The sequence below is a fragment of the Thermobia domestica genome, chromosome 7 (genome assembly GCF_964235325.1).
Source record: "Thermobia domestica chromosome 7, izTheDome1.hap1.1, whole genome shotgun sequence".
NCBI classification, from domain to species: domain Eukaryota; kingdom Metazoa; phylum Arthropoda; class Insecta; order Zygentoma; family Lepismatidae; genus Thermobia; species Thermobia domestica.
The window spans coordinates 202248782-202392960 of NC_137460.1; the positions used below are offsets into that span (position 1 = coordinate 202248782).

General features: G+C 36.7%; 3 protein-coding genes across 6 annotated transcripts in view; 2 read left to right on the forward strand and 1 right to left on the reverse strand.

The window, feature by feature from the left end:
- Positions 1-1075: 1075 nt before the first annotated feature.
- Rad23 (UV excision repair protein Rad23) lies at positions 1076-62902 on the reverse strand. 2 transcript variants are annotated; one of them, XM_081765776.1, is made up of 8 exons: positions 62771-62902; positions 60422-60500; positions 53599-53809; positions 48174-48321; positions 44247-44424; positions 35518-35700; positions 7975-8120; positions 1076-1975 (listed from the first exon to the last, which is right to left on the reverse strand). In XM_081765776.1, the coding sequence occupies exons 1-8, from the start codon at positions 62834-62836 to the stop codon at positions 1865-1867; spliced, it is 1122 nt and encodes a 373-aa protein (XP_081621902.1). In that variant the 5' UTR covers positions 62837-62902; the 3' UTR covers positions 1076-1864. The 2 variants fall into 2 exon arrangements, with proteins under 2 accessions (XP_081621902.1, XP_081621903.1); XM_081765777.1 differs by lacking the exon at positions 35518-35700.
- Positions 62903-62995: 93 nt separating this feature from the next.
- Cdc50 (cell cycle control protein 50A) lies at positions 62996-94143 on the forward strand. Its single transcript, XM_081765778.1, has 8 exons — positions 62996-63134; positions 66633-66766; positions 70912-71058; positions 74161-74353; positions 79273-79392; positions 80731-80952; positions 85987-86152; positions 88153-94143. Exons 1-8 carry the CDS (start codon positions 63080-63082, stop codon positions 88196-88198), a joined length of 1083 nt encoding a protein of 360 aa, XP_081621904.1. The 5' UTR covers positions 62996-63079; the 3' UTR covers positions 88199-94143.
- Positions 94144-129300: 35157 nt separating this feature from the next.
- LOC145690664 (uncharacterized) overlaps positions 129301-144179 on the forward strand; it is a 23815-nt gene continuing 8936 nt past the window's right edge. The window contains exons 1-5 of one of the 3 annotated variants that reach the window (XM_081765783.1): positions 129301-129726; positions 135565-135767; positions 138006-138374; positions 139697-139920; positions 141136-141295. In XM_081765783.1, coding sequence (XP_081621909.1) covers positions 135566-135767; positions 138006-138374; positions 139697-139920; positions 141136-141295 — 955 coding nt within the window. In that variant the 5' untranslated portion in view covers positions 129301-129726; position 135565. The other 2 variants (XM_081765780.1, XM_081765784.1) reach the window with 2 other exon arrangements.

The following is a 144179-nucleotide window of genomic DNA, read 5'->3' on the forward strand; positions in this document are numbered from 1 at the left end:
TAACCGCTAATGACATGAAACTTCATGTAAGAATAATGGCATGATACTCACTTTCTGCAGGACATGCGGAACGTGAAGGTCTAGTAAAGAGATTATATATGCATTCATCAAAGACAGCCTAGTTCCCATTGTTATGGATTCTGATACTGACAGCACCTAGTTTTCGCCTGTGACGATGTGATCCAGCAATCAACAAGAGTCCAACTCCACGGATTTACATCAACTCTATAACAATTGACTCTCTGGGCTTTTTGCTCTGTTAAAGAATGAGGCGCAAACCTTCTTTACCCAGATCTTCCATCATGCATGGACGGTCATGACATGGGACACACTGACTGCAGCAGGTCGCGAACTCTTTTCACATTATCCTTGTACGACTGGAATTCCATTTCTGGGATTATCAGAAACGTCTTCATGGCAATCTCGAAATCAGGTATATCATTCAAACACACGACCACGAGATAAGCACAGAACAGTTATGATCATTCGTAACTGTCAGCTGGTGATTTCTCTACCTTAGAGCAAAACTTAATATTCGCCTTTTGTTCCATGTAAGAATATACTACAATAAGAGGCAGAGTTGCATCGATATTTAGAAATACACAGATTTTCTCTTTTACCAGATCTTCACATATCCCGCCAAAGAAGAAAATATAGCATAAATTTTACATGGTAACAATTTCCTGACATTAGCCTTTACAGAGCATCAGTATTGGTCCTGGAACATGGTCAAACTTTGTATTTTGGGATATAGTACATACAGATGTCTCACGACTTTTGGCACGTGAGTCTTGTCTCTACACAGATACTGATTTTGCTACCTTACAGCAAAACTTATTTGCTTAAGCTAGATTTATCTTGATCAGCTTTACTAAAAAGACAGAGCGACCCATTTGAAATGAATTTCTGGTCCAATAAATACTCTTTAAATAAAAACTCGAACAAAACACCAACTTCGCTGAATTCACTCATTTCTAGACATTAATTTACAGGTGTTTAATTCCCCATTAGTTACTTTGGCTCGTTACTCAAAGCAAAATATTGTATTTTAAAAAAAGTGATAGTAAAACACATATTTTAAAACTCCAGAAAACTGGCCAATAAAAAAAGGTTTTAATTAGTCTTTCTTTTTTCATTCAGCAAAAAATCATTACAACAAGAATTTAATTTTCCTGAAATCCGAACAAATAAAATATCCAGGAGGTCAACTGAAGATAACATTATCAAAATCACATTTATTTAAGGCTAGATAAGCTTGTTTACAATGGTACAATCAACCAACTGCTTTTTAATGAATTATTTATAATATATATATTTATATATTTATTTCATATACATATATATAGATATATATATGTATGTTTGTAATAGAACAGAGGTGGGGAGGAAGAAAAATAAGGACTTCATTTTTAGTTTCTCCAAATTCTGGATGTCACTGGTTCTCCAACCGCACTAAATCCCGAAAACCGTTGACATGGTTGTTAGTGATTAAAAAGTCCATGCCTAAGAACAAACTTGTCTGGAGAAGAGAAAACTTCCATGTAAATTAATGCATAATCCTCACACACACACACGAAAAAAATGGTAAACTGACCTCATGTTCATCTTGCTTTTTATTAAAAATTCACATGAAATTTTCCTTTTGCATTATTTGTTTTCCTATGATCCCAAAAATAGGACCTCAAATATGGTTTGTTTTTTTTCTTGCCGTCACAAGGCTCGAGGCAAAAAAATGTATTTCCCCCCTCCCACTACAAATTCCCTCCAGTATGTCCATAAACAGGTGCTTGGCATTTTTTATTTATTTATATATTTTTTTCCTTTTCAGATAATGCAAAAAAAATCCCTATGTACACGCAAAACTTCACTCATCAAAGTTCTGAGAAAGCAAAAAATTAGCGGCTAAATTTTCGTTTTTCTCACATGCGAAATAAGCTTGGACCACCAAATGTTCCGGAAAGCCCAAAGCCTTTAACTGAAATAAATAAAATAAAACCAATTAGAAACATTTTTCATACAAACACAAAACATTTTAAGATATTAAAATGAATAATTGTCGCTAAAAATAAGTTAAGTCTAAAGTAAATGAACTAGAGCATTACGATTTTGTCTTATACAAGTCATTATGGAATTCATGGCAATTGTTTTGTCTACGAGAAGTACGGTAAATGTACTCTTGGAATACACTAGACCAAGTACGTATACGTAGTTGCTCGTTAGCGTGCACAGAGAAACAGATTCCAATGAAACAGCGATCGTACGTGAAAATACTGGTTTTTCGCGGCAGAAATACTTATGTTATGCACAGTTACAAAGACCAATGGGCGATCCTCTGTGCCGAACGAGCAGTGCATTTTTGCACAATCAAAGTTTAAGCTACGTTTTCTTTCTTAGCAAAATAGTTTACTAATTCTATTTCATTTTCCCAAGGAAGGTTGCTCCTTCAATTCTGAGTATGTAATTCTTGTATAATACACTAAACTATTGGGGATGTAACACATAAAAGGGTACAGCAAACTAAATTCACACGTTCAACTGAGTTGTGTGTGATCATTCTACGATTACCAACGCAACTATTTCTGGAATAATTATAATATAAAGACGCGTTGGATTTAGGCGTTGCGATGGAATTAGGCGAACCTACAGGTAGATCCAACACGTCAACATTTTACGGTACGTCATCAACATGAGTACGGTTACTGTGAAGTGTGGATGCCGCATCAGTTAACTGTTAATACAGAAATTAATTCATAACGAAGCATGTCACGCCCATCCAGGACAGACATGTCAAAATTGCGACCCGCAAGCGGCCTTCAATTTAATCGAACTGAGCTCTACAGCAAAAATCCAGCTAACTGGGTACTCCCGAATTATACAATAATTTTCTGCGTAGTTTCCAGAAACCCACGAATTTGCATTGTACATGATTTCCATATTCGGTAATACGTATCACTCACTTATGAAAAGAACAAGTCCTCTGCGAGATCCAGTTAACCCACATTTGTGAGTGGCATTTTCCAGACATTTGAAAGCTGGTTGAAGAAGGAAAGAAAAAGTACCGATGTGTTTAAAAAAAAAAAAAAAAAAAAAAAAAAAAAAAAAAAAAATAATAATAATAATAATAATAATAATAATAATAATAATAATAATAATAATAATACTTCTAATACCTCGATTTCCTAGTTTTTATTTTTATTTTTTTTAAAGATCTACAATATTCTTTTTACAAGTAATATTTTATGTATTCTCCCAATGCGGCCTGTACTGTTGTCTGACTATTTGGCCCGCTTGAGATACTACATTTGACATACCTAATCTACGATGATAACAGCGCGAAGGTAGTGGTATATGAATTACCGCACACATACAAAGGTAAATGTATGGAATTACGCTGGTTTATCGCAACGCCACAAGATCTATCATAATCCCTAATCTACTTTACTTATAATTATCAACATATGAGAATCATGATGCCTGTTTGTGTTCGTGTAAACATAGTTCGTGCGGGTTAAACTTTGCTAGTCCAGTAATAAAACCATTTTAGCCGTACAAACGGCGGCGTGTCGTCTGTCAAAAACAAAAAAGGTCCGGAACTAGTCTATTGCCTTTCACGATAACGCGAAACTTCGTATAACAGCTCCCTTCCATATTGATTATCTTGGTGAATTAGGTATCTGGAACACACTTTTTCGCCAGACCTGAGAATACAAACACCTTGGATGGTAAATGCTTTTGGAACACAAATGACTGTCTCAACGTTCCGGGAAAGTGTGCAATACATTACCTGATGCAAATGCTGTAACCAGTATTAACTGCTATTCCGATCGCTAACAACGTTCTGCGCACTAATCGGATATTGCTTTGACAGATGGTACCAATTTGTATTAAGCATTACTACTTTATTTCTATCCATTGGTGTTCTGAGTTTCCTTATTTAACCATGGTTTTCTTATATGAGTTTTTAACCATCTTTTTCAGACGTTCTTTTGACCAATACTATTCCAGTGGTGACACGCAAAAGCACATTATCCAATACTTTCAAATGTGTATTCAATTTAAAAAAAATCCATAATTATTCTCAACATCTTGTATAAAATAAAGCAAAATCGACTGCACTCATTTATCGAAAATAACATATTATTTATACATACAAAGTAACCTAGTATTTATTCATATTTAGTATTATTTATAAATATTTCTTTTTATTTATTATTCGGCGACGAAATGGAGGAAACAATGTCACAAACAATTTATTCAAAACTTACGATTGGCAGGAGACTAAATGTACGTGTTTTCATCTTTTCTTGGGGGAAAACAGAAAGTTAGGTTGGAGGATTTTTACGATACTTACACGAAAATTTCAGTCGAAGGTCCGGTGGTCTATTATTCGGGTACGGGTAAATGGAGGTTGAATGTTGTACTAGTGGTACTGCTTACTTATAAATAGATAGAAAGGTTTTCCCTGATGTAGAATTCAGTGTAGTGGACGAACTTGATGAAATACATCAGACCCCGCGAAATGAATATATTTTGTGGAATTGAGTACTAAATCACACTGATGTCGCAAGTAACGCAGATTTTGCTTCTAGACATTTGGAATTGGTTCGGTCTGGACCGGAGATTTTATTGATCGAGTTCTTGTAAGATATCAGACCTGGCTCGTCTTCACTAGATGATTTAGGAAGCAAAGGCAAAATATCGTTAGTTTTGGCACGGAAACAATGCTAGGATGGTAATGTATGACAAGATTCGGACGTGTAAATTTCAACTTAATGGCATTTTTAGTACGATCCAGTTGTTTTTTCGGAGTAAAACTGGGGAAAATATCCACGAATGGCGATAGGATTCAAGAAATTTCTGGAAATAGCAATGGGGCAAGTGGCCAGGGTATAAAATTAAACATGTTTTGATGTAGTGAGAATGGCAACTTTTAAGTGACGATACTGAACGCTTTTGGTGATATGATATGTACATTAATCTTGAGATATTCATGGTCAAATCTGACTACATTTAAAAAAAAGTGGTGGCGTGGATAGAGCATGGCAAGATAAATCTGACAGGGAATTTATTGCTCAAGAGAGTGTAGAAATAATTTCAATGTTAAGCTGTCAGTAAGTCTTAAGTGATGACATAATCTTCGGAATTTAGACTAAAGTTGGGAAGCTGATTCCAGGGGTGTTATATAAAATTTTCCGTAGAATAGAGCAATAAGTGTTATCAATGTTCATGCCTTTGATACAGAGGTAGTGGTTATCTTACAAAAAGTATGAACAAATTGGATTAGTTTGATTCGGAATGTATGACGAAGATTGCAAGTCATGATGCCACGAGTCGGTGGAATATTGATTGGATGTTTGCAGTTTAGCGTCACTTTTTAGCACGAAGGTTATATGAGACGTGGACCTACAGTTTAAAGTGGAATCCGAATCACTGTAATGCGTTAAAATTTCAAGGATCTCGCACAAGGAATCGAACCCGGGATCCTGTGCACCCAAGTCGTCCGCGCTAACCAGTAGCCTAGTGGGGAGGGCCGAACTATTAATGTGTATGAATTTATATCTGTGGGTATTATATAGTAATTAGTAGAAGGAGTTCTCGTTATATTTGAGAAATGATGTCACGGTCCAAACTACGCTGAGATTTGAAAACGACGAATTATGCATCCATTCTCCAAAATTATCTGTTCCTGGCATCTGAAATGGATTTATTTTAAGGTCACCCATTTCTGTTTTAAAAAAGCCCTGTATTCTTATTCACTGATTGAATTAAATCAAACAAATACGAATGTTTTTTGCCCAACTGAAATTTTATTTCAAGCCAAAGTAGTAAAACTTTCAACACACAACTGCGCATATGACCTTTAAATAGACAGGTGAATGGTCATTAAAAGAAGAAAAAAGAAAACTGAACATTTTGAGAAAGTGATTTGTTGATTGGAAGGGAAGTTTTTGAAAACGGGTTCCAGGTGAGTTAAGGCTCAACTATCTACAATACACGGCAGCACGTTTTTCATCTTCCAAATATATTTTGTATCGAGTGGCAATATTCACGATGACTGAATCGAATTCAAGAGATCAATGTTCAAACTTTGTCTAAAGTGAGAAAAAAAGGTTAATTGCGCACTTTTTATTTTATTTTCTTCATTCTTCAGAACACTTAATTTTTCTCTTCAGAAATATGCTTCCCAATAGCGACACTCGATTTCTGGTTAACGATTCAATTTGTTTTGAGGCACTTTCAGTATTGATCTCCTGAATCTGATTTAGTTATTTTGAATACTGTTGCTTCTTAAAAACACAATGGAAAGATAAGTAAAACATGCTGCGATCTTTATTATTGGAAACTCAGTTAAGCTGTATTGTTGGGATTATCAGGACGTGTGCGCCAATGGTCGTTAGCGTAGAGGGAATTGTGTAGTTTCTGATCTATTGTTGAGATTATCAGTGTGGGTAAACCAATGGTCGCTAATGTAGACGGAATTGATGTGTAGTTTTTGGTTAGTGTTACACGTAAGCAAAACGATCCAATTCATTTATTTTGACGAAAGACAAAAATTTCTTGAAAACTAGATTGAGAGTCTTCATCCCGGCGAAATTAAAATACCGCTAATTTTACAGTAATTATGTGATATCTTCAAATAGATAAAAGATAATCGAAATGTGGAACAAGAGCGCCCTAGACAATAATATTTTACATGAGATACCGTTATCACGACTCACTTATCTGCTTTCGATTTCGACCCATTTTGAAAATCGGAATTTATTTTCGCGTTTCTAAACAGCTGAAAACGGAAAGCCACTATGTGACTTGTGATAACGGTACCTCACGCAAAATAATATTGTCTAGGGCGCTCTTGTTCCATATTTCAATTATCTTTTATCTATTTGAAGATATCACATAATTATTGTAAAATTAGCGGTATTTTAATTTCCCCGGGATGAAGACTCTTAAGTTGAGGAGCTAATTCATTGTAATTTTCCTAATACGTATTGCAATAATTTTGACTGCTTAGGTATAATACTGTATTGCACAGGAAGAGGGAGATTGGGTTTCCTGCCAATCGAGAGGTTAGATATTACTGTACTTTAACAATATCCCTAATTTATTCTCATATAGTTTGAAATGCCAAATTAGTCGTTATGAAGAAATTGCTTTGGAATGGCAATATGACACAATGACTCTCCTAACACAATATGGATTTTTATGCTAAAAAATCATTACTGTTAAAAAACCAAAGGAACTAGATTAATTTCATAAGACAAAGGAACTAGATTAATTTCATAAGATAGTTTTCAGCACTAGGGCAGATTACTAGGAAAGATACGCTGTACACAGAAGAAAAAGCCATACAAATAACTAAAGAAAAATTTACGAAGAAAAATTAGTAATCTTGTTTTTCCTTGACTAAAGCTCAAAGAAAAAGAATAATGTAAAAACGGTGCAAAAGAATTTCCATTGTGCGAAAGAATGCACTGTTTACATTGCACAAGAGCAATGAAAAAAATCCTAAATCAGGTATATAAATGTGAGGGCTAGCTAGATGGGAAAATAAAAATTAAGAGGAAGTATTGCAGGGTTCCCATTTACTTGGTGAGCACGAATTCCTTGACTTTTCCAAGTTTCGAAGACGATTTATAAAGTTTCAGATCTATGTAAGAAAGTAACTATATTTTTTTCCGAGCCAGGGGTTTTCCATCTACTATGCATGTACATGTTTATATAGTGTATGTAAAGATGAAATATTTACGTTATAGAATATCCCCTACCAAACAGCCAGGTAAGACAAAAAGAGACATGGGTTTTGAGAAGTCCGTACTTAAAAATCCTGACTCAGACTAGTGATACAATGTAACAAGTGTAGTGGATGGCAACCAATTTATGCATGAATTCAATCGCTGAAACTATGAGATACGTGCAAACAAACTTTTCGGTTTAAAAAAAAGATAGCAGAATACCTATGACTATGATACTCACCCTCTCTATGGCCTCTTTGTCTTGTGGAGTGACTTGTATTACACCAGGGGGGAAGAGACCCCCAGCACCTTGACCCGTTGCCTGCCCCTGACCACCAGAAGCTGGTGTAGCACCACCTTGAGTACCTGGTGCCGTACTACCTGAACCTATAATTAAATAAAACTATATGTATGGCCGAAACTTATCATTGTGACGATTCAAGTGAATATAAGCAATCCAATTATTTAATCAGTAATTTCGTAATATCTTCAATTAGTGGGTAATCATCAACTTTTTATTTTCCAAACATTTTTTTTTACCCCTAAAACATGTGGAGAAATAAACAATAATATACTGTCGCCAAGTATAAATACAATAGCATGCAACAATACTCCATACACGTTAATTTCTTCCATTATATTAATACAACATATGATAATCTTTCGATTTCGCAAAACGTAGTTAGGATATGATTTTTTACGGATAGGACCAGAATTTCCATCGGGGATAGTTCTGGCATTCTTATCAAAAAACAGGAAGATTAAATTAATAAACTTCCTTAAATATGATTACTATTATTATTAATAATACCCTTTAAATAAATGAAAAGTCATAGCAAAAATCTTACATTTTATTTCGAGAACTGTTGATGGAAAGTAGATAAAGCTGCTCGGTAAAAGGCTTTGCTACTACTAAGGATGACCAACATTTCTCGGTATTATCTACAATATTAACCGCTACGAACATATTAAAATCTACCTACGCATTTGATTTATTGTATGCACATTTAAGATGCGATCTTCAGACCTTTTATGTATTTTCAATGGGGAAAAGGTGACGGAACTTAATGTGTTGCAATTTTCTTTGTTTAACCTTTCTATTAGTAATAACTACGACAGTTGGGTTATTTACACGTTATTTATTTCATTTGATAATCAAAACAGAACATTCTCCATCGTCACAGTTAATGGAATCATCATCCAACCATACTATTACAAGCAGAAACGTAAAATTTGGACAGGGTACTTCATTTGTTACAGAGCATGGATTTTTTGAAATACGTATCTTAAGGGAGGTACAAAGGGGAGGGGTTCAATTCTTTCCTCCAAGAATAATGTATATCACGATTTCCTGAAGTTCAAGAGATGAACCTCGGCATGTAAACTCTTCATCGAAAATAATAATAATACACATGTTTCTGCGTTTTCGAAAATTTCACTCCTAAAGAAGGACACAGAGATATTTTTAAAATACTCAAATTTCCCTTAGCTTATCACAAATTATTGACTGTAGAGATTTGCTTAAGTTGGAGATATAAAATTCGGCATATCAATTTTTAAATAAAAATAATGAAACACATGTTTTAACCTTCTCAAAAATTTCGCTCCTAAAGGTAAGAAAAGGGTAGTTTTTATGATATCCAAACATCCCCTTCTTTATTGTGGAAGTGCCACATCTGAGGATTTGCTAAAGTTGGAGTTCTGAAAACTGGCACATAAAATACTGAAATATATATTTTAGCGTCTGGAAAAATTCCCCTTCTGAAGTGGAAAAGTAACTGATTTCTGTAATATACACATTTTCTTTTATTGAGGAAGTGTCCAATTAAACCATTTGTTTAAGGTGAGATGTGAAATTAGTTAAACTAAATCTTAAATAAAAAAGGGAACATGTATTTCACTGTTTTCGAAAATTCTGCTCCTGAAAGGCGAAAAGGGCGGCAATTGTATTATTATACAAGAGTGGAAATGACTTATTTACAGACCCTCTGGACGCACTAATGCATCTAGAAACATGAGATTTGGACAGAAAACCCCTTTTATTATGAAAGAAATGAATAAGAAAGATATTTTTTTGACATACGTATGTTCAAAGAAAGCAGAAGAGATTCATAACGTTTGGCTTGGAATAGTTACCACATGAATCCTGAGGTTAAGGGGATGGCATATAATGGGAATCCTGGCATATAAATTCTTCACTAAAAATAAGCGCATACATATCCCAAGGTTTTTGCAAATCCCATTTTAAGGGAAGAGGGACTTTTTCTCTCCACATATAAAACAAAGTTCTTTGTTGTTTGTGAGTCCATCACGGGAAGACGTTTGAAAACTTAGAAATGAATTTTGGCACGCACTCAGTATTTACTTTGAGTTGGTTTCAATCATTATTCTGATTAAAGGGCGTATCCTAAAGGGGAGGGGAGTATAGAGTTGAAAAATAATATAAAAACTAAGAGTACCTCACGATCCCCTCATAAACTCCGCATTACATACAGTATAAGTGGACACACAACTCAACATTTTACAAAATTTAGGTTTTAAGAAGAGAAGGGCATTTTTTTTTTTTTTTTTTTATTATTATTTCCAAAAAATTGAAATCGATGTTCTGTTGTTTACGACTGCATCATGGAAAACGGCTTATCAGTTTCAAATAAAATTTGGAACACAGTTAGTAATCTCAAACTTTTTTTTTTATCACGCCATACTGATTAAAAGGAGTATCATAAGGTGGTAGGGAAGTTCAAAATTTATGCCAAAAATATATCATCTTACGGATTTTTATAATTACACTTTCATTGAAATTCGTATCTTAAGGAGGATGAAATATTTTCCATAAATCTATTTTTCCCGTGCGAAGAACAGGCATTAACTAGTCTACATACGGATGTAACGGAAGTTCGTGGCCATTGGCCACCTTCGTTATGAGTAAAGATATGAAAAATGGAAAGATTGGAAATTTTTTGGAGATAGGTAGGTTTCAATCCAAAATGGGGATTTTTCTTCCAAATTGCACCAGCGATTTGGGTTTCACACTGGTAAATAATTCAGCGTTAAAAAAAAATAATATATAACGTTACAAGTTCAGCACACTGGCCAAAGGGACCGTAATGCCATGCATACACGACATGAGGAACGTGCGCATTGTGTGAGGGATCTTAGAATACTTCAAATTCGTTCCCCAATAATGATGTATTATGAGTATGGTGGAGACCCAAGGGAAATAGCTTGCTGGAGCGGAAAAGTTGCTTTTGCTTTTTCAACATTAGATGCATTACCAGTGTGGAGCACAAACACCTGATGCAACTAGCAAAATTCCATTTTAGATTGAGAATTACCTATTTCTATAAACTTTTCCCTCTTTGCATTGTTTTGTATCTATACTATTACTCTAGAATCCATCATTTTTATTGTCGCTGAGATGAATTGTAATACTCCAATGCCATTTAAGCCCAAGTTCAGCTCCCATCGGCATGAAGGAGTGGAAAAGAAAATGTCCAAATTAGTTAGAAATCCAGTCTTCAGGGTCCCTAAGCTTATTACTGACAGTCCTGATGACATTTAAGCCCAAGTTTAATTGATTAGTCGAATAGAACTCTGTAGAATCTTCTTGAAATTTTCAGAGAACATTATGCTCCGGTCTTGGACTCATGATGTTCGAGAAAATTCCGCACCCAATAGAATCTTAGATGGTGGTATTTAAGGGAAGCTAACTCGGCAACTTCCAGTTTATTATCATTCAGTGATTTCCTTTTCCTATCTAACAAAAGACTGGCATAAATAAATAGCCGAGAAAGACCAGGCCATCAGCTAGTTTAACCTAAATCATGTAATTAATAATATCAGTCAACATACTGCTAAGTTATTTTTTGAACAATTGCAGGGAAACAGTTAAAGCTTATAACTTTCATAAAAAAAGGATGGTACTTCAAATTTTGTTTAGCTCCAATTTAATCTTCCTCTTTAGTTTACTGTTCGGATATTTAACAAGACGAAGAAAGTTATATAATTTCCCGAAATCTAAACAGAATGGATTTAAAATTAAATAAAACTTAGATGAAACAACAAAAATTATACAGTATAAACTTTAAAAAAACCATTGTTGCATAATAAATGTAAGTCGTCGTCAACATGTAACTACTGATCTCGACTTGACGGTATCAGCCAAATTATCCTGGTTTTAACGAGTAGAGCAGTAGTTCTCAACCCTTCCATCATATTAAGCTTACAGTATCAACAGATTAGCACATTAAAAAAAATAAAAAAAATAAATAAATAAAAAAAAATTAAAAAAATCAATCAATCAATATGTCAATTAAATATGCAAATGGACAATGTTATTCTAAAAATTACATTCCTTCTACATTCCAATGTTGAATTTTAAAATGAAACACTGAATAGTCACTGACGCACAGTGGTTCAATTGCCACATCTAGCTGGACAAAATTCATAACCAAAGAAAACACGGCAGAGCAGGTACAAAACCATGCACAGAGCGACAAGAAGCGGTAAGCAGTCACATATCCTCACTGGAAGAACTATTATTGTGTTCAGTAGTATGATCAGCTGAAATGTATGCTTGACACGTGCGAGGAACTTGTAACAATAGACGTATTTCTTCGGGAAGATGTTCACTGTGTTTGAGTGTGAATTTGCTAAGGTTTGTTATGCAGGGATCCGACGTGATTAACAACATGTGCATTAAATCTTCTATGTTGTTGTGACGAGAACTTTTCCTGGCATGATATTCGCGGAACCTTCGACAATCTTTATTCCGAGCTTCTTGTGCCTCTTCGGAAAGCTGTCCAATAGGAACCAACGCAGATTCGACGATGTCCTTACCATGTATCAATAATATATGCCCAGATGCCGGCATGTAATACCAGTTATATAGGTCCACATATAATCGTGCAGTTTGCAGAGAATACAAACCAAATGCCTTACAGTTAATTGCATAACCACTAGCAATGGTACGTAAGAGAACTGCAAATCGTTTAATCAACTCTTCATTGATGACAGTAATGGACGCTAATAATGATGGATTCAAGAAAAACTTGCGGGCAATATTACCTCATTGCTTGTTCCGTAGCCTGATTTCGGCACATCCACCAGGAGACCTATTTCTTCACAAAATCGCTTCTGAAGTAATTTCTTTCGTTGATCAACATTTGGTTGATCCCTCTTTCTCACTTGCCAGGTTTTGATGTCCAGTCTATATGCAATGTGCAACAGACACTCAAAGCACCTTATCCAGGAATGCAGACTTGACAACCCGAATTCTAACGTTGTTGTGTCAGGTGGTAGTGCTGTAGTTTTGTCTAGATCGCTCATTTGCTTTGAAGATGCACCGCAGATGTAACATCGTCGATATGATTGTTTGTGATATCACTACAGACCTTCACATCTACCATTGTCAGCATTAATCTGTGTTTTACTACTATTTGCTGATCATTGTAAATGATAGTTGTTGGTGAGAGAGCTTGTAGTTGCTGCTGTATCTTAGTAACTTCTGAACGTGTTAATTGTGCTGTTTCTTTCATGAACAGTAGCTTGATTGGCCGACAATAGCGTATTGGCAATGGCCGTAGATTATGCCAGAGCGTCTCTTAACCATATTGTAATTTTAGAGACACTAACGAAATAACAAACAAATATGTATCGTCATGTATATCTTCTTCTGTATCTAAACTATACCATGTTTGTATGCGCTCTGACCTGACGCGCCATCACAAACCCCATTTGAAGGACATGGTCATTTCAACTCCCTGATTCATCTCTCGCAGTATAGTACTGTTTCTGGTGATCAACCGCTCGACAATATGATCAAGTAACGCTTACAGCTGCACTTCCGCATATACGTCTGTGATAATATCAGCTGGGTAACACACTTTCTTTGCTTCTAACAGTTTATAGTATGACGGATAGATATTCGCATTGTGAACTTTTGAATGGTAACGAACTAACTGGTATTGTTTCTTTGTCAATTTCGCGTCAACATATAATGCTAATGCCTCATCGTTTGTTATCTTAATTGGTACTGTCGTCTCTGGACTCTTGTACGCCTTTTTGATTCGCGATCCCCTCCTGGGTGACACATCAATCTCTTTCACAATATAAGAAGCATCACGTTTTTCTTTTGCACGTAAACCCGTGTGCGCTGCATACACCAACTCTTCAGTCGTCGATGTTGTACTAACGACTGCAACCGTCTTCTCTTTGTTTTCTCACTTGCTTCTTCAAACAGTTTTCTTGGACGCCCTACAGGTGTTCTCGCGTCGTAATGCCGCTGCATTTCATACGTATTTGCAGTAAACTCCACTATACTGTCGAGCCACTTACCATATTTGATTACAAAGTTATTCATTGCACGATGACATTTTTGCCATTTCTCTTTGGCATGTATACAAAAACTATCTGTAACTTTCTGACGCACTCTGCTACATCCTCATCACAGTTTTGTAACCTTAATTTGTCTATTACACAGGTGTAAACACTATTGGTTGTCTTGCAGCTATTGGGTTCACCTCTCCAGGCGTCGAAGAAGACTCGTTGTGTCAGCGTATACTCCATTTTTGAAAGTACAAGAAGCAACAATTATGCAAACATATGCACGTCATAGTTATTATGCACACACTACAATCATTACTCTACACATCTATAGTCATTAGAAGCTGGAGACTGGTGGAGAATTGTTTTTACGCGTCAATTCATTATACCTATTCCTAAGTACAGTGTACGTTCTTATTCGCTAGTGTTTCCCATCACGCCATAGCTCACCCATAAACCCACGGCACTCCTCATTCATGTCACATGCACGTCATACCTTCATCTGTAGTTGTCACACTATATTCCTGGCATTGACCAACAGCTGTCTGTGTTATATGCTGCAGACGTAAGGTCTAGCACGGAAACTATCGATCAGCTGATTCTACATTGTATACAATTAATCTTGTTCGTCGGATCCAACATACTTCCCCATGTGTAATTTGGCATCTTAGTGGTCTTTTCCCACCACTTGGGACCTTGCCCCAGGAATTCCCATCGTTTTCTCACTATTTCTCAGAACTCAGTTTTTTACATTTTGTCCAGCTAGATGTGGCAATTGAACCACTGTGTGACGTAGTCTAACATTTTTTCTTTCTTTGTTTTCTAAACTTGCATTCGCATGATTCAATGATGGTTCGTCAACTTACGTCGAAAATTTGGATGCATCTGTCATATCCATGTATCACTTGAATCAAAGAAAATTCTTTTGAACAGCATGAACACCTTAATGTTTTGCGTGAAAGTTCAGAATATTTACTTCTCAATACCTAAATCGCCTACCAACAATTAATTTTAAAAAGTGTCCGCTAGAACAATCTCGGCTAATATCTCCTCAGAACTCACATGTAAGCTGTGGGCTCATAGGTTAAGAACAGCTGGGATAAAGAACCAGGAGAATGGGTTGTCCTCACGTAATCTGACGGGTTGTCGTGGAGAAAGAGGGAAAGAAAAACAGGGATTTTTGCCGTAAATGAGAGGATGCCACTAAATTGTGGAGTAACATGTTTATATGTAAAAGTACACTTTAAGATAAAAACAAAATTACAATACTCCTAACAGTAAGATATGTGAAATTTCTAGTTCTATTCAGTTATATTTTCTAAGTTACAGATAAGATGGATAATTCCAGTGCCAACTCCAAATGCTTACAAGGTCTTTTCCTGTGACAAGATCGCTGAGTCAACATTCCGCTTCAACTTCACTTTTCAAATATTAGAGCCAATTTACCTTCAGATGCCGTAAGATCAGAAAACACCATTAGTGTTAAGTTAAAAATCCCTCATCTTGTTACGAAAACCTATGCAACAGGAAACCACATAATTTAAACATAAAGGGAAGTTAGATAATGTCGATACATTGTGTGCGAATACTGATCACGCAGAACTCGTAATAATCTTGCATGTACACTCATGTCCAAAATGATTGTCGCATATCTATAACTATCTTCTTGTAAGAATATAATTTGATAATGATTTTGCAGCGTACTTTTAATATTGATACTATGTGTATAATCGGGAAATGTATATTTGTGGTAAATTTCATAGGAAAAGAATTATAAATACGAAAATTAGAATGAGTAAAACAAAATGTTGCTAAATGGACAAGAAAATTTTATTTCCGTTTTATTGTTCTTATCTACTGCTCTTTTGATATGAAATTTGCCACATACATGTCTTTGCCGATTATACACATACTAACATTATAAGAAATACCGGGCGAATTCGTTATCAAATTATATTTCTACAACAACATATTTATAGACATGCGACAATAATTTTGGACATGAGTATACATCACCTTTTCTCTTTCCCTCTGGTTTGATTTTGAAAAGGTATACAACAGTACGAATATAATCTAATGCACAAATACTGTTTCCTTCCCTATCGAATTATATTTTTGATAGCCTTAAAAGAATTACCTAGATTCAGAAAACAAGACAGCTGGGTACCGAAAACATTTTAAACCTCAACAGCAAGTTTTGAAATGCTTTTCAACATTACCTGCAAACAAACATTGGACTGCAAGTTTAGAATAAAGAAGACCACTGCAAAGACACAACATAAGGAAAGAAATATCCACAACGAATACAGTAATTATGCGAAAACTATAATTCTAAAAAAAAAAACGATAACTATTCATGAGCAATAAATATACTCAGTATATTACGACAGATGGAATCACTTGACATATGATGAATACTTATGCCTCCTCGCATTGGGATCCTTCCCGCTTTCTTCAGTACGATTTCACCAGCACTGAATCGTGCTGGATCAGACGGACGCATGCCAAGTCGAAAAGTGTTTGGCCCAGATGTGTGTGTATGTTAATCCGCACCGTAAGTACCGCAACAATGCTTAATTTTGTCTGCGTTCGATATTTGAGTATCGAATTGTTGCTGCTTTGGCTTTCGTTTTTTGAATTGTGCTCTTCATTCATTATACGGATAAAGCGCACAGCAATGTTTTTTATTTACTAAAATATGTCATGGCATAATAGTGAAGTTGAAACCTTAAATAGGGTTTGGGGAAGGAAAAAAATCAAGATATGCTGAACAACTGCGTCAAAAAACAATATATTTAGCATCATTTCGGCCAAGTTGCGCGCACAGAACATTGAAGAGACTTCAGCACAATGCCAGGATAAGATAAAGAAGTTGAGGCAAGAATGGAGAAGAATGAAGAACCTCAATATAAATTCCAGAAACAATTATTCCTCCACTGTGAAGATGATTGCATGTTGACGGCTTTTTCTGACTCCCTCCCCCTTCGTGGGTTTTTCTTAAAGCTGAAAAGTCAGTACGGAAGTTTCTTTTTAAATAAATACATCCGTGCTGGACAGATGCAACCCAAGCCGAGCCAAGTCATTCAATGCGAAAGCACCTCTTCTGGTACTTCCAACTCTTAATAATATTTCCATGTAAAGAAAAGATATAAACAGTATAACAAGCATCTGTGATGAATGGCGGAACTTAAATATTCACAGCAATCACATAAATTACAACATAATTCTCAATCGCTCAATATCATTAACATCTTACTTTCGCTCGTTTCTAGGAGATTACAATTAAAATGTTTTGCAGAGTTCTCAACGCTCGGTTTCTAATACATTACAGAAAGCAAGTTATTCCACATATCTGCCTCTTTGAAGAAAAGGACTGACATCCTTGACAGAGCTCACACGATCTGTTGGCAAATCAGCGACTTAATCAATTAAGAGTGAAATACAAACCAAATGAACCGATTGCATATATAACATATAGATAACTAAATATATTCATAGGAATATGATGAAAAATTCTTCGAAAACTGCAATACATGCACCTATTAACATAATTTATTGGCAAAGTAAGACACACTTATGACAAAGAAACATCATCACTGTTATCTCTTCACGACATAACGGTTGTCTTCTGACGTAATGCATAGTTCAAGTTCTGTGATAAATATCGAAAAAGAAATGTTTCCCCTTAGGTTCTCAATAACAAATAACACGGACCAATTCACCATATCAGTAAAGGTTTGCCATAAAACTGACGACAATCATACTATGTATCCTTTGAGAACGTATTAGATCTGGAAATAAAGCGAATCTGAGGATAAGAATGCAAGGTCGCAACTTACTTTTCGGAAAGTAGATCACTAAGAAGCTCGATAACGAAAACTTACTGTTTTTGTCTTCCCTTCTATCTTTTCATAGTTACTTCATAGTATTAATCTAGAAATATTCATTTCCCTTTACTTCGTTTTTCAATGAAATGGCGAAATAAAGTGTCTTCGACTTTGAACTTTTAGAAATATGGAAAATGAACTGGATCCGAGTAACATTTGGCTACAATTTGAGTTAGGAAGTGAACATAAATGTGAAACTGAGTTACTCTTTTTCTTAAAAATGAAAGTTCATTACAGCGATTACATAATTCCAATTCCCAGTTTCTAGATGGTATGGATTTATAATTAATTATAAAGTTTTCTATGGACACATTGAAGACAATTGCCTTCTTAGACAATCTGTATGTACACTGACAAAGATAATACTTTCTTCTCTAAATACTGATTATTTCTATGCAAATTGATTTAGGCGTACGGTACGAGGAAGTTACAATATCGACCCGGTCTGTTCAAACATTTCATTGTTTAAGAATACCTTTTACGAGACTACCATGCTACGTAAATCTACAAAACGAATTCAATATTTCAAGTTGTTGAAGGTTCATTACATGAGAAACAGAAAAGCGTTTCATGTACCCTAACAAGCGCCACGCCAATCTGGTCTGGAAAGTTGTTATTAATACAATATTCATCTTTGCAGTACCATGAAGTGAGTCATGACGAGAATAAGAAGTTATTCCGAAATCTAATACATCTGATGAAAACTTCACGAGCTATGAACATTAAGAACTAGATTGGTGGTTATGTATCTTGTAAAGATGACTACAAACTTCGAAATTTTAATCGGAATTACGCATATAGAACGAAAATATTCATGACACTTTAAGATAATGCAGATATTCTGATTTCTTTCAACTGTTCTCGTTCAAGACTATAGCTGGACACGTTTAATCTTGAAAGAGAATGGCAGCAAATTTTAAAAGCAATTTAAACATGCAATAGACCGAAAGCTTTTCTTCCGGCAGCCCATGTGTGCTTTGTTCAGGTTCGATGTTTGTCTAATGACACCTAAGCGTTTAACAGGAACTGGAAAATGAGTGCCATAATTATTCAGTGTCGGATTTAAATTAATAATTCAGGTTGATAACATTAGAATGTATTTTACCCGAGGCATTTAAAATGCAATATATATAGGATTTATATAGATGAGTCATGTTTTCCCATTAAATCATTTGGAAACGATTCACAGTTTCCTGTGGAAAAAAATGAACATATTTTTCGTGATTTTTCAATGTTTACCAGTTTTTCTAGACAGATCTAAAGTGAAAAATGATTTGTATACTTCCAATAGTAGAATAATTTATTCCAAGCACGAATAACGGTGGTCGGAAGGCTAAAGTAAATTCATAACTTCTGAAAACTGAGTACTTGACATCTTTATGTTTATCCCCTCTGTTTAAAAGCTGATCATCATAATCATAGTAATTACATTTACGAAACTAATTCCATATTTAAAGGCCCTGAACATTTATCACAAAAGAGACAAGAAAGACCACCACGAATCTTTCCATGCTTTCAAGAAAGTTTTACTTCTCTCTGTGCCATCATTTCCCTTTTCTGGTCTATCCAAAGGTCTCCTTTCCACTGGCTTACAAGCTCCATAAACCACACGTGAAGCTGTATTCCGCCAACGTTGAATCTGCTAATAGGCAAAAGGGACAGTATTTTCTTTATATGTACTTTTACGAGTTGCCATATATATCTACTACTTTCTGTTATAGAACAACGTTATTAAATATCTCACATAGCAAAGTACAACACGACAACTTCCTTACCCAATGAAATTTCTTAATGTTACTGCCCGATATAGTGCAAAGTTATCTGGAAGTGGATGAAGTTCTTTCCAAGGTGTCTAAAGTACAGTGTCAATCATTGAAAACCATGCTGCTATTATTATTCATGGAATATTGCAGTCGAAATTTAGGAAAAAAGAGAACGAGAATGAAAATAGTTACTGAGATCACAGTGTGAATATTTTTGTGTTGTGAGCGTGTATTTTATGTTTCTTGACTTGTAAGTACCAGCAAATGAAAAAACTCAAGAAAATGTCGTAAGACCAAACGAAGCCTATTGTCAATTTATTAGAGTGAATGAGGCCACGCAGAAGTAAGAACGGGTGGGTTTCCTGTAGTGCTGTATAACGTAGTGCGTACTTCAGTATAGGTTTGTGAAACTGAAATTCTTAGTTACATTACGAGGGAGGTTCAATAATTATTGTCCCCGGCATATTTAAAATACTTGAGCTGGGATGGCTGAGGGATGCCTATATACTAAATTTCAGGATCATATCTGCTATATTAATATTCTTTTTTGTCGTTTCAAGTATGAAAGGTGGCACCTAGCTTGAAAAATGGAGAAAACCGAACAACGAGCTGTCATGAAGTACCTCCAGAAAAAGGGGTTAAGCCCAAAGGAGATTCATGAGGACATGATCAGTGTGTTGGGTAATGGTGCTCCCTCCTACCAGGTAGTAAAGAACTGGTGCCGCGACTTCCGTTGCGGCAGGGAAAGCTGTCAACATTCCCCTGGTGCTGATCCTCCACGAACAGCATGCACTCCAGAAAACATTATAACAGACAGACGAATCACGGTGCAACAGTTAGCAGACGTCATGCACATCTCTGTAGGCTCAGTGGAAACCATTGTGCATGAACACTTGGGATTCAGAAAGGTGTCAGCGCGATGGGTACCCAAAATGTTATCTCGTGAAAATCAGAAAGACAGAGTTCGATGTTCAAGGGTTGGTTTGGAGGTCATGGGGGCAAACCTAAACAGTTCTGTGATAGATTTGTGACAGTGGATGAGACGTGGCTCCACCACTATGATCCCAAGTCCAAACAACAGAGCATGGAGTGGCGGCACAGCAGTTCGCCTCTCCCACGCAAGTTCAAGGTGCAAGCATCAGCACGCAAGGTTATGGCCACAATTTTTTGGGATGCGAAGGGTGTGTTCCTTATTGACTACCTAGAGGTCCTATTAACACGGGGTCCTATTATGCAGCCCTAATCCCTAAGTTACGCGAAGCAATCAAGGAAAAACGGCGCAGGATGTTGCAGTGAACAGTGATGTTCCACCAAGATAATGCTCCGGCCCACAAAAGCCATCTTACTGGTGCCGCAAGCCTTGCTGCTGGTTTTGACGTGTTGGAACATCCTCCCTACTCACCCGACCTCGCCCCTAGTGACTTTCATTTGTTCCCAAAAATTGAAGAAGCACCTCAAGGGAAAGAAGTTTCACTCAAATGCAGCTGTTATTGAAGCTGTGGAGGAATGGCTCACGGCTCAGTTAAGAGACTTTCTTTGAAGCTGCCATTGTGGCTTTACAGCATAGGTAGAAGAAGTGCATTACTATGAAAGGAGACTTTTTTGGAAAAATAATACTGCTTATAGGTCAGGGACAATAATTATTGAACCACTCTCGTACCTGATCTAATCTTTCAGTCGAATTTTTTTTCTTAGTTCGCAAAAATTCGGACACACAATGGATCCCCCCCCCTACCACAGAAGTAATCTTACGACTTTCAACACGTGTTTCATCTTACCATACTCCCAATACACTCTGTCCAGTTACTAAGAAGTATGAAGGTTGTTTCCAGTATGAAAAGTCACGAAATTTGATCGTTTTTATTCTAGGTCTTGCTAAGTTTAATGTAAAACTTGGTAACTATATTATCAAGCTTAGCAACACTTCAAATAAACACGAACAAAGTATGATTTTTCATAGTGAAAACTGACTCAATAACTTTTCTTACTTTTTAATGATTGCACAAATAGTGTTGGCAACACTGAAAGATAGTGATGGAATTTTAAAAATAACCTAGTTCTTCCTACTGTACACATTAGTGTATTTTAAATGTTAATATAAAGTGTATTTAGTGTACTCTGTCAGTATTTGAAAACTTCGTTTATATATTTGTGAAGCATGAAAAAATAGCATTCCAGTTGAAAGAGAAAGACATCATCAAAAATATAACATATCAGCAATTCAATAATTCAAAGTGTACGTCTGGAAGATGTTAGTGTGATATTGAAATCCTCAGGATTAAATGAAACACAAATACGCTACGCAAGTGTGATTTTATTATTCCTTATTTGAATGATTTGTAATGAAAGTTCGTTTGTTGGTTGGATTAGGGTTTAGCGACTCTTTTAAGCATCGAAGCCATATGAGCAGGCCCGTATTTAGGGGGCGGAAAAATTTTGGATTTTTTAAAAAATGAAATTAAATCTTTTACGTCCTATGGCTATGCCGGCGGGGCTAAAGGAGACGGTGATGAGGAAGAATGAAGGAAGTGGGAGGAAACGGAAGAACTTCGAGGTAACCCACATACATGATGTTTGTCTACCACCAAGTTCACTTGGCGCGAGCTGGGATCGAACTAAGAACCCCATGTACCAGAGGTCAACGCTCTACCAGTGAGCCATCGCGGTCCCCAGGATTTTTTTTAAAGATTCAGAATAAAGTACTAGGTAATATTTAAAACTAGCAACCCGCAGAGTCCCACGCAAGCGCAAGAAAATATGTTAATGTGTTTAATTCGCTCTAATTACACTAGTTACTAATTAGCTAGCTTATCTGATTATTTTTAAAAAATCATCCTGTCCCACTCCCACCCAAAGGGGTGAGGATGAACTTGAACATCATGAAAACTGATACCATTAAACTTAACGACCTCGAAAACTATGAATACAACACTAATATCTGTCGTTTTCAATTACTTTTAAAATCTTGCCCCCTCCCTGGGAAGTGGAGTCCGACCCTGAACTTGAATTGGATTAAATGCCACTATTGATCTCAGCGACCCTCCAAAAATATGAATTCAACTCTAATATTGATGATTTTTTTTTTTGGGGGGGGGAGGAATTATTTAGAGCACAAAAGTTTAAAACGGAATTCGAACCACCGTAACGCGTCAAATTCCAAGGCCCCTTTCGAAATTAAACCTGGTACCCCATGCACCAAAGACTAGCAGGGAGGGATGTAAATAGTTCGTATTTAATCTCTATGAAGTAGTTTCTGCAGTAGCATGTGGAAATTTCTACAGATTTGCAGTCTTATTAACATGAGGGAGGGAAATAAATGTATGATGCATAGAATGTGTTATATGGTATTTCCTTACACAGCCACTGTCTTCCAGTTAAATATACAATTAAACCCTCTGGACTATTTCTTTCTTTTTTAATAACACAATAGAGGTACAGAAAGTAAGCCTCCAGATGGTATTTACAAAAGTCTTAAATAAAATATCTGTTTCCAAATCTTTATTTATAGGTCAGAAATCTGGATACGCCGCTCATGGCGTCATAACTGGCGGAAACTAAGAAATTCTTCATTAGTTCCAATATTTTGTAAGTATTAAATGACCCAATTTGAAAAATTATTCTATTGTTTGCTGTTACTGGGTTATCTGAAAGAGAAGTAAGTTTCGTTTCACATTGGTTGGAACTAGCAATTTCCAAACTATGCGAATATTGAAACCGTGAATAGTATATCTGTAACGTCCGGCTGCAATAGAGAGTAAGTCTGAGAGATGGAACCTCTGCATCGGATGCTGAATCTACACTAAAAACAGTTTATCACTATTTCTTACAATTATGAAGGAATCACTATTGAAACCGAAAATTGCACTAGTTTTTACTATTTCCAGATTCAGCAGAAAATAATGGTGAGATAAAATCTATACCAAACATAGTTTGTCGTACCCCATTACCGTTTTCGCTCTACACAGATTTACTGAAATCGGAAGTAATAGTAAACTTCTACCAATTTCTGCTTTAGTAGAGAGATGCAGGTGAAAATGGTCCTTTTCTTGAGACGCTGAATGGATTCCAGAAAACTACTTGCTACTGTTTCCGATTCAGTTCTATAGAGACCAACACAAACTAGAAATGGTTTCCGGTTTGAATAGATGGTTAATGCAAGAGATGGATCCTATTTTTGGGAAGTTGAATAGAATTTTTATTTAAAAAAAGCAACTTCTCGGTATCTGTAGCCGTTTTTGCTCTGATACCTATGAACAGACGGATACACACACAAGACATAGACGTTCTATGAGACTTCCAATACTTCTGCATAGCATAGTTTGGAAGTCTAAAACTTCCAGTGTCACAGTGTATCCAAACTACAATAATAACTCTAAAGGAAGAGAATGGAGAATTTACCAAAGACTATAAGGAAACAATGACATACTTAACGGAAAACCTACTGCCTGATGATTGTGAGGATACAGACTGAAGATAACAAATCATTTAGAACTGAAATGAGCAGGAGAAGACAATGTAACATCGTGAATGATATAAAATGAAATGAAATGAAAAGTTTTACGTCCCACTTTTATGGCGGCTACACTAAAGGAGGTGATAATGATGAGAAATGAATGAAATGGTGGAATGAAGAAAGTGGAAGGAAACACGAGAACCCCGAGAAAAATCACGCACCAGGTTCTGATGGAATCTAGGGGAAAAAGACGTAACCTTCTGGACGTCATATTTGACGAGATTATATATATATAATCAGTGTTTATCGTAAAGGGTAGTTTCAAAAAGTTGGACAAAGTCAACTTAATAACACTGATAAATGGTGAGGATAAACTGAATCGAAGTCATACAGACCTATACGTCTGCTTAACACAATAGGTAACATATATGAGAAAATCACAGCAAGAAGAATAAACCAACGAAGAAACAACATATCCAACACTAAATTTCAACATAAAAGCATAAATAATGCTATAAATAGGCTACCTGAAGTAACTGAAAATGAACACAGCGAAAAAAGCAAACACCGAATCATTATTTTTGTTGATATCTCGCGAACCTTCGATAACATGTGGTGGCCCGCGATGTATAAATGTCTAGAAAATATAGGAACCATCAGTCAGTTATTCCAAATGGATTACTGTCGAGACAGAAGATTGATATTTAAATGCTTAGAAATAATGTTTGAAAAACAAACTATACAAGGATGTCCACAAGGCACGGTTTGGGTACTATTTTATGAGATATAACTGTAAACCAACCTTGCCTTCAAAAGTTAAATGATAGAGAAGTTGCTGGAATTGTAAAATATGCGGATGACGTAGCAATCATTATTACAGGAAATTCAAGATAAGAATTAGAAAGAAAAGGAAACACTGTGTTACAAAATTCCTTACTTTTCTTTCTCTCAGCTCTGAGAAACAAATTAATTGCATTTTGTTTGATATCCGAACTAATGAATTGTTAGCAAAGAAAGGACACATATCGATTATCAGTAATTATTTCACACTAACTAAACACTCATGTTTGGTATGGGAATGTTTATTAAAAATATTTTGAACAGTATATTTGCTGGGATGCGTATTTCAATTACAAAAAAACAGCTCGGACAAAATGCTATTTTCAAAAGTTCGTTGAAAGTGGCGCACTAGTTATTCTTTCTCGTGTAATGATAAAAACCCATGTCGACTCTAGTGCTAAATACTTTCAAAAATTGATTTTAAACAATTCAGTCATTCCCTTATTTTTATCAGTTTATGAATCCAAAATGGGAAAGAAAAATACTATAGAAATTGTCTCCCTTACCTCTTTACAAGATGAATTTTCGAAAAATACTTAGAGACGTTATTTTTAATAAGTAGTTTAGATACAATGTTTCATCTCAGTAACTCTCAAAGATCGTGAGATTACCCATTTTTGGCATAAATTTCGAATCATCTCTCCCTTTTGGGATATGCATTTTTAAATAACAGTGATATGATAAGAGCCCACCCAAGCCAAAAATTAACCAAGTTCAAAAATTCACTTCAAATGAGGCACGATGTGAAAAAGGGATAAACAACGTTCAACTTTATATACGATTTAAAACTGAAATAATAATAATACTCTGCATTTGAAATAACGATTCAAAGCAAAGCGTATATATTTTAGGAATTAAAGCACATAAATTACACATGATGGTAACAAATTTCACGGAAGTTCTCGAAACGTTATAAGCGTTATACTAAATTACTACAAAACACAAGTACGATATTATTAAGTAAGGTATACTACAGACTAAGATGAATGTTTCATATTAAATTCACGATCTTATTTTATAACAAACAAACAAAAAAACAAAAAATTATCAGAAAATATTTTATCAGGGAATGTATTAAGAGAAAAAATTAACAACTTTCACGTCTGACACAAGAATACACAGAACTAGGATTGAGAAAAATGTATGAAGGGTCTAAGGATACAGTGTGGCGAATTCTGAAAGCAAAACATTAAAAAATAAATAAACAAATACATATTACAGAAAATATTCAAGCAGCAAATAAATTACCTCGTTGATTACTGAAAGAATTAAATACTGCTGACATAATGTTTACAAAATAATAATGCCTGTATATTAATCAATGTTATATGTTCTTAAGTAAATGTTTTAACCATAAATACATCCTGCGATATTTGAGATCCTATTTTAAAATCTCGAAGTTATACAAAGAATTTACAGAGAATACAAATCATTTCAGACGGTTAACTTATTACATTTGAAACCAACGACCATATACCAACAAACGCATTTTGTATTGTATTGTAACTGTTTAATCTAATACGAAAATATGCTTATTTCTCTCCCAATTGAAAATGAAGGTAGTATAAGTTTGGGAATATATCTTCTTGGGGTACTCATAGCTAGTGCTGAAGTAGGAGATATTCTTTGTTAAAGGTGTTATTAAAGTAAGAGAATTTGTGATACGAAAATCATTAGTGATGTAAGAGTGAACTGAGTATGAACTGGAAATTCTGTTAATTGGCCTTAGGATATTTATAAATTCCCGTATAATTTCTCAAATAATTTGAGCTAGGTTCAATAGCCATTAAATTAGGGCGCTTCAAAATTCATTTATCGAACTTTCAGAAGTCTTGCCGCATTTAAACGTGATAGCATCACAACCAAATCTTTTGTTTCAAGCTTCAAGAAAGGAAAAAATAAATCTTAGTATTTCCTATTGTATCTTGTTTATTGAGATCGCTACAGTTAAATGGAAACGTGCATGAGAGCTCAACCACAGGATTATATAGGCCTATATGATTTACGAATTAGAACTGAAGACAAACGCTGGTGAACAAGACAAGTGTGTCAGGCATGCCGTAGGGATGTGGTAAATAAACGGACACAGACGTCCACGAACCACAGAGGAAGCACTCAAGGCAGTACTGAGGTCGATAATGATTAAAGGCACTCGAACAGGCATTCAACTACATAGTTTGCTAGTGGTCTACTACTGCCATGCTTAGCTGCATGCATGGAGAACATGCCCGCGACCGTTCGGTCTATTCGATGGACGGGTTCCGCCAAACAAGGCACCCCGCCCGTAGTTCCTCGATACTGATATTGTATCCTGGTGCACGATGTACGCCGTCAAGATTTGTCCCCTAACCTTGACACCTTAACGTGTAACCCCCATTCACTGAGGGAGTGGGATACGCCCACTGCGTGGCCAGACCGAAGGCCTGAGTGCCTACCAGTTAACCCACTGGTGGAGGCGGTCCTGCTAGCAACTCAGGCCCTACCAAACTCTGCAGACATGGTGCCCGAGCGTTATAAGGCAAGCTCACTTCCCGCACGTGTTCAGAGTTACCCAGGTTCCTGGGATTAGCTCCCATATGCTACCGAATCCCACGGTATGACCACAACCCGGCAGAGTCCAACCGAATTCGGGAACCCCAGGTAATGCCCGAGAGGGCTCGACCCCGGCCCTGCCTACCTCTATCGTTCAACTGGCAACCGCCGTGTGTAGAGGTACCACACACATGTCGAGATACTTCCCATCTCATCCCGGATCCAATGGTACGTTTTAAGTCACCATTTAAGTTTGGTGCCGGCCCATATCCTACAGTTTCCTCTCTTCCGCAGGAACAGAGCCGTTACCCAGATGCCTGGGATTGGCTCCTCCTCCACCTCCGTTTAGTCCCCCTAGTAGGCAGGAATCCGACACTCCCCTCCCGGTAGGATCGTCCATGCAATACGGGACTACCTCTCTTTAACGTGTTGAGGTACCACGTACACGCTGAGATACTCAGTATCACTTCCCGGACCCAACAGCACGTGTAAGTCGCCATTTGAGAGAAGGGCCGTGGCCAAACTACAGCATTCAACTACAGTACAGAAACCATTTTTCTACACAGTGACACAGATTTCTGTATGCTGTAAGGGGGCTGTCCAGGTATGTGCGCTGCTTCTGTCCACCCAAGATATCCAGATCCTGGGGAGGGGAAGCAAACTTGCAAGATGCATGGAAATGAGAATTTCTACTATCCAGTTTTATATTTCTTAACCCTTATTCTTTTCATGCGAAGAACACACACTTTAATAAAGTAATTTGCTTTAAACACACAAGGTGAATTATATAAAATTAACGATTTATTATTATTATTATTATTATTATTATTATTATTATTATTATTATTATTATTATTATTATTATTTACGAGAGTACGTCGCGATTGACCATTTCAGCTTCAAACTAAACTCTAGCCCTGGGAAACTGATCACGCGCCACGAAATAGCGATTGCGTTCATTTAATACATGCGTATGTGCTCATCAGGTATAGCAACTGTTCCCGTCGTTGCGCTAAACATTACGAAGATGCAATAAATGCTGCAGCAACGGTTCTTTCTTGTGAAGAATTACTGGAATTCAATTGCAGCTACGTAAAGGGATATCAGGTAGAAATTGAGCACAGCAAATCCCAGCAGAGAACACAATACTGGCATTAGTACAAAAACTGGGTCTTCTAAGTGTGAAAGTGGCGAAGATCTTCCATCTGTATTATTGACGGTTGCTGATGAGCAATCACCTGGACTGCAGCAATCACCTCGTAAGTCATTACGGCGTTCGTTACACGAGACTGGACACTCGTACTCAATGTGTCAGAGTGCTATAAATAAAGCTTGGTATTGAGTTTTACCATTATCCAACAGTTGCTGGAACTTGATAAGGAAAGACTTAAGTACTACATTTGGCTGTAGTTCATCGTAAGAAATTCTCGTATATTGGACATTACACGATTCACAGATCCATTTGTGCAGATACGTCAATTCACTCACATGTAAGTCACTAAAGCCGACACGCCATTGAAGAAGAACATGCTCATTCACTGGAAATCCTTTTGCTGCGCAATATCTGCATAAACAATAGTAAGCAGCATATTTTTAGAGGGACTGTAAACACTTCCAAGTAACGAAGCATTTTCATGGAATTCGTTGAGTAAATGGGGCATCCTACTTCAAAGGAGCCCACGAAGCAGATCTCGGGAGTTTCTTTGAAAACTGGACAATTTTCAAGAATCTGTGACCACCAAAATGACCTGAGTACTTCCTCTAAGGTTGCTTGAAAATGAAGTATATAATAACCGCCCTCAAACACGGGATATAAATTCTATTGGCAGCACAATCCTGATGTAAGTAGCCAGGAACATGGAATAATGTGTTCAGTTGTATTAGTAAGATAGACATTTTTTCCATTTACTATATTGCTTACAAACCCCTCACGTTTACTCTCCACTTGATATGCAGATATATAGTGTATGTATTGTAATGCAGCAAACTTGATACACATGAACGAAAACTCTCAGAACTTGCCCACTACACCAAGGAATTTCGTCTATCTGACGGTTACTTCTCCACCATACCTCTGATGCGAAAATTTTGTATGTAAGGTTCTCGTAAGTGGAAGACACACTGTTTTGTTGTATTGTAAACCAAATAAGTAAGTGATTTTCTTCAATGTTCTGCGTACTAAGCTGTTTTAAAATGAATGCAAATGTTCCGACGTGAACTTGGCATAAGACTGAAATATAACTTTAAATAAATAAATAAATAAAAGTTGTTAGTTGAACAAATCTTTTTGTCATCAGAAGACTTGTTTAAGCTCCCGTGCTCCGTATTGAACGACCTTTTCATGTATGATGAATACTCTTTATCAGGATTTATAAAGACACTTATCTTGAAAATTGTGTTTATTTACAAAAGAAAGTTTATCTTCTGAATCCCCCAAAAGTTTCTTACTTCTTATCTTGATATTCATGTTGTTGAAACTACGTAGGTGACTTTCGAACTCCCATGTGTTTTTAGAAAAGTTTTTTTTTTTTTTTTAATTCGTTTACGTCCCATGATTGTGTACCGAGGGTAGGGGAGTCGGTGATCAGATAAGTGATAATGGTGGAATGAAGGCAGTGGGGGGGGGGGAGAACAAGAGAACCCCCCGAGAAAACCCACGCACCTTTGTGTCAGACGTGGAACGCTCTACTCCTGAGCCACCGCGGCCCCCCAAAATAGTTTTTGCACGCAATTAGCAGAAGTTTTACAAGAGGTTTAAAACCGTATTTCCGGATATTTTGTGATACTTTTAGAAAATGAGGAATAGTTTAAGTTTATTTAGTTGGTTGTTGAGTTGCAGATTAGTATCCGTTCAGCAGCGAGGCTATATGAAACGTGGATTAACAGCTTAACGTGGAATCCAAACAAGATTGAGCTCCCACCAAGAATCGAACCCGGGTGTCCCGCGTCGAAATCGCGTACGCTAACCATATAGCTACGAAGGAGCTGCTCGTGTTTATTTGTTTCAAAATTTGTTCTTTCAATTTTACAAGTTTAATTGTTGCATTCTACCATTACATATAATTTTCATAAGCATTTATCTTCGCCAGTAAAAAATAAAAATAAGAAAATAAAAGTTCTTAAATCAACTTCCAATGTCGAAAAAAAAACATTTATGGTAACATACGAGAATTCCTTACTTTCCTCTTCCGCTGGAGTTAATGTGGTTCCGATTCCCACGTTAAGTTGTAATTTCACGCCTCTTTTAGTATCGCTGCTGAAAGGCATAAACTCCAAATCATCCGACTAACCAACATAAATTCCTTCTCTCAATATAAACAAAAGAAATTAAAAAAAACCCCAGATGAGATTAGAAACGACTACACAAATTAACACAACCAAAAATTTTCAACAAAAAGAAGAAAGAAACTATACTCTTTCTACCTATTTTAGGTTTACTCACTAAATTACTCTCATTCAAAAAAAGAAAAAAAAGTTTGTAATGATAAATCACGCTTTATCCATTAAAAAAACTTGTTTGTACTCGAACTATTTTTTAAAACTTAAATTCACTTTACACAGAAAACATTCCTTTGGCTTCCTAGCTATATATTGCGACAATTACAACGAGGGAATAAATGAAGGACCAGGTTTTAAAATATTTCTAAACACATCCACAGTAAGTTTCGGTGATAAGAAAAGCAAAATTATTGCACAAAAAAGAAATCACTACTATTTTAATGCTTGAAGTATCACAACCTGCGTTCCAGGTTTCGTTTATTGATCATTCTTCCTGCCTGTCGACGTGATATTTGAACGAAGCATCAATTTATAGTACTAAAAGTTGTACGTTCTACGAATTGTTAATTTTAAAAATATTTATAAATGATTAACTATCTATAGTCGTGGCCAACCTAAGTTTTCAGTGACGTAATTCCAGTAGCTCCAAATCACTAACCATAAGTAATTCCAAGTAATATGGAAACTGCACCATTATGAAAGAGTTTCCTACTACAGAACCTCATTTTTTAGATTTACCTGCACTTAGTTAAAATTATTTGTGCTTTGAAGTAACAAATAGTTAATATATACATAATGCATGCTCGCAAATACGACCTGAGTTATATAAACGAACTCAGGGCTGCACATTTTCTGTAACAAGCAATGCGGTTTATCGATGCGCACAAACAAATAAACAAATATTTTAAAGATTACCCTTTATGTAGAACAAATTGTGCAGTTATGATTTGATAAAAGACCTACAATATATCTGTGAGGTGCGATAATTCATACATATGTACGAAATAGCTTGTTTTCTGCTGTACAGGTGCAATATGGCGTCCTGTGTAAGGGAAATTCAGCGTGTCTGTTCACCTGCGTGTTATTTTCGATCACACAGAGGTGACAGTCCATTAAATAGCCAAATAACGCAAATTGTTTTAAACGTGTATTCATATTTACGATGTGTCGATTCCTGTAAAATGTAAGTGGTGGTGTTAACCTTTTAGGTGATTTTTTCGTTGAAAAAGGAATTCTTGGAAAACGGGAAAGTGTCAAAACCCGTAAACGTAAGAGACGGAGTGAAAAAGAAAGGTACACGATCAGAAAAAGTGGATGATTTTACAAAGCATGTCGTCCGTCAAAAAGTGTATAAATTTTGGTACAATAGAAGTAACAAGGCTCCAACGGTGAAGGAAATTTCGGCTGAAATCAACGGTGATTGTGGTGTACAAAAAAATGTTTTAAAGCTTAGGAATACAATTTGTATCGTCTCTTTCTACAAACTTCAATATGAACTATAGAAATAATATAAAACCTACGCAAGATCTTGAGCTCTCTTGGCTACAGGTTAGCGTACTCGTTTTCAGTGTGGGGGATCCAGCTTCGATTCCCTCTGGGAACCTATGTTAAGCTGTAGGTCCGCACATCATTTACCCTCAGTGTTGAAAGAAACTCAGAACCAACCAAACAACTTCGCATTTTTAAATAAGCACACAGCAGAAGCGCAAGGGATAGTACAATAAACTTTATTGAGATCCAATTTTCTATTATAATTTGCATCTTTAAAATTTCCCTATTTACCATGAGGTTTCCCATAATATATTAAACACAGAGGCTTTCATCGTACAATCTGATCGCAAAGCAACGTAAAAAGCAATGAGCAATTGTAACTGCTATGCTTTATTATCATAAATTAAGATGTAATTGTTGCGTTGCGTTGACGAAAATTCTACTGAATAAGGCCCAGAGAGACAAGGAAGGATTTTTTCTTGAAGCACTTTAATTCCCTTCCATTCTGTATGGGAGCGCGGTGGCTCAGTGGCATAGCGCTTATTTCTGATTGGGGTCAGAAAGTGCATAAATTTTGGTGCAATGGAAGGAAGAAGAATCCCACGAATAAAGAAATTTCGGATGTTTCTTTTGTACTGTTTGTTAACTGATCCTCGAACGTGACTGACTGCTAATGTGATCGTCAATCGGAAGCTCTGTCTCAATTCCTACGCATTGCTTCACACACTGGCTGTCAGTTACAGAAAATTCTCCTAAACATGCGCATGAATACAACACTTTCCTTCTGATTGTGAGTGGGCCAGTGTTTACGGAACTGCAAGCTTAGATTGGCCACGACTTTAGCCTGAACCTAAATTTTACACACTCATTTCTAATATTGTTATTATAAGGAACGACCAGATTCGGGAGCTGAGTAGGATCTGCAAGCGGAGAACAAAGGATTGAGGCCAATAAGTAAAGGAAAGAAGAGATACGAAGCGACAGAAAACTGTTAAGACACTTTTGCATTATTAGTACCCGTGCATAATACAATCACGCTATACACACCAACTCGAACTTACTGATTAATCTAGTTCCTATTGCTTACGAAAGTAATAGGATTCTCAATACACCAATATGAAGAAATCTAAGGCGTGCAGAATCACGAGAACAATTCCAGTTGCAATGTATAGCCTTCGTAGTGACCAAATATCTAACGTGGGCTTTTGTGTTAATACTTATTTATTTTTTCATTTCACCTATTATCATCAATCACTATTCCATTAAAATACGAGAGTCTAATCATTCATTCACTATTTTGGGTGAATTGGATTGTTAATTATCTAGCAATCGATTAGTTGGAATCATTAGCTTTCGAGACCCACTTGCAATTACTGATTATAGTTGTGATTCACAACGGGCTTTTACATATGGTTCACATACAAGAACTATATTCATCGCAACATCGTTAAATTACTTTCTTTGAAATATTGGAGTTTTATGACCATATTTAACATAAAATGGAATACTAACTTAAAGGATATAGCTTTATCATTTTCCTAGCCTAGACTTTTAGACAGATTCCATTTAACTTCGGTTGTTTAATTTTAAAATAAAATAAAATAATGATTGATGTGAGTAGGACAAGAAGTGCAGTGGAACCTCTCACGTGGAGACTCTTTTCATGTCGGACACACTATTTTGCAAGAATCCTTTCTAAACACTAGAAAACCTACAAATTTCTATAATTACCCTGACATAAGTAAACAGACGCCCTAGGATAACATGATTTCGTGAAAACATCTAACGAATGCGAATGCCTACGTAGGTAGTGGTAAGCATGCATGCAATAGAAGTGGCACCATGGAGGACATGGCTGTGAAAAAATGAGTGTTTGCCCGAAGTCGCATAATCGGGCACTGGCACTGTGGTAGAAGTCAGCGCACCATCACTGCTGTGTTATGTATACCATCAGCAGCTGTTAACAGGATTATAGGGCAGTTGAAACGGAACGGAGACATGCGCAGACTTAAGATCAGATTGATCGGGACCAACGCCACGCCTGATACATGCTGTCATCGGGAATGCAAGGACCCACTCTTCCAAATTTGCCAATAATATCGCAGCTGATGTTGACAAGATCAACAAGAACCGTCCACCGGCATTTGAATATTACGGAGATTACCGAAGGTTGCTGAAAAGAAGGATCTGCTTACAGAACTATAAGTAATACGGAGAAATAATTGGACCACTAGCATATACACTAACAGTTTTGGAACCACGCTGCATTCTTTGATGAAAGCCCAATTTGCCAAGTCTTGGACAATGATCGACAATAGGAGTGGAAGTGATCGACAGATCACAGTTCATCACAGTTGCACTACCCGATGGTGAAATATGGCAATGTAAGTGTCCTGCTTCGGATTTGGAAAGATGGTTATAATATTTGATTTTTCGCGATGGGTACATCAATGCTGCGAGTGCGAGGTACTGCAAGATGAATTGTTATCTTTCTTTAAAACATATGAACTGTCACGGGGCGCCACGCAATTCATGGATGACGGGACACCATATCATAATGCATAGCTGGCAATCCACTTGAAAAGGCAAAATGGGGTTCAAATTCTTCTGTGACTCGGACAATTTCAGGATATGAATCTTATAGAAAAATATTTGGCATTTCTTTCGGCTAAAATTGCACGAACGGTTACGAACATCTGCAAACAAACAGTTACTTGACCCTCTCCGTGGCATACGATACCATCTGCCACAGGATAGACTGACGACTTATTGGGTACCATGCCACTTAGGGTTTCAAGCGTTACGTGCTTCCCAAGAAAATTCCACCAGATATTAACTACAGCGTCGGAATGTTTCATTATATGCACTAGTAGAAGGCAACAGCCACAGGCTCATTTTTCTGGTGTCGATTTACTTATGTCAAGATAGTGTACATAGAAGCCCGGCTAGAAGTGATAAAATTTCCGAATAAGCCACAGGTGTCCAACTTGAAAGAGAGGTTCTCTGTAATTCTTTGCTATCCACGGTCGCCAGTGGTTGCAAATGTTAAGGATAGTAAAGCGTTTACTTCAATACATAATCGAAAATACTACTAGCTTAAGCACTTAACTGTGTTCGTAGATTCTTCTCTAAATTCATTACTATGATAATCCTACACGCGATCTGAACTTGTATTCTTATGAAGTAAATTACGTAATGAATGACATGGTACACACCTGTGGCTGGCTCATTGAGCATCCGGACAAAGGCCTCCTGGTTCTGTGAGATAAGTTGGAGAAGGGCCGGGTTAGTCTGACCAATTTGCTGCAGGACTGCGTTGAGGAGCTGTGGGTTCTGTTGAATCACCTGCCTCATCTGCTGGAACTGTGGCTGGGACCGAAGAAATGCCAGCGGGTCTTCTGCAAGCACAACACACACACGCTGCACACCACATTCATACTGTTAACAATGCAATGCCATGTCAACAGCCTAAACCACACTTAATGTTAGCCTAAGGAACAAACATGTCTATCAGGCGACATTAACATTACTCACTAACTTCCCTCAAAGGAGATGCTTCACTAAAGATTTTTTTTTTTTTTTTAAACTTAATTCTTTAAACGAAACTATATTTATGAAGTTAGGTTCTGTCTTAATGGTTTCTTTTGAAAGAACAACTGCTTCTCTACCAAACCAAAGTTTCGAAGCGTCGACAGTTTTCCTTTATTTTTCTATTATTATTATTATTATTATTATTATTTGTAATGTAACCTGTAAAAATCTATTAAAATTACTAATATTAACAGAACATAGGTCAATTCTGTCAATAGTAGGTTATTTATGCCTGTCTCTTACAATTATACGGATGACAGCATCGGTTTATCTGACGTACGACAACAGACGATCTGAATTAACGTCACTTTGATTTGCCGATTATAGGACAACACAATTTGTGCTAAGCCATCTCATTTGGTGAGAAACACTGCTACATTTACTTACAAAACTTGCTCTTGAATATTATCTCCATCAATATCTGTATATCTTCAAATCATCTTCTATTAGTAAGGTTCGGTAATAAGAAAAACTCAGGTTTGGGTAAATTAGGAGAATAAAAGGGTGATTAAGTTCTGTAATCTCTTGTTCAGTTCAAAAACAAAGAAAGAAAGCATTTTACGATAATGGTGAATTAGAAATCAGTCTTTAACGTAAACACCACGGTATGATTTGAGCCGCATTCACGAAAAAGTATATACAACGCAATATGGTACGGTATTAGGTTGCTCTATATTTCAAATTCACTACTTGTTTCCCCTTATTAACCATCTCTACAATAGAAAATATCACCCAGTACCCCAATGGAAAAGAACCTATTAAAGTAAGTCGAAAATTCCTAGGTTATCTGTAAATTTGTATCTAAACTAAGTTTGAAAAATCCATTTTGAAAGTGTTTCCTAAAACCAAATTATTTAAAAAAATCCAATAATTACAAAAAAATCATGAATTCATCTCAAAATCAGAGACTGGCTCCTTTTCTACCATGAAATAAAAAATAATTATATTGCTTTGTTTATTCTTTCATATGAATATATAGCAAACTTAGTATTTTCAACTAACATATTCACACAAACAAAAAATTAAGTTATTGTACTGTAACGAACAAAATATTGCTCCCCAAGTAAATATTCTAATAATATTACTAATTAACAGATTTATAGAATTCTATTTCAATATTATATATTGCCTCGTTTAAATCTCTCTAATAAAAAGTATAGAATTCTACTGTTAGTCAGTCTAAGAAACATTCCAGAAATAGTCCTCTTGGACTTTGATTACAAGTCTCTTACCCAACGTACTGTATGAAGCAGAAGTTTTGTCTAAATTTAAAAAAAGGAGACTTGTTATCATCGATGACTGATTTTTACAGTTCATTGAGACTTGTTATCATCAATGATTGATTTTTACAGTTCATTATCTAAAACAGAAAATAATAAACATACAAATTGTTTGAGGAATTGACCAAGTTATTAATACTATAACTTTCGTCTGTGAATACTTATTACTTTTTGTAACTGTAGAACATTTAACACAAAACTATAGGATATTCAAAATTTAGTTGTACTTCGAGGTATTGTTAACGCTTTCAAAATTTTAAGCATTTGCTCGCAACGTATATAAACTCTTGATACAAATAATGCTACTTACGCACTATACTTGTATGTTAATAGTGGATGCGGCAAAGGATTTCACTTTTTTTTTTTAAATTGTTACTATGTTTACGTAGCAGTGATAAACGATAAGTCTGAACCAGGCTGAATTTGAATCAAGATTTCATAGGCCATTATGTAAGTGCACCTTGAGAATAAGTCCCGGTTATTTATTGAAATTATTTCTATATATTAATCAGGTGCTTTATTATTATTATTAATCAACTATGTGGGAACATACTTTTAAAAATTCCACTACGCTTTGACTTACATCTGTGAGTCTTAAGTAAAAATCTATCTTTTGAAAAGCATATTTAGTGTTACAATTCAATATCAGCGATAGGCAAGGTTTATCTCCAAACTTCTTGGATTTCTAACAGCCCGACAAGGAGGGACCGCTCGAGGCAAGTCTTCAATCATTTGTGACCAAACAATGTAACAGGTGATATTATCAGATTTTCTTTTAAAACAAATGTAACATATTACTTTAACACAGAAGAAAGCTAGTGAAGTGTAGCATTTTTAATTATATGAAACGTGGGCAAATAATAACATCATAATTTATTTTTATATTGGTTCAGCCAAGTTTTAAGTGTAATGATCACCAACATTTCAACTAACTTACTGACGATTTTAGTGCTTAGCTCTTCATTCATGTCAACTTCTCGAAGGCAACAAGGTTTGGTAGCCAAAATCGTACTCGGAATATAACAATTCTTTAAAATTCTCTGAGCACACAGCAGCGCAGTGTTGGTTAATAATAAATGCACATATGTAGCTTGTAACTGTTTTGAACGTAACTGTTCTAGTGTGCGTGTAAATTACATCTACTTAAATCTGAATGTCAAACACTCGAAAATCAACTATTTTCCAACGAAAGCAACTAATCCGGACTAGTACTGCAAAAGCAGCAGTTTTTTTCCCCTAGGAAGATAGGTTTTACTCCTTATAATTCACAATTTATGAACCCTAAGTCACTGAAACGATTATTCCCAATATACATTACCTCCAACTACGCAAAGTGAAACTATCACTGAAAACCAACAACGCCAAAAGACACAACAATTGCATCGCCCTATCTTTTCTAATCCGAACAAAAATGTTTGGAAACCAGCGATGCATATTTTTTACCATTGAATAAAATTAAGAACAACAGATCTTAACATATCTGAACTGTTTGTTACAAGTAGTTCAGAATTTTGTTACCAGAACAGTTATGTTAACAAGGTGTCGAACGGAAAATCATAAATGAGATCACACTACTGAAAGAGCAAGTAAATGTGACTATACAGAAGGTAATCTCATGCAATTAGATCTGGAAGGTTGCTTATGTCAATTACATATTACACTACGAATATTTATATAAATGACCAGTGCCATACCTGTCACTGAATAATGTAAATTACTGAACTTCGCGGATTCATACAGATACATGAAATAACATTAAGACAACGCAAATGCACTAATGCGAATATGGTAAATTACTTATTTAATTCAGTTACCAACGTTTATTTCCGGTTTGTACTTACACACGATCCGCTTGATTTTATTATAAAAACCTTAGAACCTAGAGGCACCACTATTTGCGAGTACCATCCGTAGATTTTGATTTAAACTCACATTTCTTCCATAATAGGAAATCAACGCATCCAAAAACTCGCCCTTAGCAGGCTACTTTCGTTGTCGTCTTTTCTCATGTTGATATTGCGTAAGAATATATTTGAGACTCCTACGCCGAAATGTTCAAATGAACTTTCTTTTTCCGTTTGCGAACTATGAAAAATCTTAATGCCACACTTATATTTAAGTGCTTTTTTGACCGTTCTAAATATCCAAATGAGAAACCGTACGGACTACTGAAATCGACCATTCACGCAGAAGCGATACCGGCGTAAGAGAGTAACAGTTAGTAAATCAGTTTAATAACCAAAACTACGTAATTCGGATCTTAGATGTATGAGCATAGCTCATATAGGTTTGAAAAAAACAGTTATTTACAATACATTTCACTGCTCTAAACAAAATTTCCTGGCGATCCACCTCACAAACAGGTATGGTCGGCTAAACGGCTTTCAACTGAATAATGCAGCCTCCATTGATATTATTTTTGGCATTCTAGAACAAGTCAACTGTCTCTTAATTCAAGTAACACACTAATTTCATCACAATGGTAGGTTAAAGCAGAAAACTCTGTGCCCCAACAAAAGCATGCACGTAAGATATTAGGGTATAGGTATACACCACTACAAACACTACAGTCGATAATCGTAAGGCATTTAGATTTGCCTCATACAAAACAAATGATTTGGTCACCAGCAAACAGGACTTATAGAAGTTGAAATCAATTTGACCTACATCTTCAAAAGGACTATCTAGATTTGAATTACGTAATTTTGTCGAGTTAGAAGTTCTTCTTATTCAAAGCTGAATACGATTCCTTCAAGCTGATCTACCATAATGGCCAACATTAGTATATCTTTATATATCTCTAGTGTTCAAGAAGTCAATTAACTGAACGGAAGGCCTCGTTATTAAAGGATTAGTATCCTTGATGACCATATTATCAAGGTAATACTACAACTAGATAACTTGGAAATCGCATTTTGTATAATATGAAATAAACTGTCAATTTAAACACTGAACTAATTACTGCAGTACCTCGTGCACTGTGAAAATCTGTGCAATCCTACTTAAACGAAATATGATAGTTCAAGTAACTCACGGTAAATAATGCTTGGACGAAGGTTCCTGAGTTACGTGGGAATAGTTTTCACTTTCGAAATAAAATCAATTCCTCTGTCTTCTCACAGGTATCGATACTTGACTCTATACTGTATGATGGGAAGTTCGTTGTTCCTCAACAATTAGCAAATTCAGAATTTCTCCTTATTTTTCGAGATTTCTGACGCTTAATTATATTTTCTTGTACCATTACTACCCAATAAGGCAATGCAATAGTAGAAGAAGCGGTAATGTGTGTCCTCTAAGATTTAATATAGAATCATGGACAAACTATCTCCCCCGAAAACCTCATCGCTACCAAATTTAATCTCTAATTGTACTATTCAGGTGACGATACAGTCTCAACTAGAAAGGAGGGAAAATACCGAAATTTCTCAGAGTTACATCCTAGCATTTGCAAACTTAGATTACGTTAATAAGTACAGTATTGTTTAAAATTCCTAGCTATCAACAACTACAAAGCCTTGCATTATTATCCATAGATGGTATTGGTTGTTTGGTTAGTGGTTAGCGTCCTTTTTCAGCACCAAGGCTATATAAGATGTGGACCTACACTTTAAGATGGAATCCGAACCATGTATTCAATATTTAAATCTGCCACCAGAAATCGAACTAGGAACTCGGTGAACGAAAGGCACGCAAGCTAGCCACTAGACCACTGGTAAGTGTTCATAGATGGTATTCAATCAAACAAATGTAAATTATGTATGGCGAATAGGAATATTAATTTTAAGCGAAACTATTAAAATGTCTTACGTATAGTTGCGAGGGAATAGTCCTTTAAATACAGATGGATAGTGAAGTTTTTTGAACAAGGCTGTATGTCTTTAAACTACAGTAACAAGTCCCGACTTTTCAGTTAAGGCATCATACATGCTTTTGGTGACTACGATCTAAGAAAGTAAGAGGGCAAGAACGACTTAAATCTCCTAGGTATACTACCACAGTACTTGTCTGTTCTGGCTGACTACTCGAAACACCTTGAATTTCAACTATCAATTTGTTTTCTGTCCCTGAAGCGAGTATGTTACGTTTAGCGTACTTACTTTCGGAAGTTTAGACCCAATATGGTAACCTATGTGGAAATAACTAAAGGGGCAGGTATGAACATTACCTTGCACACATTACAGAAACATACAAGGTCTGTATGATAAGTAATGAGACTCGCCGCGCCGCGCCGCGCGTGTCGCTGGAGCGGGTTTGTCGGTGATGGAGGATGTAGGGGGGGGGTCCGAGCAAAGCAACGCACCGCGCGTCAGTTGGCTCCGAGCCTTAGTGGAGCGCGGACAAGCCTTGGACAAAGCCCTTGTGAACATTCTTGTCACGGCGGAAAATCAACAAACATGGAGGGTTCCATCGAACAGCGTTATGCGATCAAATTTTGCGTTCGCCTGGGGAAAACGGCTACTCAGACGCTTTCTCTCATCACGGAGGCCTACAAAGAGGAAGCCCTATCCAAAGCCCAGGTGTTTCGTTGGCACAGTGCGTTCCGGAACGGCCGGGAAAGCGTTGAGGATCTGGAGAGGGCTGGACGCCCGACAACAGTGACTACGGACGAAACTGTGGCAAAAGTGAGGGATCTCCTGAACTCAGACCGTCGATTATCGTTGAGATTGATTGCTGATGAACTCGATATGAACCACACAACAGTGCACAAGATTGTGACGGAACAATCGGGAATGAGAAAAATCTGTGCGAAACTGGTGCCGCGAGTGTTGACTGACGAACAAAAGCAACGACGTGTTGATTGTTGTCAGGAACTGTTGAACCTCATGAACAGTGACCCTAACTTTGAAGATGACGTCATAACAGGTGACGAGTCGTGGGTGTTCCAGTACGACCCTGAAACGAAACGTCAAAGCGCGGAGTGGCACACTCCTGCGTCCCCGCGCCCCAAGAAGGCCAGAATGTCGAAGTCAAAGGTGAAAACAATGTTGATTGTTTTTTTTTTGACAATGTGGGGGTGGTCCACAAGGAGTTTGTACCCCAAGGACAAGCCGTCAACGCCGCCTTCTACAAACAAGTCCTTGAGAGACTGCACAGGAGCGTCAAGCGGAAAAGACCGGCGATCGCTAGCCGGTGGAAGTTGCATCACGACAATGCCCCTGCCCACACCGCCTTCTTAGTGACCTCCTTTTTGACCCGGATTGGGGTGGAAGTCCTTCCACAACCACCCTACAGCCCAGATGTGAGCCCGGCCGACTTCTTCCTCTTCCCGAAGCTGAAGCCACGCTTGAAAGGAACCCGTTTTGCAGACGTCACAGCCATCCAAGCAGCCGTGACCACATTTCTAAAGAACATGCCGGCTGCTGACTTCCAGGGGGCGTTTGCAGCGTGGAAACATCGATTGCAGAAGTGCATCGACGCAAGAGGAGAGTACTTCGAAAGCTTTTAAGTCCCTGTACAGATCAGATCAATAAAACAATGTTTCCAGACCTGGTCTCATTACTTATCATACAAACCCTGTATTAACGTAGAAATCCTCCAGTATAAAAATTACTAACAATGCTCGCTGAAGGACGTACCCTTTTGAATTTAAGTGCTGGTATGAAATTTTTCTACCTTCTATTTATCTAACATGTATAACTTATTTCAGTATTACGCCACAAATATACGAAAAATTCAATATTTACGACAAATTGTACTGACATCCATTATGACACAAATTATAGAGATAATTGTTATGAATTAAAATATATTGAAAGTGATTTCTTAAACAATACATCGACTTAAGTATACATTTATGAAGAAAATTATTTTGTTATATCTGGTGGGTTATTGTTGCGACTGTGATCATTTCCTATCATACTTCACACAATGATAATAAAAAGTTAATTGCCATTCGGCTCTCAAAATTACGGCACTGTACAAAAACGAAACAAATTTAAATCTTTCATTTTACATTCATGCCTTGTATGCTAATTATAACAGTAAGTGAATGATGGAAAATTTCATAAAATAAGATGGAAGGAAAACGAAAGAAAACCTTGGACACAATGCTATCAAAAAACTCAAATCGCACATGGTCGCAGCACGGACCTTTCACAAAAAAGTTCACCGCTCTACAAATGAGATACATTAGCTCTTCATATAAATGGAATTCGAAAAAAATGAAATGAAATCTCTGAGTTTTACGTCCCACGGTTATGCCGGTGAGGCTAAAGGAGACGGTGATGATGAGTAATAAATGAAATGGTGGAATGAAGAAAGTGGGAGAACCCCAAGAAAACCCACGCACACGAAATGGAATTCGAACGTTCAAACATGGAACATTCGTCCTGAAATGAATGACAAATATAAATTACCTAAACCAGATATTATTATTATTAGCAGTTACTTTCTACCTTATAAACATTTCTGGAGCGAATTCCCATTGGAAGTTAAAACACATGACTACGTGAACAAAAAACAGTTTACTAATAACAAACTACTTCGAGTTCCTGGAATTTAATCAGGGCTATTCTATGAATCTTACATGTTAACATAGAACCCATCCACCAAATTAAGGTTTCCCATCTCTCATGTTAAAAACCGACAAGAACCGATCCATCAACCTTTATGAAGAAAGGGAAATTATTGATATTTCAGAATGATATATACTTAAGAACAAACATTGGTAGGATTATGTCAGTATAATTGTACTCAATGTGTCATAAATTTTCTTATAAGAGGTTGCATAAAGAAAGCGTTGTGCAAATATCAAAAAATGCACCAAATGTACGAAATTCTATCCAATGCCCAATTCAATGACCCGAGCTTCCTTGATGCAGCACAGAAGAATCCACTTTTTGTTAGGCTTGTAAAACCCATATACACAAAAGCTATGCATTGGTCAAGCCGCAGTTATAATATTCGGTAAGCAATTCTGATTTTTTCTTTTTCTTTTTTTGCAGGGCTAAATATAAATGTGTATTATACGGGAACAGAGTAAAGGAGATTACTCGTAAGTAAAACATTTGGTACTAACGATGGCAGATAATTTCTGAATGGCTCGAATACATGGTAACATCCAGACTAACCTTCTGACGAAGCCCCTGTGCCAGTAGGCGTGAGAGAAGCCTGTGAGCCCAGCGACGACTCTGACTCCCTATCCTGACTATGCGAATTGTCATCAAACATTATGCTGGGGATTCCTGTCAGCAGGTACTCGACCGCACGATCAGGGTTATTAAAACTAGCTCGTAGTGCCTGCTCCACCTGAAAGAAAAAATGTATATATCATAGCATATATATATATAAGGAATGTCCATGTGAGTGCTTTATCGGGTCCTTTGTCCTATCTATTGGTGACTCTTGGTACTATTTGACTGTATATGCCATGCATACGTAGATGTAAAAATGTCCATGTAAAAAGGGGCCAAAAGATGTAACTAAGCCTATTCTTCTTATGCGGGTTTCAATATTAAATCGCAGTTTTCTCGAAAATGAATTTTTGTGACATTTCTTCTTTTTTTTTCCCTTACCCTTCATATATATTAAATATACTCCATAGTTCTGGATAATCACAATTAACATTTTAAAACACATTTTTCTGACCAGATCAAAATGAATTATTTAATAACTATAAGATTTTTGTTACAGTTTCAAGGACCTAACGTCCCCTTCATCAGACTTTTCTCAATGTCTGATGAAGAGGACGTTAGGTCCTTGAAACTGTAACAAAAATCGTATAGTTATTAAATAATTCATTTTGTTCTTGTCAGAAAAATGTGTTTTAATATATATATATGCAGCAACCAAAATAAAGGCTTACTTCCTCAACTTTCAGATGGTAAACCGATATATGAATTTCGAGGGAACAGTCTGCTACTAACAAGGGTTGAAAGGCAAGCAAAATACATTAAGACAGAGAGACAGAACCGTCTGTCAAACCCTGTACAAATTATAAAATACGGCATATCTTATGTAACACGATACTGTATCAACTTCAAAACTGACAGACTGGTTTATAAATAGCGAACATTACAATACTCACAGTAACAGAAGAAAAAGTAAAGGAATTTTTCCTTCACTCAAATCGATAGTTCACATCAGAATACAGTTCACTAATTCATCCACTTTTAATGGTATTTGAGGAATTTCACATAATCAATAACATTCACCTCTCAATTTTACATAACAGGAGTATTTTAGCTAAACAAAAATCCGAAGACTTCAATTTCTGTGCTGTGCGCTGCCCATCACGTCATTCAGTCTGCTTACAAAATAGGAAGATACTTCACATTCTTAATCGGCGCTCATATTTTCAGACTTATAATAACTCTTGCTGTGATTGAACATATTTGTGTTCATGTTAATTAACACCTACGATGGTACTTTTTTAGTTGGTACACACTGTACATAGTTGACACACTGCTGGAAGACGCTGGAGTGTGTACCAGTAGCAATGAGTTTTCATTGATGTTCACAACAGAGCGCCCTATCGCATACACAGTGGCATCTCTGTAGAAAAGCGCTGACCCCGAAGTACTTCTTTCATTTCAGGGAGATTAATGTCATAAAGGCTCACATTTGTGAACTATGGGGAATGTTCAAGGACCTCTTACCTGCACCGTTTGAGTAAGTGTCTTACAAGAGAAGCCTTACGATAATACTCTGCAGATGATTAACTCCCAATACATGTTCTTGTCGAAACGGCCATTGTCGAATATAGCAAAATGCCATTCTCACAGGCTTCAAGACGCAATCGAATCCAGGTGTTCAGCTTTCTGTGCTGGTATATTAAAAACGACGCTATCCAGTTTGCTTATGTGCTGGTACCTAAACACGACGTTATTCAGTTTTCTTCTTCAAATACACTGAACACATCACTTCTGGAGAAAATCTACGTCTTCAGCACAAGTATTATCTTTGTTTCTTCAAACACGAAATTAACTAATTCTAGGTAAAGAATAACAATAGCTTCCATGTTGTATTTCTTTTCATTCAGCTTCTAATGTTCTCTGCGATTCACCACCTATTTTTCTTTTAACACTCCTTCTGCTAACTCCAATTTCCGATTCACTTTCAAAAACCTCCCGACACTCAACCCAATTCATCTGCTATTCTTTATTTATTATATAACACAATTACGTTACGAGCATACACGCAAAATTTTATATATATATATATATATATATATATAGGGTGTCGGTAACCTTTCAGGTCAAGTTTATACAGGTAATAGACGAATCCAATATAAGAATTTTGAGATAGGAAACCGAAGATCGAAAACGCCTAGTTCAAGCAAGACGTCATCTTGAAGTTGCAGCAATCTGTGAGAACAAATGGTACAACGCTTGAATAACTACATAACGAAAAATACATTATGCCATCGCCATTCAAAACGCAGAAACACAACACAATACGGACCTTATCTCCTGCCGCCTCGCTCGATTGGAAACAGTATCTGGTGTGTTCCTTCGTGATATATTGCCCGAACTATTGAAGACGGTGCCTCTAGATGTCCGCACAAGAATGTATGTACAACCTGACGGCGCACCTGCCCACTTCGATGTGGATGTTCGCCATTATTTGGATACAACCTTCCCTAGCCGTTGGACTGAAAGAGAAGGTCCCATACGGTGGCCAGCGCGCTCCCCGGATTTCAACCTTCTCGACTTTTTCCTTTGGGGACACATCAAGTCCTTGGTGTATGGATTGCCAGTAGAATCTGAGGAGGATTTGCCTGCAAGTATCTTAGCTGCCTGCTTGATTGTGCAAGAGACACTCGGAATATCTGAGCGAGTGAGGCAAAATTTTCTTAGGTGTTATGCTACGTGCATCGAGATTGGTCATTTTGAGCAGTTCCTATGAATTTTTGGTACGTACAATGCAGTAGTAGTTTCTTTGTACTAACCTTACATATCGTCGCTGCGCCTCGGAGAACCGCTATGTGACGTTTTTGTCGAAAATGAGTTTTACCTTGCAAATAAACCTGAAAGCTGTCACGCAGCGTCTCTTATAATGCGGTAAGTGAATATTCAATTGTTTCGCCACAACAATGAGAAAACTAATAGATTGAAATTAAGGGCTTCAAGTTCTCATCACGTACGTATAGATCCTTTCTGTGCTTATAAAGGCGTAAGAGATAAACTGACCTGTGCTCTGTAACCACAAAAATAGTAATATAATATTGTTGAAGCAAGCTACAAGAATGTCCAGTGCATAATATACGCAGAACCAATTTTATTATATTTTTCAAGTGTTTTTGTGTGTATTTGGCAAAATTTTAAGTTTGGAATGTTTTTTGCTTTTCCTCAAAAGTTGTGGTTTTAACACATGCGGTTCTTCGAGGCGCAGCGACGATATTCAGATGTAGTGTTATGCCAACAACGAAGGTTACATCGACCTGGTAACACATTTGTTATTGAAACATCGTACTTGTTCCCACATATTGCTGCAACTTCAAGCTGGCGTGGCGCTTGAAATAGCCGTTTTCGACCTTCGGTTTTCTATCTCAAAATACTTATACTGGGTTCCTCCTTCACCTGTATAAATTTGACACAAAAGGTTGTTGGAACCTTGTATATATACAACCCACTATTGAATCTACTAAAAGCAAACTCAAGCGTGCACACTACAGATCAATTAAATATACACTATCAATAGTTGTGGGTTTAACGATTTCACGCTTAAAAAACAAAGTATACGCATCCGAAAAGATACGCATCAATGAGTAATTGTGAAATAATTGGTGGTGTAACAATGTGAGAAGAAACAAAAGATTCTTGAGAAACACACAGACGCGACTTTTCTATCATAAGTTCACATGGCTTTGCATCGAATCGTGCACCCTTCGCACCACACGTTAAGAGTTGTACCACTAAGCCATTGTCCCGCATTTGAAACAGTATTCAACTGTCTGAAATTACACTTTGCATTCCTAACGCCAAAATGTATTTAACTTAAATACAGTAACCTATAAAACACTTAAGTGCTGCGAGTAAATTCATATTGTTACTTACTTGCTCTCGTTCGTATCCCATATCCATGATATTCTGCACCATTTGATTATAGTCTTCTCCCATAAGTAAGGCAGATTCAGCCTGAGCTAAGCTGGAAGCTGGGGTGGATTCTGGAGTGCTGGCGGCTGCTACATTCGATTCTGTTGCTCTACAAACACGAAACAAAGTTAAGTGATGTTTGCAACAACACATCATACAATGTATTAAAACCGACATACAATAGACATATTAGTATATTAGCCACAAAAAGTAAGCATTTTTCAGATTCACTTTTTTTTGAGTTATAACTACTTAAATTGTCCCGAAGTCAATGACAAGACATGTTTGGAAGAAGTGTGCTATAGTATTATATCGTAATTGGATTGTAGTTTTTCGTCTCTTTCAGCAGATCTGGACCTAGAGTTTAACAAGGGTAAGCAGGCCCGTATTTATATATTGTGCTCCCCTGTGCTGTAAATAATTTTGCCGCCCCCTCTCCCCGAAAACGATCAATATTAGAGTTGCATTCATAGTTTTTGGGGTCGCTGAGATGAATAGTGGCAGTTTTAATCCAACTCAACTTCCAAGGGAGGGCGGCGAGACTTTAAAAGTAATCGAGGACGACAGATATTCAAGTTGAATTCATAGTTTTCGAGGTCACTGAGTTTAATGGTATCAGTTTTCATGATGTTCAAATTCATCCTCACCCCTTGGGGTGGGGGTGGGAGAGGATGACTTTTTAAAAATAATTAGATAAACTAGCTAATTGGTTACCGTAATTAGAGCGAATTAAAAACATTAATATATTTTCTCGCGCTTACGCGAGACTCTGTGGGTTGCTAGTTTTAAATATTACTTTATTGTGAATCTTAAAAAGAATTCCAAAATTTTTTTGCCCCCTAAATTCTGCCGCCCTGTGCTCGAGCATAGAATAGCACTTATCTAAATACGGGCCTGGGGATAAGAAACACATGATCTCCCATCTACCAGTATTTTTACCAAGATACAAAGCAATCAAAATCCCTGATTTATTTATTTTTTTATTTATTTATTTCGTCCAAAATGTTACTTATATAGTACAGAAACATGTGATTGATCACTAAGACTTGAATCATCGTCCATATCTATAACATGTCAACCGATCACTGAATTACGACCACCTACCTAATAACAGCAGCATGGAGATCCTTTCGTACAGCAGTGATTTCACATATTAGGAATCCAACGAGTTGCTGGTACATGCCCACTCGTACAGTCAACCATACTGTATCCAATAGTTTGTCCATATTGAGTGATTCAGTTTAAGGAAGGGAAGCAGAACTTTTTTGAATTTACCGTCTCGTAGCTGAACAAAACGAAATAAGGGAATATACGGAGTAGTAAGGTGAAGTGGAAAGCAATGTTACTGAGGGAGTGGCGATTTACAGCTTCCGTGATTTCTTTTCTTTCACTCCCCAACCAAATCGCCCCTACAGGCGGACAAAATAGCATGTTCTTACAAGGGTGTGATAACACTGAAAATTAAATCATAATTTGTTTCTGCACTCCTTCCTTCAGATAGTGTTCCAATGTCATGAAAGAAATATTGTTACCTGTCTGATATATCAAGCGGTACTATTTTTCTACAGTATCTCGCAAATCTCACTGTTTGTTTATTCATATAGACAATATTTCTCGCCTTACTTTTTGACCTGATTCTTAATTCATGACTTTCTTTTTGTTCGGGGAAAACAAGAGAGGTGCAGGAAATAATCCGGAAAATATTGTCTACATGTATGAAAAAAAAAAAAAAAAAAGTGAAGTTTGCGAAGTATCATAGAAAAATAATATCCCTTAACTCTCCCCACTAAATGACAATATTTGCTCTTTTTATAATTCCAGGTACCTCGTTCTGCTTTCTCTTCCTACAGAACAAGCTTCTTTTGAATTGACTCAAATAATATCTTGTTTTCACGTAATATTGGAATGTGTCTTCTAATTTGCATGATGTATGAAGGGTTTTCATGTATCCTAGTAGAATTGTTTCTATATTCAGTGAAAGAATGTTTACCAAAATGTAACAACTGACAAAGTACTGACTGAAAAAGACTTTCTAATTGAAGCCAGTTTATTTCTTTTTCGAAGGGAATTATCGAACATATATTGTAGATGTACAGATGGTGATCAGAAAAATGGAAACACCTGAACGAAATTGCAACTTACCAGATTAATATCGTGTCGGGCCACCTTTCGCCTTCAGAACAGCCTTAATGCGACGTGGGATGGAGGCACAGAGGTCGTGAATGGTAGCAAGTGGAATTTTACACCATTCCTCGTGAAGGGCATCGGCCAGTTCTGTGAGAGAGGATGGAGGTGGAAATCGTCGCCGGAGTCGTGTTTCCAAAACGGACCACATATGTTCAATTATGTTGAGATCTGGGGATTGGACGGGCCAGTGGAGGTGTTGAACTTCATCCCGATGTTCCTCAAACCACACTGCAACAACGTCAGCTGTGTGAATGGGTGCATTATCATCCTGGAAGATGGCGTCATTGTCCGGGAACAACATCCGGACCATAGGATGCAAGTGGGCTCCTAAAATTGCGATATAATCGTTGGCAGTAATTCGTCCGCTGTGTGACCACAGGACCCAATGAAAAAAATATGGCGGCCCACAGCATCACCAAGCCGCCGCCATGTTTCACAGTTGGGCGGACACACTGCAGATCATAAGCTTCTTTGGGCGTTCTCCACACATAAACACGACCCGTGGTTGGGAATAGGGTGAAGGATGACTCATACGACCATATCACACGTTTCCAGTCCTCAACTGTCCAAGTTCCATGGTCGCAGCACCATTTGCGGCGTGCGAAAGCGTTATGGTCCCTGATGAGCGGTTTGGCCCGTGCAACACGACCCCGTAAGGTCATGTCATGTAATTCGCGGCGGACTGTGATTGTCGAAACAGGGTGGGGGAGGTGCTGATTGAGTTCCTCCGTTACTTGTTCCGCAGTGACACGACGGTTCTGCGTGACAATGCGCTTTAATGCCCGGCGTGACCCGTCACTCACGATTTTCTTCCGCCCACTGTTCCGCTTCCCCGATGTTGTTTTCCCGTGTGTTGTGTAGGCCGTCATCACCTTCGACACTGTCCCACGCGACACATCTAACACAGTAGCCACTGCCGTCACACTCACTCCACATAACCGCGCACCAACAATTTGCCCTCTTTGAAAATCTGAGAGGTCTTCCATTTTACACTACCTCCGTCTGCTGCAGCCACTGGACACTGCTGTTCCACTGCGCCTGACGTAGTATGGAGACCGACCTAACACACCACCACCAGCGGTCCGGCGCTGCGGGCGCCACGATACTACTGCCAACCCATACATCTGACATGTTGCCAACTACAGGTGTTCCCATTTTTCTGATCATCATCTGTATGAGCATACTATAGTTCATACCGACGAGTTGGTACACATCGCAACCACAATCATCACATGATTCAACATTGTTTAAATATTGGCAAGTACTTCATGATGTATAGTACAAACAACTTGCTCAATGGAGTCCTACAACACACTCAAGGACGTAGCTTATCGCGCTACATTGTAGACTTCAGGCTTCATCAAATACGAACTGGAATACATCCACTCACGCCATATTGCTCAGCCATGGCCACAATTTGCATGGCAGATTCGTCCACTTCAATCAAAAACGTATCAACATAAAACTAAGCTGTGAAATCACACCAAATTCTTTAAATTTTCGACTAATGCAAGAGATATTGTACAAAGGCATTTGGGTTCTTTGTCGCCTAAATGCAGCAGTTTTGCGTTCAGACGCTGTCAAAGTACGAAGTGATATTTATCCATCCACAGGACGTTGCGTAACCAGTTCCATATTATCTTCTATTTGCTGAGAACCCGCTAAGCAAATTCTTGCCGCTTACTGAAATCGAAATGTTGAATTTTGAAGGGATGATTCATAACAGTCTCCATACACTTACATAAGAAATGAGTTTCTATATCCATCGGTTGACACGTATTTTATCAAATTTCAGGCATCCGAAGAATTTCTGCTCTTCGGGGGAGAAAGGATGAAAATTTTCCCCCCGTATTTATTGCTTTAACATACAATAGATCGGGAGCTATTATTATTTATGAGGGGAGTAATCACGAACGGGCACGGTGGCTAAATGGTAGAGCGATATCTTTTGTTTAAGGGGTACTTGTTCGATCCCAGGCCAACTGAGATATGGTGAACAACATGATATTCTTGGATTATCTCGAAGTTCTCCAGTTTTCCCCATATTCCCGTTTCATCAATTCTCTCATTACTCATCCGTCTCCTCTAGCCTAAAAGACAAATGTAGGACGTTAAACTTTAAAGTTCAATTCACTTTTACTCACCCTTACCAACCTTCCTTAATTTATATTTGGCACTAGCACTCACGTAACCAGCAATTCGTTCTGCTACATTTTCGCTCCCAATGAGACTAATTATAAAATGTTTGTGCCTAGTGTTATCATTGATTGTCCCTTCTGAGCACAATAAGGTAATGCTAGCAGATTGAATTAAATCGAAGTTTAAATCTTTTTTGGTAACTGAGATTTTCATTTCAAGCAAAGTACCAGAATATTCTACGGATATTCAGTTACGACAGTATAGGCGTTAAAGAGAGGAAGGTGAATAGCTTTTAAAAACGACGTCGTTGGTTATTTACAAACCACACTCCTGTTCCTAAACACACATTTAGCAGGAACAACGAATATTCGTTTTACAGAGAAAGCGTAGTTTCCAAACGTAACTTTTTCCCCCTAAGGAGAAATTTTAAGATTCTGACAATAGGGAGAGTAGTCACATGATCTACATAAAACATTCAAATTTTGTTAATAATACTAATACTAATACTAATAATAATGCTACTTATTCCCTTTGGATCGAGGAACAGAAAGAATAGTTCAAGCAGCAGATATTGGTATCGAAGCATTATTGAAAACTGGTTTGGAAGTTATTCACAAAAGAACATATCGAATGTTCATATCTATTTCTGCTGGTGAAGATACACTTAATATATTTTAAAATACATTGCTAAACCTTTTAAATTTTATTTTTCGTTACTTTGACATACGTGTAAGGTACCTTAAATCAAATAATATAAGAATTCTTATAGATTAATTATAACTTACCAGCTTAGGAACACTGTTATTTACATTGTTACAAAACTCATTACCGGCATTCGTTAAATCGTCGGATAATAACAGAGAAGGGTCTCCTAAGACGAAACGAAGAAACTATGACATTTTCTTGTTATACTAAATACCCGCACTCAGATATCTTACACATCGGAACGTCACTTAAATTTTACTTCTTGCAATTCTGTCATTAATACCATATTATCTTTCCTGTGATATTAAAAGTGTGAACAGCAAAGTGGCGTGTGATAATATTGATGGTAATTTACCTTTGTGTTGGTGGTGTTTCTTCCGACCTTGCCTGAGACTTCTCCTCCTCCTGCTTGCCCTCCCCGGCGCCCGAGTCAGTGGCCACAGCCGTCGGGTCACTCGGCCCTACAGGAGGCGGAGCTGCCTTTGGTTTGGTTACCATTACAACGATAAATTTCTTCTCATCTATATTATATTCACTCAGAGCACTATCATCGTTTAAGATTTTCCCTGAAATATACATAATTTTTTTAAAAGTTACATGTCAATAAACAGCTTCAGTTTTCTCTTACATTCTATATACGCAATACACTTTTAAATACTCTAAATAATATACAACGTATAACGTTACTTTCCTTCGAATTCAATAATAATAATAATAATAATAATAATAATAATAATAATAATAATAATAATAATAATAATAATAATAATAATAATAATAATAATAATAATAATAAATATGTAAAACAGACAAAGCAAATCCAAGCATATCATTAGATGCAAAAATTAGCAAATTTTGTAGGGTATTACAGATGTGCAAGCTGTTGCTTCTTTTTGCAACATTATCAAGCCTATTATAAAAAGGAGTTACATTCTAATTTAGGTAACTGATAAGGAAATAAATGTATTATTTGAGGAGCCAATCCTGTACCAAGTTCAGGGCTCATACTGGTCTAGCCTCTTGTGAATAGTTGAAAAGTGGCCAAAAGCACACGAAAAAGTGACCAAAATCTCATCATGTCCCTTTTTTCCTTTGTCAATTTCTTCATCACCTCTCTCTTTGTTGTTTTGTTTCATCTTTTCTTCTTTACTTCTTCCTTTCGAGCTTCCTCTTTTCTTAGGTTTTCTAAGTATGCCTTGTAGTTACGATAAGCAGACTTAGATGTAAGAAGCTTCTGAGTAAGTGGAACCAGTTCTGGCCTATTTCCGAATTTCTTCATCCCAGACATTACATTTAACTTAGCATTTTAGAATTCTCAAAGCCATGAAATATTCAAATTCATCACCTACTCTTAAGAAGAACATAAAAGAAGCATAACACAAGACGAACATGATGAACCACACAAACACACACATAAAACGTTGACCGGAGCATTAAATATTACGAAAAAAAACTAAAAGACTAAAGACTATTATGATAGAAGAAAGAATAGACACAGAAGGGTTCTCAACCTCACCTTGAGAGCTTAAGCATTCACCAACCATCCACAGTGTTTTAGAAAGAATAAAAGCTGAAGCGAGAATAAGGGTTCTCAACCTCACCTTGAGAGCTTAAGCATTCACCAACCATCCACAGTGTTTTAGAAAGAATAAAAGCTGAAGCGAGAATAAAGCTGACTGTTTCACATGTGGTAGCAAGTACTGAAGCTTTCATAAGAGTAATGAGTAACAAGTTTCTGCCTTTTCCCATTTATTTTTATATTTTTCTCAGAAAACTGCCAATGCAAAACATAAATCACACGAAAAAGTCACTTTTAATGACCAACTTGAAAAAAAAAAGTAACTTTTAGTTAAAAAAAAGTGACTCGCTATAAGCCCTGCAAGTTTCTCCCACAGTGTTTCTATAACGCCTGTTGGTGAATGATGGAGGCTTCAACCAAGATGTTGAGCATCTGGCGTGCCATGTGGTATCGGCAATCAGTATTCGGTATCAGTAGTTTCACCTAGCCCCTAAAAATTACAGGATAATATCAAGTGCTTAGTTGCTGAACTGAACAACTGAATCGTCTCATAAGACCACCCCAACGGACGATCAGATAATTTAGTTTTTAGGTATACACGGACTTACTATATGGCTGAAACAGAACCGCGTCATGTGTTCAAAATTCTTTTCAGCACCGAGTCTATATGAGATGTGAGCCTACAGCTTAAAGTGGAATAGAATCACATGAGCTCCCACCGGAAATCGACCGAATGCGCGTACAGTAACCATCTCGCCGCAAGGGAGCTTGACGGGTCTTGTCATATTCATTAATGGTCTTCAGTATTATCTCGTTAACTGTACTACTAACCCTGCCATGATACTTCACATTATTAACTATAGGTTCAGCAGAGAAAATCATCTGGAGACAGGATTTTTCAGCAAACCAAGTGCTGATATTAAATACAGGAACTGTGACAACCAGGATGCTCAGGACAACGTCTGTAGGAATTATAGTCACCCATGACTTCTGGAAACTTGAAGGAAACAAGATGCTTTCTGTAATCTATACATACAATAACTGCAAACTCCTAGTGATAGCGAAGGCAACGAATGATACGCTGCGTTCTTGTTCCACGAAATCTTGGCTAGATTTTTCATACAACAATACGCTTGTTTCTGCTGTGTCTGTCTTATTTGTTTTCTGAGTCCGAAACACAGGAAGGAATCAGCACATATGCTTATACTTTGCAAACACATTACAAATGGAGAACAGCATGCATGAAAAAACCTGCTATTTAAATACAGTAAAACCTGTTAACTTGTCCAAGTGCCTATGGAACTTGTATTTTTCCCTAAGATATTATTACTTATTACTCTCTAAGTTGGTTTCTAGTCTATCTTGAAACTTGGCCACATTGAAGCAACAACATTAATAATAGTCACCTCTGTAGTCATAATTTCTTAAAACATCTTTTACTACTGTCGAATATTTCAGGAAATCAGTAAACCGAAGAGAGAAAGGGGTAAAACTTATCCACTGAAAGAAACTTCTCCGAAAAATACGTAAGCGGTCGTCATCGGCAAGTTTATAAATAGATTGGTCCCATTAAGCTTCCCATTTATATTATACACTGCTTATTATTCAATCCAGACGGATTAACATGTCTTCGAATCCTTTTTCCACTTGGGGAGACCGCAGGAAATTTAAAACAAATGACAATCGGACACTCGGTATAAAATGTTTAAAATTTTAAAATCACATATAAACAGTGTTCAAATGAACTTGAATAGATACCTATTTCATAGGATCTTTTAAATTATAAAAATAACTTCTAACATGTTTTATTTATTAAATATAAACTAATGCATAGATAATAATTAGCAGTTGCATTACACAAGTTTTTATTAGGATCTATAATAGTTTTTTGTTTTAAATACCGTATTTACGCGAATCTAAGACACCCTCAAATGCAAGACGCACCCCCAATTCTTAAAGGAAAAAAAAAATTAAAAATTCCTACAATGCAAGACACACGGATGTAAGAATGTGTCATCAACTGTCGTGCTTCAAGATGTGTGACTCACTTGTTTGAGCTCTTTAAACGGAAGATACCAGCCACGGTATGTGGGAGGGGAAGGAACAATCTCCGCTGTCGTAAATTCACAAGAATAATTCATCTCTTTCATTTGCCACTGGTTTGCGGGCTAATTTTAAAGGGTTTTTATTTCGCGTAAAATGCAAGATTTTAGTTCCACATTCTGTTGGTACACACAAATTACACCTTTTTTACAGAACCGTGACTAACAGGATTAGAAATTTCTGGCAACACTCCATCTAACCTGGCCTAAATTTGCATAACTCAAATTTAAGACGCACCTTGAATTTGGAGGCAAAAATATCGACCAAAAAGTTCGTCTTAGAATGACATAAATACGGTAATCATTTACTGATTTTAAAATGTCGTTCAAAGCGAATCGAAATTCCCTGAGATTTCCTGGTTTGCATATTATTTTATTGAAACTGTTCTTGAAACCATACTGGAAACAGTTTCAGTTTCTTTCCTAATAAAAGTCAAATTCTTCAAACATTTTAGAAGCAAAGACCAAACGCTTTGACTTTTTAGAAATAATGAAATAAAACTCAAGTGACTTCAAAGAAATTGTCTTTCAATCTTTTCAACATTAACTTTGCATAGGCATTGTCGAAATCGAAAAAATGTAACAATTTTCAAGGGAAGTTCATAGCTAAAACAGTCCGTGACATATTCAACTTTTATGCCTCTTTTACGCTACATCCACTCCATCCACCTTAGTATCAAATTCTAACACATTACGTAAGTCATTATCAAAAGTGAGCGGAGACAAGGTGGCTCAGTGGTGGAGCGCTTGCCTTTGGCGCATGAGGTCCCTGGTTCGATCCCCGATCAAGTTTGTGGTGGATAACATCGTATCTGAGTTTTCTCGGAATGCTCCCATTTCCTCCTACATTTTCATTCCATCTATCCTTCCATTATCCCTTTCATTCATTTGCCTTATTATCCGTCTTCCTTAGAATAAAGAGCATAACGTGCGAACTGAAAGACTTCATTTTATTTTTCTTTTACCCAAAAGTGTGCCAGGTTACGAACATAATGCACGTTTCATAGAAAAGTTTTTTTATTTATATCTTTCAAAACGGTAACAATCACTATTTTTCGTTATTTAATTAGATGCTGTTTCATAGGTATATTTTTTTAGGTCAACAATACGAAGTAACTTGGCATTAGCAATGGGAAATAATGATGATAAAAAAAAATTAGATGTGTTGGCGATTTTAAATTACAGTTACTATGCAACAAACAAACAAACAAACAAAAAAAAAAAGGTAGGCGAAAGTCAGATTTACAAATACGTAGCGTTATGTTGTTTACAACTAAATTTACCCAAAAAAAAAAGAGAGAGAGGGGGGGGGGAGCTTTCCGCATGATTTCACACTTGCCAACACATTAAAAACAAATCGATAAGAAGTGATAAGCGTAGTAGTAGTAGTAAGAATACATATACTACTACCAAGATAAGCGTGGACAAAATCACATTCCTTAGTCTAAAGATCACTGCTGTGTATACAAACATTGGAGGCCACCTGATAAAACATTATCAACATTACTTAAAAACCTCAATTAGATGCATGGTAATTTGTATTAACAAAATTTCCACGACGATGTCTACAGCTTCTTCATTCACCTCATACGAAGTTCTTACTGCCTAGTGGAAATAAAGAGCTTTTCGGATCAAACGATAATACGAAACGGTATACATCTCAAAGCCTACGTACTGAAAATAGTTAAGCGTATAAATAAATAATACACAAATTAAACTTCTTCCAATATAATTACTTAATAAATGCACACATTTAATCTCATCAGTGAAGTGCTCGATTTACGGTGGGCCCGGAACTTCAGTTTTTTTTCTCTCTCTCTCTCTCTCTTTCTTTTCTTTCTTCACAAATTCAAACGCCACTATTCCAATTTTGGAACAATCTTCTACGAAATCCTCTTAATATTTGTTTTTCATGATCACTTTCTCAACTGAATTTATAATGTTGTTTCAAACTAATTCGCTTTCTAAAGACGAGTGTCTCGGCAACAATAAATACTTTATTTAAAAAGGTATTTTGTACGTTTTAGTAATAGAATTGATTTTGGGAAAAGACAAGTATAAAGCTTTCAAAAATCGCCAAACATGCAAGTTAACGTATTATTTTACAAACCATTTTATTCCCTTTTAGTATTCCTGCTAGTAGTAAATTATTACATACCAGCTTCTTCTTAATACACCTCCACGGTCTAAATAACGTGTAAGTTTTGTATGATTACCTTCTATTTACTGTCCCATCCAGCAGATACAATATGACACGGAACACACAATTTGAAGCCGGCTTCACTTCTTTCTGAGCCTAATGAACTCCACCACCCCACTGAACAAGGGATCATTTTTTTTTTTTGGAAATGATTTAAAACCACGAGTTGACTTAAACTTCTCATCTTCATTCTCAGTGCATCTGAGCTGAAAAGCGTTAAATCTGTGGCTAAGATCTGAAAATCTCCCTCCCCTCTATGATTAGTACTGAAGAGGGTAAGAGGCTGTGGCTGAGTGAAGGCAAGAATTTCCGCGTATTGTGAGGTTCAAGTAAGGATTGGGGTATATGCTCACCTCTGTGCTATGGAAGTAACTACGCAACACAGTCATCAAATAAATCGAGTGTTTTTGAGATCACTACACTGAAAGAAAGAAATTCGGGAAGTGATACACTTCTGTCAGCTTCCGTACCATGATCAAAACGGTCCTGAAAGCTAAGTTTAGTGACATTACAAAACGCAAGTCGTGCATTTCTCTACTATTTCTACCGACACCCAACGTATTTTGAACCACACATTCAACTCCAATCATGCTTTCAATGTCTGAGTCTTGTCCAATTTTCTCAGTAAACTAGATCATTTCTTCATTTCTGATTTTCGTCACAAGTACTCCTCAGCAGAAAGAAACAAAGGCATGCATGACACACGTTCTCGAGGTCACCACAAATGACCTTTCTTGTACGGAAGCTGCATATTTTCGCAACATTTCTTATTAAACCAACGTAGAAATCACAAAAAGATTCTGAAATCTATTTTCGTGACTTAGATTTCTCCCTTCACTCCTATGAACATATAAAAGTTCAGATACTGAACTAAATAAAGGAATAAGTAAATTAATTAATTAATTAAATGCCCGAAGTTAGTCATGTACAACTGAACGTAAAGATGACACGTTAATGTGAAATTTTGAAACATGTTGTAGAAATTGTGGTTCCACGATGAAGTTTACAAGCTTTACTTATAGTTTTCATTGATATCTCCTTATGGAAATTCCTATTCTTCTTGATCTTCATCACCTCCAAAGAGGTGTTTTATAATGGCGCAGATGTTAAAATCCGTCTCGCCAACACTAGAAATGTACTTACACTAAGTTGTTCAAAATTTTATACATTTGTTGAGTATCCGGTCAAATAATTACCTTACATTGTTATAACTAATTATAGGATTTTACAAAGATTTTGTGATCGAATTTATATATATATCCCACCGAATTAAAATTATTGTAAAAATATAATGTACATAAAGTTATGGAAACTCCTAGCTAATGAAAAGAAAATTTTGAAGAGAATGTATACTTACCCGCATAAATAAGTCGCTGATTTGCAGCAGGATATTCTTTTCCTTTTTGTTGTTCTATTTTTTCCTTAAGATGTTTTACCTGAAAAATTCGACATCATGATGATTACCACAACGGCAAAATGTAACAAGGAACAAATCATACAAAATGCTACTTTTATAAACAATTATCAAGAGATAAGAAAGTACCTTTAAAATATAAACTGTTCATAACATACTAGCATAAAAAAAACTTCACACTAAAACACTGCATTTTTATCTTCTTTATTTGGGCTTCAAATAGTTGCCACTTATAAGAGCATTACGCATTTGCGAATTTTCGAAACAATCATATTGATACCTCCGCCACTATCCACCTCCCGGCGAAGAAAGAAAGAAAAAAAAATTAAATGACTCCAAATGTGAAGTCAACTCTTAAAAAACTAATTCACATGCTAGATGTTACATGAAGAATATTTTGATTAAACTAGCGCATAGCACATTCTTTTCGTTATGCAGTTAACATGGTATTGAAGCAAAGAGAAATACTCTTTCTCTTACATTTTTTACACACTTTAAATTCTATTAGTTTCTGAAATTATTCTCCTAAACATATTTATTACTGATTTAGAATAGAGCCACTTGCATTTCTCATCACTATAGAATAAAATTTGACACTCAAAATGTTACTTTAAGGTGCCGTATAATCTTTTCTGCAATCATAGCAGCGCGAGTTTCGTTTCCTCAGTAATTATTTCAGGTGTACTTGTGTGTTTATTTTACATCCTCAAGCTAAGACTTTGAATTTCTACACGTTACACGAGTAACTTATTTTGTAAAAAACACTTTAGCTGCAGTTCACTTAGCTATAACTAAAATCCCTCTAAAAAGCAAAATACAATGTTGCACACACTTTGAACAGACCGGAATCCCGGGACAGATGGTCACTCTGCGTGAGGTTCCAGTAGCAATAACGACGCCCTGCAGACAGAAAGAGCACCAGATAGAACTGCCTAATTAAAGAAGGGGTCCAGCTCTTTTCTCTAAAAAAAAAAATGTTAAATTTTGGCAATTTCTGTTCACATTCGGTTAGTTTAGCTTATGTTATATTAGAGTAGGAGTCCCGCATAATTTTCTAGAAAAAATTATAGAATTTCGCTTATTTCTACTAATATTACGTTAGTTTAGGTTAGTTCAGGTTAGCTTACGTTAGTTTATGTTAGATTTGGTTACGTTATGTTACGTCTAAGTACTTGCATCACTCATTTCTCCTATAAATTTTGTGTTTTTTACGTGCTTCTGGACCCCTTGTACTAAACATACCACGAATTAAATATTAAACTTTGGTACAGAAAGGAACCAATTATTACGCTTTTGGCCAAAAACTAGGCGGACGACCAACTTCAGAATAAATACCAATTTGGGCAACCGTCAAGTTAATATGGGTGCACACTGTCTTTGGGAATTATTTCAGAGCACAAAAAGTAAAGTAATATATTAGTTTTTAATCTGGCGGTGTATTGTAAATCTGACCGTTCAATTCTTATTAACTTTTCTGAAATGAAATGAAATTTTTGAGCCTTACGTCCCACGCTTATGCCGGTTAGGCTAAAGGAGACGGTGATGATGAGTAATGAATGAAATGCTGGAATGAAGAAAGTGGGAGGAAACGGGAGAACCCCGAGAAAACCCACGCACACGGTGTTTGTCCACCACAAAGTTCACTTGGCGGGAGCAGGGCTTGAACCCAGGACCCCATGCACCAGAGGTGAACGCTCTACCACTGAGCCACCGCGGCCCCTTATTAACTTTTCTCTACTGAGACACTAACCTATATGAGTGGAATAACAAATATGACGTCAATACCTTGGCCCTGGACTTTAATTACGGGTTCAAAAGATACCTCCCACATTATCGCAATTTCACATCAAGGTAATTCCCCTCTACTGAGGTACGAAAATCGTACCGTATCATGCACCTTCTTTACAATATACTAAAACTTGTCCAACTGCTTTATCCAGCCTATGAACAGATTGACACTAAATTATACCAAACTCGAGAACATTTTAAAAATCTAGAGTAGAATATATTGTGATGAAACTCATGCATAACCGGCTGTGAAACCACACGCGACACACTGCTTAGCATAATAAAAGTCATCACGTTTCAACATATTAATAGTATAATACCAAAATAACTTCTCCACAATTGCACAAGAGAATACTCCTTGTATCATACTCAATTTAATTTCATTTTGCGATAGTTTTAACATTAAGAAACTACAATATTTGATTAAATATTAGGTCGAATGCTTAATAGACAGTCAATTGTTTCTATTACAAGCGACGGAAAAATATTACCCTCAACACTTACTGTTTGACTTGCGTCTATTTCTACTTGAAAAGTTTGTTGTTGAAGATTCTTTAGTGTGACCAGCATTTTCTTCCGTTCAAATTTGCTATTGATACCCTTTTGCCACAGAAAGAGGGGTTTGATTTTTGAAAATGCCTAACTTAATGATCTTGCAGCACTCAACCAGTCGCCATGTATACTGACATCACGCATCACGTGATCATGGTATTTCCGCACAATTCCGCATTTGGCAGGAGTTGTATTTTTGTGACGAAGTGAAACATCATAGAAGTATCATTGTAACTTAAAAATTTAATTTATTTCTGTGCTATGGCTAGTCTTGCTGATCAAACTGAACCATCTATAAAATCAAAAAAGCCATCAGGTAAGTTATAAACGATTTGCGTCTTACATACTTTAAAGCATGATACAGCAAGTAACATTAAGGGAACAGTGTTGCCTAACTTAGGGACGTCTTCACGGATGTCAATGAAGGAAGAGGAGATAATACAATATTAATGAAGAATTGTTATAAAATAAATGTCTATGCTTTGTTTTCATTATATATAATTCCTAATTATTCTATGGTTTTCATTATATATAATTCGTAATTATTCTCTGGATTCCAAGTGTTATTTTTCTATATATTAGCTCACAGAAATTCTGTTCATCCGTTATTAGTTTCTTAATAGCACCTCCCTTTCAGATAATAAATGTTCTCATTTTTTTTTGCATGCAAAGCGACTTCATTGTGTATTATAAGGTAATACATAACATGTTTAATGGGCGATTGATAGAATAAAAAAATAGAAAATCTTTGTTCGCCTTGCGTAACGAACGCAATGTAACACGTCATATACCCAAATGTAAAAGCCCTGTTGCGTATTGTAATGATACTTGAAAGGTCATCGCTTTCGAGGTGTATTTCCTTCTGTTGTAATTCCACCCATAAACGCACTGGCTACTGTATTATTACTTTATGCATGAACGTATCTTAAATGTTGCCACTTCTGTAGTTGTATTCGAATGGTTTTTCTTGTTTCAACGTACAAGCTATATTCCTCAATTAATATGTGATTTGTACGCAAGGATTCTTAGGAGTGCTTCAGTTTAAAAACCATCCTTGCAGATGTACTTTAGTGCACCAGTAGAAATAATTGTTGAAAAATTACCTCTTTCACTAATTTCCTTATTGTCCCGTAAAAGGTTTGCAGTGGGCAATATGAAAATGCCTTGGATAAAATTCAAAGAAGCCTCCAGGAGTATTTATTGAAAAATTACAATTTGCGTATGAATACAGCTTCGGAATGTATGGTATAAAAACTACGATATACAAATCCACCTATGCTAGGTGGCCACTAAATGGTACGAATGCTATATAACAGAGGGCAGGGTGAAGCTGTTGGGCCCAGACTATAGTGAGGGGGTGCATCCGAAGGAAGCAGGCATTAGCGATGGTGGGTATACGTACGAATGACGGTAGTGAAATGAAATGGGTTTTGAAAATTATACGAGTTTGAATGACACTTGATATGGCTTCTTACTAGTAAGTCTCTACTTGTAAACATAAAATATTGCTTCTGTATACTGCGCAGAGATACACTGCCGGTGGAAAATGGTATCTAATAGAGTCATCTTTCGTATGCACTCACTTATTTTTACCGTTGTAAAGCATTTGTAATGATTTTACACAAGTAACCCTACACTTGTAAACCTAATATACAGCTATATTACTTTGTGTTTAATTCTGTCGTCTGTTATAAATATGCCTTTTCATGCAAAGTATTCAATTTTACCTGTAAATCTCCTAAAATTTGGGGCGCCAAAACTACACCAGCACCAAAGCTTCATCATGCATGCATTACCTTCAGTTGTTGTGTTTATTAGACGACCCTGTATCCGTTCATGAACGGTAACTTTAAGGAAATATAAATAGAGATAGTCTCAATTTCAGAGGAAATATTACGGTGGTGGTCAAATTTAGGCATACAACATTTTGCAAAATCTACGGGCAAAATTCAATACTTTGCATGGAAGGACTTGTTTATAAGGAATATTTAAATTTCTGCAAGCGACAGAACTAAATACTAAGTAATCCAGCTGTATTTTATTATTGGTAGTGTATAATTGTTACTAGTGTTTTACGACGGTTAGAATAAGTGACTGCTTATGAAAAATGACTGGATTTGATATTATCTTCCGCCGGGGAAAGTATTTCTGCACAGCTGCAGAAGCTGTATTTTATGTTTGCAAGTGCAGCCTAGTGTGAAACTACTGCAAGTACTATTGGAACTCGTATCATTGCGAAAAACTTCCTGTTTTCCCTAATCTCGCTTTAGCATTTACTCACCGTCACTAACGCGCCTGCTCACTTGGGACGCATCCCCGTGTTACCATCCTTACGCACAAGTTTCACCTTACGCTGACTCGATTGGATATCCGTCCGTGTTTTAGTAGCAACCTAGTACATACTGTTGTGTGTTTCTTGCACTGTAGTTTCATAGCATACGTCGGAACCTGCAATTTTTTTTTCGATTTGCATATAAATACAGCATTCAAACGTATGTCATAAAATCTGAAGTGCAAAAAACACACACCAGTCTGTATTCAGGGTGCCACTCAAATGCTATCTATCCGAGTCAAGGCAGGGCGAAGCTAATGAAACCACTCGGTAGGAAAGTGATGCGTACGAAGGAAACAGCGCGTCAGCGACGGTAAGTATGTATGCAAGCATATTTAGTGGCTTTTCGCTTTGATATAAATTTCTATAGCACTTGTAATCGTTTCAAACTTAGTAACGCTACACTCGTAAACATATAATGCGTCTTTAGTACACTGCGCAGGAATAATCCGCCGGCGGAAAATAGTATCCAATAACGTCATCTTCCATATGCACTTCGTTATTTTAACCGTCGTACAGGAATTGTAATGGTTACACTGGTAACCCTACATTTGCAGGTATAAAATAAGTGCTGTATTACTTACTATTTAATTGTGCCCCAACTACGATTCGAACGGGATCCCCCTTTAAAGAGATCACTTTTGCGTTGAGAACAGAAACTGTTTTCTCCAGGCAGTGTTAAGGATAAACCACAAAGTGGTAGGCCATCAACAATTGAGGAACAATGCAGAGAAGGGTCGGTGTCATTGGAAAGATCATTGATAAATTAAGTCGCAAATGATCCACGGAACTTGCATACAGCGGTCAACTCTTAGCAAACACATGAAACATAACTTAAAGCTACACCCATATTGACCGAAATTTGTTCAAATATTATCTATCGGTATCAAAAATTATTAAATCGAAGGAAGAAGGTATGTAACGCACTTCTCTTAAGTGTCCTGAAATTTGAAAAAGTGATTTTTGGTCATATATATGTCATATTCAGAAGCTCCCTAGCAAGAAGTCTTCCGGTTAAAGGAAAAACCATTGGAAATTTTTGTGAGGAGATTGAGAATAACACTTGGCGTGTCATCATGTGGGCTGGCGTGGACAACAAACAAATTTACGGTCCACATTTTTTTGATATACCTGTTAACCAACATCGTTATCTTGATATGCTAAGTAACTGGTTCATTCCTATTTTTGACACTCGAGAGCTCAAGGGAACATGTTGGTTTCAGCAAGGTGGAGCACCTCCTCAGTTTGCTACTTCGGTTCGAGGAGCCTGAACCTCTGAAAATAAATCAGTAAAACAACCTTTTCTTCCAGAAAATTTTGTCCGGAAGGAGAGAAAGGAAAGATATAAACACACGGAACGTAAGGTAGCAGCCACGTCCAATAGTACAGTGTACTAATGAAAAAGATTTGTATAATAGATAAGTCATTTAATAGCATCAGGCAGATATTGCAATAGCCTAAACCAGTTCATCTTGATTTCAGATAGTGCATTTAAGCAACAGCGCTTACCAGCATGGCAGCCTATTTTAACTGCAGGAACTGTATTACCTACTTTCTTTGTGATTGGGATAGCTTTTATTCCCGTTGGAATTGGACTACTATATTTCTCAGATGAGGTAAGTAATTATTTCATAAAATATTGGTACCATTACTTGAAAGCTATGGATAAAAATGAGCCTTTCTGGAAAAAATACACAGTTACTAAGCTTTCAAGAGTTTGTTCAGAATATAGAAGTAAAACGAAAAAGAATGTCCATTCAGAAGTTGCTAATAACCATGTTTAAGTAATTCCTGTATATATGACAAAAGAGTGTATGGACAGATCAAAATTTTTGTAGGAGTCGTGTCAAAACGGAGTGAGAGTGGAAAGAAAAAAAGAAAAACGAATAGAAGGGAGGGGAGTAACCCGCAGAAAATCACTGGTGAGAAATTTGTAGAAGTGTAATATGAAGTCGTGGGAAAACAGTCGAGATGAAGAACATAACGGAAGGGGTAACATTTGATTTAAAATGAAAGAATGAAGTAAATAGCTAATTTTACTGATTTAAAAATTTAGGCGTTACCTATCCGTTGTGATTGATCTGAAAATTACTTCTCGTCTTCACTACACTAATCATGTATGATGTTAATTTTGAGTAGTCGTTGCGCTCGTAATACAACTATAATGGTCTACATTTAACTTACCAAGCAACATGTGCGTACACAAAATACTAATGATGGTTTCGGTATTTGTCCTATTTTGAAATAATTAAACTAAAACAGTGTAGGCCTAGTTTCTAAGTTGCAGTTAAATTGCAGAGCGTTCCCACATACTTGAAAAGTTAGGGAATTTAATGTTTGACAGGGAAATCATTGAAATGTTCGTAAATGTCAGGGATTTTATTGAAAAATCCTGTAATGTCGGGGAAACAGATTAGTCGTTCTCAATAATGAAGATAACTCTGAAATAATTAGGTTATTTTGTGTTTTAGGGATCATGCAACACAACAATATAGACTAATAGGTTATAGACGCTTTAAGGTGTATTAAGGTGTGTGGCGTCATGATTTGTGGTTAGGTTCTTAATTCTTAATCATTTGTACAGCAGCATCTCAAATCTCCTAACGTAGACAGTACTTGGTATTTCTGGCCTTCTGAGCTGATATATATATATAATACGTCTTTTTAATCCTCTTAAAGAAAAAGAAGATAAAGGTTTTCAGTTCGACGTATATATATATATATATATGAGTGTGTGTGTGTAAGTAAGAGTTAGTGCGTTAGTGAGGATGTGACAATACTAACAGACCATGAAACTCGCGAATGGTTGATGTGTTAATATCGTAATTAACTGACGTCATTGTGTGCATGCTCCGCATAACTTCACAAGACAGATTTTGTACCGATTTTGATTCTTCTTTTTTAGTTTCAAAAAGTATACTTTCCCAGAGATTCCATATGAATTCTCTGAGGATCTAATGCCAGTCTTCAGAGTTAGACCTTGAAATTTCTCAACATCTGATAGTCTTAATACCGTTTGTATATTCACGTAGACTAATTTAAATATATTTGGTCATGCATGTTTCGTAGACCGACCCATTTTATAGAAAGCTAGTGGCCTACCTTTAGTTTAGGTATGTAATTAGACTAATGCGATTATGAAAAAGTGTAAAAAATAAAGAAACTTAGGGAAATAGATATACCGTTGTCAGGGAAAACAATTTACAAAAGTCTGTGGGAACCCGTTGAAACAATAGTTTTAAATTGGCAAATTGCCTGCACAGTAGCGACCTCTGTTAGCATGAGTTTACTATTAGGAACTAGCTTGACGCACAGACTGAGAAGTTTTCCTTGTATAATTACGATATAGAAAAGCAGTTAAGTAATTTACCATCAATAAAGTAAAACTTAATAAAGTATATAAAATATAAAAAGACCACACGTCCAGACAGAGTAAAATATTGTATTACTAGCCAAGTAAGAATTACATTTTTATACCATAATTTAGAAGCAAAGATTAATTACAGTTTACGCTATTTTGAATAATTATGTGCGATTATGAGTCCAAAAGTCAGTTTCGTGTGAGTTATTGGCTGTTTTAGAAAGCTTTTATCAACTGAACAAGCAAAATCTCGGAATGGCAGCGAAACGTCAATCGTGGCAGAGTTGTTAAGAATCTCGATCAAATTCAGAGCTTAAAACGTCTTGCAGTCTTTTTCATTGTTCATTTGTATCTTAGAATTTTAATGTCTTTCTTAGAGAAATATTTTTGATAGATTTACATAACATTTTTCGAAAGAAACAAAAACGTAGTATTTTTATTATTATTTAAACTGATTCATGTTTCTGTCGTGCTTTATCCAACACTGAATTTTCTTGTTGACAAATAATTTTGCATTGCAAAGTTTCTGGTTTCTTCTTTTGTCTATACTTCAACTTCAGTTGTCAGTTTGAAATGTTAATAAAATTTAGAATTTCAATAAATGTGCATACCCTCTGAAACCTTCCGACATACATACATAATAGAGAGAGACAATAGAAAGTTCAGTTATTATTATTATTATTATTATTATTATTATTATTATTATTATTATTATTATTATTATTATTATTATTATTATTTGTATTTGTATTTCTATTTTAATTTTAGTTTAATGTCTTACAATTATACACCGGGGCTAAGGGAGGCTGTAATGATAACAATGAATGAAATGGTGGAGTGAACAAAGTAGGTGGAAACAGGAGAACGCCGAGAAAAATTACGCATACGGTGTTTGTTCACCACAAAGCCCTCTTGTACGTGCGTAGATCGAATTAGGAATACCATGCACTAGAGGTGAGTGCTCTAGCACTGAGCCTCCCGCCACCCGCTGAACCATAGCAAACTCTTGTCTCTTTGTGACATCTTGGCTTTAGCCGGAACTGATCTTCACTAAATTTGTCAGGCTCAGTGACCGTATCGAAAGCTCGTCGTATTCAGTTTCGGTCTTGTGTAATGCCTAAATGTGGCGATTCAACTTGACTAATTTAAGCAGAAATTAGCTGATCCATATGTATGCCATTAACAAGTTTCGGCATCCTGGGACAGGAACTTCACCGATGGACGTACGACATAATGTCTGGCCGTGAGAATCGCAAGAGAAATAATGGGGGGCGTTTGAACACTAACTTCTGCTCTAAAGTTTTTCTGGTTCCATCCCAGGAATTATGTTGATTCTGCTAATTCTTTCATCTCTGAGAATATATATGTTCCGGTGGTGTGATAAACATTGGTAAAATTTGGAACACTGTTTAAAATTGTGTAACAGCAACTAACGAAAGCTATGGTTATATTACAATAGAAAAAAAAAAAAAAGAAAGAAAGAAAGAAATTTAAAAGAATCTCCGGAACGTTTTGAAATTCGGTAAATGGCATTATGATCTTTACCCCTAATGAAAACCAACTATGAAGAGATCTCTCGTGGCTATATAGTTGTTGACGCGAAAGAACAGGTTCGATTCCCGCGGAGTTCATATGATTCAGATTCCAGTTAAACTGTAGGTCCACTCTAACATAGCCTTGCTATACGTGCTTGAATGTAATACTTGTTTAAGAGTCCTCATCCCGGCGAAATTAAAATACCGCTAATTTTACAGTAATTAAGTGATATCTCCCAATAGATAAAAGATAATCGAAATGTGGAACAAGAGCGCCCTAGACAATATCATTTTACATGAGATACCGTTATCACAAGTCACCTAGTGGCTTTCTGTTTTTAGCCGTTTAGAAACGCGAAAATAAATGCCGATTTTCAAAATGGTTCGAAATCGAAGGCAGGTAAGTGAGTCGTGATAACGGTATCTCATGTAAAATGATATTGTCTAGGGCGCTCTTGTTCCACATTTCGATTATCTTTTATCTATTGGGAGATATCACTTAATTACTATAAAATTAGCGGTATATTAATTTCGCCGGGATGAAGCCTCTTAAGAAGTTCTTCGAAATAATATTTACATACATATAGAAATCATTTCCAACATAGACATATGAGAAAACACACTTTAAAGTACTAAATGTAGGCTTCTAAGACTGACAGTATTCAGTATGGCAGGCAGTGACACGAGACCAAGCTTCTTTTACTGGTATTATTTTCCTTCTCGACATTCATTACTTCCTTCTTCTCATTCTCTGTTGGAATGCACGACACTCTGAAGCAAGTGTGTCGTATATTATTTCTTTTTGTCTTGTTTTGTTCATGGCTGTTACGAATGTTAAGTTCTATATCTATGTACGTTGTTTCAGGTGAAGGAGCATATGATAGATTACACTGATTGTGTGAGTGTGAACCCTGAGTATCAACCGAGGACGTGTGCGGATGTCATAGCAACGAATGAGACTGTTAAAGAGTGTAATTGCGCCATAAACTTCACTCTGGACAAGGGCTTCAATGTGAGTAGACTTTACCTTTTGATGTTTACTACTGCATACTATGGGGCCATCTTAAATTAGTAAAATTTACCTGTGCACCCGTGTTCCTCTTCACTTTAATACCGTATGTGTTAATATTTCGACTTGCTCGGGAGTCATGTTTGCAACCATTTGTTACTTCTTACAGACGACGTACCAGAATTCTGTTCCTGATTACAGACATTCATAAGGCATAAAATATGATGATACATAGACAGGGTGTCTATCGGTCACGAAAGTCCGGGAAAAGTCACGAAATCAAAAAACGGTCATGAAAGTCATGAAAAAGTCACGAAATTTAGGTTTTGGGTCACGATTTTTTTGTACAAATATAAGTGCAGACAGGAAAATTTTGTTCTATAAAACGTCAAAATTCATCACCAAAAATGTCCATGGTCGGCTTTAGACGCTACGAAATCACAAGCAAAGCACGCTTCCATCGCATGCATGAATATTCGGCGTAATTCCCACCCAAATTTGCTCTTGAGAATGTTGCGAAATTGTATGATTTGGTAAACAAAAGTCACGAAAAAGTCACGAAACTTCAATTTGGAATTTTAGTAGACACCCTGATAGACAAATACATTTTATCTTGAATTGCTTGTAACATATTTAAGTTTTTTGTACACAATTAATAAATTTCTACGTGTGATCCTTTCGTTGGTTGAAGGATATCCAGGCGATATTCCAATTCCACCCATATGTTGGTCAACATTACGTGAGGGATGGATGAGGAAGGGACTTCAGTAATTCTCTGTCGTAATGCTGCGATGTGATTCACTGGTGTTTGGTAAACCTGGTCCTTGACATAGCCGCAAAGAAAGAAATCCAGTGGTATTATGTCCAGTGATCGCGGAGGACATTTTATGGCACCATCACACCCGATCCATCTTCCTGAAAATGTATCCAAATAGGGACGGACGCCAATGAGGTGTCGTATCATCGTATTGGAAAATTAAGTCCGGAATGTCCTGAAACTGTGGCACAACAAAGAACTGCGACATATCAAGATGGGTATTGGCAGTAATCGTCTTTTCACTGAAGAAAAGATAGGTCCTGTAATTTTTACTGTGCATAAGACCGCACCACATGTTCAGCTTAGGGCTGTCTCTGGTGGTCTCAAACACAGTATTGGGATTCTCGGACGTGTACATCCTACAACACAGTTCAAGTGAAATGTGGTCTTATCTGAGAAAAGGACGCGTTTGAGATGGTCAAGATGGTCCTTAATCTCAGACAGTCACAACGAGCACTGTAATCCGTTGGTTGTTGGGGCTGCACAGTCTGAACTTCGTAAGCATGGAAAAGATTTTTATGTAGGATGCGGTGCACTGATGTTTTAGGAACCTACAACTCACGTGAGGCCCTGCGGACTGACTTCTTAGGACTTCTCACGAAGGCGTCTCACTGTCTGAATTATTTGCGCATTAGGCCCAGGCTAGCCTGTTCCAGGAAGATCACTGACGCTGCCTGTTTCCTTAAACTTAGCATACACATCTTGATGATTTTAACATATGGTAGGTATCCATGGTATGCTGTCTGGAATTATCTCTAGACTGTTTTTGGTGACTGTGTCGTGATACCAGACGACACATTGGGCTTTCTCCCGGTTTGAGTACAGATTTCTACTAATCGAATCCAATTTCACTCGGTCGAAAAAGTGTCAAAAGCTTTTTCAGGCCAGCTGTACTGAGTGAGGTTTTCCTTATTCACACCAGGCAAATGCTGGGATGGTGCCTAACATACAGGTCCTTCCGGTGCCGCTTCCTTCCTTCCCTTTTTTCTGATAATGTTATCACCGAGCGACGTCATCCCTCATACATGACGAGCTGACATGATCATGGATGCCAAAAGCCCAGAAATCTAATTCCCAGTTCGAAAAATGATCCCATAAGTGTTACGTATTTTCTTTATTTCTTGGGAAATCCGTGCCCAAAGGGGAAATGAAATCCATATTTTGTCATTTTGAACTTTTTCACTCGGTTTGATGTGTTGTTTCCATTGAGAAGAGGGGTCTGGGGGCCAAGTCACCAGCTAGCCATATACAAATATATCGATCTGTTTCTATAGCTGTCTCTCTCGCAATGTATGACATTTAAAGATACGTTGTATATTTAATGCAGCAATTTAATGAACTTTGTCTCGTCATTAGTACCATACGTCATATATCGAACGTTGAATTGAAGTGTAAGTATTTTTAAAACAAATTTCATACCTAATGCAGTTGTCTTTTTAAATTTTACGTAGTTTAAGAGATGCTCGTATACAGGAGTCGAAATATCCAGGATGCCAGGTCGACATGATGACTGGAAATACGACTCTGACGCCTAACTTTCTTTCATGTTAAAATTACCATTTTTTAAATCTGCCAGTTGTTCTGCATTGTATGTTCTTGGAAGAATTAAAAACAAAGTTTCCAGTTTGCCTTGAACCTCAAGTATTTCTTTAATTCCGTACAATTCCAAGTACTGCCTATTGTGTCGCTTTATTCTATGTTTTTACTTTAGAGTTAACAGAAGGTTGTTACTTCCAGATTAACTATGAAACGCGCGGCATCAAATATTCAGGACACAAGATTTGAATTAGTCTCGACTGATGAATTACTGTAGCATTCCGGTGCGAGCGGAAGAGCCGGGAATCAGAACCATATGAAGCGGGATGTGAAATTTCAGGATCGATCAGCGACTGTTCCAGTTATACTTTTTATAGCCGTAACTATAATTTAAAGCGGAACTACGTTGAGCTACATATTAAATTGGATTTATATTATTGGTCCGGTTTGTATAACTTTACCCTAGGCCAGAAGAACATTTTCTAGTCGTGGCCGCATTTATGAGAAGACCGTAGTTACAAGGAATTGATTGAAACATACGTGATCTATTAATTATTGGCCATAAAAGAATATGACAGACATAACGCAGTGAAGGATGGAGTAGTCAACACGTACTAATATATGCATTTTTTTTTCTTTCTATACCAATATGTGTTCTCGTGTGCTGCTTGTGCTTCTGTGTGTGTGTCACCATCATTTGGCAAGGGTATCCAGATGCGTGATAATACTAAATTAAATTTGAACTGTTTCAGGGTAAAGTGTACATGTACTACGGATTGACCAATTTCTACCAAAATCATCGACGTTATGTGAAATCGCGTGATGACAAACAGCTGCTAGGGAATTTGGATAAAGAAGTATCCACTGATTGCCAGCCTTTCCATAAAAATGAAAGTGGTTTTCCCATTGCTCCGTGCGGAGCCATTGCCAATAGCTTATTCAATGGTAAGTTATACATTAATTTTATTTTACATTTTCCTCATTTCTTTCTCATTTTTGTCGTTTATTAGATTTTTTAAAAAAGAACAAAAAATCACAGGGCAGTATATTTCGTTTACGATATACATCTGATCTTGATGAAACTTGGCACGGAGGCAGTGACGATGCTAGAAAAGACAAAGGGGCGAGCGCTATAACCCATTATTTTCTCTATGCAAAGAAATAACTTTTTCCCCCAAAAGTTTTTCTCTATATCTCCGCTTCCCCCCTCCTCCCTCCTTCCCCGCACAGACACACCTTCTCTCCTAGGAATTAAATTAGGTGTCGTCACTGAAGGAATACTTCGTGCGCATGTGGCATTTCTCTTGTGCAGATCTTTTGTTTCTGATTTATAAGCCTTCAGAGTTCGAGTTTGAACTTAGACAAATTTTCGTAACCACTCAATAATTGCTATTTAGAAGGATTAGGAGAAATACGTGGAACATATCATATATGTTAAGTGGTAAGGAAATACGGTGTAATAAATTATCTTAAAAACTCAATGAAGAGCAATTTTTTTCCCGCAATCGGTGAACTTACTATTAGTATTATGCATTACTCTCTCACTTCCAAAATGTTGAGGGCACAGTGGCTCAATGGCAGATGTCTTACCTTTGGTACGTGGATCCCTGATTCGATCCCCGGGCAAGTAAGTTTGGTGGACAACATCGTACCGTCGCTTTTCCGGAGTATTCCCGATGCTTCACTAATTCTTCCATCATTATTCGCTTGCTTTCATAATCGTCTCCCTTAGCCTAAATGACACAAACGTAGGACATTAAATTGAAAGATTTCATTTCCTTTATATCTACTTCCAAAATGTTTTACTTCTTTAGAAATGCCATTTCAGCTGTTTTACTTTAGTTGCAGCAGTTCTAATTTGTCGAAGTCTATATTGCATCTCTTAGGTTATACCGAATACAACGCATGCACATTTGTAACAAAGAATATTTGAACCTCATCCTTATGAAAGATCTGTAATTATATCCTTTGGATGAACTTTTCGTTAGTTTTTCTCAAGTTTCAATAGCTTTCCCGTTGAATGTCTCTCTTAATAGTCAAATGACTAAATTGCATGAAATCTTCATCATAAGCCAACCATTCCGTATCTGAACATTTGCTAATTAGTCAAATTCTAGGGCAACGGTGGCTCAGTGGTAGAGTTTTCACCTCTGGTACGTAGGGTTTCCGAGTCGATCCCAGCTTTCGCGAAGTGGTTTTTGTGTTAAACATTATCATGTGCGTTTTCTCCCGAGGTATCCCGTTTCTTCCCACTTCCTTTATGCCTGCATTTCTATAATTTATCATCACCGTGTTTCTTAGTCTTGGAGCATAATAGCCGTATGTTAAATAATAATAATATAATTAGTCAAACTGTGTCCGTTAATGTGAAGTCACTTAAATTGAGAGTTTAGACTACTAGTTTACTACCGAATTAATTTAGGAAGTGTCTACATTCATTGTGCTTGTTGAGAGAGAACAGATAACTACTTTGATATGTAATAACTCTAATAAGTATTATATGTAGACTCATCTTTTCTTCACTCCCCCGCGCGCCAACATTATCCCATACACAAATACCTATTTCATTTGTGCTGCTCCTTAACCAAACTATGAGGTCTGTGGAGTCCTTAAAGCCGTCATTTTTGAACGTGACCCGGTCAGAATGCCTAAAAATGCAACACCGGAAACATCTACACGCAAGCGAACCACAGTGAATGAGTACGTCACCCAGTGAGAAAAGCCACATTATAACGAAGGGAGCTCATCTGCATTTCCAATTCGAAAAATTCCATTATGCATGCTCTCACAAACACCTGATAAATTCTTCATTTTTCATGTAATATTATATGTAAGTACGCGTATACGTTACTATGTATTAGTAATAAATAAATGTTATAATTGTATAGTACATTGAGACACGTATCTCTTAACTATTTTATACAAGGTCAATAATATGAAGTTGCATTATACAAGATTCTAAAATCTTATGTTTCATATATTATGAATTAGGCCTATATACAAATAAAAAAATATAATTTACAGAACATATATATACTATACTATAAATACAAGGGTCGTTCAAGGTTGACCGGAATTTTCGTACGTAAATAATCGATGAATAGCCGGATCATGATGAAACTTGCGGGTGACGTAATGTATTCCTTCTCGAGTAAGTAGCGCCCAGCATGACGTATTTGCCGCATGCGCAGCAGTTACAGCGGGAACATGGCGGCAGGCAGTGTATCTGTGGCTGTGGAGCAGCGCTTTGTAATAAAATTTCTTGTGAAGGAGAAAGTTAAACCAGCTGAGATTTTCAAAAATGAAATGAAATCTTTGAGTTTTACGTCCCACGATTATGCCGGTTAGGCTAAAGGAGACGGTGATTATGAGAAATGAATGAAATGGTGGAATGAAGAAAGTGGGAGGAAACGGGAGTACCCCGAGAAAACCTACAAGCACGATGATTGTCCACCGCAAAGTCCACACGGCGCGAGCTGGGATCAAACCAGGGACTCCAAGCACGCTCTACCACCGAGCCACCGCGCCTCCAGCTGAGATTTTCAGTTGATTTCAAGCACAGTATGATGAACAAACGATGTCACGGACAAGAGTGTACGAATGGTGTGAAGAGTTTCGCGAAGGACGGGAGCTGGTGACAAATGAAGCGCATAGACACATTTCGCCCGACTGCATTTACACCAACGAATATCGCACTTGTTGAGCAAATGATTCTTGAGAACCGGCGAGTAACAGTGCGGGATATTGCTGCTGAGGTGAACATTAGTGTCGGGAGTGTTGAGGCAATATTCACAACTACTTACGCTTCCGCAAAATCTGTGCAAGGTGGGTTCCCCGCCAGCTGACATTTGATCAGAAGTGAACACGCATGACGGTCTGTGAATATTTTCTGAATCTGTTTCGAGCCGAAGGTGATGAATTGTTGCAATGCATCATCACATGTGATGAAACATGGTTGCACAATTCAACCCCAGAGACCAAAAGAAGCAGCATGGAGTGGCGGCATAAAGGTTCCTCGCCGCCCAAGAAAAGCAAAACGCAGCCGTCCGCTGGAAAGATCATGGCAATTGTCTTCTGGGATATGAAGGGTAGACAAAGTGAGCACAATTAATGCCCAGCATTACTCCACATTGTTGATTGGTTCTGCACGAAAGTCCATTCGCAAGAAAAGAACTGGGATGTTGCCTCGAAATGGTTTTCTTCTCCATGACAATGCCTGCCCTCAGGCCAATGTAACAGCAACAACTCTGGCCGAAATGCGCTGGGAAGTTGTGCCCCATCCCCGCTACAATCCAGATTTAGCCCCCAGTGATTATCATTTATTTGCACCCCTTAAAGACCATCTGGGGGGGGGGAAGAAATTCACGACAGATGAAGCACTGCGGAATGGTGTCCTCCAATGGTTATGACAGTAACCAAGTTCTTTCTACGCCAAAGGAATCAGGGAGGTGGCACAACGATACCTCGAAGCGCACGAAGAATACTTTGAAAAACTGACATAGTTCGGTGCTTCTTGTGCTGTCTGTTTCCTCTGAAGAAATAAAATTCCCTTTTCAACATTGAACGACCCTTGTACTATATAGCGTTACAATATCGTATATATATCATATGCCAATAATAAAAAGAACATTATATTATAAAATTATAGCTAGATTTCAAAAATGTTTGAAGTAATTGTATATGAGACTCCTTCTCTTACTTTATTTTTAGTCATGCATAAATAGAATTTTTTAAAAGTATTTTTTTTTTTACTTTTTAGTGCAATTTGTTTTATTTTTGTAAATTAAAGAAAATATGTTTTAAAAAAGCAAAACGTAATGTTAAAGAAAAAAAAAAGTGGAGTGAAAGTAGACTCGAAAGAAACACATGAGTCGCTTCGTTGTATGCGATTGTACTTACCAGGTAACGTCACACTCGTTCGATTAAGTACGCTTGTTTTCGGATCTCGGTTTGCGTCGCTGCTGCTTGACTGTTTCTGTATTTGGATTTGGGCGTTCTGACCATTTTTGTGTACGTTGTGACCATAGTTTTGGCCGATTTGTAAAATTTTTCGATGTACCTAAGTATTTTGTTTTATATATATATTTTCACCAAATTTTCGAAAGAAATCAATTTATTTATATATACTACAGAAGATATCATGTAAAAGAAATTGATTATCTCGTTGATTTCCTATATTCTGTAATATCAAATCCAAGTATTTAAATAATGGACTTTCGATTGTCCAAATACAGCATTACGTTTTAGTACAATCTATATTCGGAATAGATAAGCATCAACGTGAAGAGTAGGAATATGTGGCTTGTGTAGGAACAGATTGAATAGCGTAATAGTTAACTCATTGCCTTGGAAGCTAAAAACATAGGTTTCATTCCTGACCTAGCCGCACTTTTTCATACTTTGAGAAAATCGTTAGTAATGTTGATTTATTTTAGAAAGTAATAAGCAATAGTAATTTTTTTATTTGATGTCACTGGTCACCTTTATCATACGAAAATCAGAAATATTTCGTACATAAAAGTGAGTGTATTGAGATAATTGTAAAATATGCACTCTCCGCGCTTGAAGGATGTACATTTGATTATTTCTTGATTTCTAAGGATGAGGAAAGTGGAAGGAAGCATTGATATCAAAGTAAGGTTGATAGTTTATTTATCGATATTCTTCAACATAAATACAAAAGATGTAATTGGCCAATTTCGTGCTCATTCATCAAAGCATGAAAACTTACTTGACCGAATACTTTTTAATTATTATTATTATTCTGGACTGCATGCGAGTATTAGTTTAATTTTTCTGAAAATTTAAGTTTAAATTATAAATTTTTTCTATGTATATTAAATATTTTTGTTCTCATTTTACAGATACACTAAAAATTTTCTCTCACAGTCACCAGGAATTTGTACCTTTGCTTAGAACTGGTATAGCTTGGAGATCTGACAAAGAAATAAAATTCCAGAATCCACCAGGCAATCTGGAGCAAGGTAAGATGTTCTGCTATCACAAGAAATGAATCTTACTGTTAAAAATACACATCTGCACAATTTGTATCTACTATGTGTTGTAACCCTAACCTTGCCTAGAATATGAACTTCAGTTGAGTTACATGTACAAGATAGCTTCCAAGAGTTGACAAAATACGCTCGTTAAGGTAGTAATCAAGAGTGTCGGTCACGGAAAAGAGAATGGAATCAGAGAAGTCCGCAACAGTCGTCACTAAGTTCTCTTACAGTTACGAATTTTCTGTACTGAAGATAAGTCGATGGTAAGTTTCTAACTCGTCACTTTAGTAAATTACAACTTGGATTTATTATAAAATAATACAATTTGAACCTGTTTTTTAACTTGATAAATCCCAATAGAAACATCCTAATAGGAAATAATATTGGCTTTAAAAGTGAGTATTTCTGAGTTATTATCTAGTATTAAAAAATCAGGAAGTATAATTAAATGCTTAAGAAATTGACAGTTCTAAGTAACTATGCATGTATTGAAGGAAAAATTACAAAATCGCAGTTCCTGAATTCCGGTAGACACTCTGTACGCATAACAAGCAAACAGGCTGAGAAGGTAATTTTTTCCTGTTGGCATGATAGTAGTCATTAATGGTTGTGAACCAAATATAACGCACAACCAGTAGCACTAACAGTAATAACTTTCTTAATAGTGGTAATGGATTTTATTAATTCTGAATTATCTTTGTCGAGCACAAACTACTTACTTTGAATGCAGGTAATTTTCACAATTGTTACTTTCGGTCAATCCCATACTACTGGAATCTTGTGTTTACAACAAATATGATATTTTGTTCATGCTTGTGTTATCACTAAACTCAGGTGCATTATTGCGTTGTGGTTACGCTTTTCTTAAGTCATACTTTTTGAATATAGGCAATTTGACACCTACTATAATAAGTATCTTTACCAAAGTTGAATCAAGCATAAAAACATGATTACGTAATGAAGAAGGAGAAAAATGTATAAATAGTTATCAAACTCGTAATCTGGCTTGCAGCAGTCAGCGCGAGCAAAGTGGTGTGTAATAAATGAAGTAGAATCAGTGGGTTGATTACCACACCGCAATGATCAGAACATGTCGAAGGAGGCTATATAGCAAAAGTGAATGTTCGTTTTTGTATTTTTATCTGCACAGCAGAATTGGTAGGACCTCTGTATAGAGAAAAGTATCAACATTTCCTTAAAGCGCATTGCGTTGCTTTTCCTTCTAATACTGTTTATTTTGTGAATTGCCAAAAATATATGAAATTATGCTCGAATTGAAGTGTTACTAAACTACTAAAGTGCTGACTGGTGTACTTGCAGCTTTCAAAGATTTTGCAAAGCCTATTAATTGGCAGAAGCCAGTCTACATGCTGGATCCAGAGAATCCCACTAATAATGGCTTCGAGAATGAGGATCTGATCGTATGGATGCGTACAGCTGCTCTTCCTACTTTTCGTAAACTATATCGGCGAGTGGATCACGAGAAGAGTGGTTACGCAAGTGGATTACTCAAAGGAAACTACACGTTGTATGTAACATATGGTAAGACTTATTTTATGTGATTTTCTGTTACTTTATTACTTCATTCTGTTAAATATGCTGAGCAACTTTTCAAAATCTTTACAAAAATCAGTGGGTGTCAGGTGACACGTGTATTTGACAAGTCATTTCATGCCAAATATGTTCTATAGGATTAATAATAAATATTGAAAGTGAAGCAATATTGACAAATTCCATACGTAACATTTAATAGTATTAACAAACGAATTCTTGAAATTATTTTTAAGGTTTTCACCAGCATAGTTATCTGCTGATAGATATATGCATATTATTGGCATCAGTTGTAGGATCCATCCGCATCCTTTAATTAGGATCCACTTAGCAAATTTGGTTTCAGAGTACTTTTAAAATCTTTCTTTGCATATATTGTAATAAAATGGAGTCAAAATTAGATTTCGAAATGTTACCTATATTGAAGAAAGACTGGATTTACATGTAGAGTGTAAACAAGGAAACGTGTATATACCATAAAGACTACGAAAAAAAATCGTCATAGTTTATCAACGAAACCGTATTTCAAAGAGTATTGCAAAGCGCAATACAAAATATTTTAGCTTACGTGATCTGTACACAACTATTCTGTTTTTAATTAGTGAACAAGCAGAATTCCTGGATTTTGGGTCTTCTCTTCTCTGAACTTTTGTGAGATTTATTGCTGTCCTACCAAATCATCTTCTGTAAACGTACATTAAAGAAACTCCAAAACATACATAATAGTTCCAACTATAAACTTAATCCACATGTACAAATGAACGTAAAACACTGTAGGTACTCAGGCCGCGCGCTCACCTCTGGCACATTGGGGTCTCTGTGTTATTCCAGCTCACATCAATTGGACTTCATGGTGGAAAACAAACAAAAAATGGTGGTACTCCGTTTCATTTTCACTGTCTCCCTTAGTCTTGGAGCACAATCGTCGAACATAAAAAAAGAAAGAAAAAAGGTACTCAGTAATTGCAAATGTAATAGAGAAATTCCGTCTGCATAAAGATATTCAAAACTGCATAGTGTCACAGTTCCAGTACGTAAACGATGACACACGAATAAATAGCAAACATTTTAAGTTTTTTCTAAATGCAGACAGATCCATAAGGATAGCAAGTACACTTAAATAATTCAGACGATTTAGCTAGCCCAGTTTATTTGTGAAATGAAGTTAAAAAGAGGTACAAGTTACAATTGGAAGTCTGCTGCTAAATTTAGAATTACAAACGCCGAAATAACAGCTTGACCGACGGTCTGCCCGTGCATGTAGCCAGGAAGCATGTACTGAGTTGCATTAAAAAAAAAAATCATTTATATTAAATGCAAAAAAACAAGTTTTTGGAATTTACATCAAATCTTCTGACTAGTTTGTACTTTGGTCACCTATGTTAAGTTTCCATATACACTTTTTTTTTTTGTGTACTCGAGACTACAGCTGCATGCACACATAGACTTCTACGTAAGTATTTTCACTTCTCGTACACATTTTTTTATATTGAAAAAAATTACAAATTGATATTCAGTGCTTATGTCCTAATCATGTGTAAGGCCTGGTGACCATTTTCTAACAAACATCTCCAAAAATCTCTCATATCCTTTCTGAATTACCCCTCTAAGTTGTCATGCCTTTGAGGTTTACGCTATACATTGTTAATATGAATTCCATTGAGTCTATTCTATCATTGAGATTTTGAATATATGAAATAAACGAGAACATATATACAGTATAAACAATTAATAATTTCTCAATTAAGAGGGGAGACCGGTCGTCAATTTTACATTACATAACATAATTAAATACGATTAACTACAAGAATCACGTAATTAATAAAAGAAAATAACAAGATAAACACAACAATAGGATGTATGGCTGTTGTAATAGCAAAAACTATAAACAAACTATAAATCAAATTATAAATAAATATATTCATAATCATCTTCCAATCTAATTTTGTCATGAACTATGATCTTTTGCGACATTCTTATTACTCTAACACTTACCTAGTGCAAAAGTCATTTCTTCTGGACTGTGTTGCTATTTGCTGTGCAATGACATCCTTAGAGGACGCGGTGGCTCAGTGGTAGAGCGCTTACCTCTGGTTTGTGGGGTCCCTGGTTCGATCCCAGCCAAGTAAGTTTGTAATGAACAACGTCGTGTTCTTGGGTTTTCCCATTTCCTCGCGTTTCTCATTCCACCATTCTTCCATCATCATTCATTCACTTGGCTTCATCGTTGTCTTCCTTAGTCGAAATAGTATGATCAGTGAAATATTTCATTTCATTTTGAATAACATCCTTGGCCGTGTGTTTGTTGATGGAACTGTAATCAGCGCCCGATTTGTCAAGGTGTTCCAAGTTTCTTTCACTTGCTTATGGCTGCGCGTGTGCTGTCGGAAACATAAGGTTCATACGGAATTGAAAAATAAATAAATAAATAAATAAAAATAAAAAAGAAAAGAACATTTTGTTAATTTTTTATTTAACTCATTTGCACTTGATTTCTTAAAAAACGTAATACAATTTATATAATATTTCTTTATTTAAAAAAATAATAAACACTTCTGACCAGAGTATATACACTTGTTTATTAAAAACTAAATTACAGTGTAATGGTTTCGACAACTTAACGTTGGCTTCATCAGACACTAACTGAAAGAGATATCTTAGAGCATAGATATTTATACTAAAAGTGAAAGTACTCAAATTCATTGTGTGCACGTGAAGCCACCTGACTTCCCCGGGCGTTATCTGTCGGCCACCTGCCCTGACTTAATTACCCTCCCACCTGTGTTTATCTTTTCCAAACATCTGTAGCACATCTGTTGTTTATACTTGACCAGTTGCCTTAAAACTTTCCCTTAATCTTCCGTTGATACCTATTAGATATAAATAACAGACTATACTACATACAACTGATTATAAATACAGCAATATAAAAATGTATAAAACTATATAACTATATACAATATTAAATATATGAATATAAATTACATATAAATATGTTCAATCTTGTTCTTTTACTTCAATTTGTTCCAATAATTTATCCGATAGATCATGTATGAACAGTCCACTTGTTCAGTTCATTAATTTGTCATTTTTATCTTTCTTTATCCTTTGTGCTTCCTTCCATTTCCTTATCATTGGTCTATTCTCACTTTCTAGCCCTTGTACATCTTCCCAATCTATATCATGCCCAGTTTTTTTAACATGTTTATATATGGCATTATTTTCTCTCATAAGTCACACATCATCCCTATGTTGTTTAATTCTCTCCTCAAGTTTTTTCCCTATTACCCCTATGCATATCATATCACAATCCTTACACGTTACTTTATACACTGCACCTTCATATTTCTCACATATTTCCTTCGTTCTATTTTTCACTTTCTTAACCACTTCCAAAATTCTTCTTCCTCCTTTTCTGTACATCTTTACACCACCTCTTCTAAGTAAGTTCTTTAGTACTTCTGTCTTCTCCCCAATGCTCTCTATCCCGTGCCATTTGTTCTTTCCTCTTTTACTCTGTTCTTCCTTAACTTCTCTTTGTTGTGCCCGTTCTGTTCTAGTAGGTTGTGGAACTTCTCTATGTCCTCCCACTTTTTCTCTTCTTCAGTATCTATCTCTTCTATTCCCTCTCCATATTCCTTATGAAGTTTCTTTTACTGCTGTAATCCACATTACTCCTTTCGTGACAGTAAACTCCTGCCGCACATTCTTTCCTATACCATCTTGTTGTAAATCGTCCATCTTTTCTCTCTATAGTCAAGTCCAAGAAGTTTATAATGTTCTTCTCCAATTATATTTCCAGTCTTATTTTCTCTTCATCTTCAATCTTCTTTCCAGTTGTCTCTTTGTTGCTCTCCATACCCCCAAACAGTCATCCACGTATCTGCAAAACAATATAAGGTTGTTTCCACCTTCCTCTATCACTTTCTGCTCCCATCTGTTCATCACCAGTTCTGACAACAGTGGACTTAATCTTGAACCTATACTCAGTCCTTCCTTAATTTTGACTAGTTTGACTGGTAAACTACGCTGGTTTCAGCTTTCTTTTACTATGTGATTTTAGAGTGAAAACGAAATCAGGGATTTCCTGATATTTATGTTATGTTTTTCCCAAGGTGTTTCTCACACGTGACAAATACTCAGTAGAAGTACATATTTATTCTCCTAAGATAGAAGAGTGGGCGGTCACAGTGATCGTAAGAATTTACTTCACAATAATAGGAGGAAGAAAAGATAATTATGATAATGTTAGTACGTATATCTTTTTAAACATTTTAATCAGTAAAGAACCAAAGTAAAATATGCACATATAGAATATGCTACTATTTTGTAAGTACAAACATTGTACATTTCGATTATTCATACTTTTTAAAAGTTTACTTGCGGTATGAACATAAATATTTATTTCAGATTATCTGCACTCAGTATGAATGAAAAAAATAGCATAATATGGAAGATCGTAACGTGTTTATTTGTATGAGTAGCATGAAACAATTAGGATACTGTATGAATTACGACGTAGCAAACTTTGAACTTGAGAACCAAAAATAATTGCTGTAGGAGCCGATATTCTTACGGACAAACTGGTTAAGCTGTAGTTGTATTGCATAGCAGCATGTTGTAAATATTTGGAAAGTGTATATACATGTATCCACAAAACAAATTAATAAAATAATTTCTTGGAGGCCGCGGAGGCTCGATGGTAGAGCATTCTACGTGTTATCTGGGGTCCTTTGTTCAATCCCAACGCGTACCAAGTGGGCTTCGTTGTGGACAAACACTATGTGCTTGGGTTTTCCTAACTTTCTCGCGTTTCCTCCCACTTTTTTCACCATTTCGTTCATTATCATCGCATTTTTCGTTAACCTCGCTGCAAAATCATGGGACGTTAAACTAAAAGAGAAAATAGCTAATTTACACTTGTATATTCACAAAACATTCAAATATATTTGATGGTTAGTGGTAATTTAAAAGTATAACAGTTTCAGACAACAAAAGGTAATGCTTTTCTCCTGTTTATTCCAGCATATCCAGTGAAGTCCTTTGAGGGTCGGAAAAGAATGATATTGTCAACAACTTCTTTACTTGGCGGAAAAAACCCTTTTCTAGGAATTGCCTATATTGTTGTTGGCTGTATATGTCTTTTGTTGGGCATAATATTCCTGTTTATTCACATAAAATGTGGGAAAAGGTAAGACTCATTTCTTTGGATAGTAATTTAATCTCCTCCTGTATATCCAGATAGTATGTGAAGAGAAATACTATTCCCAGTGGAATGTGGAATTTTGATATTGATTCTACATCCTGAGGGAAATACTTCCAAATATGCCGAGAGTGAATACAATTGCTTTATTTCATGGAAGAGTTACAGAAAATGCAATCAGATTTCAGGAAAGTATTCAGACACTTCTACTACTCAAGCGATGTTAACAGTCAATACAGCTGCTCACAGAAGATGTAACGAACATTCGAAAAAGGCGCTTACCTCTGGTGCGTGTGGTCCCTGGTTCGATCCCCGGTCAAGTATGTTTTAGACAACGTCGTGACCCTGGGCTTTCTCAGTGTACTCCCGTTTCCTCCCACTTTCTCATTCCACCAATTCTTCCATCATTATTCATTTGCCTTAATCAGCCATCTCTCTGAACCTGAAGGGCATAATTGTGGGACGTTAAACTGAAATATTTCATTTTTTTCGAAAAGACGAAAATAAAAGAGTTTAAGCATATAATTATCTTTTGAAACAAAGAAGCTTGAGCACTGAAATGTGTTGAAACTTGAATTTTTGAAAGAGAACAAATTAAATCAAAAGTATTTATGCTTCAGAAGAAGAAAATGTATTAGGTTTGTTGGTTGGATGTAATCAAAGAGATATGTCAAATTATGATATACGGGGTGTTACATAAATGTGGTGTCACAATATTTTGGGTACAGATTCCTCACATCAAAATAAAGAAAAAAAAAATCATATGGACCTGTGTTCAAAAGTGGATAGTTTCGAAGTTACAGGATGCGAAAACGTGGAACAGGTGAACTTTGGAAGTTCATAGCTCCACTACTATGGAAGCTATCGTAGTCGACTGAAAAGACATTACTGAGGAACTGGTATGTGAACTACCCAAATATCCGTGTTTAAGAATGCTTGAATACTTGAACACCAATTTTTAGAGAGGTAGTTGGAGAGTGATCAAGTACTCCCAAACAGCCTCTCTAATTAATGATAGTGCAAGTATCAGAGATTCTGAAAGATGTATATTTGGATAGTTCACATACTAGTTCTTACATTTTGGTATTAGTTTTTTTTTTCTCTCTCTGTTTGTTTCTTTCTTTCTTTTTTCTTTCTTTCTTGTTCTTTGCTTCGTGAATAATTAAGAAGAAATGAAAATTGAACAAGCAATTGGATTTTTATTAAATAATATTATTATTAAATATTTAGATAAATTATAAAATATTCATTTTCACTAGTTCACAAGCTACATACTACACACACAGTAGGTACATTCAGTATTGTTGGTGTCACCACATATTTCTGTTTCACATGTTCCATGGTAATTCTGACAGTTCGTTTGGGTAGTGGTTTAACATCTCTTTTTAACACACGTGATATATGAGATGTGCACCTGCAGTTATATTTGAGTTTTATCACATGGGAATCAAACCTGAATTTCATAGTAAATATATGTGACTGCACGTAAGTGATGAAGAATGAATTAATAACTACTAATCTATTTGTATACCCTATGTTTTTGTATTCTGATTATTTTAGTGGGATTACTGCAGTAATTACTCCTATTGCTATCATCAGACAGACACGTCATTGAAGAACGTTGGCTTCTAAGATTTTTACATGTTACGCACCGTAGACCTTTTCAAGAAAACGATAATACCAAAGTCACTATTACACTATGAATACTCACCTACTCTGATTTATCATAAATGTTATTATCTGAATGCCGCTTCCTTTCCAATGCTATAATCTTCCAGTGAAAGTAGTGATTCAAACGTTTCAAAAGCAGATTGTTGAATGAGAATCCTTGTACGAGCTCACCATGTAAATTACACTGTTAATCTCCCGAAGTATTGTTAGTCATTCATGAAGCACATGCGTCAATAGATTGTGGAAATATTACTCTATTAAAAGAAAGTGCAATCAAAATCACTTGATATTATCTGATTTTTCTACTTTTCTTTCAGCACTACCGAGATGATAAATGTAAGTCCACGAACTCCTTATCAGTAGGTAATAATGGACTACGCACGAGAAGAAAGGGAATACTAGTCTTATAAAACCGCCCAGCTTGTTGACCTAAGTACGTGTGATTGGTGAGCTTTGTTCTCTGTACACAATAACAGACTGTAAGTATGTCAAGATCCTTAGTTTCAGATCTCGCACCAGGAACTCAGATCTTGAATGTATACTACACGCGAAGTTGTAGAGTGTTAGATTCGTCAGAGATTAACAAAACAGAAGACTATAAAAGTGCAAAAATTTTTGCCTTTTACACCTATCATATCATTAGGCAGGAAATTAAGTGGAAAATGAACAGCTGTGTGAATTCATACTTGTAAATATGTATATGTGTGTGGTGTGTGCTTGGAATTTAAAGGAGAACGCGTCAACGGTAACAGGTAAAAAATTGTTTTTGATGAATCAGGGATTAAGAATGATTGCCTATGTGCATAATTACGTGTTGTAAACTACCAAATATGTATATGTTGGTTTGATTTGAAATATCTAAATTTAGTTATGATCAGGAGAGATTATTTATGCATACAAAATTGTAATGAATTTCATGTTCTATTCTAACGTAATCTGTAGATAGATACAATATTCTGAAATGTTAAATGTATTTTCCTAATGTGTCTTATTTACAAACTGCCATGTGTAAGTGTTTGCTATACTATTGATGCTCGTCAGTTCAGTTCAGTGGTAATGACTTGTTATTACGCTTATATATTTAGGGATGATTACACCTTGTTAATTCAGAATTAAAGGCTGTTATTTTGGGATGTGATTGTTCTTCATCTGAAAATGTAAAATTAAATATTTATACGTTTAATAGCAACATCAATAAATGTGCATATGTATACATATATGGTATAGGATATTCAGAAGTGCGAATCGGAATCTAAATAAATAAATAAAAAAAAAAAAAAGTAACTTCGCTCTAAATTAAAAAAAAAAAAAAAGCGTAGCTTCGCTCTTGATACAAGACTTGCATTGAATATCGTTTTTAATTAGGTTTATGTTTTCTATATTCGTTGTCTTTTGTTTCAAATTATTCTTATAGAGATAAGGAAGGTAGTATAATACCGAGAGAAAATTAATACACAAGTGAATTTTAAGTCTTTTTATATTTTATTAGTAAAATTTCCACGTAAGTCTTCCTAAAAAAATAATATAATGTCATTTTCGCCCATAGAAAAAACTAAAAAAATATTAAAAGTAAATAAATAAACCGTTTTTGCCCTTTTCGGAAATTAACTTAGGAACTTAAGCAGTGTGATAGATTTAGGTTTTTGAACTGTAGTGTAAACTGAAACCTTGGAAGTCTGCTTCGAAAATTTTATATTACTCATACAAAAATTAATAACTATCATTCAGATGTAGACCGGGACATCATATGAAAATTTAAAAATAGTCTCCATGGTAACACTTAGAAATATCCCGTTTCTTTCCAGAAGAAAATTAATTTCCACAACATAAGATCATTTAAATGCAAAAGATCTCATTTATTTATTTTTATCCCTCTTCTGCTGTTGTAAGAGAAGTGTAGAAAAAGGAGGAGGGTTTTCACGTGTTTTTCTTAGTTTATAAAAATTCGAGTGTTTTGACAGTTCACATAGCCACTAAGGTGAAATCACGCCTCATCAGTGAAGAAAACACGGTTAAGTTCTATAGTTCCATGGTTGTCAACAAAATGAGCAAAACCATGTACAGTACACTACGCGCTTATGTTCATCCTACCTGTAATTCCCGAGTACAGTGAGCATTATATGCACGAAAGTGTAACTTCTTCATCGCTCTCTGAACACTTCCATATAAAATGTGAAAGTGCACTGATAACCTCTTTTGGAGGGAGAACGCTGCATCATATTTTTAACTTGAGCCAAGCATAAGTCAAAATGAACGTCTCCCTGTTCTCTTCTTTTTGCAACAGATCCACATTCTCTAAAACGGGCGATTAATCTCATAATGGTTGAATTGTTAGGCATTGCCACATCAAGATATTTACTACGCAATTCTGCAACACAAGCATAAGAATATCCACTGGCAAAATAATGTTAAGCAATGGAAACTTTGCTCGTGGGAAAACAACAGATTCACTAAGAGATACACAAAGCACTAATACAAACATCGTGTGCTCAATACACAACTCAATGGCGTTAAGGTGTGTGGTTAATATCCATGGTGCCATCTTGCAGTAGCCGATGGAATTTTCAACCACAATACAATTTATAGACAATTGAATTTGGATGTCCGCGATTTTTGTATCTCATGGGTATATCCCATATTTTGAAGGCGTTCAACAAGACGGAGTTTCTGCCTCAGAATACAACTGTTGTGTAGTTTTTGAGATAGTGCAACACCTTAAACTATATTATATAATGACAATCATAAGTTTCATTTAAAGGTAAAAGAATGAAGTATTGACCTTTTAACAGTGCGGCTACAGTGCGAACAATTCTGGTAACTTTATAGTTTTACACCATTCATGAAGGATTAACATGAGTAAAATAACTATTCCAATAATTCCAAACATGTAGAAAGAAGAAAGAAAAAAAAAACTCCGTGCAAAGTATTTCTATATTTAAAGGTTTAAAGTAGAATAAGCAAAAGCTGTGGAAGATGTGGTATAAAAATAGGTGGATTCGTGTGTTTCTGAACATAAGAAAACAGATATATTTTCTTTTTTTACTTTATTTTTTGAAGCAATGCTTCGTACTTTGCTTTTAAATGAAAAAAAAAAAAAAAGCGGTGTGCAACCTCCTTTCTATCAACATATGAAAAAATAAATAATGCTTAAGTATGAAACAAAATTACAAACGGTATGAAATTTGAAACGTTAAGACCATGTTTGTATAGAAGTGGCATTGTTAGGTATTCCATAGCTTTTATCAGTGGCATTGTACTTTCAAACATCCAGAAACTGTGAAAGAAAAATACATCTATTCTTTCTACATATATCAATTTCTGGGGAAAAAGCATCTCAAAAATAACAGTATTTATTTCTGTATATAGGTGACAAATAAATGTGTGCCATTTCTCAAGGGAATTTGCCGTTAAAGTGTTATCTTTCTAGTATAGAAACTTTGTGGCAGATTTTTGTATTGGACCCTTTTATAATATATTCAGAATCCAGGATATATATAAAGACTATAAATAAACTGCTCGGGCGAACATAATGATAAGCTCCACTTGCGGTGAAATTAAGTTATTAGGTGGAATGGGTTGAGATCGAACCACAGAATGGTCTGTAGGTAGTTTAGTTTCGGAACTGAACCTGCAGGTGGCAGGGAAAGGTTGTTTAGTATGTATCATTGCATTGAATTGTATGAGAATGTTGAATCATCTTTTTCAGTTTATTCAAAATTTAGAAAAGGGGGGCACGGCTCCGTGGCAGTGCGTGGAGTCCCTGGTTCGATCCCCGGTCAAGTAAGTTTATGGTTGACAACGTCGTGTCGGTGAGTTTTCCCAGGATGCTCCCGTTTCTTCCCACTGTCTTATTCCACCAATTCTTCCATCATCATTCACTTGCTTTAATCATCGTTTCCCTTAACCTAAAGGGCATAGTCGTGGGACGTAAAACTGAAAGATTTCATTTCATTTTTCGAAAGTTAGAAAATGTGACATACCTTTATGTTTCTCCGAGCCCCTCAAATCTTGTGTGTGCAGGATGATGGCGTTTGGTGCCTGATATTTTGTCGAGTTACTTGTTTTTTAAGGAAAAAATATTCTTATGCAAATAATACTAAGATTTACTGAGATGTTAAAAATTTCATTTTATCATACATTAAGTAAGAGTAGGCACAGAACAGTAATGAAGTAACATATGTTTCTGCATATTTCATCATTTTACTTCTTTTATCGTATCCAAATCACACAATCACTGGTTGAAATGTGTCTCACTAGCTGTAGTTTCACCAAGTGAAGAATGGCATACAGGTGCTAAGCAAATGCATACGTAACAGGTTGATTTATAAGTTCACCCAGATTTCCTTGCATTTTGATCATTTGTATGTGCCTAACCAAATGATTACCGAAACATACTGCCTCCGCTTTTTTCTGTATCCAAAATTGTGTATAATCTTCACAAAACCTATTAAGCTTCTTATAGTTATAAGTGTGAGAGTTATTATTAGCTAAGAGTTACAAAAACCACAACACTAGATGTCCTCATGATAGTATTATTATACAAGACATTACGTTATTCACATAAAGCTTGCCAGTAAAATGCTTAATATAATTTATTATTTCTATTATTGTATATTTTATTTCTGTATATTATGTAATTTTATGAACATAAAAATAATATTTTTGTACTGCAAATAAGCAGAGAGAAAACATTCCTTGTAATATATAAAATGAGTAGTTTATGTGCAAAATCGGCCTTTTTCAAAATTAAATAAAATAGAATTCTACTGTCTTGAAGATGTGTTGTTCGCGATCAAACGACTGTATTCACTGTCATTCAGATCTGATTCGTTCCAAACGGAAGAAGATGGAAAGGTTTTACTTCCAGTCAACTAGAGCTATACTAATAAAAAAAACTACAGGCAGGTATGTTGATGAAAAATTGAAGTTAATGCGGATCAGAATAAATTAGAAAACACCATTGTTTATGAGAGTGGAGGACGAGTACCTAAACTTGTTGTTGTCTTGGATACCTACTATATTCACCAAACTAAACTTTCTTCCCTGATTCTGAGTGTAAGATTTACAAGCAACACACTGCTCATCCCTGCTGCTCTGTTCCTGTTTACTACACACACATACTGTTCGGGTCAATATGACTCATTATTTCATTTTATTAGAAGAGGATTCAGTTTCCAAATAATTACTAGTTTATTTAAGAGCGCATTATTAAGGAAATATTTTAATATTTTTATAAATTTACAATGAATTACATGTACGTTCTCTTGAAGCAACAAAAATGTAGAAAATTTTGATCTAGGTCTAAATGTATTGAATACTTTAAGATATTTTTATTATATTTTACCTTCGAATATGAATTACTTTCAAACATTTAAAAACAAGATATAATGGCTTTTTAGCAAATGATGCGATTTTTTGTTACGATCAGCAGTTCGTATTAAAATCCACATGTTACAGTACTACTTCAATTTAACTGGACTTCACAAGATTGATAACTAATGAAGGAGAATATAACACATGTGACACATACATAACATTCGTTGATAAATTTAATAAGCGTTACATGTAAAAATAGATCTATTAATTTACAGGACGGACAGTAATAAGCTGCATGGGATTTAGAAATATGTTTTCAATAGATAAAAGCTCGCCTTGTCGTTGTTAGATGATGGACAGTGTGTTTGATAGCAGTACCTGGTTTTGTGGTTAGCACTGTAGCTTCGGACACCAATTCCTTGTACTGTTAATAATCCTATGCGAGATTCTTCATTTCTCGACATACACTATCTAGATTGTATGTCACGTAAGTTACTTTTAATATATAATCGAACCGAAAAACTTATTCTGGTCACAGTAGGAAATTCTTCATAAATTTTGTGAGAAATCAATCTCTTGTATGTCAAATCGACCGGAACAGAACAGCAGGAATGTAATCAGGAGATGAGGCCTGAAGGCCCGGATCCCCCTCCCATTCCTTATATAGAAGGCAACAAAAGTAAATGACACCTTTAAATGAACTTCCACTTTTACCATTTAAACTTATTGTATTTACTTACTATGGTAAAGCACGCCAATTGTTCACCCACAAAAATTCTGTAGCTACCAAAATCTCACTTACGTTACACTTTGAAATTAGAATTACTTTGTACGTGTAACCATATAATAAATAGCAGAATATAGCGGTTGATCTTTCTGAAATGGCCGGTTTTGCAAGTACAAGACTCAAATATTACATATGTAATGTTTTATTTATTATGTAGAAGTATGCGTGTGTAAATGTCAAATAAAATTTTATTTTTATTTGAAAATATGTTTGTTTATTTAGCATTTTTTCCCAGTGGTGTGCTTCGTTCGTTTTCGTCATGTACAGTTTCAAGATCTTACGGGCTCGATCCCTTTCCCCCGGAACAACAAAACGAAACTTAAATTACGCCAACGGACATCCTCCCGCTGGCAAAACCCATCCGTCAATGCGTTCTACGACATTTCCTCATGTCTTTCCAAATTGTCAAGCAGGGTATGCTGCATAGAAAGGGATCTCATGGTCAGTGACTATTTTTCCCGTTTTTTCGTCAATTTTTAAAAATCCTTTTACAATGTAACACAAGCATAAACGTCTTCCCTGAACACTGTTTATAGCAATAGAATAGTGTAAATGCTATATAAGTAGTAACTATTGATGGTTGCAAAACCAAAGAAATGTACTGTAATAGAATAGTACTATATAGGAGACGACATGAGGAATGAGAATTCATTGTCCCACTTCGTAAAATTTGTAGGTCACGTCTTGTCTCTGTTCTCGAAAAATTCTTTCTTCTCTCGTTGCGATTATCGAAAAAGATGTCCTCGTTTCGTCGCGTTTTGTAAATTCACATGCAAAATGTATGCCCGGAAATTATTTAAACTTCCAAATTATATTGTGCATAAGTGTTGGAAGTCTTATAGAACGGCTCTGTTTGTCAGTCATCAGCTATGAGAGCAAAAATGATAAGAGATACCGAGAAGCTATTTTTTGCAATCGTTTCAGAAATAGATTATGTATTCAGCCTCAACCCTCCAATCAAACCAGAAGTGGTTAAAATTAACCATTTCCTGTTTCAACATTTATCGCCGTAGAACTAAAAGGTAATGGATAGCGACAGACGTTTTCTACAACCGGTTCAGGGTCTCAAGAGAACATAATCACAACCCACAACATTCTACCAAAACCAGAAATGGTCTAAATTTACTACTACATCCGGTTTCAATACTAATTTCCATAGAGCAAATGCAGTACGAGATGTTTAGATGCGGTTTCTTCTATTAATTCAGCATCCCAAGAACAGGTTACATCTTTTCCGTTAATCTTCTATTCATACCGGACGTGGTTCAAATTAACCATTTCAAGCTTCAGAAGTTGTCACCATAGAACGAAAATGGTAATAAATAGTGACAAAAGTTTTTTTGTATTTTTTTTTCAATCGATACAGCATCTCAAGAGTATATGTGTTATCACAACTCATAACATACTTTCGAAACCGGAAGTGGTTAGATTTAGTATCACTTCTGGTTTCAATACTGATTTTTATACAGCAAAAACTAATTGAAAAGCGGGTTTTTTGCAGTCGATTCAGCGTCCCAAGAATAGCTTCTATATCTTTCTTAAGCCTCTAGTCAAACCAGCAGTGCTTCAAATGAACGATTTTTTTGTTTCAACTTTTATCGCCATAGAATGAAAACAGTAAGGAAAGCAAGTAATGGCTTTTTGATATAGATTCTGGAACAGTTTCTATCTTTGATGTTATTCCTCTAGTACAAACAGTACTTGTAGATGTAGCGTACTACTTTGAAGTTCGAGTATTGTATTCAGATAATTCGGAAGTTTTCCATAGTTTCATACTGAAACGAAATTCACGTGTCTTAATTTTATCTAGAAGTTACCAGAATCCTTCAGCGTAATGAAAGATTCATAAAGGAAAATACATTGTCATTCAAATCATATTTACCAATGGAATATATGATGTAATGTTTTGCGTATCTGTAAAAAGAATCATAAATATTCTGCATTGTGTTCATACAATCAATTTATTATTTTTATACTAAGATTCATGTACTTAAAAAAAGAACTTGAAAGACATGAATAAACCAGAGTTTCTACCAAACTCGTGGAATTTTTCGCCTCGTCTCGATTGTAACCTCAAAAATGAGACGAGACTTGTAATGTTTCTAATCTCATCTCTAATTCAAAAAGGTACTTCTCATATCGTGCGCAACAGTAGTCTAATGCTGTACATCTTAACAATGAATTACCCATACTTAGCAGTAGAAAAGACGTAGTATCAAAGCAACGCTAGCAAAATCTTTGGAGTCTATGGGCAATGGAACCCAGAGGTCCAATGCCGCATTCACCAAAGCTCTCCACTGACTTCTATCCTTAGCCAACTGAATCCATTTTCTACTTTGTATTCCTATTTCTGCGAGATCCATCTTAATATTGTCCTCCCATCTGCGCCTGGGTCTTCCTAATGGTCGTTTTCCGATTGGTCGTCCCGTTAGACTTCGAAAGTGTTTCTACTTTCTTTCATGCTGGTTACATGACCTGCCCACCTGAGCCTCCTAGACTTGATGATCCTAACAATGTTTGGTGAACCGTAGTTTCCGCCATTCCCGTTCCTCTTGGATCTGAATATTCTTTAGAGTCTAGTGAAAATAATATAAAATAGAAAGGTTCCAGTAGCATTTCGTTAAAAAATGAAATAAGAAATGTACATCTGCAGTACCGTGCTGTGGGGGGGGGGGGGAGGGCAACGGCTCCGGGCGCCGAAGTAAGGGAGTTTTCTTACGCTTCGCGTCAACCATGGTGACGCTCAGGCCGGTAGCTAGGCCAAAATTGAAGGGGCGCCCGATACAACCATATTATAGCTCATCACCATATTAGTTCATTAGCAAGCCTACCGTGAAAATTTTAGGGGGGCCCGGCCCTGCTAGACCTCCCTTGGATACGGGCCTGGTGACGCTTTGCGGCTGGTCTGTCGATTTCACTCATATATACGGGGAAGAGGAGCGTCGTCCTATACTCTCGCTCCGGGTACTGATTTTCCACGGCACGGCACTGTACATCTGCGTGAATTCATGTTGTGTTTTTGTCGTACTTATGAAGATTCACTTCCCGGCCTGAAACGATTCCAATTGCTTGTTTCGTAAAGTTACTGCGGTTTTTTTTTTTTTTTTTTTTTTTTTTTTTTTTTACAAAAATCATGCTCATTTAAAACATTAGAAAATCTGTAGGACAGACGTAATACTTGAATAATGATAATTACTGTATTATTATAGGACTAGCTCAGGAGAGTATTGCTCCCGAAAGTAGGAACGAAAAGCACAGTTCTGATTGGTTGACGTTATCCATTTCTTGCCACATTGCACCCAAATAGCAGAAATCAAAGGATAGCTGTTGTCGGTCTTCGTGGCCGAGTGACCTAGCGCTATATGCTAGTAACGACTATCGCTTTTGGCGTGAGTTCAAAACCGGCCCAAGCATTTTTTTTTTACATTTTTATAACACTTTTTTAAATTAAAATAAGATGAAAATAATACTCAAAAAAGTGATTTACTTACTTTTGTGCAGATAAGTAGTAGTAGGAACGGGTTAGAAGCCTCGCATGGCTCTTTTTGTTTCCCTTGTACTCCATGATATAAATTTTGTGACTAACTTAAAACAGCTGGCAGGAGTTGCGCACGAAAAACGTACTTCCGGGAGCATTACTCTCCCGAACGGGTCGTATTATCCCTTGTTAAATCACTTTTATATAAGCAGTTTTGCAACAGGTTGCTCGTATACAAAATTTTAAGTATTATTTTTTTAATTTAGTATTTTAAGAAAACTAGAAATAACACAAAAAGGAAAATCTGTCAGCAAGAAAACTATCGCCCTCACCGACTTTTCTTCCACCAGCCGTAAGTAAGACCCCACCCTGAGTTCAGTGACATCTTCCGAATTTCTTTTTAGGTGCATGCTGGAATCTTGTTGTCCAGTTATTATCATTGTATTTTTATTTTGGTGGAATTGTTATTTGGATGGAAAAGGATAGCACCACCACTTGAGCGACTTTTCAGAAGTAAAAAGGAGCGAGCTACAAGAACTATATGAGGCTTGTTTAACAATTGTGATGGTGAAATTTTCGTATGTGCATTCAACCGGAATAAATAATGAGAAAAAAGTGATGACGCTGGTTCGACATTAAAGTGAAAATCGCCACCATTCTATATATTTCAGAACCAAGTTCTAATTAGGATTGAAGGATTCTTAATAGTCCAGTAAATATAAGGAAAATTAGGATTGTACCCCCAACAAATTGCAAGAAAAGCTTTTCTAGTTTTCCTGGTTAAAAAAAAAAAGCATTCTGAACAACATATCAAAAAATAGCAAAAATTAGACTTCCATTTGACCGCCATTTTGGATTTTGTTACTAAACACCTTTCTCGGAAAAAGCAGTTATATCTTCTCATAAAATTAAGATAGAAACTCCATTCTTGTGTCAAATTGGTGGTAATAGTAATAGATAATATAAATGAGGAAAGGTGGTACAGTCTTGTGATGATGCCGCCATATTTAAATATGGCTTCCGTTCTTCCAAAAATTTCGTTACTTCGGCTCGTTATCTGTCTTAATTGGCACATAACTATGAAGCCGTTAAAGTTTTCAAAAAATCATCCGAAATGGTCGTTATAGAGCAAAATGTCCTCTTTTCGTTGACATCAAAATAATTTCTGTATCTTAAAAACTAAGCGAGCTAGATCATTTTATGTGGCGAGAGTATTGTTTTTTTATAACACTGAACTCCGCCATGCAAGGCAACATGCCTTTTCTTTTAATAATGTAATACTTTAATTTTATAAAGAGAAGTATCTGAATTGTTCTTATAAATTAAAGAAAACAACTACAAATAATAATAATAATCAGTGGCGTATTTACGATTTTGTTTCGGAGGGCTTTGCTAACTTTCGGGGGTATTGCTTTACCTGGAAATGTGAAAATTCTGCAAGATATTTAATTTACTTTACTATAGTAAGTAAGATTTCGGGGAGGACTAAGCCCGGAAGACCTCCTTAAATACGCCACTGATAATGATGTATTCTATATCACAGGATAATTTTTTGTATATATATATTATAGTGTTATTCACCCTCATGTATACATCCAAGTCAGTCATCTGTGCAATTCAAGCCCATGATTGATATGTACCCTGGAAACAGAACACACATTCTGTCAACTCTTAACCCTTATCGGATCCCATGGTACAATTTGTACCATACGGGTGTTTCATGGTACATTGCGTTATTTCTCTTCTATTTGAGCTTTTTCGTCCGTTTTTTTTTTCCAAGTCCAGAGGCCTTCTAGAAGACATTACGTATGGTTTCAGACCGTCCTGCGTCCAGACATAGGAGGTGATGACGTCATAAGTCAAAAAGTTATTTTCTCATTTTCTAAGCCTATGTTCAATATTTTTTGGCGGGCTTATTTTTCTACGTAGAAGATTGAAATTTTGCACAAACATTCAGTCCACCGAGTAGTATTTACCAGATTTTTTGTTCCGATGTCAGTGCTAAAACAGGGGGGAACCAGAGGGGCAAAGGGGTAAAAAAAGTATATTTTTTACCCCAAAAATCCCGTTTTTCAGGATTTCCCCGCCTCACATACATGATGGGGACACGTGAGTCATACCGTCTGAAAAGCAGTTTCATTCTGAAGAGAATGACGGTCGAATCATTATCCTAGGGTAATTAGGGACGTCTCAGGGATTTTTTTAAAAAAATATACTTCTATATAGGGAAAAATGGGACATGGTGGGTATATTCTTTTTTTTGGCGGGCTTACTTTTGCACGTAGAAGATTGAAATTGTGCACAAACATTCAGTCCACCGAGTAGTATTTACCAGATTTTTTGTTCTGATGTCAGTGTTAAAACAGGGGGGGAACCAGAGGGGCAAAGGGTTAAAAAAAGGGATATTTTTACCCCAAAAATCCCGTTTGTCGTCATTTTCCCGCCTTACATACACGATAGGACCACGTGAGTTATACCATCTGAAAGGCAGTTCCATTCTGAAGAGATCGACGGTCGAATTATTATTCTAGGGTAATTAGCGCCGTCTCAGTGAATTTTTATCCAAATATACTTCTGTATAGGGTAAAAGTGGGGCATGGTAGGGAAATTTTTTCTGGCGGGCCTATTTTTTCACGTAGAAGATTAAAATTTTGCACAAACATTCAGTCCACCGAGTAGTATTTACCAGAAGTTTTTTTCCGATTTCTGCGTAAAAACAGGGGAGTCCAGAGGGGCAAAAGTTGAAAAAAGGGAAATTTTGCCCCAAAAATCCCTTTTTTCCAGGAATTTCCCGCCTTAGATACATGATGGAGACATGTGAATGGTACCGCCTGAAAGACAGTTCTATTCTGAAGAGAATGATTGGCGAATTATAGTCCTAGGGTAATTAGGGATGTCTCAGGATTTTTTTCCCTGAGATCATAGTGTTTTATGGTAATTTGGGGCATTGTGGGAATTTTTGGTACAAATTCTTTCGCCCTTACTATTCAAGATGGAAACTTGAAATTTGGCACACACATTCAGTATACCAAGTACTATTTATCAGATTTTTTTTTAGATGGCTACGATCACACAGGGGGGGGGGGGCAAAGTTCGAGAAAAAAAATTTCCCTCCGAAATTTTCACTTTGACATTTTTCCCCCGCTTCCGGTATATGGTATGGGCATGCAAGTGATACCATTTGAAAGCCAGCTCTATTCTGAAGAGAACGAGGTATGGACCGTGATTCTAGGATAAATAGTGACGATGCAGTAGCTGCTTGACTGAAAGTCTAAAAAATAGCCCAAAAAGCCGGGATCCGAAAAGGGTTAATTTCATTTATGAGTTAGGAGGGAAATACAAAATGCCAGCTATTGTTATCTTTGACCAGCAATTGTTTTGGAAAACTTCTGAAAGCGTGAGTTCAGCCGAAAAGAATGTTCGAGTGAAAGATGCTATATTGTTACTTTGAAGTTCCCAGGGTGCGAATTGGCGGGGGGGATGCCAGGGATTTCCCCCCCTGACAAAAATCTTTCCCACCCTGGAGAAGGAAAATTTTATCCCTGGCAGGGATAACTTTTTCCTCCTCTGGAGTATTTTTAAATGGACATAAAGATAAGTAGGTCTACTTTGCGTAGCTAACCTAAATATTACTTGAGTGAAAATTTATGAAAGATCTCACATCTCAACTGTTTTGTACTTGTTAGTGTATATATATATATATATATATATATATATATATATATATATATATATATATATATATATATATATATATATATATATATATATATATATATATATATATATATGGGGGAGGACTGGGTGCGCATATGGGTGAAATTCATCCCCCCCTGGGAAAATTTTTCAATTCGCACACTGGAAGTTCCCATATCTTAATAAATTTATTGGGTGCTGTAGGTACGTTAGTGGAAGACAGTGGACAGGAGAGATCTTAGCAACAGTCTACAGTGAAAATACAATCATACATGCTGTATTAGGAAAAGCAGTACAGCGTGCATTACGTGGGTATCTTATGGTCAACCAATGCCTTACAAACTTAATTATTCCCAAAATTATTGAAACAGAACCTGGATCTGAGGGCCACATTACCAAGCTATTAGTAGAACAGTTATACTGTCAAGCTGAAAAGGGTGACTTAGAAAAAATGAAATGAAATCTTTGAGTTTTACGTCCCACGCATATGCCGGTTAGGCTAAAGGAGACGGTGATTATGAGTAATGAATGAAATGGTGGAATGAAGAAATTGGGAGGAAAGGGGAGAACCCCAAGAAAACCCACGCACAGCTTGTTTGCCACCGGTGTTTGTCCACCACAAAGTTCACTTGGCGGGGGCTGGGATCGAATCCGGGACCCCAAGCACCAGAGGTGAACGCTCTACCACTGAGCCACCGCGGCCCCCAAAAGGTGCATTTCGCCAGCCCCCCACTTTGGAGTTTCGAAAAAAAACCTATGCCAATCGTTTGTGCTACGTTTGTGCCGGAATGTACCGCAAAAATTTTCGTTTGTACCACTTCCGGTATGAAGTTATAAGGGTTTTAAAGTGGGGGGCTGGGGAAACGGCAGCCCCCCCACCTTGGAATTTCTTAACGAAACCTATGGCAATCGTTTGTGCTACGTTTGTGCCGGAATGTACCGCAAAAATTTTCGTTTGTACCACTTCCGGTACGAAGTTATAAGGGTTTTAAAGTGGGGGGCTGGGGAAACGGCAGCCCCCCCCCACCTAGGAATTTCAAAAGAAAACCTATGCCAATCGTTTGTGCTACGTTTGTGCCGGAATGTACCGCAAAAATTTTCGTTTGTACCACTTCCAGTACGAAGTTATAAGGGTTTTAAAGTGGGGGGGCTGGAGAAACGGCAGCCTCCAAACTTGGAATTTCGAAACAAAACCTATGCCAATCGTTTGTGCCGGAATGTACCGCAAAAATTTTCGTTTGTACCACTTCCGGTACGAAGTTATAAGGGTTTTAAAGTGGGGGGCTGCAGAAACGGAAGCCTGCAACCTTGGTATTTCGAAACAAAACCTATGCCAATCGTTTGTGCTACGTTTGTGCCGGAATGTACCGTAAAGATTTTCGTTTGTACCACTTCCGGTACGAAGTTATAAGGGTTTTAAAGTGGGGGCTGGAGAAACGGCAGCCTCCAAACTTGGAATTTCGAAACAAAAACTATGGCAATCGTTTGTGCTACGTCTGTGCCGGAATGTACCGCAAAAATTTTCATTTGTACCACTTCCGGTACGAAGTTATAAGGGTTTTAAAGTGGGGGGCTGGAGAAGCGGCAGCCTCCAAACTTGGAATTTCGTAACAAAACCTATGACAATCGTTTGTTCTACGTTTGTGCCGGAATGTACCGCAAAAATTTTTGTTTGTACCACTTCCGGTACGAAGTTATAAGGGTTTTAAATTGGGTGCCTGGAGAAACGGCAGCCTCCAAACTTGGAATTTCGAAACAAAAGGTATGACAATCGTTTGTGCTACGTTTGTGCCGGAATGTCCCACAAAAATTTTCGTTTGTACCACTTCCGGTACGAAGTTATAAGGGTTTCAAAGTGGGTGGGCTGGAGAAACGGAAGCCTCCAACCTTGGAATTTCGAAACAAAAACTATGCCAATCGTTTGTGCTACGTTTGTGCCGGAATGTACCGCAAAAATTTTCGTTTGTACCACTTCCGGTACGAAGTAATAAGGGTTTTAAAGTGGGGGCTGGAGAAACGGCTGCCTCCAAACTTGGAATTTCGAAACAAAACCTATGCCAATCGTTTGTGCTACGTTTGTGCCGGAATGTACCGTAAACATTTTCGTTTGTACCACTTCCGGTACGATGTTAAAACGGTTTTAAAGTGGGGGGCTGAAGAAACGGCAGCCTTCAAACTTGGAATTTGGAATCAAAAACTATGGCAATCATTTGTGCTACGTTTGTGCCGGAATGTACCGCAAAAATTTTCGTTTATACCACTTCCGGTACGAAGTTATAAGGGTTTTAAAGTGGGGGGGATTGAGAAGCGGCAGCCTCCAAACTTGGAATTTCGAAACAAAACCTATGACAATCGTTTGTGCTACGTTTGTGCCGGAATGTACCGCAAAAATTTTCGTTTGTACCACTTCCGGTACGAAGTTATAAGGGTTTTGAAGTGGGGGGCTGGGGAAACTTCAGCCCCCACCTAGGAATTTCAAAACAAATCCTATGCCAATCGTTTGTGCTACGTTTGTGCCGGAATGTACCGCAAAAATTTTCGTTTGTACCACTTCCGGTACGAAGATATAATTGTTTTGAAGTGGAGGGGCTGCAGTAACAGAAGCCTGCAACCTTGGAATTTCGAAACAAAAACTATGCTAATTGTTTGTGCTACGTTTGTGCCGGAATGTACCGCAAAATTTTTGTTTGTACCACTTCCGGTACGAATTTGTAAGGGTTTTGAAGTGGCGGGCTGGGGAAACGGCAGCTCCCCCACCTAGGAATTTCAAAGCAAAATTTATGTCAATCGTTTGTGCTACGTTTGTGCCGGAATGTACCGCAAAAATTTTCGTTTGTACCACTTTCGGTACGAAGTTATAAGGGTTTTAAAGTGGGTGGCAAGAGAAACGGAAACTCCTACCTTGGAATTTCGAAACAAAACCTATGCCAATTGTTTGTGCTACGTTTGTGCCGGAATGTACCGCAAAAATTTTCGTTTGTACCACTTCCGGTACGAAGTTATAAGGGTTTAAAAGTGGGGGCTGGAGAAACGGCAGCCCCCCACCTAAAAATTTCAAAACAAAACCTATGCCAATCGTTTTGCTACGTTTGTGCCGGAATGTACCGCAAAAATTTTCGTTTGTACCACTTCCGGTATGAAGTTATAAGGTTTTAAAATGGGGGGGCTGGAGAAACGGCAGCCTCCAAACTTGGAATTTCGAAACAAAAACTATGGCATTCGTTTGTGCTACGTTTGTGCCGGAATGTACCGCAAAAATTTTCGTTTGTACCACTTCCGGTACGAAGTTATAAGGGTTTTCTAAGTGGGGTGGCTGGAGAAACGGCAGCCTCCAACCTTGGAATTTCGAAACAAAACCTATGCCAATCGTGTGTGCTACGTTTGTGCCGGAATGTACCGCAAACATTTTCGTTTGTACCACTTCCGGTACGTAGTTATAAGGGTTTTAAAGTGGGGGGGGGAGGGCTGGAAAAACGGCAGCCTCTAACCTTGGAATTTCGAAACAAAACCTTGCCAATCGTGTGTGCTACCTTTGTGCCGGAATGTACCGCAAAAATTTTCGTTTGTTCCACTTCCGGTACGAAGTTATATGAGTTTCCAAGAGGGGCTGTGGTAACGGCAGCCCCGCACCCAGTAATTTCGAAATGAAACCTATACCCACTCTTTACACTACTTTTGAACAGGAACGTTTCCCTAAACTCTTTTCTGTACCACTTCCGGTACAAAGATACGAGAGTTTCAAGCTACGGGGCTGCCGTTTTGATGCCCCCTCGGAATTTCGAAACGAGACTTATGCAAATCGTTTAACAACATTTGTGTCGGAATGTATCGCAAACATTTTTGTATGTATCACTTCCAGTACAAAAGTATGACAGTTTTAACTAGGGGGCTGCCGTTTCCAGAACCCCCCATCTTGGAATTTCGAGATAAGACTATGCCAATCGTTTGTGGTACGTTTTTACCGGAATGTACCGCAAAAAAAATTACGTGCCTGAAGTTGGCCCCCCACCTCTCCCAAATCACACCAAACGTTGCACATCGTTAATGCATCGTTAGTGCACGTTAGTGCATTTAGAACTAACGTTAGTGCTATCAGCGTTTATGAGATATTGAAGATTTTGGTTTGGGACCTACTTCATATGAAGTTAGCCCCCCACCCATCTTTATGCAGACAGATTTTCACTAAACTTAGCGCATCGTTAGTGCATCGTTAGTGCACTTAAACACACTAAGCACTACCGTAAGTGCTACCATATTTTGGGATTATTCAAGATTTTCGGTGGGGGGGCCAACTTCAGAAATATCAAATTCTATACAAATAGAGGTAGAAACATGGGGTTGACGGTAATCGTTAGTGCATTGTTAGTGCACTTAAACGCAATAAGCACTAACATTAGTGCTACCATATTTTGGGATTTATTCAAGATCTTCGGTGGGGGGCCAACTTCAAAAATATCAAATTTTATACAAATAGAGGTAGAAACATGGAGTTAACGGCAATCGTTATAGCGTGATTAGTGCACTTAAATGCACTAAGCACTAACGTTAGTGTTACCACATTTTGAAATTTATTCAAAATTTTTGGTGGGGGGCAACTTCAGAAATATCAAATTCCATACAAAGTGTCAGTATTTTCAGGAATCAGTAACGAATGCACTACTTACTTTGTTAGTGCTTGAAGAGGGCGCAAATTCACGCTGACCACCAAAGATATTTTACTTGTAGCACCTACACTAATTAAGCACTAACGTTAGGGCTTGGTGCACGAAGAAGCACTAACGATGCACTAAGGATTGTACTGGAAATGATCATTAGTGCTTTTTAATTTGGCAGAAATTTGACACAGTGAAAAACTCCCCTTAAATTTCTTATGTGAGTTTCCTGAGATGTAACTGGCCATAACTACACTAATAGTGAAGCACTAACGAAAACAGCTCTAATTTTTTCGTTATTGGTTGAAGTGGGGCGCCAAGTTCATGAAAGCTTCCAAAGGTTTTTTTACTTGTAGGACCTACATTAATGAAGAACTAACGTTAGGTGTTAATGCACTAAGAAACACTAACGATTTCAGTAGAAGAGGTCATTAGTGCTTTTGATTTTGGCGGAAATTTGACGCAATGAAAAATTCCACATGAATCTCTTATGGGATTTTTGTGGCATATAATTGGCCATATCTACATCAATAGTTAATTAAGCATTAACGGAACTATGAGTGTTTTGCAGAAGCGCTTCGTTACTGCTTGAAGTGGGAACCAAGTTCACGCTGGCCCGCAAAGGTTTCTTACTTGTAGCACCTACACTAATGAAGCACGAAACTTAGGTGTTGGTGCACTAGGAAGCACTAATATTACAAGGAAAGAAAACTTTCGAATTTATCGTGAACTTAGCCCCCACTACAAGCACTAACGAAAAAATTAGTTTTATACGTTAGTGCATTGTTAGTACTTCTAGAAGATACAAGTAGTTTCGTTAGTGTTTTACCATTAGTGTAGAAATGGCCAAATATATGTCTCAAAACTCCCATAAGAAACACATGGGGAATTATTCATTGTATCAAATTCCCATCTCATTCAAAAGCACTAATTACCTCTGTTAGTGCATCGTAATTGCTTCTTAGAGCACAAACACCTAACGTTAGTGCTTCATTAGTGTAGGTGTTACAAGTAAAAAAACCTATGGAGAAGTCAGCGTGAATTTCGCACCGACAGTTTAAGCACTAACGGAAAAAATAGTCCAATTCGTTAGTGCTTCTATAAAGCACTAACAATTTCGTTAGTGCTTCACTATTAGTGTAGTTATGGCCAATTACATATCACGAGACTCACAAGAAATTTAGGCAAATTTTTCATTGAATCAAATTTCCGCCAAATTCAAAATCACTAATGATCTCTTCTAGAGCGATCGTTAGTGCATTGTTAGTGCTTCTTAGCGCATCTACACCTAAGGTTAGTGCTTCATTAGTAAATGTGCTACAATTAAAATACCTTTTGAAACCAGAGTGAACTTAGCGCCCCCACTTCAAGCACTAACTAAAACTTAGTGCCATTCGTTAGTGCATTGGTAGTGCTTCTGGAAAACACTAACAATTTAGTTAGAAATTCAATATTAGTTTACTTATGGCCAATTACATGTAACGAAACACATAATAAATTTATGGGAAATTTTTCATTGCGTCAAATTTCCGTCAAATTCAAGAGTACTAATGATCTATTCTAGTGCAATCGTTAGTGCATCGTTAGTGCTTCTAGAAAACACTAACAGTTTCGTTTGTCCTTCAATATTAGTGTAGTTATGGACAATTACATGTCACTAAACTCCTATAAGACATTTATTGGGAATTTGTAATTGCATCAAATTTCCGCCATATTCAAAAGCACTAATGATATCTTCTAGTGCAATTGTTAGTGGTTCTTAGTGCACCAACCCCTAACGTTAGTACTTCATTAGTGTAGGTGCTACAGGTACAATATCTTTGGAGGGCACGGTGAACTTGCGTCAACTTCAAGCACTAACAAAAAATTAATGCCATTCATTAGTGTATCGTTAGTGCTTCTAGAAAGCACTAAATGTTTGTATGAAATTTGATATTTCTTAAGTTGGTTCCACCAGAAATCTTGAATAAATCCCAAAATATGGTAATGCTAACCTTAATGCTTAGTGCATTTAAGTGCACTAATGATGCAATAACGATTGTCTTTAACTGCATGTTTCTACCTCTATTTGTATAGAATTTGATATTTCTGAAGTTGGCCCCCATCTAAAATCTTGAATAAATCCCAAAATATTGTAGCACTAACGTCAGTGTTTAGTATTTTAAGTGCACTAACGATGCACTAACGATTGCCGTTAACTCTATGTTCCTATCTCTATTTGTATAGAATTTGAAATTACTGAAGTTGTCCATCCCACCGAAAATCTTGAATGAATTCCAAAATATGGTAGCACCAACGATAGTGCTTAGTACGTTTAAGTGCACTAACGATGCACTAACGTTTGCCATTAACCCCATGTTTCTATCCCTATTTGTATAGAATTTGATATTTCTGAAGTTGACCACCCCACCAAATTTTTTGAATAAATCTCAAAATATAGTAACGCTAACGTTAGTGCTTAGTGCGTTTAAGTGCACTAATGATGCACTAATGATTGCTGTTAACACTATGTTTCTACCTTTATTTGTATACAATTTGATATTTCTGAAGTTGGCCCCCCACCAAAAATCTTGAATAAATCTCAAAATACGATAGCACTAACGTTAGTGCTTAGTGCTTATAAGTGCACTAACGATTCCCGTTAACTCAATGTTTCTATCTCTATTTGTATTGAATTTGTGTTTCTGAAGTTTGCCCCCCACTTTAAAACTATTATAACTTCGTACCGGAAGTGGTACAAACGAAAATTTTTGCGGTACATTCCGGCACAAACGTAGCACAAACGATTGGCATAGGTTTTGTTTCGAAATTCCAAGGTAGGGGGTTGCCGTTTCTCCAGTCCCCCACTCTAAAACCCTTATAACTTCGTACCGGAAGTGGTACAAACGAAAATTTTTGCGGTACATTCCGGCACAAACGTAGCACAAACGATTGCCATAGGTTTTGTTTCGAAATTCCAAGTTTGGAGGCTGCCGTTTCTCCAGCCCCCCACATTAAAACCCTTATAACTTCGTACCGGAAGTGGTACAAACGAAAATTTTTGCGGTACATTCCGGCACAAACGTAGCACAAACGTAGCACAAACGATTGGCATAGGTTTTGTTTCGAAATTCCAAGGTAGAGGGTTGCCGTTTCTCCAGTCCCCCACTTTAAAACCCTTATAACTTCGTACCGGAAGTGGTACAAACGAAAATTTTTGCGGTACATTCCGGCACAAACGTAGCACAAACGATTGCCATAGGTTTTGTTTCGAAATTCCAAGTTTGGAGGCTGCCGTTTCTCCAGGCACCCAATTTAAAACCCTTATAACTTCGTACCGGAAGTGGTACAAACGAAAATTTTTGCGGTACATTCCGGCACAAACGTAGCACAAATGATTGGCATAGGTTTTGTTTCGAAATTCCAAGTTTGGAGGCTGCCGTTTCTCCAGCCCCCCACATTAAAACCCTTATAACTTCGTACCGGAAGTGGTACAAACGAAAATTTTTGCGGTACATTCCGGCACAAACTTAGCACAAACGATTGGCATAGGTTTTGTTTCGAAATTCCAAGGTAGGGGGTTGCCGTTTCTCCAGTCCCCCACTTTGAAACTCCTAAAACTTCGTACCGGAAGTGGTACAAACGAAAATTTTTGCGGTACATTCCGGCACAAACGTAGCACAAACGATTGGCATAGGTTTTGTTTCGAAATTCCAAGGTTCGAGTCTGCCATTTCTCCAGTTCCCCACTTTAAAACCCTTATAACTTCGTACCGGAAGTGGTATAAAGGAAAATGTTTACGGTACATTCCGGCACAAACGTAGCACAAACGATTGGCATAGGTTTTGTTTTGAAATTTTTAGGTGGAGGCTGCCGTTTCCCCAGCCCCCACTTTTAAACCCTTATAACTTCGTACCGGAAGTGGTACAAACGAAAATTTTTGCGGTACATTCAGTCACAAACCTAGCACAAACGATTGACATAAATTTTGCTTTGAAATTCCTTGGTGGGGGGCTGCCGTTTCCCCATCCCGCCACTTCAAAACCCTTACAATTTCGTACCGGAAGTGGTACAACCGAAAATTTTTGCGGTACATTCCGGCACAAACGTAGCACAAGCGATTAGCATAGTTTTTGTTTCGAAATTCCAAGGTTGCAGGCTTCCGTTTCTGCAGCCTCTCCACTTCAAAACCCTTATAACTTCGTACCGGAAGTGGTACAAACGAAAATTTTTGCGGTACATTCCGGCACAAACGTAGCACAAACGATTGGCATAGGTTTTGTTTTGAAATTCCTAGGTTGGAGGCTGCCGTTTCCCTAGCCCCCCACTTCAAAACCCTTATAACTTCGTACCGGAAGTGGTACAGACAAAAATTTTTGCGGTACATTCAGGCACAAACCTAGCACAAACGATTGCCATAGGTTTTGTTTCGAAATTCCAAGTTTGGAGGCTGCCGTTTCTCCAGCCCCCCACTTTAAAACCCTTATAACTTCGTACCGGAAGTGGTACAAACGAAAATTTTTGCGGTACATTCCGGCACAAACGTAGCAGAAACGATTGCCATAGGTTTTGTTTTGAAATTCCTAGGTGGGGGGGGCTGCTGTTTCCCCAGCCCCCCACTTTAAAACCCTTATAACTTCGTACCGGAAGTGGTACAAACGAAAATTTTTGCGGTACATTCCGGCACAAACGTAGCACAAACGATTGCCATAGGTTTTGTTTCGAAATTCCAAGTTTGGAGGCTGCCGTTTCTCCAGGCACCCAATTTAAAACCCTTATAACTTCGTACCGGAAGTGGTAGAAACGAAAATTTTTGCGGTACATTCCGGCACAAACGTAGCACAAACGATTGGCATAGGTTTTGTTTTGAAATTCCTAGGTGGGGGGGGGGCTGCCGTTTCCCCAGCCCCCCCACTTTAAAACCCTTATAACTTCGTACCGGAAGTGGTACAAACGAAAATTTTTGCGGTACATTCCGGCACAAACGTAGCACAAACGATTGCCATAGGTTTCGTTTCGAAATTCCAAGGTGGGGGGCTGCCGTTTCCCCAGCCCCCACTTTAAAACTATTATAACTTCGTACCGGAAGTGGTACATGTTGGTATTGTAAGTTGGGTTTTTCAAAAATACATGTTATGGCAACAGTGCTGTGAGTAGTAGAAATTTGTATTCTGTGATCGATATTGCACTTGCACCTGACTTGCACAAAATTATGGTTAACAATAAAGGTTCTGTGGTTTAATTCTTGTGTGTCATTTCACAAATCAGAACAGTACAAACGAAAATTTTTGCGGTACATTCCGGCACAAACGTAGCACAAACGATTGGCATAGGTTTTGTTTCGAAACTCCAAGGTGGGGGGGCTGGCGAAATGCACCTGCCCCCAAAGGTGACTTAGAGTTGGACATGCTTAAATCAGATTGTATGGCGATGTTTCTACTGTGCATGAAAAAATTTGTCAATATTCTCAGGAGTCAAAGACAAGCAGACTTTGGTGGAACTATACACAGATGTTGGGTGTAGTCAGGGAGCTAATTCATGTCGATCGATCAGGATCATGGACAATGCATCTACACCCTAGTTCAGCTTCTTTGTCCATATTTATTGCTGGTCACCCAAATTATCTGAACTCTGCTTACCTGTACCTTCAAACCATGAAAGTTTGGATATAACTAACCCTGAAGTAAATCATAAGTTCATGTAGGGATACAGTGTTATCAGACGAAGTAACAAATTCTGTACTGGTCTTAGTTGTGACCTGGTTATTGAGCAGACGCTAATGAGGTCATTAAAAACCACAGAGGATTAACAAGAGATAATAGAATAACATAGAAGCAAAGGGCAGTCTGGACAATGTCTTCTCCTGTATCCTCGTCTTACAACTTTGCCATGCAGGACTTTTGTGATATGCAATATACTACTTGTGAACAACACAAAGAGGCAACTGCTGCAAGAATAGCTCGTGATAAAGAGGATGTGGCTAAAATTGCTAGTATGCTTGGAACTATATTCCTCACTGTCTAAGGAAGTGGCATTGCATATACTAATATGGATAAATGCAGATAATTATGTGAATATCGGCTCAAAATAGCGGTAAAATGGAAGTCTAAAATTTGTTAATTTTTGATATGTTGTTCAGAATGCTTTTTTCTACCAAAAAACTACAAAAAGCTTTTCTTGCAATTTGTTGGGGTTCAAACCTTATATTGACTGGACTATAACTTTCTGCTGGATTGTGCTGTCGAAATTCTCATTTCTGCTGTTAACCGGAATACATAATAAACTAAGTAAATAGCAATGATATGTTGATGGTCAAGTGAAAATCACCGCCATTTGAAAGATTTCACAACCGATTTTGAAGTACGCTTAGTTAGTTTCTAGTCTAGTCTAGTTTATCAATGTTTGTGCTCTGTTGCTGTTCCGAAGGCACTTCAGCGTTTAAGTAAAACGGATGTATTCATTTTATTACCCAACTTTTTGAGTTTTCTTTCACTGCACTTTCTTTAATTCTAAATATCATAAAACTCTCCGTTTCCTTAGGCAGGGAAATATTGGGACTCTTTAACAATACTCTTATTAATTTAGAGTAGTAGATATATAGGGATACGAGGAACAACTTCCCCGAAAACCCATTTTAAGTAAAGGGTATTTCCTAGTAAGATAGTGAAATCGGCCCTAGATCCAAATTGGGTTGCTATTGACCAAAAAGGTTATCCTTGACCTAAAACTACCTTTAAAAAAAATGACCCTCTACTTTCGCCCCTTACGGAATTACCGTATCATACATGCTCAAAATTAAATATTGAAAATTTTGTTGAGGATGGTCAAAACATTTTGAAAGTTTCGCAGAGTATAGATACTATCTAGATGTAAATGTGCATTTTTTTTCAAAACCATCGATGCGTATTTTCTTTATTTTTTTGCTTGTTGAAAATTTCAAAAAAATTGTTGGGGACACGTTCCTGATTTTTTGATTTAAAAATTTGTTATACCCTTAGATACAACATATATTTTTTTCGCGGCCTGAAAGTGATGGCAACATTGTCAAAAACAAATAAAACTGAAAACATTTTTTTCCTACAGGTTTTCCACCATTTTATTGCCCTGAAGGTGAGGACCCCTTCAAACAATCCTTTGCCAAAGTTGACAATTTTCCTTTCTTTTGTGTCCCTTCTGCTTCTGTTGTTCTTCGGCTGCTTCGATTGTGTCAATTTCGGAATAGAAACACCAAATATATCTCAGTAACGGGGCGTTTACACTTGGTCGATTTAGTCGCACGACTAAATCGACTCGCTGCATTTGCCACTAAATTGAAGCAACTAGGCCGAATCAGATCGATGGATGTGTTCAATTATTTCAACCACAGAAAATAGAACGTCTTTTAATTCAGTTGCCAGTTGATTAGTCGCTTTCGATCAACAAGCGATTAAGTTGAATTCCCGTTTACACGGTCGATTAATTTGAAAGTGACGTCAATTCAACTGAATCGAACGCAAATCGACTAAGTGTAAACGCCCCATAAAACAGTGCTTCCACTTCAACCGACTCTTACAGCCGTATCTATAATCACTCTACGCTATTAGTGCTTGCTTTACTGGGCGCATACAGTGGCGCTCTCTACCGCGAGCTGTGTGTAACTTTGTTCTGTGCAAGAGTCGGTTGAAGTGGAAGCACTGTTACGGAGATATATTTGATGTTTCTGTTCCGAAATGGACACGATCGAAGCAGCCGAAAAACGACAGAAGCGGAAGGGATGCAAGAGAAAGGAAAATTGTGAACTTTGGCAAAGGATTGTTTAAAGGGGCCCTCACCTTGAGGGCCCTAAAATGGTGTAAAAACCGTGCGAAAAACATGTGTATTTTCAGTTTTGTTTCGTTTTGACAATGTTGCCGTCACTTTCAGGTGCCGAAAAAATATATGTTGTACCTGAGGGTATAATAAACATTTTAACCAAAAAATCAGGGACGTATTCCCCCGAAAACGTTTCCTACAATTTTTTGAAATTTTCAACAAGCAAATAATAATAATAATAATAATAATAATAATAATAATAATAATAATAATAAATGCACATCGATAGTTTGGTGAAAGAATGCACATTTACACCTAGATAGTATCTACAATCTGTGAAACTTTCAAAATTTTTGTATCACCCCTACCAAAATTTAAAAATATTCAATTTTGAGCATGTATTATACGATAATTCGGTAAGGTTAGAGGGTAAGGGATCACATTTTTTAAAGGTAGTTTTAGATTAAGGGTAACCTTTTGGCCAATAGCAACCCAATTTGGATCAAGGGCCGATTTTACCATCTTACTAGAAAAGACCTTTTATATTAAGGTGAGTCAGAAGTCTTTTACAACCCCTTATAAAGTGAAAGTGAGTATCGATGACCAGAATTGGTAATTTTAGGGACACGTTAACCTGAGGGGGAACCTTTATGGTGTGTCAGGTGAACGGCCGCCATTTTATTGTACGTCATTTTGAATTTCGCTCAATACTCTTAAATGGGAAGGCGGTCATGTGACATGAAACCCAATGATGTAATCAGATTTAACGTAACTGTAATAATTTTGAAGTTGTAATCACATGAAACTCAGATTACCTCTTACTAAATGTGTTTAATGTGCTATTGGCCGTGTTGGCAGACGTTCCTTCCAAGCTGTATAAACACGCAGCCATGTCTCAGATGTGATTTGTGCATATGCATCTTATATTTTTTGCTTCAAATATTCCAGACCCCTTATCTTTTTACCATATATTATTGCCTTTAGGTGGCATCACAGGTAAAAGTCCAGTGGTGATAAATCGGGTGATCTAGCAGGCCATTCCACTGGCCCACACTGAACAATCATTCGACCAGAAAATTGTTCTACCAAATATTGACAAACCTATAGTCCATGAGGTGGCGTCTCATCGTGTTGGTAAAATAAAGGAAAACTGTCATCCGGGACCGACACTGAGGGAAAAATGAGTTGTTCTAACATGACCAAACGCAATCACGTCACAGGTCTACATTCTTTCTCACTCACTCATTGTATTAAGTTTATAACACTTATAGTGAAATCGTATACAGGTCGCTCTCGTATATCGTCGCGTCAAACCCAACTACATCACGGATTTGCATTTTTCCTCTTTCGTTGTCGTGTCAAAGGAAACTACATCAAAGAACTGCATTTCCCTGCTCAATATCATTTCTTTGTGCTACACTTGCGTGATCTCTGTTGTACATGGAACTTATACAAGGAATCACAATCCAAAATACTTCTTAGCCGCATTCTGATTTATGCTTTGGTATTGGGGATGCACATAAAATATAAAGTAATAACACTTATATAACATCTATTTACTGTACTTTGAACGAGCACGAAGCATGATGATAGAAAATTATGAAAAAATAGTGTTGCCAACCTACTTAACAAATTTTATCATATTTACTCCAAAATTTTGGAGGTGGTAATTTTCACCTCCATAAGTTACAATGTGGTATCTCCATAAATAAAGAATATGGCTATTTTAAATAAAAAGTTAAGATGAATATGTTGTTGCAGAATGAAATATCCTACTGTCGTTATTGATAGATCGATTTTCAAAATTCAAACGAACCTTCAATCACAAAGCGAAATTTATGTTTTCTAGCGCACTGATGATCTTATATCTCTCAGGATAAAATTAAACAACTTAAGTATTTTCCTTATTTAAAATGGAAATTTGAAAAATAAATACAAGAATAATTTATTTAAAATAAAAATTTTTAAAGAGTATTTTGTTTCGAGAACTCAAATATAATTTCTTAAAAAAATTTCAAAATCTGAAAATTCACATGTTAGGTTAGAAAGAGTTTCACATCTGAGTTATTTCTTAACATAGGTAATTCAAAAAATTAAACAATTGATAAAGTATTAAAAAGGTTATTTGTAAATATATTGAATGCTTGTCTACTGATATGGATAAAATTATGAATATGAAATTAGGAACAGCTTTATTTCCCTGTTATTTATTAACATATTGCAAAGATTCAAACGACAATCAATAGAAGATTAAAATTTTCTGAGTGTTTTGAGCATAAGTATAAAGATAACATTACTAAAAATCGATTATTTCAGTTTTATTGGCTTTTATAAAATGACTAAATTTTACATAATTACATCTAATCGTAAGTGAGTATATTGATAGTTGGAATCATCTATTTACTTCGTTCTAAATTGGAATTTTTAAAACTCAGTTCATTAATCAAGTTTAATGCAATAAACAACCATTAATTTCGAAAACCAATTCTGTATTGTGTTGAACATCTTTTATATTAACATTGAAATTACTCGTGAGAATACATTTCTTTTTGAGTTTCCATATTAACAACTCACTTTTCCACGGACAATTTTTAAAAATCTCATTTTTATTTCTTTGATTTATTTCTAAATAGAGTTGATTCAATCGATATTTATTAGAGAAACTTTTTAAGTTGTAATAACGGTTTCTTTGTCTTCAACTCTTTTAACACTTGTACTATGTTTTAATTACATCTCTGTGGTAATAAGGTCTTATACATCCCACCCAAGTATACTAATACTCTTTCAGTAGTGCTTTTGTTTGAATTAACTTCGAAAATGTTATCTTATATGGTTTACCTTTTTCCAGAACTTGTAAATTAACAATTTTTAAGACTTTAATATCGTTGTTCTTGTTTAAGCTGATTATGCAGAAAGAAACAATAAACGTGCTGTGATGATTAAGAAGTAAAAACATTAAAAATACAATCTTCAGAATATTTAATCTATCTAATGGTTACAAATTTTCCTATAATAAAAAAATAATGTATATGAAATTTAATCTTGATAAATAGTTCGTAAAATATTTTAAGTAGGGGTATTGGGTAAGTGGGGACACGTTTTGCAACCTTCAACTTTCAGCTACTGTACCAATAATGATTTTCGGATTATCAAACTGAAGGTATGGTCATATTAACTTTGGTTTGTATACTTGATAACTATAGGGACCATTTTGAAGTAATGTAAATACTTGTCCCACAATAAAATGTTTAATAAAAATCAGTTACTGTCCCTACTTACCCCGCTTTTTGGGGTAAGTGGGGACAACCCTGTCCCTCCCATATGTTAACACGGCCAATAAGGAAGAGAAAGTAAGGACAGAGTACCTGTTGTCTTCTGCTGATAGATCCAAGTTTCATGTTTCTACTGCAGTTCTAGTTTTGAAAATGGTACTGTGGCAAATGTAGAAAAAAAAACTCAAGTTAATATTTCAAAAATATGTTTTATTTTTTCTTTTAAAAAACTCTGATATTTGAAATATTTGCTGGATATCATTTACCTATCTCAGAAACATTGAAATAATGAAAAATATGTGATTACAGTTTGCCCTGAGACTTGATATTTCGTACGGGGAAAGTGTAGACAAACAAAATAAGCTTTAGTGTAGTACATAAAAAAAAGCTCCTGATTAGGTATGTCTCACTACTAAAGACCAACCAAATAGTGAATACTAACAAATCTATTGTGCCTGACAGTTTGGAAAAAGGAGAAATAAGAATAAATGTAGGCTACACTTTGAAGCCTATGTCGATTCATAGGTCATTGCCTTAAAAAGTGATGACTATTACTGAGCATTGTAAACATCTAATACAAATCTACTTTTAGTTTATGGGATACGAATAGAGTATACACAAAACATTGATTGAATGAACTAGATTTGTAGTCTACAGTTTTGCCTTAAAGAAACGATAGTGTTTATCAATATCAGCTACAATTGAAGACTTAATTACGAAAGGCATCACACTGTCAAACTTGACAGAGCCATAGAAAATAGCCCTTTTGTGTACAATATCTACATCTTCTCGAAGTGAAAAACAATTTGCATGCCAATTCGTTCAAGGAACTTCATTTCATACACATTTTTGCTAACTGACTTTGATTCTGCCAATAGACCAACTTTTCACGTAATCAACTGCATAATACTAATTTTCTTTCATGTGCTCTAAACCAGGCATTGCACTGCCTTCATCATGTTCGAAGTATTATCGGAAATACCTGCATTTGTGTCCATGTACCCACTTACCCTACAGGTATAAAATATGTCCCCACTTACCCCACTGTGCAAAAATGTGGGGTAAGTGGGGACACTTCAATTGTACATGTACTGACAAACATAACACAGTACATTCAGTTTTTTTTAAATACCTTATCATCTCCTCTTAACCGTACAATGTTTTCCCCAGGTGCTTCTGTGACAATTATCTCAGGATAGCAAAACGCTTCAAGACCTACGGAAGTTGATCGCATGCTAAAACATGGACCCATTTTTGGCATAGCGATATTCTTTTATATTCTTAATTAAAACCACTTAACTAGACGAATGGCACTATATCCACACTCTTCAAATTTGGAGAAACTGTTTTCATATTTTTTACCAGAGTTTAGAAAACGCGCCTGTCTCCACTTACCCTAACTACTCTTAATACTTTAACTGAAAATTTTCCTTCGAAATTTAAAAAAGAACGAATTACGTTTCAAGCTTATAAAAATTCAGCAATGGCAAAAGGACAATTGTTACTTGTTATTATGTGTACAGAAAGAGATCTTTGATGGCATTCAATTGAATAAATAATAATTATGATGTATTAAGTGTAAAAAAAGTACAATACAAAGAAAGATACCATTAGAAAAGAAAGAAGAAACTATATGTTTATAAAGAAAGGTGTTTGCAATATAAGAAGTATTATTAAAACACAATTTGTAAACAAAGATTGACATGAAAGTAAAGGTATTAGAGAAGAAATTATTGAAGTAGTACATAAACCCTCACGAATAGAAGTTTGAAAGATTAAACGTTGTTATACAGGGTGTCCGAGAAGTCCTTCCCTGATTACAGAAATTGATAACTCAGGCTAGAAATAAGATAGAAATATGAAACTGGTGTTGAATTGTTTACAAACTGTAAAAGTTTTTGTGTGTGTTAGGTTTGTTCTGTTTTACCAAGTCTCATTTTTTTTTTGTTTTAGGTTTGTAGTACGTAAGTAAGAAGCCCAAGAAGCCATGTCAACCAACCAGGAGAAGGCACAGTGTGTCCTGTGGTACCATGAGAGCAAGACGGTGCACCACCTCATTGGGGTTTGGACGTCCGTGCCTATCTCGATAGGACATTTCCTGGGCGATGGATTGGTCGTGATGGACCAACAGCTTGGCCTCCACGCTCTCCTGACATAACCCCATTAGACTTCTTTTTATGGGGTTTTGTCAAGGATGAGGTCTACCGAACACGTGTACCAGTTCTTGAAACCCTGCAGCAACGAATAACCACAGTCGTTGCATCGATCCCTCCAGTGATGTTGGCTAATGTGTGGATGGAAATTGAATATCGCCTAGATGTGCTACGTGCTACCAAGGGTGCTCATGTGGAAGTGTACTGATGTGACCAAAACTTTTATAGTTTGTAAACAATTCAACACCAGTTTCATATTTCTATCTTATTTCTAGCCTGAGTTATCAATTTCTGTAATCAGGGAAGGACTTCTCGGACACCCTGTAAAGGGAATTGATGATTTATGGCAAGTACACTTTGTGGAAATAAATACTTGAAAATTAAAAGGCATTAGTAGTAGGGGTCCCCGTATATCTCGCCGAGTCAGCAAAAATTTCTCGATTCTGATTGGCTGAGAGAGGTCACGTGACGTTAGGCCCCGCCCACGCAAGAAATTCAAATTTCCAGGTCACGTGGTATGACGTCATGAGTCACCCTGCGGGGAAATCCCTCATTCTCTTTTATGACATGGATGTTTGAAATTTGTTCCCTTTTACGGGTAACATGTGTGTTTTGATACATCATTCTGATTGGTTGACAGCTGTCACGTGATTTTAGACCCTGCGATATTTGAAATTCGTTCCTTTTAAGGGGAAAATGAATCCTTTGGTACCACGATGCTGATTGGCTGATAGAGGTCACGTGATCTTAGGCTCAGGGATTTTTTAAAATTCGTTTCCTTTTATGGGTAAGATGAGTGGTTTGGTACCTTGAATTTGATTGGTTGATAGCGGTCACATGATCTTAGACCCTGGGATTTTGAAATTTGGGTATCCTCTTTGATGAGTACTTTGGTACTACGATACTGATTGGCTGATAGAGGTTACATGATCTTAGACTCGCTACACGGTGAACAGGTCACATGGTATGACGTCATGTTTTACCCTTGCGGGGAAATCCATCACTAATTCGTTTCCTTTTACGGGTAAGATAAGTGCTTTGGTACCTTGATTCTGATTGGATGATAGAGATCACGTGATTTTAGGTCCTAGGATTTTTGAAATTAGGGTGTCCTTTCTGATGTATACTTTGGTATCTCGATTCTGATTGGTTGATAGAGGTCACATGATTTTAGACCCGCCACACGGTGAACAGATTACATGGTATGACGTGGGAAAACCCCTCACTCATTTGTTTCCTTTTACAGATAAGATGAATGTTTTGGTACATCAATTTTGATTGGTTGATAGAAGTCACATGATCTTAGCCCCCCACAGCCCATGAGGGAAATATAGAGCGATATGTCGGTGATCACCCTAGACCTGGATTTTTGAATTTTGTTCCCTTTTTATGGTTATGCGTAAAGTTCCCATGGAGGGTTCAACCTCCTCCTTAAATAACCCTTTTTGGTATCATGATATTGTACTGAAGTTTACCTTAACACATTGAAGGCCATGCGCGTGCATAGCACGCGCACGGTGTTTTGGCCAAGCTAGCCATGCACGTGCTATGGACGTACAAGCAAATGTTATTATATGGGATTCCTTATTGCATGCCAGAGACGCGCAAGATGATTTTGCAGAATCTGTAGGGATACCTCAGTATGCTGCTACATCCTGGTAGGCAAAAAATGAAATCTATTATAGGCAGGAAAGGAGAACAATAAGTAGTCGCATTTGAGCTCGTAGCGTGTTGCAGAGAACTATTTGGCAGGTGTGCTTCCGTGAGTTTTTTTTCCTTGTAGACTGAATGAACAAGAATGGCAAGAAAACTAAGTGACCAGAATATTGCTGATTTATTAGATGAAATTTATATTCATTCTGGATCAGAAGGGGAGTTGGAATTTGAGGATGGCAATGACGATGCAGAACTTGATCCTGATCTTGTGAAGTATCTTGATAAAGGACATACTATTTACATGGATCGGTTCTACACTGCTCCTAAAGTTTCTGATCATATGTGGGAAGGGAACACAATGGCTGTTGGAACGTGTATGTCGAATAGAAAGGACTTGCCTAAAGCTACAGTTGTTCAAAAGAAACTGAAAAAAGGTGATACCGGTATGGTGTTTCAGCGTAAAGATTATCTTTTGTGTGTGAAATGGAAAGACACAAGGGGTGTCTTGATGCTTTCAACTAAACATCAAGCTACATCCACTGAAGTTACCGTGAAATCAAAGAACGGATCTGTAGGAAAGATAAAAGCGAACGTAGTGTTAGACTACAATACAAATTAAGTTGGTGTGGACAAAAGTGATCAATTAGTGGCGTATTACCCCTTCAATCGGAAGCAACTGAAGTGGTGGAAGAAACTATTCGTCCACTTGTTCAATATGTCAGGAGCAAATGCATGGATACTATACAAGAAAACTAGAAGTAGACAAGAGAAGAACAATGTGCATTTAGCAGACTTTCTGCAGAAAGTGGGGGAAGCTTTGAGTGAAAAAGCATGTGTCGAAGCTAAACAAGTTCCTCAAACCTCAACTGGAACCAACAGATTGACCGGGAGACATTTTGCAGAGAAGGTTCCCGCTACGGAAAAAAAGAGAGACCTACTAGATATTGTAAGGTCTGTTCTGATGTAGGAAAGGTATATGATGGCAAACGCAAGCAAAAGAACACAACGTGGATGTGTCCTGATTCTGATGTGGGTCTCTGCATGCCAGAATGTTTCCGTGTTTATCATACGAAGGCTAGGTACACAAGAACTCAAAGTACGGACTTTTCTCCTATATCGAAAATCATATCCAAGATAAACCATTATAGCTCGCCTTATGACGCATGTATGCTTGTAATGTTTGTTTGTGAATGTAGAGGAAGCACTGACCTTTCATGTGGTGTAATAAACACACATATTAACCTGTAAAATAATTTTTAATTCTTTATTGAAAAACACCAAAAATGGCTGGTTTTCTGAGTATTTTTTAAAACAAACACGCCGGCTTTCAAAGTGTTAAATATTATCATTCTCTTTGACAGATAAGATGATTACCAGTTTTCTTACCTTGATGGAGAGACAGCTTGCCTTATATGTTTACGTATGGAGATCATGTCCATTAATTAGTTGCCTATGCCTCTGAAATTATACATTTATTTTAACAATGGTGAAAGAGGGGTCCATCCTTGTCGCTTGTAGATTTCTTATAACACATTGTTGTGAGTTTAAGAGATTTTTTAAAACGCTCAGCGTTTTATTGCTCAGTAAGCGCTTCATTAATGGAAACAGTGTGGCCAGATTTTTTCTTACCTAAACTGCTCCGATTCTTTTCGAAACGGTTCCGCAGAGTGCAAGAAATTTTAAACTAAATTTTTTTCGAACTAAAAAAATTGTAACAAAAATTTTAAACAAACATTTTCAAACAAAAAATTTTCGAACTAAAAATTTTGAAACAAAAATTTCAAAAAAAATTTCGAACTAAAAAATTTAAACAAATTTTTCGAAAAAAAATTTAAACAAAACTTTCGAACTAAATTTTCAAATCAAAAAATTTTCGAACTAATTTTTTTTTAAATTTTCGAACCCAAAAAAATTTCGAACTAAAAAAAAATAAAAATTTTTCGAACGAAAAAATATTTTAAACTAAAAACTTTCGAACTAAATTTTCAAATCAAAATTTTTCGACCCAAAAATTGAAACAAAAGTTTGTCGAACTAAAACATTTTTAAAAACAAGTTTCGAACTAAAGATGTAAATCACATCTAAAAATTTTCAAATCAAACTTTTTATCGAACTAAACTTTTAAAATTTTCGAACTAGAAATTTAAACCAAGTTTTAGAAAAATTCTAAGAAATGTTTTTTCTGGAATCGAACTCAGGTCTTTCAAACCAAAGATGTGTATGCTAACCGCTTAAATGAGATTGGATTTAATCATGCTTGGTGGGTTTCGAACCATGGTTCTTGAAAAGGATACACATATACTTTAAGAAAATAAATCTGACAGTGTAACGCTTTCGTTCGTGGATTAAAATAAAATGCTGATAGACTTCTTTGTGTGTTGACATAGAAACACATGATTGAAAATGCAAACGTCAGCGGATGTTGTATCGTATTACTTTAGTTTTACTACGAACGTGTCAGCATGATTCATGAAAAAAAAAGAAACATTGATATTCTCGTATGGAATATGAGGAAAATGAAATGTCACAATTTACGACAAGTAGTGATATGATCCTGACAGAAAGCATTCAGATTATGTCATGATCGGAATTGCGATACTAGACGTTGTAACTATTGAGAAACGTGAATGACGTCACGATCGATTGTTACACATCGTTTTGGTTCGTGATTCATGACAAAAGCAGCGAACGTTTTGATTGGTTCGTTGTGATGTCATTTTATAAATTTCCTCGTTTCTGATTGGTTGATGATGACATCGTTTTCACAGCGACCTAAATAAAAATCTAAATTTCATTTTTCAAATCCTACACCGCTCTCAACTATCAAGTGAGAAGGTCAACTTTTAAAAGTGTCTTCATTTAAGAAGCTTTACTGCACCGACTTTTTGTTCATTGAATTTGAGGTAAGTTCAGTGAGATTTTATTTTTCACACAAGATTCGAAAAATCATTTTTATTTCATATTTTTGGGCGGATCACTAATACACTGTTTTACTTTTAGTACGAAATATTTACGCTATGTGGAATTAGTGGAATGGGAAAGTGGGAGTACGAATCAGGAACCCCCACACATTAAAACTAAGCACGAGAAATGATATGGTTTAGCGTCCCTTCAGCTTAATGTTGAATCTGAGCGCCCGTCGGGAATTGAACCATGACCAGAAAATGTGTATGCTTGGCTTTGAAAAGAATGCATTACAGAATTTTAAAAACTACGTCTGAGAATAATATGGTTCGATTCCTTTGAAACCATTGTTTTAGTTTAGCGTCCTTTCAGGTTAACGTGATATTCGAACAACCGCCCGGGATTTAACCAGGGCCAGAGGTGTGTACGTCAACCATTAGGTTAGTTTTGAAATGAATGTATAATAACGCATGAAAATATTACATTTCAGAAAAAAGCTTGACAGCACCCGACGTGGAAAAGCAAACCCCACCGAGGCTTGAACCAGGGCCTTCCATGTTAGAAGCATGTACGCTAACCGCTTAGATAAAAAAGAGTGCATGAATATTTGGTTAAAAGTTTTACGGTATACAGATTTTGTTTTGTCAATTACGTATGTATAACGTTAATGTTCGATGAGTCTCTTCAACTTGCAAACGCATCATTTAAAGGTCGTTGTGAGTAGAAAAAATGCTTACGCGTGCTTTATCACATCTCAGTACTGTTGAAACATTCATTCATGCATTCTTTTTATCACTACAGAATGGTAGGTCAGTTACATGCTGATGCAATGGTCTCGAGTTTGGTTTCCAGTATGATAGCAATAAAACACACATTTCAGTAACATAATTATTTTTAAAAAAACTTTGATTTCTAGTACACGTGCTTTCATAATGAGATTCTGAACGCCACCGCCAGGGAATCAAACTCAGGACCTTTACATGAATTGCTTAGTTAAGAATTTATCATGAATGTTATGACTTCCTGTTTATCAGATGATCAAGATTTTTCTTTCTTCTTTTCTTTTGTAGTAAATTCACGCTGCTCAATTCCTTTTTCCCTTACACATTTATCGCAATTGTACCTGTTTGTTTGTTTTCATTTTTTAACCATGGCCGAATCGGGTTTTACTGTTCGCAATGAAATCACTCGTCATTATAGACGATTTAACATTGAGGGCAGAATGCTCGAAATTCAATTCAACGCACCACCCGTAGGAACCGATATTATCCAATACGTGCATAATAGTTTCCAAGCTATGCTGGACCATTTGTTAGCCAATGTCGACGATGAGGCGATGGTTGGTTTATCAGTAATATCGCCACGCAACACGAATAAACCATTTTGGGTGAGTTTTCGCCAAGCACGAAACCTAACACTGGAAATGATGTGGGCCTCGTTCGAAAGAGTTTTACAAAGTAACAATGCATTTCTCCTGCACGAGCCATTCACCGTTCATTTTCATCGTGTCGATATTTCACGTGGCTATGGCGGTTTGCGGCAAGGAATACTTCAAAATGAAGAATTATTACGAAGCAAGCGAGGGATTGTACGTGTAAGAAATCAAGATTCAAGGTGTCTGGCGTACGCCCTTGTTATTGCTATTGGCCTGAAAAAATACAAGAATGTAGATATGAAACGACATAAGCAATATCAAAATCAGAGAAAATGTATTGTGGACCAAGAAGTCGATGCGTTATGTTCAAATTCAGGAGTGAATTTGGATCATGGTGCCAGTGTAAATGAAATTCGTCAATTCCAGTCATACCTTAAAGAATATAAAATTACAGTGTATACTAGTTTCTCAGGCCGTGACATCATGTACGAGGGACCCAACGACGAAAATCGCACTCCCATAAATTTGATTTGTTTGGCTGGCCATTTTGACATCATCCAATCTTTAACTGCTTGTTTTGCAACCAAGTTCTACTGTGAAGCGTGCCATAAAAAATACAGTGAACGTAACAGACATGTGAAAAATTGTCCTGTAACGTGCTCCAAATGTTTACAGAGACCTCTATGCGACAAGAATCAAACGCTAGTGCTGTGCAACGACTGCAATCGTCAATTTTATGGCGAAGAATGTTTTAATAATCATCGTAATATTGTATATCATCAAGGGGAACCTGTATGCAAAATGGTGAAGCAATGTACTAAATGCTACAGAGTATATTCTTTTGTACGAAGTGGACAACGCATTCATAACTGTAATGAGATCTTTTGTAATGTTTGTAAGAAGATTGTTCCGGGATCACATCAATGTTTCATGCTTCCCGATCGACAATGCTTGAAACCTGGTGTTCCTTCACTCATGCACGCAAAGAAAGCCTTGTTGATTTTCTATGATATAGAATCTATGCAGGACAAAAATATTGGCGATAATACGTATGTACACGTTCCGAATTTATTGGTTGCACAACAAGTATGTTACGCATGTGTTGAAAACGATAATATCAAGCAGTCTTGCAGTACGTGTGGTCAGCGCCAGCATATTTTCCAAGGAGACGATCCAATTTATGATTTTCTCCAGTACTTGCGGGAACGTCGTCCCAATATAAATAGGATTTTCTGTCTCGCTCACAACTCGAAGGGCTACGATGGACATTTTATTCTAAAGACCATGGTAGAACAATGTCAATGGAGACCCGACGTCATATTAAATGGGACCAAGATACTGAGTTTAACCTTGAATAATCTGACGTTCATTGACTCGTTGAACTTCCTACCTATGGCATTAAGCAAATTGTCTAAAGCGTTCAATTTACCCGCAACCAAAGGCTACTTCCCGCATTTCTTCAACACCAAAGAAAATCAATAGTATATTGGACGACTTCCAGAAACGAAGTATTATGGTGCAAATGAAATGGCCGTCGAAGAGAGGAACAAGTTCATGCAGTGGTACAACGATCATCGTAATGACACGTTTGATTTTCAGAAGGAAATTCTCAAGTATTGTATTCAAGATGTCAATGTACTGCGACAAGCATGCGTTTCGTTTATGACGTCATTTGAAGCAGAAACCAAAGTGAATCCCTTCTTGGAGACGATCACGATTGCCAGTGCTTCCAATTTAGTATTCCGCCGGAATTTCCTCAAACCCAACACCATTGGAATTCTACCGGCACATGGCTATCGATGGAGAAGTACCCAATCGATCGCTGCAATGCAATGGCTGGCCTACATTGAAAAAACCGAAGGAAAACAAATCTTACATGCGGCCCGACAAAAAGAAGTGTTTATTGCGGGATTCCATGTTGATGGCTACTACCAAGATCCTGAGACGTTAGAGGAGCACATCTACGAGCATGCCGGCTGTTTTTATCACGGCTGTAAAGTATGTATTACTACAGGCCGTAATCAGCCCATCTACGGCAATCCAGAAGACACCATGGAATTCCGTTATGAACGAACGCAACGAAAAAATGCAAGACTGCGTGAATTGGGGTACATTGTACATGAAATGTGGGAGTGCGAATTTAAACAATTCTTGAAACAAAATCCAACAATGGCGACGTATCTCAAGAATCACCCGTACATGAACCGTAGACCATTAAATCCAAGAGATAGCTTTTTTGGAGGAAGGACCAATTGCGTGAAATTATACCACCAAGTCGACGAAAAAGCAGGAGAAAAAATAAAATATTGTTTGATATTGTTTCGCTTTATCCGTACATAAATAAGTGTGCTAAATACCCTGTAGGCCATCCTAGAATTTATCTACAGGGTGATGAAAATATACCACCAATAAATAAAGTCAATGGTCTGATCAAAATGACGATATTACCAAGTCGGCATCTTTATCATGGTCTCCTGCCTTACCGATGTAACAAGAAACTACTCTTTCCACTGTGTGCTGCTTGTGCCGAAGAAATGAACCTAGACCCTACAGCAACGTGTACGCACAACGATCAGGAGCGATGCCTCACTGGAACATGGGTATCATATGAAATACAGAAGGCAGTAGAATTAGGATATCAACCGGTGGAGATCTTTGAAATTTGGGATTATGACATTGAACAATATGATCCCATCACGAAAACAGGTGGCTTGTTCACGGAATATATCAATACGTTTTTGAAATCGAAAATGGAAGCGTCTGGCTGGCCCAGTTCCTGTGTGACCGAAGAAGACAAATCAAAATTTATACTAACCGTCCTGGAGCGTGAAGGTATTGCATTGGATCCGACCAAAATTGAAAATAATCCTGCACGAAGAAGTTTATCTAAGCTTTGTCTTAACTCTCTATGGGGAAAACTTTCTCAGCGTTCAAACTTTAGCCAGACCACAATTATTGATCGCCCGGAAGAATTTTATGAAAAACTCACTTCCCCCGACATTAAACTCCATCAAATTGTACCCATCAATGATACGATGTTATATGCGTTCTGGGAGTACAATGAACATGTGCCTGTTCAAAACCGAAACACCAATGTCGTGTTAGGTGCATTTACAACATGTCAGGCACGTCTGGAACTGTACAAGTACCTGGAAATGTTGCAGGAACGTGTTTTATATTTCGACACGGATTCTGTGATTTTTACAGAAAAGCCCGGAGAGGCAACCATTGAACCTTCTACGTACTTGGGATGCTTATCGGATGAGATGGAGTCTTATGGACAACGAGCGTACATCAAGACATTTGTTAGTGGAGGACCAAAAAATTACAGCTTAGAAATATACAATCCAGACACCAACATCACCAGCTACATATGTAAAATTAGAGGATTTACATTAAACTACAATGCAGGACAGCAATTAAATTTCAACACGCTAAAAGAAATTATTACAAATCAATGCCGCGGACAAGTCACCATTACCATCCCCCATAAGATATGCAGGAACAAAGACCATACCATCGTCACACGCAAAGAAGAAAAAATGTACAGCATCCAGTACACAAAACGTCGATTTAAAGAACTCAATTCCTATGATACGGTTCCGTACGGGTACGTTAAAAAACAGAAGTTGGAACTGGAAAAAGAAGATGATGAAGAAAAAACTGTAAACACCCAATGAGGCCGCCATTTCTTTTTTCCTTTTCCTTTTTTCCTCCTTGACCACAAAGCAGCAACACCAAGAAGAAAAAAAACGCAGTACCCAGAAGAGTTCATACACCACCAACACCATCAGTCGAAGAAATGTAGTCATCTCGTACCGAAGGAGAAACCTTGACCATAAAGTAGCAACACCAAGAAAAATGCAGTACCCAGAAGAGTTCATAAACCACCATCAGTGAAAAAAAATGCAGTCATCTCGTACCCGAGGAGAAAGATGGAACTAAACACATCCATCTTTTACGAGTAAGTTTTATTTCTCTCTTATCAATATTGACTCGTTTTTATTGTTTCAGGAAAAAATAAATTCATAAAGTAATCCATTGTTTCTTCTTTTTCTTTACAGGATTCGAAGATGATGACACGTCCAACATATTCATTAATTAGATCCTGTATTTATAATGTTAATCAACTTGTATGAGAAGAGCACATACCTTTCGTTAAAATACAAGCTAAAAAAATTGTTTTATTATTTCTTGAAATCCTGAACACTTGTTTTCAAATAATGGTAATCTTCAAAATTTAAGGTGGAAAATACATCCAAGATTTGGTTTAAATGATTAGTTTGAAAATATTTTGTTCGAAAAATTAATTAATTTTCCCTAGTAGCAAGGTTGGTTGGCCCACCGTTGGGGATTGAGTGGGATTTGGTCAAAACAGTGGGTGATGGTCGGTACAAGCCTATAGTGGAGAAACGTACGTTGGCCCACCGTTGGTTAAATGTATGGTTGGCCAACCAACTATTCTCCCGACCTTAACGCAACTATACTCGAGTTGACTGTTTTCCCAACCAAGAAATACGTTACTTTAGCGTTGGCTAAATAACGGGGAATCGCTCTACGAAAAGCATTTTTTCCCACCCCACGACCACTGATTTTTATCGTTGGGTAAAGGTCGCTAACTCCAACATACTTGATGTTGGTAGAGTGCGTTACTGATCATGCGCAGTTCTTCACCGCCATATTAGAAGTGTTGTGGTCATTGCGTTGTCTCTCTACTTACAGAAAAAAGAGTGTGATCAAACTTAAGTGCTTTTGTAAAAAGATTTAGACCTGATGCAAAAAACCAGCACTATTCATAAGTGAAGAACACAAGACAAGACAAGACAAGAAAGGTAAGTAGGTTATATAATCATTCTATATAAAATAATTTCCATACTTTTTTTTTATGGAAACATGTGGGTGAACAGGTTATGATTGTGCATGGAGTGCTAATGTAGAATAACATTGAAATGATTAATATCCATTTTAAGAAGGCAAAATTAGTTTACGTGAGCTAGTTACACTCTTCACTGGGTTACAGTACAGCAGATGTCTGCATGGAAATTAAGAGTTAATAAATATTTCTGGGTTCAGTTTGGCCGATTATCTTTGGCTACAATGCATTGTTCCTGCGCATGCACATTAGGTTAGGTTAATTCTGCTCTTCCACCCAAGTGTGACATAATGCTTTGACTTTGTATAAGTTTATGCATTAGTAACGATTCTCCAGTCACTTGAAAAAAGGGAAATAGTGCCAAAATGTACTGAAAACAGCATGCAATAAACTTTAAGACATATGCCCCTTGTACTTAGATTTTGAGTGAATTGCCAAAGTCCCAGCCAATTTCAGAAACTTTGCCGAATATATTGAACAATTAGGCCTAGTTTTGGTTTTCAGAGGAACAGTGTGTATCAGTTAGGAGATTTTTGTTTTTTATGTACTGGAATGGGCATTACTCGAGCACACAATTCTACCAAATTTTGACACGTTTCCTATATTTTCAAGTTATGTTAGGGCTTTGTATTCCTTTTAGCAGAGCATGCATTAAGTGAGGAGATCAGGGTTTGCCCAAGTGGGCCCTGCCCGATAAAACCCACCGGGTTTTTTCGGGTTGGACCCACTTGAAAAAAACCATCTGGGTTTTTGAGGTTTTTGTTACTATTTTTATTGGTACAACTAAGGCGATCATATTGAAAGTGATTTTTATCAGATTTTGAACTTTCATTGGGCGAATCAGATGCTTTCACGTTAAGGTACTCAACAGCATTCAACATAAGACATTTATAAACTTTAGAATGCACTGAATGAATAAAAAGAAAAAAACCTTCTCTTAGCTTGAGATAATTATAGAACAAATTAAAGTGCAGATTATGCTTATAGCCTATTTGAAGTAAAATATGCAATTTTATATTTTAGAAGATACTTTCCGTGAATAGTGTGCTCGCCAAATGCGACACCGAGGGACGTTATCCCTCACAGAGTGAAGGTACTACCAGTAAACAGGGTGCGAATTGGCGGGGGGGATGCCAGGGATTTCCCCCCCTGACAAAAATCTTTCCCCCTCTGGAGAAGAAAAATTTTATCCCTGGCAGGGATAACTTTTCCCCCCTCTGGAGTATTTTTGAATAGACATGAAGATAGAAAAAAAGAACAATTCTTACGTTGTGTAGCTAACCTAAATATTGCTGACTGAAAATTTATGAAACATCTCACATCTCAAATGTTTTGTACTTGTTAGTAAAAAAAAAAAAAAGAAAAAAAAACCACTATATTTCAAGTGTGTCCCAATTGGTGTTATGCCGATGTGTGTTTTCAAGTATCTCACTCGAAAGGGGGAGGGACAAGTTGCTGTGACCGAGATCCTTCAATAGTTGGATGTAGACATGTTGCCACACTGAACTATTTCGCGGGTTTTGCTGTGCACTTTAGCCATTCTAAGTAACCTACGATCTTCACTCGCCAAGAACAAACGACTGAATGACTTCCTTCCCCAAGTAAAGGGATGGTTTCCTCCGCAAGAGGGCTGCGGGGGTGGGTCCGAAGTATGCAAGGAAATCGAAGGGGGTGGAAAGGTCACCAAATGTTTGAGTCTGCAGTTACTGGAAAAGAACCCGTGTTACTTGAAAATAACTTTACTCCAATCGGAAATTAGAATTTCGTATTTTTATTCCACCACCGTTCTATATATATATATATATATATATATATATATATATATATATATATATATATATATATATATATATATATATATATATATATATATATATATATATATATATATATGTATGTATGTATGTGTGTGTGTGTGTAAGGGGAGGACTGGGTGCGCATATGGGTGAAATTCATCCCCCCCTGGGAAAATTTTTCAATTCGCACACTGCCAGTAAATATGTACTGCATTAGTGAAAATGCTAGTATTATTTTTGGCATTAGTGCCGTAACGCCGGACCAATTTGAAAACTGGAAAAAGCACCAAAATGCACTGCATTCGGTTATATTTTGTTGGATTACATCAAATTATGTTACTTTACGTCAGGGGCATAAAAACTACTACAGCACAGAAACACAAACCAACCTGTGCTAGGTGGCCATTAAAAAGCACGAATGCTGTCGAACCGAGTCAGGGCAGGGAGACCCGAGCGGAGCAAGGAGTTGCGTCCGAAGGGAGCAGGTGGGTATACGCGTAAGCGAGGGTAGTGACAACGTTCCCGTTCTCTTGGAAGTCACTTATCAAAACTGAGGCTGGTAAACTTTTCCGATTTCAAGAAGAAAATCATGCACAACAGTTTCCTGGGGTTTCGTTTCCTTAAATAAATAGTCCGCTAAATAGCCCTCGAAATGCTCTTCCTTCTTCCCCAACACCTTGCCTTTCGCGCTACAATATCATAACAAATATACCTCTCCGCGAAATAGTCCTTCCGCCTCAACATACTGTGCCGCTTACAAAATCAAAAACAACGAACAAAAAACAACTTTCTTCACTTTTACTAGTTTACTTACCCCACTTTCACTCATTCTTACTCGCAAACTTAAATAAATTCTTCAATTGACCGGGTAAATTTCCTAAAATTGGTCCGGTGCTACGGAACTTAACCCTTATTTATTATTATTATTTTATTTATTTTTGGTTACCTTTGATGGTAGCACAAGTATTCTTAAGTAAAATTTGGTTTTCCAACAACAGCTGTTTAGTCCAGTTATTTGTTGCTCCTCCTCAAATAAGCATTCTGTAGAATCAACAGCAGCAATAGCGTAAAAATTCTTGTCAAATTTAAGAAGCGTAATGCTCAGAGTTCCGAAAACCGTGTGACGCTTATTATTTCAAGTGCTGAATTCAAATTTCCATACTACTAGAAGTTTCGATGTACAGTAAAAAAAGCTTGGATTTTAGAAAAAAAAAAAGAAAGAAAGAAAACATCGCGAAAGAAATGCTCGGGAAATTCCCATAATTGAACACAAAGTATCGGAAGTGAACTTCACCGATAAAACTATTTATTTTATAAAACATGAGTTGTGTATTTGTTTTAAATTAATATTTTTGGCGAACGTCATTGAGGCTCCCGGGATGATTCTATCTACATTTATTCGTTCGTCTGCCTGTATCACACATACTAAACGGTACTACTTTCAGTGTTTTAAGCTTAAATTTTCAGGGCACAATCAGGAGATTTTCTGTAAATTTCCTGTACAGACTTTGGCTGCATAGCAATGTAAAATTTCAAAATGGCGGCCATTTTGTTCAAAATAGCGGGTGTCCACACTACAAATCAAGAGACATTGAAATATTTCGAAAAAAACAATTAAACCGGAAAATACCCATATGGGCTCAGGTGGGTTGTGCTTTTTCAAAAAGACCCGGTTTCTTTCAAACCCTGGAGGAGCTCCATTACTACTTGCAGATTGACTTCAGGAGGGCTCAGCAGGGTTGGCTGGTTTAAACCATGATTGAAACCTTGGTTTAAACCAGCTGGTTTTTTCAAAAAAAAAAAAAAAAAAACTGGTTTAAACCAAAAAAACAAAATGTTCGTAAAAGTGTAACTATTCGTAAAATTTTGATGAACACATATTTGTGGGCTATCACGTTTCACTCCCATATATTATTCGTACTATATTCAGACCTAAATTCCCCATTCTTTACTCAAAGAGATTATATTACAAAAGCAACTTTTTTATGTGACTTTATGGATGTTTCTTTTGTGATTTTTTTATAGTTTGTTATTATTGTTATGCAACCAAAGGAAAATTCTAAACATTGTTTCGTTTTAATAATGTTTACTATTGATAAAATACATCGAAGTACCGTACTTTTTCGGGGAATGGGGTCATACAAACCCCACTGGAGGCAATTATTGAAATAACAAGAATCTTTGGTAACTATTTTTGTATAAATTGGTCAGAGCTTAAGTGGACTCAATTCGTATCTTTATTCACTTTTCTTACTGATATGCAAAGTAAGTAGTTATATTTCTTTAACTTGGACTAATAAAAGTCGTAGTGAACTGACTTCGACCAAATTAGTTCTTCTGTACTCTGTAGTACTTTGAAATTGTCCATATGTAATTCTGTATAATGGTTCCATTTGTGCAATTGTTTATCTTTTTGTCCTGTTCTAATGACTCTTGATGATTATATTGACAAATATGTAAAGATTAGTCAACGTATTTTTACCAGGAGTCCTTCGTGAGTGAGTCGGCAGACGTATCGCGTTTGTGGCCAATTAGTCCCGGTTTCGAGTTCAAATAGAGGACAATTTCTCTTGGATGTAAGCCGAGAAGCAGTTTGGATTCCGCTTTAAGCTTATGTGACCCCTTCCAGCATAACCCGGTTGTTGCATACTAACACCAAGGCGAAAAAAGCTTATTTCTGTCCATATGTGATATAAATACATAGAGCAAATTATTTAAACAAAAAAAAAAAAAAAAAAAAACCTGGTATAAACCAAAAAGACCGGGTTTAAAGCAAAAAAAACTGTTTTTTTGGTTTTTCAATAAAAACCATGGTTTTTGCCAACCCTGGGGCTCAGTATAAATACAGTGTGAACGTATGGCACACAAACTACAATGCACAAAACACGAACTAACTTGTACTAGGTGGCCACTAAGAAACACGAATGCTGTCTGAGTCAGAGCAGGGAGGCACGAGCGAAAGCGAGGGGTGCGTCCGTACGGGGCAGGCGCGTCATCGGCGGAGGGTGTACGCATAAACGAGGATAGTGGAGACGCACACTTTCTCTCACTCAAAATTCATTTAAATATGCTGTGCACTGACAGTAATTTCTTACATTCACACTTCCATTCTTTCATAAAAGATGTTTCACATCGTATTTAGCTATAAATTTTCTTTTTGGTAAGACATTGTGCTCGAGTGGAACCGCGAAATATGTGCTAGGCCTGGTTGTTGGCTATTTATTGTGTTTTTTAAGTAGCACTGTATCTGTACGTGGAAGGAACTATGAGCTGTAAGACACGTGTCCTTCGTACCTCTGCTGTCACATAAGGAAGTTAAGGCTAGACATACTTATTTGTATCCACATGTTACTATTTAAACCAAGAAAACCAGCGTATTAAACCATAAAAACTTTCAAGAAACAGGGTTTTAACCAACCCTGTTTATTGGGTAATTAAATAGGATGATACTAATTAGCTACTTCATTAATTTGTAAAATATGTATTAGAAAAAGGTTTCGGGGCGCGGAAAGTGAAAATGCAGGAAACGGTTAAGGTAATTTTGTAGTTTAGGTTGTCAAGGCGGAGGGGGGGGGGAGGTATTTAGAACAAATATACAGAAAAATTCCTCTGAAAACGAACGATTTAGGACTCACCTAAGCATTTTTTTTTTCAATAATTTGACGAGAATTCCTGACAAAAAATGTGAATGTAGTTTGTTCTCAAAATGTTCTTTATAAAAGAGTTTATCTGATCAGCCTTTATATACACACCTCGTTTCCAAGTTTCATCTCCTCTGTTAACCTGCTTCGAGAAAGCAAACGTGGCGCATCAATGTGTATTGTAACTCACTCATACGTGTAAACCATGCGTCCAAATATGTATTTGTGGGCCTGTCTCGAAATATTATATTTATATTTTTATATTTAAGGTGTTTTATATTGTAATGTATTGTATTGTTGTATTTGTTTCTCTTCTTTCTTTATCCAATAGCATATTATAAGTATACACGTTGATTTCAGGATGTTTCATGTGGTGGAATTTGACGAAGAATCTGGGGGTGGCTTGGGGATTGTTCATTCGGAATGGCTAACTCCTCGAAAGACGGAGAGTTTCTGGCCACCTTGTAAAGAATCAAAAAGATTCAATAAACTTTTGGAAGATGGCGTAATTCCTGAGGACTCTTGGAAGCTGTATAAAATCAGAAAAGTTCATTACGTAACAGGTTAGTTAATTATCTTTCCTTTGAGCTATGGTAGCGACCCTGCATTTACAAAAGTGTATTCCCCTCCACGCTTCCCAGGATAGCGGCTGGACAGGACGTTTGGGCGCTACCATTTCACCGCGGACGTTTCGGCGCCGGACGTTTGGGCGCGAAATACATAGTAAAAATTACAATTTACGATATATAAAGTAAGCTAGGCACTGAAAACTAAGCGCGAATCAAGATATATATATACATTTCCTGCACTTCTGTCTTTATCTCACCTCATTTATCTATCTATTTTCTATCTCTACTTTATTTATTAATCTAAATTAAATAGTTTAATGCGATTGTGACATTTGTTGCCTAACATCGTCATGGCTTAATTTTTCGCTTGTTCACGATTCTTAAAATTTGTTTTCTTTCGTATTACGTTGCCAAACTCTTCTCTCCAAGTCCAATAAAGAACTACCAATAAAAGATTTCCGCGCACTCTAGTTGAGGAAAGTGGCCCCGCGTAGCGTAATCGCTAACGCGCTCACCTTCGGTGCGAGCGGTCTCGGGTTCGATTTCCGGTGAGGGCACTCGATCGAGAAAGTGTAACACGCTCTTTCAGGCCAGCCAGTCTGAATGAGGTTTTCCTGGGTTTTCCTCATTCACACCAGCAAATGCCGGGGTACTACCCTAATTTATAGGTTCCAGGCCGCTTCTTTCCTTCCCTTTCCCCAGATAGTGTGCTCGCCGAGGGACGTCATCCCTCAAACGTCACGGGCTAAATGGCCTTAGATGCCTAGAGCCCAGAAATCTAAAACTTCTAAATCCTAATAGAGTTGAGGGAGAGATGTTAATACAGAGTGTCTAAGACATTGAGTTTAGGAACTGCAGTGTGCTGTATTACTGGTATCACTTTATATATATATATATATATATATATATATATATATAAACATTCCAATATAAAAGTCAAAACTTAACATTTTTTTTTCGCCTCATTGTAAGCATTTAAACTGGCGAAAGTGGCGAAAGGAAAAAAAAAGAACGATTTCAAAGTGAAAAATAATAGTTAAGTGTACATATATTGATCATTTAGCCACTAAAGATGTGTTTTTGACATTCACTTATTGCATAACTGCAGAAGTAGGTTTAAAGTTTTTTTTTTTTTTTTTTATTTTTTTTTTAATAATGAAATAGTCTCACTACGTATGTAATGCAGTCAATCATATCTAGTCTGGTCTACTTACCTTTGGCTTGAAAATTTATCAAATAAAAAGTACACTTAACTTGGTTGAAACTTAAATTTACGAAATTTAATTGTTAATTAAGTTTTTAGAATTTTGAAATTTCAGTAATTCTAGTATGTAAAACAAAATCAAGTATAATTCAAGGACTTCCACGACAGTAAACATCTTCTGATATCTTGATTCGAACTTAGTATTCAGCGCCTAACATAATGACTTTTTAATTTAACTCGCGTCCAAACGTCTGTCGCCCAAATGGCTTCGCGTCCAAACATCCGGTGCCCAAACGGCGGAACCCAAACGTCACGTGCCGGATAGCGGAATATAAATACCACCTTGAAAAATGGCATTATTATTTTACCTACTGCTATTATTATTTGGTATGCAGTGCAGTAAATACAAAGATATTCCCCTCCGTCCGGACATGTTAGTATACTGACTTTTTTTCTTTAAGAAACATTAGCTGTCTGTGCCGTTTTAAAACGGTCGAATTAATGACCCTACAATTCATATCCTATATTGCGAAAAGGAAATGTCCCGTTTGAAATAATCACGCAATGGGTTCGATTCCCGGCTGGAGCTCATGCGTTTCGGATTCCACGTTAACAAGTTGGTCCACGTCTCATAGCCTCGCTGCTGAACGGGACGTTAAACTCAAAATCAACGCAATGAATCTCTTGAAAATTATTAGCTTTATTCACTTACATTAAATATACTTGGTTTTCTTTCTCATTAGAAATTAAACATATCGTTCCAGCCTGACAGCTACTATTACATTATGTTACGCTCCTAAGTAAACACTTCCAAATTAACTAATTAGGAAAAGATTTTTTTTTATTTTTATTTTTTTTTATTTTTTTATTTTTTTTTTTTTACTAATTTTCAATTTTATTTTATGTCGGAAGCTGCACTTCATTCACGTTAGCTTTGCATCAGAAGTTCTATCTATTGTAATAGACTTAGTGGAAGATCTTATTAACGAAATTTCCACGTCCTTTATCCATGTAATGTATCTCTTCAGGTGACCTATTGATTGCACGAAGAAAAGAAAGGGATGCTCAGTATACTTCGGATTTGTTAAGTGATGCAGAGGAAGTTAGAAGAAAGAGGAAAACTAGTCGTAATGCACAATATGTGGAAAGTGATGACACAAGTGAAGAAGATGATAGTCAACGAACCCAGAAAATAATTTATCCACGTATGAACTCTAGAGAATTGTTCAGGGAATCAGAGGCCCATTCAGTTTCGTCACCTTCAGAAAGTAACCAAAATGCAATTGGGAGAAATGCAGGAAAGTCTTCAAGTGCCATTGGAGGCGAGGATGGGGCGACCTTCAGCGCTGAAGAAACATCTTCATTAAGCCCAGAACAATCGAAAATCAACACGGTCGGTATGTACTTCCTTCTTTTAAAATGTAAATTTTTGGCGTTCAGACTTCAGGGACGTATTTCGGGTGTTCCTCCCCCCCATCTGCACCCAAGGTTGAAAACCCTGTGCATTTTACATAACTTGAGTCGAAATTTATGCATCTCATTCCGTAAACTAGTTTTAAACTTCCGATTTTACACACACACACACACACACACATATATATATATATATATATATATATATATATATATACACGTTCCTGCCAGATTTCAATAACTTTCGTGAATACAGTGTATCATTTTGTTGAATGTTGATGTACTTTTTCCTCAAAGCATGAAAAGTATGAAAAAGTGTTTGGGATTGCAATCAGTTAAAGATTGGGAATCAATTCGAAATTTAATCCCAATTAGGAAATTTGCTATGAAAATTCATAGCTAATTAACATTTAACTCTATTCCCAATGTTTTTCTCAGGTCTCAAGATGTATTATCCAAAGCGAAAGAAATTATTAAATTAAAGATAACACTGTTTAAAAGAAAAAGTTAGTATTTTCCACCCTGCACCAGACTCCCGCGTGGTGCAGAGCATGTTTGCGGTCAGTAGATAAGCTGGACTGAACGGCTGAGAGGAGAAATTAGAATACCCAAACTGTAAGATCAGTATCATAATATCGGGTTTTGAAAGCAGGCATATAAATGAGTATATCCTAGAATTGTACATTCAAAAATATGTTGCAATGAATGCATTTGAGGCTTGCAGAAGTAAACTTCTTCACCCATTAGCTACTATATCTTTGAAAGCAGAAATGGTTGGTTGGTTTTATACTTTCTATGAAACTGAACTGGTGCAAATATTTATTAATAAATGAATAAAATTCTGAAAACAAAGTTCAGAAATTATTAATAGTACTATTTTTAACTCTTGTGTACTACCATGGGGTCTTTTGGAACCCTAGATTTGTTTCTCATGTTACAGCTGTTAAACAAGTGAGGTTACAATTCATCTTTTCTTGCAGACTATCTCGAGTGTATGCTAAAGATGCATACTAAATATTTAAGTTGTCTCTTTGATGGTTCTGCGTAAAGAACATAATTTAGGTGGGATTCTAGAAGACCCCATGTAATTCCTGTGTAAAAGTGTTCTTGATAGTACACAAGGGTTAACATTCTTAAACAAAAAATGCCGAAATTATGAGCATTCGAAATCGTAATGTTGCAAAAAAAAAAAAAAAAAAAAAAAAAATGTTTAAAGTTATTTTCCTTCTATATTTCTTTTTTTTTTTTTCTATTTCTTAAAAGTTATTATATATGCAATACAGGTTATACTTCATTTTTCCCGCAGGTTTCACGGTTATTGCTAAGCATTTGGCGAACATTAAGGGACGTCTGGAACGTATAGAAGAAACCCAGTCACGCATACTGGAATACATCCACGGAAATTTACGTTCACCGGGAATTTCGCAACCACTGGTATTACCCGACGGTCTGACTCTACCCTGTGAAACTGTATCATTGGTTAAATCACTGGAAGAATGGGCACACAATGAAAATAATGCTACAAGTTTGGTAGGTTTTGAGCTCACTGTAGTATTTTAGACAGTAATTTCCGTATTTTTATATTATACGGGGTGATACTTCCCATTAGGTATCTTACATTTGTTCAATGACACGTGGCAACTTGAAACTGAATAAACAAAGTGGGTCATAATTTCCTTTGTAATTTCGAACATTGATAATGCAGCAACTATGATAGAAATAAACTTTTTCATACCAGCAATTGGCGTCTCTTCTAGTATGAATCTATATAACATGCCTCATAAATTGTTCATATATTAAGCCGCTACAGAGCAGCCAACGACCTTAACGTGTCATGTTAGGGCGTGTGTGGTAGAAACATTCGGCATCTGTTTCTATGAATGTCTCAGTTGTTGTAATATGAATATTCACAACCGCGGAAGCAATTATGAATAACTTCGTTCCAGTAGACATAACCTAATGAAGCCTATAGGGCATATCTTATTTTATAGAGACTTGGATTTGCGTTCGTTGTATTTTGGGCACAAGTTCGGCTCCGCCATCCTAACAGGGACTTTCAGGATTTTCCCACCAGGAGAATTTTAAGACTATGCCTATAGAAAATGGTCATGCCTTAAACATTTTCCCGCATCTTAAGCTGTTATGTAACGTGTGTGTTGTATCTAGATTATAAACAAAATGTTATACACAATGCAATGGAAATATCCCTGAAGTAGCATCCCTGCTTCCTTTGTTTTTGTATCATAAGAAAATAATTATTTATTCAGTGTTGGCGAAATGATTAAAGAGAAATAAGTTTTTCATTGTATATTTGCTACACATTTTAAGGTTCTTTATGCTTCATTATGCTTTTAAAATTCTGTTCGTCATTATTTTCATGTTTGGAAATAATAGCATATTTTACTGTTTGCCTTATCCGGCTAGTTGTTACGGGATGTTTCATATTAAAAATGTTCTGTTTCCGTTCTTTCGTGTGCAAATTGTACTGCTCTGTGCACTGGTACAAATATATGCTATCTAAACATCTCTAAGTAGTGGTATTTAAGAACCTGGAAAAGTCAGGAAATTTGATTTTGCCAAACGAGCAGGAACCCTTTCATCTATTACTTCTAGTTTTCTTCGTTTCTATGCTAGGCAAGGAAAAAATTGATATTTTTAGTTCATTGTGTCCTGCTATTCGTTAGTAACAACTAGTGTATTGGTAATATGTATAATTATAACTGCTTTTATTATATTTGCTTACAGCAAATAGCTTTGAGTACCTTGGGTGGTAAAAGTGTTGAGAAGTTAGTGAGACGAATGTTAGAAAAAGTATTCAGTAACGACGCAGCAAAGAAATTCAACTGGACCGGTAGAAAGGGTAAAGAAGCACTAAGAACCCTGAGAATAATGCAAATACTGAAAGGTATGCTTTGATTGGAAACTCCTGTCTAATATGCACTTTGTTTGAGGACAAATTTTGGACAGTCACCACTCCTATCAAGTACATTGAGCAAAATGCCACCTTCCCCTCCTTCCTCCCGCGATCTGAGGTTCATATGTGCGTTATTGTTGTGACTGAATCTTGTGTAGGTTCCATTCGTGGATAACAGACCTGTAGGATTTACTTACTATTCATTGATGCTCGTTTCCTCCGATAATATGCGCGAAACACAACTTGTACGCTTTACAAATTCAGGGGTGAAAACGCAAAGGGGCGTAACTTGAAAAAAAAAGTGCGTTTTTCTATTATGACTTCCACGTGTTCTATCAACTGTTAAAATGCAGTATCTCACTTCATTATAGTTCCGGCGATATAAAGATTTAAAAATCAAATTTCCCGTAGAACTTTAAATCGCTCTGCTGTAAACTTGGGAAAAATCAAGATACCCCACTTCGAAATGACGGCCTAAATTTCGTTATAGTTTCCTCGTTGGCTTTTGTCACTGCTTAGATTTTCTAATATTTGACCTGTCGGTATCTTGGACAAGGACCAAATGAATGCTCTTTCATTTATCTGGCTTATCACTCAGTTGTTGCTACTAGTACTTACCAAAACAGTTTCTGTGCGGTCATGCAATGAGAGTGCCTAGCTAGATTACATGCAAAATAACGTAACCTTACACAGCTGCTTTCTAGCTTTTATAGTAAAACTTAATGAATCAAATTTGCTGCCAGGTGACATAAAATTTGTCTTCTACGCCATATTAGGACCAACTGGTCCCAAGTTAATTATTATATAAGCGTTTATTACAAGTGTCGACAAAACGCACGGTGACTACCTTCAACATGATGGTCATAAGGCGTTCGGTCCTCATGTTATTATTACTTCATCGTAAGGTATTGCCCGATTTCTCCAGCAATGTTGAAAATATGACATGTCCAGACTTTTGCCTCGGCCTGCGTACATGTAGAATTTTTACAATTAACAATTTGAAAAAAAAATAGTTAATTTTACTGTTATTACTATTAATATTTAGCTTTATAAGAATTTTTCTTTCCCCCAATACAGTGAATTTTGAATTTTATTTTTTTTATTTTTATTTATTTATTTATTTAATTTTATTTAAATGTCAAAAAATTTGAAATAAGTTTTAAACGATGTCCAAAATTTACATATCGTGAACTGTTGCTTCCAAATAGAAGTGAGATTACCAAATGTGAGTGTTTTAATAAGTATAGTAGATTTGTTTAACAGACTCATTACCTTATCGGCATCATCCTTGTTTTCCATGCTGCAATAGATTATTGACAGTAAGTTGCATTACTACTTCGACTATGTCTTCTCTCTTCACTTTCTTTCTTTTCAAGTCTGTTCTAAAGATAAATGTTCTGTATTCAAGTTATTCGTTGCATGTCAGAAAAAGAACTCTGAATAACGCTCGTTAGTGTGAAAGCCCATCACATTTATTACACTTCTATATCAATTTTTTTCAGCCAAAATGCTTCAAAGGGAACTTTTAAGCATAGAGCGAAGTTCAACATTAGTCCCCATCATTCGACTACACAGTATTTTAATTCGCTATACTGGTTCGATCCCAGCTCGCGCTGTGTGAACTTTGTGGTGGACAAACACCGAACTCGTGGGTTTTCTCGGGATTATCCCGCTTTCTCCCACTTTTTCATTCCACCATTTTATTCATCTCTCATCATCATCATTTTTGCCTAACCATCATATCCGTGGGACGTAAAACTGAAAGATCTCATTTTCATTTAATTCGCTATACGTTACAGGGAATAGCCAATTTTCTCTCGAAAATAAATTACAGGTTTCTGAGATCCAATTTTGGTCCATTAATTTTAAATTACTCGGATGTTCCGTATAGCAACAGTTAACTTGGATTCACGGTACCATCTCGACATTTAGTCCATGGTTGGGAAGATCATTATTGAAGTAAGATTTTTTCCAAACTCTGTAAACAACTAATACTGCACTCACTGACATAGAACACTGTATCATTTTGTTATGCATAGATGAAGAATTTTTTACTTTTTTTGGATTCGAATGAAACTGCAGACTAACCATTAAATCACATTTATTTGTTTATTGATTGAAGAGAACCTTACAAAATTAAAATATTGAGGAGGAATTTATTGAAGTAAGATTTTTTTAGCAGTCCTTCTAAAAACCAACTAACACTAACTCAGTGATATAAAATTCTCTCTCTCTCGGGTTCCCCCGTAGACGTCGTTACGGTTACAGCGCTCGCCTTCAGTGCGCGTGGTCGCAGGTTCAAATTCACCTGGGAACCTAATGCCTCGGATAGCAACTCGAGAAGTGGTTCAGATCCCACCTTAAAGTTTAGGTTCTGTCTCTATATAGCCTCGCTGCTGAAAAGGGACGCGAAACTCCCACCAAACAGACAAAAACATTATGTCTTACGTTATTCATGGATGAAATCTTCCATCCATAAATAGCAAGAGAGAATGTGTTTATGTCAGTGACTGTAGTGTTGATTGATGTTTGTAGGGACTGGAAAAATCTTACATCATTAATATCCTCCACAACCATGGAGCAAACGTCGAGATGGTACAATGAATACAGGCTAGTTGGTATAGGAAATATCCGAGTGATTGCAAGCGTATGGACCGAAATCGGATCTGGTAACAAGGATCGGAACATTAACACGTCATTTGTGTTTGCGACCATTTAGTACTGTTTATAGGAGAATGGCAGTAAAACTTTTACTTCCTACGTCGAAGGTCAGGATACCAATGTCGGTAATCATCCTGACTGAGTTTTTCGGCGGGTTTTCTCAGTCCCAAAGAGGCAAGTGATATTGCATCTGAATGGCAAGGGACGTCAGATC

Bases quoted from the DNA above. Each gene is read 5' to 3' on its own strand.
- Rad23 (XM_081765776.1), bottom strand. From the start codon at position 62,836: ATGCTGGTCACACTAAAGAATCTTCAACAACAAACTTTTCAAGTAGAA. The intron at 53,810-60,421 runs GTAAGTATACAT...TGTATATTTCAG, and splicing joins TCAGCGACTTATTTATGCGG to GGAAAATCTTAAACGATGAT. The intron at 8,121-35,517 runs GTGTGTACCATG...ATTTAATTATAG, and splicing joins GCTCAATGAGCCAGCCACAG to GTTCAGGTAGTACGGCACCA.
- Cdc50 (XM_081765778.1), top strand. From the start codon at position 63,080: ATGGCTAGTCTTGCTGATCAAACTGAACCATCTATAAAATCAAAAAAG. The intron at 63,135-66,632 runs GTAAGTTATAAA...TCTTGATTTCAG, and splicing joins AAAATCAAAAAAGCCATCAG to ATAGTGCATTTAAGCAACAG. The intron at 71,059-74,160 runs GTGAGTAGACTT...GAACTGTTTCAG, and splicing joins CTCTGGACAAGGGCTTCAAT to GGTAAAGTGTACATGTACTA.